Consider the following 138,184-nt stretch of genomic DNA (forward strand, 5'->3'; position numbering starts at 1 on the left):
CGTTCCGCCCGCTGCACGCCGCTTCTTTCGGCCAGCGGGGACATTCAGGAGCCATCTGGCTGCAGCGTGCGGCTCCGCTCAGCCCCGGCTCCCCGCCGCCCCGTCGAGGCACCGCTCGCCCCTTCGGGCTGTCCCGTCCCGGACGGGCGGGGAGCGCAGCCCGGAGCAGAGCGGCCCCGGCAGCCAAAGGAGCCCGGGGGCATCCGCTGCCCCCACCTCCCGCTGCGCTGGGCTCCGGAGCCGCCGTGGCCGCCCCGACGGGCGGTGGAGCTGGGAGCGACGCGGGTCAGCGGGGTCCCGCAGCCGGAGGGACACAACTTCCCGGCGGGGAGATTCTCGACTTCTCCTCCCATTCACTCCTTCCTCCTCCCCTATCGGGGCAGAGCCCCCGCGCCCCGCAGTCTCCCCAGGGACCCCCGGTGCCGCCACACTCACGCTTGCAGCCGAGGCGAGGGCAGCGACGGGGCCGTCCGTGGGCGAAGCGGGCGGCGGGGGCCGCCCTTCCCGGAGGGAGAGCGGCGGGGCGGGCAGGGCTCTGCCCCCCGCGTCCCCGGTACCCCCGGTGCTGGGGGCGGCGGTGCCCGGGTTCTTCGCGTCCTGCCGGCTTCTGCCGGTGCCGGTTCTGGTCGGTGTCCAGGAGCTGCCGCCGGCGGCAGGCTCTGCCCGCACTGACGTCAGCCCGGCAGCCTCCGATTCACTCCAACCATGGCGGAGAGGAGGAGGAGGGAGAGGGGGAGGGGAGAAGGCGGGGGGAGGGAAGGAGGGAGGGTGAGAGGAGGAGGACGGGAGGAAGGCGGCGGCGGCGGGGGTTGGTCGCCGGCAGCTCCACCGAGCAGAAACCGCAGCCCCTCCGTGTCACCCCTAATTACCCCCCGAGGATGGGGGAAACGGGTCTCTCCCCCCACACCCCATTGAGCCGCCCGCTGCCGCCCCCTCGGGGCCCCGCGCCCTCTGCGGAGTTGCACCGCACCTCCGGGGCACAGCTCTGCCTACCGGAGCTGTCTTCTAGCTGGGAGGGGGGGGAGGGAGGTCGAGGCGAAGTTCCCCTCCCGGGGTGCTCCCCGGAGCCCCCTCGGCCGTGTCCCCATCCCCGGCGTTCAGGCAGGGTTGTCGCCTCCCCATTGCCTCCGCCGCACGGAGCATCATCGCTGCTCGGCTCCCCACGACCAGCCCGGCACGGCCCGGCACGGCCCGGCCCCCGCACCGCTGTCCAAGTGCTGAAAGTCCGCGAGGCTCCCCGGAGCGGCACGGCACGGCACGGCCCCGAACAGCACAGCCCAGCACGGCACAGCCCAGCTCATCGCAGCCCAGCACGGCACAGCACAGCTCAGCACGGCATGGTGCGGTGCAGCACCGCAGCCGTCGGGCAGAGCAGGACCACGAGCTTTCCTTGGGGGGCGGCGGCAGAAAGGGAGAAAGAGGCAGAGGGTCCCTCCAGCCGGCCGGGCCGTGCTATACAGGACCGGACCGTGCTATAGCGGACAGGGCCGTGCTATACCGTGCCGTGCCGTGCCGTGCCGTCCATGCCGCCCCGACGGTCAGGCCGTGCCGTGCCGTGCCCGCATCATCCCGCCGGTGAGTTCCGGCCGATCTCAGGACACGAGCACGGCGATGCCGCGTGCCTTTCTTTCCTTCCCTCTTTTCCTTCCTCCGCTCCCCTCCATTTTTTCTCATCCTTATATTCCCCTTTACGCAATTATACATTTAGCGTTTCGCCTGCAGCTTTTGCAAAGCGAGGGAAGAAGAAGAAGAAGAAAAAAGATTATATACATAAATATCTATTTCATAACCCCCCTTTGCTGTCACAGCCTCGCTTCTCTCCCGACCTTTTCTCGCCTCCCTTCACCTCATTTCTCCCACGTTTTATCCCCGATTCACCCGAGCTGTGACCGCGGCTCCGGGAGCTGAAGGCGCTGCGGTCACCGGGCGCGTTCCTATGGAGGAGAAACGCAGCGATCGCGGCCGGGAGCTCGGCACGCTGAGCAATGCACCGCATCGCCTCCACAGCCTCTATTTTCAATTTCCCCGTTGTTTTTTTCCTTTGGAGTCTGCGAGTTGCCACGAAAGGAACCGCGGCCCCAAACGCCGCTGGCAGCAGAAAGAGGAACCCGGTGCCAAATTCGGCAGTGTTTTATTTGAAAAGCAATTAAGAAACGCCACATAAAAAAACAGAAAACCCACGTCTTCTCCTCATCCCGGGGAGTGGAAGGAATCCTTTCTCTCTCCCGGAGTCGAAACCCGATGGCATTGTCGTTAAACACGAAAAGGAGAATATGAAGAAATTGCAACACTCCCTCCCGAGCTCTTCCCCCTTCCCCCTCCTCTCCCCCCCCCCCCCCCCCCCCCCCCCCCCCCCCCCCCCCCCCCCCCCCCCCCCCCCCAGTTTATTTGCCCTAATAATTAATTCACAAGAGCTTAACTTCGGTGTAACCCTGGCGGTCTTTTCATTAAAAAATCCCCGCGTTTCCTATTGAATTAGCTCTGCTCCATTGTCGCTGAAATGAAGACGCCAAACCAACTTTTACCCCGAGCATTTTCTCACCAGCCCAAAGAAAAGTCTCTCTCCTTTTTCTTTTCTCCGATTTTTTTCCCCCCTCCCTTTTTCTTTAATTCAAGCATCCAGGCGATGGACGTGTCCTGCAATTTAACTACTTTCAAATTCTTTGTTCGGGTCCCACTGGGGCTCTATTGTCACCTTATTGAGAGAGCTTATTGCCAAGTCAAGCCTGAGTGAATTGAGACACGCACGGGAGGAGCCCGGGGCCGAGAGAGGGCTGCTCTGCTCGGGGGACCCCGGCCCACGTCCGAGGGATGGCGATGGGCGCGGGGCAGATGCTGCCCGCATTGCCGGGACCGCCGCGTTCTCCCGTCGCCCGCCGAACCCTCCTCGGTCCCGGGAGACGGAGCTCGAAGCCGCGCAGGGCCCGGCCCTGAGATGAGGGTGGAAACGTGGAAGGAAATGGGGCAGCGCTCCCCAGGATGGGCCCCGCAAAGCCCCGCAGCGCCGGCACCGCCCGTGCCCGCCGCTCTCTTACCTGCACCGCCCGCCTCCCCCGCCGCTTCGCCCGGCTCTCAGAGCTCGGGGACGGGTCCCGGCCCGCTCCCCGCCGCCCGCCTTCACCCTCCGCTCACTTTCGGAGCTCCGGGGCTCGTCTCCCGAGCGGGATAAGAAAGGGCCGCTTTTCTTTTCCCTTTTACTGTCCCCTCCCGCTCCCCCCCGCACCCTCCCCCAGCCTGGAAAAGGGGGGTGCGCGCTACGGGAAGGTGTCGTGTCAGTAGAAACGGCGCTGGCAGAGCGGTGCCGGGCACGAGCTCCCACGTAAGCCCGTACGTCACCTATAAAATGCCCATTTCTTCGATGCCTCGGCTCCCGGGGAGGCAGCAGGAATGTCTCTGCCCCGCTCCGCAGCTCCCTCCTCCCGCAGCCCTCCCCGAACCGACAGGCGAAGGCAGATCCACGGGGTACCGCTTCTCCGCCCCCGTAGCCCCGCCGCCGCCCTCCAAAACCATCCCCGGCCCTCGCCACGTCCTCGGTTCCGCGGCTTCGAAGGGCTCCGCGACGTGACTCTCCCCGTGCCCCGGCGGACGGCGAAGCCCTTGACCCCCTGCCCCCAGCCGGCTGCGGGGCACTGGGGTTAAGCAAAGTCCCGCCGCCGCCCCATTGTCCGCCCGCAGCGCTCGGCCCCGACGTTTCCTTCGGCCGCTCCGTGCCCGGCCCCGACGGGGCGAGTCGGGATGCGGCACAAGGACAAAGGGCCCGAGGTGTTGGGGGAGTAGAACGGAGAAGTGCCCCCATCAGCCCTGCCCCGAGTCGCGCATTGATGCCGTGAGCCCGGTCCCAGCCCCGCTACAATTCCAGCGGCCCGTTTGTTGGCTTTGGTTGGTGTTGGGTTTATTCTTTTCCCGTTGTTTGGATACAGCAGGTGCTGCCGTCGGCCCGAGCGGTGCCGACAGCGCTTCGTTGGGATTTATTTCTATTCTTTCCCTTCAGTGGGGATTCGTGAGAGGAGACAAAATAACAATGAAATCGGAAAAAATAAACAAATCAACGACAACGCAGCAGAGGCAACGGGCAATAACAGCCCGCAGAGGCGGGAGGGCAGCCCCGACCCTCAGTCCATCCCCGGAGCCGCTCGCGGTGCAGCCCCCCGACCCATCCCGGCCCTCACCCCCCCCCCAGCCCCGTCCCTTTTCTCTCCAGCCTCAGGGAGAATCCAGGGCCGTTTTCCATGCACACAGCGGCGCCGCTCGGCGCACAAAGAGGGGCACGAACGGCACACCGTGGCACCGCGTCCCCACGACCCGCTGGGGCGTCCCGTGCTGCACCGCCGGGTTTGCGCTCGGGGCTTTGTCCGCGTTCCGCCCCGTCGGCTCCTCACGGTGGGTTCGGCCGCACGGTGCCCCCCGTCACCCCCCGAACCGTGTAGGAGCGCCGGGAACGGACGAACCCGCGCCCCGACGGCCCCGGGTGAGCGGCAGCGGCGGGTCCGCAGCGACACCTGGCGGCGCGGTGCGGTACTGCAGCTCGCGGCTCAGCGCGGCGGCCTGAGCTCCATCCCGCATCATCACCGCCCCGCAGCGCTGCGGGCAGCACCGCCCGGTACCGCCGGTTCTGTCCGGTCCGGTCCAATAACGCAGCGCTGAGCGTGTGACCCGCTGACAAAACGAGCTGCGGGACGAGCAAAAAGAAACGCTTTAACCCAGCGCTCCGACACTCGACCGCGGCAGGACTCGAACCTGCAATCTTCTGATCCGAAGTCAGACGCCTTATCCATTAGGCCACGCGGCCGCCCGTTGCAGCGCTCCCTCCCCGCGCCCTACACGTGTCGTGCCGGCAGCTCCGCGGCTGCGCGGGGCGGGGCGTGGGGCGGAAGTTTGTGCCGCGCTGCGTGTCCGGCAGCGCCGTGTTGGGCCGCGGGGGCGAACAACCGACATCCCCCATTCGGGTCCATTCGGGTCCATCCACCCGCCATGCTCCGTCCGTTCCGCCGTGGCTCCGCTCCGCTCCGTTCCTCCTCCCGGCCGCGCTCCGGCTCCTCCTGTCACCACCCGCAGCCCCGCGGTGACGAGCCGGAGCCGTCGGAGCGGAGCGAGCGGCGCGTGAACCCGCTGCGGATCCAGATGTTGTCCCGGAACCTGCACGATCAAATCTTCCGCGGGGCTGCGGTACAACACTCGGAGGCGGCGGTGAGACGCAGCATCGAGCACCTGCAGCGGCACGGCCTGTGGGGCCGGCACGGCTCGGCTCTGCCCGACGTGAGCCTGCGGTTACCCCGCATGTTCGGCAACGACATCGACGAGCATTTCCGCCGCCTGGCTCAGAAGCAGAGTCTGCCGTACCTGGAGGCGGCCGACGAGCTGCTGCGCTGCCGGCTGCCCCCAGCCCCGCACAGCTGGGCCCGGCAGCGGGGATGGACGCGATACGGCCCCGACGGGCGGAGCGAGAACGTGGAGTGTCCGAGGGAGCGAGCCCTGGTGCTGGACGTGGAGGTTTGCGTGTCCGCCGGGCAGTGCCCCACCATGGCCGTGGCGGTGTCACCGCACGCGTGGTGAGCGAGCAGCGCGGTCACGCCTCCCTCCCTAAGACACGGGGAAATGGTTTTAAGTTAAAAGAGGGACGATTTAGGTTGGATGTCAGGGGGAAGTTCTTCACTAGGAGAGTGGTTAGGGCCTGGAACAGGCTGCCCAGGGAGGTTGTGGATGCCCCGTCCTTGGAGGTGTTCAAGACCAGGTTGGACGGGGCCCTGGGCAACCTGATGTAGTAAAGGTGTATGTTTGGTGGCCCTGCCAGGCAGGGGGTTGGAACTACATGATCCTTGAGGTCCCTTCCAACCCGGGTCATTCTGTGATTCATTGATCCCTTCACCCCCATTGCATTGCATTGCGGTGCTGACCGTGTGCCCTGTCCCACAGGTACTCGTGGTGCAGCCGGCGCCTCCTGGAGCAGCGCTACTCGTGGGGACCCCGCCTGGAGCTGCACGACCTCATACCACTGGAGGAAGGGACCGGCCGGCAGCAGGAGGGCGGAGAGAGGGTGGTGGTGGGACACAACGTGGCTTTCGACCGAGCCTTCATCAGGGAGCAGTACTTCATCCAGGTGACTGTGTGTGGCTGCTTTGCTGCCTTGCGTTGCTCGGGGCTGTGCAGAAACATTGTGGGTTCTGACTGCTGTCTCCTTGCAGGGCTCCCAGGTGCGATTCCTGGACACCATGAGCATGCACATGGCCATCTCGGGGCTGACCGGCTTCCAGCGCAGCCTCTGGATGGCTGCGAAACATGGCAAGAGGAAGGGGCTGCAGCAGGTCAGGCAGCACATGAAGAAGACGCGCAGCAAAGCTGAGGGGCCGGCGGTGAGTGTGAAACTGAGCCCCAGCTGCTCAGTGAGGCTTAGGAGTGGTTCTGCTGCATCAGGTGCTGGTGGAATGGAAGGGGATGGGATGAAAAGGATCCAAATGGAATAGGTTAGAATAGAACTGAATGGGTCAGAATGAGGTGAAACAGAGTGAGAAGAAATGGAATGGGATAGGATGGAATGGAATGGAATGTAACAGACTGGGATGGAATAGAATGGAATGGAGTGGGATGGGATGCGATAGGATGGAATAGAAAGAAGCATGTTGGAATGGGGTGGAATAGGATGGTGTGGAATTGAAATGGGGTGCAGTAGAAAGGAATGAGGTGGAAATGGGAATTGAACTGGATGGGATGAGATGGGATATAATAGAATGGAGTAGGATGGAATGGATGGACGTAGGATTGAATGGAATGGAATGGAATGGAATAGAATAGAATGGAATGGAATGGAATGGAATGACCATCCTTTAATGCTTTACCCCCTGCTCCCTTCCCCGTGGGGCTGGGCTCTGCTTCCATTCTCTGCCTGCTGCAGGTCTCTTCGTGGGACTGGGTGCATGTCAGCAGCATCAACAACCTGGCAGATGTGCATGCTCTGTACGTGGGAGGGGAACCGCTGCAGAAGGAGGCACGAGAGCTGTTTGTTAAGGGGACCATGGCTGATGTCAGCAATAACTTCCAGGTATGGGCAGTGAGGCAGGAAACAGCTTTTATTTGGTTGTTTTTTTCCCCTTTGGCGCATGGCTGGTGCTCATTGCAAAGGGTTTGTGTGTATGTGGGGAGCTGTGCTGGGCTCTGTGGCTTCTCCCAGTCCTGGTGCCATCACACTGTGTCCCCAGGAGCTGATGTCATACTGTGCCAGCGACGTCCGGGCTACACATGAGGTGTTCCAGGAGCAGCTGCCGCTCTTCATGGAGAGGTGAGAGGGGCTGGAGGGGGCTGGGTGCAGTCATGAATGCAAGGTGTGCTCACACTGGGTGTAGGTGCTCAAAGGGCAGCTCCGCTCCAGGAGGTGCCCAATTCCCAACCCCTGGCTTTGGGCTCCAGGTGCCCCCACCCCGTGACGTTTGCTGGGATGCTGGAGATGGGGGTGTCCTACCTGCCTGTCAACAGCAACTGGAGGAGGTACCTGGATGATGCTCAGGGCACCTACGAGGAGCTGCAGAAAGAGATGAAGAAGTCCTTGATGAACCTGGCCAACGATGCCTGCCAGCTGCTGCATGAGGACAGGTACGGGGGGAGGCATGGGACCAGGTTGAATGCTGGTTGCAGGGAGAAAGCCACAGTGTGCCCACAGGTACAAGGAGGACCCCTGGCTCTGGGATCTGGAGTGGGACACACAGGAGTTTAAGCAGAAGAAACCCCTGAAGAGGAAGAAGGATCAGAAAATAAACAGTGAAGCCTCCGAGATGGGCTCTGCTCAGGAGTGGCAGGAAGGTGAGTGTGGGGGGATGCTGCGGTGTCTGCAGGGCGCTGGGATGGAGGGATGTACAGCCCTCTGTGCTGTCAGACCCAGGTCCCCCCACTGAGGAGGAGGAGCTGAGACCCCCCGAGAGCCACAGCTGCCTGCAGCGCCTGAAGGAGACGGTCACACTGCAGCCCAAGAGGCTGCAGCACCTCCCCGGCCACCCAGGGTGAGTTGAGGACCACGAGGTTCCCAGTGCCTGCTCCCTGCTCCCTGACCCATGGCCGTGCCCCACAGCTGGTACCGCAAGCTGTGCCCACGGCTGGAGGAGGAGGGCTGGGTGCCGGGGCCCAGCCTCATCAGCCTGCAGATGCGGGTGACCCCAAAGCTGATGCGCCTGGCCTGGGATGGCTTCCCCCTGCACTACTCGGAGAAGCACGGCTGGGGCTACTTGGTGCCAGGGCGGCAGGACAACCTGCCTGCAGCCTCTGCAGAGCCGGAGGGGCCTGTCTGCCCACACAGGTGAGGGAGTGCGGGGTATGGAGTCCATGGCCGGGACATAGAGCTCTGTAAGGGGCTTGGCTGCAGCATTTGGTCACACTCTGTGCCCTGACAGGGCGATTGAGCGGCTGTATCGGCAGCACTGCCTGCAGAGGGGCCAGGAGCAGCCCCCAGAGGAGGCTGGTGTGGAGGATGAGCTGATGGTGCTGGAAGGCAGCAGCATGTGGCAGAAGGTGCGTGGCTGCGGGGTCTGGGGTGAGGAAACACCCCGTAATTGAGGCTGGGAATGGTTATTTCAGCTGCCCTGCTTTGTCACAGGTGGAGGAGCTGAGCCAGCTGGAGCTGGACATGGAGCGGCCAGGCAGGGCAGAGCAGAGCCAGATGCAGGTAAGCAAAGTTCCCTGCAGGATGTGGTGGTTCCCAGCAGAGCAGAGGGAGCACCGTGCCCAGCATCACCTCACGCTGCCACTTGCAGGATGAGGATGGGCTGCCAGAGCTGATGGAGGAGAGCAGCCAGCCCTCGTTCCACCACGGCAACGGCCCCTACAACGATGTCAATGTTCCCGGGTGCTGGTTTTTCAAGCTGCCCCACAAGGTAATTCGGAACCATCCCTGCTCCCTCGTCCCATGGGGTGGTGGCAGAGATATCCCCAGCTGAAGCTGGAGGGTGCACGGGGCTGCGCTGTGTTGAGCCTTGGCATCTCCTTGCTGCTGAAGGACGGCAATGAGAACAATGTGGGGAGCCCCTTCGCCAAGGACTTCCTGTCCCGCATGGAGGATGGCACATTGCGGGCTGCTGTGGGTCGCACCCATGGGACCAGAGCCCTGGAGATCAACAAGATGGTGTCCTTCTGGAGGAACGCTCACAAGAGGGTCAGGTCAGCCTGGTGCTTTGAATCCCTGCGGCTGGGGGCTGTGCTGTTGTGTTGTTGTGTATTCCTCACACCACGTCCCTCAGTTCCCAGGTGGTCGTGTGGCTGAAGAAGGGGGAGCTGCCTCGCGTGGTGACCAGGTGCGGAGTGGGATGGCTGGGCTGGGGGAGCCCATAGGGTCTGCACTCACACTGCATCCATGCAACAGGCACCCGGCCTACAGTGAGGAGGAGGACTATGGGGCCATCCTGCCACAGGTGGTGACCGCAGGCACCATCACCCGTCGGGCTGTGGAACCCACGTGGCTGACAGCCAGCAATGCCCGGGTAGGGCTACGTGCAGGGGGTCAGGCAGAAGGGATTGGGATGTGGGATGTGGTGTAGCATGTGTTTGCTGATCGGGGTGCTGTGTCCTGCAGGCTGACCGTGTGGGCAGTGAGCTGAAGGCCATGGTCCAGGTGCCGCCCGGCTACTCGCTGGTGGGTGCAGATGTGGACTCCCAGGAGCTGTGGATAGCGGCTGTCCTGGGCGAGGCTCACTTTGCTGGGATGCACGGTGAGCAGGGCTGTGTGTTCGGGCACCACGACCCCATCCCTGTGCGGTGTTTGATCCCTCCCTCCCCGCCGCAGGGTGCACGGCCTTCGGCTGGATGACCCTGCAAGGGAAGAAGAGCGACGGGACCGACCTGCACAGCAAAACAGCCGCCACAGTGGGCATCAGCAGGGAGCACGCCAAGGTCTTCAACTACGGGCGCATCTACGGGGCCGGGCAGCCCTTTGCTGAGCGGCTGCTGATGCAGTTCAACCACCGGCTGACTCAGCAGCAGGCACGTGAGAAGGCACAGCAGATGTATGCAGTCACAAAGGGCATCCGGAGGTGGGTGCTGCCTGTGGGGTTAGTCCTGGCTGCCCCCTGGGCACGCGTTACCCTGAGCCGGGTGGTGTTCTACCCCAGGTTTCATCTCAGCGAGGAGGGCGAGTGGCTGGTGAAGGAGCTGGAGCTGGCTGTGGACAGAGCAGAAGATGGTACGGTGTCAGCCCAGGATGTGCAGAAGATCCAGAGAGAAGCCATGAGAAAGTGAGATGCTCTGACCCCAGTGGGTGCTTGTGGTACAGCTTTTCCTGCAGCCCCACTCCCAGACGCACCCCAGTTTGGTCTGGGGGCTCTTCCAGTCTTTTCCAGTGTTAAGGACGTGTCCCACGCTTCCAACAAACCTTCCCTCTGCTCCCATAGGTCCCGAAGGAAGAAGAAGTGGGATGTGGTGGCTCACAGAATGTGGGCTGGAGGCACCGAGTCCGAGATGTTCAACAAGCTGGAGAGCATTGCCCTGTCCGCTTCACCACAGACCCCGGTGCTGGGCTGTCACATCAGTAGGGCTCTGGAGCCTGCAGTGGCTAAAGGGGAGGTGAGATTGTGGCTCCTTGTGCTGCTTGTCTGAAACGGGAACCCTAAATCCAGCCCTTCTTGGGGCCGGGGAGCCACACGGGCACATGGAGCTGCAGAAGAAACACAATGGTGTTGGATCCTGTGCCCCTTTTCTTTGTGTACCATTAAGGAAACCCAACAATACTGCTTCCCCAGCCCCCTCCCTTGTAACAGGAACACTGCTTGGACACTCTCCTAGCATTTCCCTGTGTCTCCTTCCCCAGTTCCTAACCAGCAGGGTGAACTGGGTGGTGCAGAGCTCGGCTGTTGACTACCTGCACCTCATGCTGGTCTCCATGAAGTGGCTCTTTGAGGAATACAACATCAACGGGCGTTTCTGCATCAGCATCCACGACGAGGTGCGTTACCTGGTGCAGGAGCAGGACCGCTACCGGGCAGCGCTGGCCCTGCAGATCACCAACCTGCTCACAAGGTGAGATGTGGGGGGAGGCAGCGAATGGGGGGTGGGCAGGCTGACACAGGGCAGGGTTTCTCTCTGCAGCTCTCGAGTGCAGCTCCTTTATTTGCGGCTCTGATGGCTGTGCACAGAGCGAGCTTTGGCTTCCAGGGATAATCTATTGGCAAGAGGGATGCGACACTGGCTCTATCCTTACTATGGAGGGGCTGTGAGTGCCTCTCTTCCTGTGTGCCTGGAGCCCTCCTGCCATCACACCCCCTGGGCTCCTTTTGCTCTGGCTCCAGCTCAGGCAGCTTTGTGAAATCCCCTTCCCAGTGCTTTATGGTATTTGGTTTTATACAAGAGTTGGCCAAAGCAGAGCTATTTTCTGGCGGGCTGAGGTAAGGATATAGCAAACAGCCTTTCTGTGCCCAGGCAGCGTGCGCAGCAGGAGGAGACGCCCTGATGTTTGTGCCTTTATAGCAGCTATTGCAGGCACAGGGCTTCCTGCTGGGAAAATCCAACATCTGCTCTGCGTGGGAGGATTAGCCAGAAGTGAAGGGCCGGGTTGGTCCTTTCTTCCTAGGAGGCTGAACGTACTGTTACTCTGTTCCTCCCACATCCACTTTGGCAATCCTTGACCCTCCCGCTACCCAGTAGTTACAAAGCACTTTGTCTTCCAGCCGCTGATTGACATGGGTGCAAAGTAATCTGCGACAGCGGCTGCCCGATGTTTTGTGAAGCTGCTTTTGTTCCCAGCCCAACCTGCGGCTGATCAAAGCCCCTGCGTGCAGGAACGGGAGGGCTGGCTGAGCGTGAGAGAAGGTAGCGGGTTTGCTGTAACTTTTAAGCAGCAGTTGGTTTCTTCCATTGAAAGGAAGGGCACGCGGGTCTTTCCCCACCAGAGAGCAAGTGGTGCTTGCAGAGGAAGAGTCACGGCGAGGAGTTTTCGGTCTAAGGTTTCTTTCTAATGGGGTTCTGCTCTTTGGGCCGTGATGTTCCCTGCAGGCACATAACATGTATGACAGAGCTGAGTGTGATGCGCAGCACTGCCCTGCTGGCTCTCTTGTGCTTCCAGGTGTATGTTTGCCTACAAGCTGGGCCTGCAGGATCTGCCGCAGTCCGTGGCTTTCTTCAGCGCTGTGGACATTGACCGGTGCTTGAGGAAGGAGGTGACCATGAACTGTGTGACTCCATCAAATCCAACTGGCATGGAGAAGAAATACGGCATTCCTCGAGGTGAGCAGCGGCTGCTCGAGCTGCATCCCCTGTAACACAGCCTTCCTGTAGTCTTTTAAATACAGCTCTGAAACGAGGTGCCTCTACAGGCCTTGTGTGTTTCGCCCTCCATTCTCAGCCATTCCCAGCCTTCAGTGCTTTCCCTCCTTCCCCCCCTCAGCTCAGCACAGCTGTGTTCAGGGAGCTGCCCACGCTGCAGGATTGAGCCTTAGCACTGCTAAGTGTTACCGTGTTCTCCTCCCTCACTCCCAAGGCTTACACTTGTTCCTATTTGCACTCAGCGTAACCTTCTAACTGCTGCAAACGAAGGTTTAATTGTTGGCTGGGAGCTGCTTTAAATAGCACCTTGTCGATACACAGCAATGTTTTGGCAGTTAAGAACCTCGCTGAACAACATCAGATGCTTCATCCTTAGGCAACCTTTATTAAGAGTTTTACAGGCAAAGTGTGCCCGTGGAAAAAATACCTGGTAGGCTGATAACAAAGCAAATTAAACAAGTGCAATGCATCAGGGTCAGCAGGAGCGTAACACAGCCTGTGCTGCTGGCTCTCCATTGGAAGCTGTCACCTGTCTCCTCAGGAGCAATGCACAGCAACAAGCTTCAAGGGAGAACAGCCCTTGTTTCCTGGTGCTGTTTTCTGCCCTCCCAGCACTGCACAAAACAGAAGTTTGAATCAATTTAAGGCTTTTTGCCCATTTCTTGTTACATGCTCTGTACCAAAAGCAAAGCGGCTGTTGCTCTCTTACTCTGATGCTGTACAGTCTCTAAGTATATACTGCAGAACATAAGGAACTGATTGTCCCATTGCCTTCCAGGAGAAGCACTGGATATATATCAGATAATTGAAATAACCAAAGGGTCACTGGAGAAGAAGTGATAATGTGACAGTGCCAGAATGTGCAAGTTGTCAGAGTGCACACAGGAGAACCTGGCTGCCCTTTCAGAAGCACATACATGGCAGGGACCGATCCTGGCTGCATCTCTTCCTTCTCTTGGTAAGAAAAAGATGTTCCTGAGGAAGATTTTCATAGCAGCACAGCGGAGCGGCAGAGCTTGAATATCTGAATGGGCAGCAGCCAGCTTTAAAACCTGAAACACCTGACAGTCACTGCCTGCAAACCCGTGGGGATGAAGAAAGAAGTCTGGAGTATTTGGCAGGAGACAGAATGAATGGATCAGCTCTGTACATTGCAGTTCTCCAAGACCGAGGTGGGGCTGCCACAGCAAAGGCGCAGTATGAGGAGGTGGCAGCAGTTATAACCACACACTTCATTTTTTTCGCCTTCTTTTCTTTTGGGGTTCCTGGTTTTCATCTGGCTGCTCTGTTGTGCTGGACTGGAGAGAAATAGAGTTAAGAGTATTGAGTGTGAATGTATGTGAGTAGTCCAATGAATGTTTACTTCAAGAAACTAAATGTACAGAACAGGATTTAGCACTCTTTTCTCCTATGCAAAAATGACCTGAAATCTGGGTCTCCTCTAACCCCCTGAAGCTTTCCCCGAGGACCCCATTAATTCATGCTGCAACTCCGAGCCCAGGTTACGAATGGCACAAGACAGGGAGTGTTTGTGCAGTGCTGGATTTCAGCTTGGTGTTTACACTCAGGGAAATACAGAAACACCAATAAACACTTGGACAATCAACAAAGAAAAGTGGTCTGTTTTTTGTCCTGCACAGGTTGTGCTGCCTTCTCCAGCACTGTCTGCTAAAGGATATGAGCCAGCTGGTTCTCAGAGGTAACGGTGGCAGACCTCTGCTTGCTGACACAAACACCAAAGCCTTAAACAGTCTCAGTCATCTAAGACCAGATTGAGAGACAACTGATACACAGACATAAAGATGACTAAAGGTGAAGGGCTGGACCATAGGGGACTTCAGTCCTGTTCACTCCCTCCTGTCAGCTTAGCATTAAAGTGAGGATTAACCCAGCTGAGACAAACTCTTCTATAAAAGCACATTTACCTAAATAGCAGACACCTGACAGCACAAGGGGGGAACCCATCAGTCACAGCAGGTAAATGAGTTCTCACCTGGTTATTGTCTGGTTCATTCTCAGCATCCTCTGTGTTCTGCTCTTGCAGCACACTGTCTAGCATGGATGCGTTGATGCGGAAGTCCCGAGAGGTGCTTAGCTTCATATATTGCATCAAGTTCACCTGCAGCAACCAAAGTGAAACCAGGGGAGAGGGCAGAGCATCACAGCGTAAGAGAAGAGCTTGGAGAAGAGACCTTATTGCAGCCTTCCAGTACTTGAAAGGGATCTTACAGGCAGTGGAAGGAATGACTTTTTACACAGTCCAATAGTGACAGAACAAGGGGAAATGGCTTTAAAAGGGGAGACTGAGGTTAGATGTTAGGAAGACATTTTTTACTAAGAGGGTGGTGAGGCACTGGAAACAGGTTGCTCAGAAAGGGGGACTCCATCCTTAGAGACATTAAAAGCCAGGTTAGATGGGGCCCTGGTCAGCCTGATTGGGTGGTGGCAATCCTGCCCATGGCAGGGGGTTGGAACTAGATGATCTTCAAAGTCCCCTCCAACCTAAGCCATTCTATAACCTTAATGTGCTATTCTGTCTAGTCCTCTGCACTGCACTAGGGTGAAGTCATCACAATAATGATGTAAGACTGAAGCAAGAAGTAGGTGAAAAAGCACCTGCCCCTATGAAATCCAGTAGCCCAGCCTCTTTACAAGAGCCAAGTGCTTGCCAGCTAGATTCTGACTCACACAATACCTCATCTTGGTACATCTCTGAATGCACATCTCTCTCCCATTTAAGAACTGTGCTGGGGGAGGAAAGCTGGAATTAGGAGCTTAAATTTTCTGCTTGCTCAGTACTACCAGTGCCACCTGCTGTCACCCTGATATCAGCAAGCTGGTAGTGGTGGGTGAGGAGCAAAGGCTGAGAGAGGGGTAAGGCCCCTACATCTTCCTAATGTGAGCAGCAATCTGATCTTGTTTTTTCAGGGTGGAATGGCAGTAGCTCTCCACCATGCCATGTTAATACCATTCCACTGAGTTCAGATCACCTCTGCTTTACATTACCTTTGATTTCTTGGAAAGATGGATAAGGAACTTCTCATATTGCTCTATAGCAAAAATCAGGTTTGGGATTGGCTTGGTGTCCCGAAGCACCTTAGCCTGAAACATGGAAAACAGGACAAGAGCCACATTTGAAGTGAACAGCCTTAAGATTCCCTTGTACAGCCATCAGCATCAAGTATCCCAGCTATGGCACAGTGCAGCACCCGTATTTGTGCCAGCAGCTCAGATTCCCCCACAATCCAATGATGGTGTAGCATGACACGAAAAACACAATCATTCCGTTTTATAAACCTATCTTCAGTGGCCTGCCCCACCGAGCCTTGCCAACCTAGTTTGTTACTGGGTTTAAATGGCCTCCCAGAATGGTTCTGCAGCGAGGCTCTTCCAAATTGTGTAGTTTTACAGTCCACAGCCCTGATATACCTGACAGCCTGACAGCCTTGTCTCTGCAAAGGCTCTCCAAGCCTATGTTTGACAGGCAACGAGCTGAGCTATCATTTCATAACTTACACCAAATATAAAATAACCAGGTGATACAAACAAATCAAACTTCACCTGTTTCATCCCTGCGAGCTTTTAGCTTGCATTTAGTAAAGCTTTTTATTTGTTCCATTGTTCTGAAGCTTTTCTCTGAAGTTCAGATTGGAGGAATTAGATTTTTACTTAGAGGCCCAAATACCAATGTGCCACTGCTAAGAAGCCACCAGATCAAATGAGTCTTGAGGTATGGATCTTAAGATTTCAAGCCTAGCCTGTGTTCTGAAAGACTTTAGTCAGTCTCACCATGACTGTGGAGATTGCAGCAGTTTCATCTTCTTTCTTCTTCTTTTTCTTCTCTTCTGCAAAGCTTAAGCTCTCACTATGGATGTTCTGAAGAAAGAAACCAAGAGATAGGGCAAGCAGGGAGCAAAGACCAGCCAAATAAAGCCATGGAAGTCTTTGCTCTGGCCAGCTAACACATGAACTTCATCCAAAAAACCCACATGAACAGAAAAGGGTGTGATTTAAATGAAAAAGAAAAAAAGAGTTCCCCAAACATTCTTCCTCCCCTGCTTTAACAGAAACCAACATGCTTGGTCTCAGCGGTACTGAAATATCTTAAGCTATAGTCATGTCAAGAAGATTAGTAATCTTAAAAGGTGCCTATGCACTGCACCTGATTCACCACTCAGCATCAGATAGACTTAAGTGTGATTTTGCCATGGTTAATTTATGCCTTACCTGTACATAAGTAATGAATGAGTAACACTGTGGGGTCAAATGGGAACCGGAGAGCTTCACCTGCAAAGAAGCAGAGGCTAGGATTACTCCGAGCTCAAGGCAATGAGCCATGTCCTGTAGTGATTTGCTCACACTCACCAGCTTTTCCAGCCTCCCTGGAACTGTATTTGAGGTGCTGCGGCAAGCTTGGATATACTGCAAAGAAAACAGGAGTCAGTCTCTTCTAGATGCCCTGTTCCCATCCTGTAACTTGTGTTTCCAGTCAGGGGCTCAGAGCAGCTCACCCAGTTAACCACTGACCAATCAAGAAAGGAGTGCTGAGAAAGCATGAGGAGATCCCCATGTTCAGAGGGACCAGCTCCCATGTCCTTATCTCCCATCTCCACTGCCCCAGGTCCAGTGTTTCAGGTCTTGGGTGGGAATGAGTGGAAAGGGCAGGACTGCTGAGCACCATGAGAACACTGCTGGCACTGTTCACTGTGGCACATAGTTGCACACTGAAGAATCTAAAAGAGGCACTGGAACCACTCAAAGCCAAGAACAGCCAAAGTCAGCTTGAGAAAAGCTTTTTCTTTATCTCCTCTGCTATAGCTGCTGCTACTGTAGAAAGGTCACGAAAATGAGCGCATGAAAGGCAACAGAAAAAAGACTCATCTTATACAAGAGATCAACAGCCCAGTCCTAAGTGTAGCTGCTGCCAGGGGTCACTGTGAGCTTGCTGTAGCAGACGCGGAAAAAGTTTTTAGATCGCAGGCATTCCACTGCCAGCAGAGCTTCACTCACATGCTTGATGAGGGAGGTGAGGATTGCGTATGTCTTGCTGAGGCTTCTCAGCAGTGAGTCCACACAGCTCCCTGCAGGAAGTGCTGTCTGCACCAGCTCATGAAAAACTGTCAGCAGAGTTCCCAGCTGCAGAATCACACCTTTCTCCAGAGCCTGGGTTTGGTTTGATGCCTGAGTCGAGTCTTCTAGAAGAAAGAGATGAATACCACATGAATGTACGTCTAATGAGCTCAGTTATGCAGGTGGGAGACACAAAAGACCATCTTTTGTCAGGTGTGCATAGCAACAGCATGGCACAGGGAAAATAGTCACTGGAGGAGTTCTGTGACAACTCACTGCCTTACACTGGTGACGCGGAACCAGTTCAAGGGAGAGCTTAAACTACCCTCAAATGACACCACTTCAGAATCCCAAAATAACGTTTTGCTTGTTATCTTCACCTGTCTTTGACAAAGGTGTAACAGTAAGAGTCAGCCACTTCTGTTACCTGATGTGTCTGATCCCAGAATGGTAAGCCTCTTGATAAGCCAGTCTACCTCTTCAAGGACCTTATCTGCCTGCCCCAGAACCAGCAGCTAAAATAGAAACAGCAGTAAGAAGACAAGTTGTTGGGGGGAGTTTGGCACAACAGGGATCTATAAGCCACTTGTACAAGAGTAGCTTCTTGTTTTGTGCACAGTTTTGACTCACGCAAACAGTAGGGGCTGCAGTCTTCACATTCACTATGGCAAAATGGGACCGACTCTCTATTTCTATGTCCTGGTGGAGGGAGAGAAAAATTCTGGTGAGCAAAACTTCAGCTGCTCTCACATATTTTGCTCCAGAGATGAAATCAATTCTGCTGTGACAGCACTAAGTGATGCGAGTTAAGCTGCTGTGGACTCTGCATCTTACCTGATCTATGTCTCCCAGGCAAGCATGGATATCTTGTGCAAGTTCACGCAGCAGACTGACAGGACTCTTGTACAGAACATGGAGACTAAAAAGCAAAGTCAGCAAACCCTTACAGCAAGAGAGATCCTCTGCAGGGAAGAGAAAACAAAACAGGATGTTACTTGATGCAGAATTCCCTTAGCTACTCAGGAACATTGGAAAGTGAGGGAAAGCCTCAGGTTCAGTATGGGTTTAACAGTCTACACTCTCAGAAGTGATACATGGTAGATGATAATTCTAATCAAAATCTTTTAGTTACAACAATGGGCATTGATATAATATTACAAGGGGGAACACAGTGTACTAGAGCCCCCAGCTCATAGCAGAATGGTGACCAGAAGGAATAACAGTATGAAAAAGATATGTCAAGAGAATTGTTTTTGCAGTGTATAAATACAAAATTGAGCAAGAGATCTGAATAACAAGAATAAAAAGCCAAGTGGCCTGCCTCTCTTTTGTTAATATTTATAGAGATGGAGTTTCTTTCCTAATAGCCAGGCTAATAACCACAGTCATGGCAATCTGCCACCAAATGGCACCTGAATGTATCTGCAACAAAGAGGTGAAAACAGGACGCAGAGTATTCAAGAGTCTAATGTCAGTTATGACACATCACATCTGAACATACCCCTCAAAGCTTACATACCTAAAGCATTTTCTTTGCAAATTTTGACTGTCCAAGTAAGGAATTGAAGGAACTGTACAAAGAGAGAAAAGATACGGCTTTGAAACTGAACTGAAAGCACAGAATTAATAAAAACCAAAATAAAACAAACCCGTATCATTCAAGATAATGAATCACACACAGCAAAAAAGAGACCTGCAGAGTCCCCTTCTGGCAGAAGGGCATTCAGCCATACTTATGTTCAGCAAAGAACACTTAACCTACAAGCAAGTGAAAAGCTGAGATCCAGTACAAGGCAATGCGACGTGCTCCTTTGGATGGAGTAACAGCTCCATTTAATCTAAGTTAAGTGATGACACCAGACTTCTGGCACACTTTTAGTGCAGCCTCTAGTCTGTAAAATGGGGGCACCTTTAGTCTTTACTTTCACAAATGCCTCCTGCATGGAATGAGCTAGGCATCGAGCCAGTCTGTTCTGAAGAGCTGTAATTGGACTGGTCACAGATCTGCTGGCCTATTTTGGCTTCATTCCCACATGGAAACAACACCACATCCAGGCTCTACTAGGAGTCCCTGCTCAGGAGAACAAGTGGTTCAGACCCCAGATGCCCAAAGGTAAAATCAGAATATGCAGGAGTGGTGTGGGAAGGCAACTTGTTCTTCACTGTTCTCGCAGGCATTTGACAAGATAATGCTTGACAGCTTATCAAAACTGTAATTTTAACATGGTCTAGTCTGGAAGAGAAAGCAGAACACACACACACATGTCAAAGCTTTCAGATATCAGTCCCATCTGCTGATGTTCTTTCCACACCTCTGGTTACCACACACATCCCCACACCCTGAGAAGGCTGTGAATTACCTGCTGGGAGCCTGGGTCCAGGAGTTTGGACAAAGTGGAGAGAATTGTGATGAGTAACTGTGTTTCCTTGGAGTTGAAGTCATCTTCACCACTACTGAGCTGGTTCACCAGACACCTCTGATCATGAAAAGGAAGGACAGAGCCCATAAGTATGCATGCTTCTTGCAGGGCCATGTTAAGATGCAAACAGCCAGAAGCTTCAGCAAATAAGGGAATTGGAAACATTCAAGAATGACAGAAAAAATTAAAAAAAAAAAAGAAGACTCTTCAAAGAGCATGTGCTGTTCTTTGTTATGAGTGCTTACACAGAGGACCACATTCAATTCAGTCAAGTATGCTTTATGTAGCATTATGGGACCTTACAGCTCTCTAACTACACGTACATTTCAATCCTGCTCTGCACGCTGCCCCATATAAGCTTTCCTTAAGGATCAGAAACTTTTCTGAACAGCCAGTGAGTCAGACCACCAGAGTTGCTACTGCGCACTCGATTCTGTGGTCAAGAAACAGAGAACTAAACAGCATTTGCTGCCAGAATTACCATTGCTTTGGAACACTTGCAGCACACAGTGGTACTTACCTGAAACTGTCGGATCTGGAAGGCAGCTTTCTCTGTGACATTAATATCCGCTTCTTCTGCGTCACCATCAGTAATATCTGGCAGAGACAGAGAGGTGCAGAAAAGAGCTAAATGCCAAGAGCAGAACACAGGATTTATTTCCAAAACTGGGAAGAACTGCAACTGCTCGCAGCTAGGGGAGGAATACAAAACCACAGTGAGCACAAAAACACTAGAGGCAAGTCTTGAATAGAAGAGGGCTATAGTAGGGCTATATCTCACTCCAACTATCCTCTGCTGACAAACTAAGAACAGGTAAACATATCTCTGGAACTAGCTTCTGGAATGAAAATCCAGGGCCACCAAGGGACAAGGACTGGACCCCTCTAGCTATTTATGGATAAAGAGCATACAGGCTAGAGACCAGAATAGAATTGTACCACATGCATACCTAGGGCCTGTAGAAACTGGGGGATCCTAGCAGCATACAGCTGCTGCATGGTGTTGAAGATCCGCAGCAAACCTTCCAAGCACAGCAGGGAAATGCTTTTACCCTTCTTCTTCCCTGACTCTTCAACAGCAGTGGGAATTGAAGTGTACCTCCAAAGCAGAACCCTGTGTGATGGGAGGAGTCAAAATCATGAGGTCCACTAAAGCTAAATGCACAGTGCAAGAGCTAGAACGGGGCTAATCACACACTCTACTCTTAGGTTCATATTTTTAATATAACTAAATGGTAGTTCTTTTTCCTGTAAGAAAGAAGAGGGAAAAGAAATTCACTTGAAAGAAGAATGTGGTTTGATGTGATTAAAATATCCACTGCTTTCTTCCTGCACAGATAAATAACTTAATCCTTCCCACATGCCAGAGGGACCTTCCAATCCCATTTCAAGTCCATCTTTACGGACTCATTTCGTTCACGGTTTTCTGTCTATCTCAGATACTATCCAGACACTGACCACTGGCATCAAATCTGTCAACGACAAAAAGAGCTCATCTCTTGGCAGTTTGAATGTGTGAAATGTCAGCTGTTTCTATAGGGCTTCACATAAATAAAATCAGAAAGGTAAAGTCAGGCAAAGCAAAGTGAACAGCTTTGAAGAAAGTAAAATTGGCTGGCTCAAAGATGTCACTTCTATTTGAGGTAAACATCTTTTTCCTGCTCCCCGAAGTATGTTTCTTCCCTTTTTTGTTCCCACTCCTTTCTTCCCATTAGCTCTCTGCTGTGTAGGTGATCTTATTCTGTTTCAATGTCCAATCATGCAAACATGTACCTTGCATGTAGTCCTAATGGCAGCAACAAAAATAGTTTCTGACCCCCCCAGATGAACTGCTACTTTTTAGAGCTGCTGTCTTCATGTTCCACAGTGACTCACCGTGTGATTTTGCAGAGGTTCTGAAACATCTTCTCAGGGTTTTGTCCATCTGGGCCATCGGTTTGTCCCGTCTCCTCCAGCTGCTGCACCTTCTGTAGTGCCACACTGACAGCATAGCGCAAGAACTCCGTGCTGGAGCGCAGAACTGCCAGGCTCTCCTCGTGGCTTTGGGCATTGTCCCTAAGGATCAAGAGCACTGTCAGGGAATTGAGGATGCACTGAAAAAGCACTCAGATGACTTAACCATCTCTTCACACCGGAGTTCAAACCACATGCAACACGCTACACAGAACAACTCTCTCTACATCTAGTAATTGCTTTCAATTTGCCAATTCAAAATCTAAATATGCATCTACATAAGAAATCACCAGCTAAATCCAGAGTGGAAAAGACCCTTTGAGGACAGAGTTCACCAGCACTTCCAGATACACTAACAGACATGGTTCAAAGTTGATATCTGGCACTGTTTTGGAGAAGACTGGAGCTCAAGCACTGGTATTTGTTGACTAAGAATGGCCTGTAACTGGAAGAACAGAAGCTTTCCAAAATATTACAAGTCATAAGCAAGGTCTGAGAAAGCTTTGTCAGTACCGTGATTTTCACAGCATGGACTATGATGCTGCTCACACAGTACATGATGTACATAAATTAAAACATCTGTACTGTGTGTACAGTGCAGAAGACCAGCCAGCACACAGACACCATGAAAGCAGCTCGTGAGTAGGCTTTAAAGCTACTCCAGCTGTGACAGCTCATCTCACCTGAACAGAGCTGTGAGCAACGTAGACACAAAACCCATAGAAAGGAAGCTCCGTGCAATTTTGTTGCCCAAGGTTGATTTGTTCTTTCCAGCTTTCTCCTTCAAAATCTCTGAGAGTTTGTTGTAACATGTAAACAGGCCCAGGACATCTTCAAATCTGTTCTTACTGCAGTAAAGTAGTAGAAAGCATTAGTAGAGAATATTATATCACACCTCCCACAACACATGGCGTTCAAATGAAAGATGCTCCCAGGGCTCTGTTCACGTCTGTGTCACAAGGCATGTACATTCAGAAAGCATTATTCTAACTCTGTGTTGGGACTGTTATCCTGCACTCTGAAGGCACAGTACAGAAGCACTGCTAGTACTAGAGGGTAAAATTTGATGTTCTACCTGAAATTCCCTGTGCTGAAGTTGTACTCAATCAAGACCTCGCAAATTCCCATCACCTGGATGGCATAGATGTTATTCTTTACACCAACACCAGAAGATGGAGAAAAATCTGCTGATTTATCCTAAGAGGCAAAGGAAATAAGTGAAAGAAATCTTTTCAGAATCTAATGAGAACTCAGTGTCTTCTTCCACTGAGTCAAACTGAAAATCTGATTTACCAGTTCAAAGTCTTCCAGCTCACTCTTGATCATCCGTCGTGTGACAGATTCTAGCATCTCTTCAAAGTTTTGCTCAAATCCCACATCCTCCTCCTCCTCCTCCTCCTCGTCAGCTCCTTTGCACAGATGCACAGTGCTCTTATACCAGGCTAAACAGTGCTGGATGCAGCACAGCAGATGGGCCTGAAGGGTGCAACCAAATCACATTCAGCATTCTAGACAGAGGTCACTGGCAGATAAGGACAGGCTGTTCAACATCACAGGACAGACTGCCACAGAGATGTAAAGAGCCATAGATGCCTTCAAAGGTTCACGTCACTTTCAAGGATATGTTTAATTCCCAAAAGAAGCTTTCTGTAATCCTACACAGTTACCCATTTCCAGCTTCAGACAACACTGTCTGCAGGAGCCTGTCTATACAGGATGCACAGGTTTATCTTCCACTGCTCCTGCAACCCAGGTACTCTAACAGCTGAAGGAGACAGAAAGGGAATTGCCGAAAGGGCCCTCACTCAAGATGAAGTGTGTGCTCCCTTCTCTAGATGTGCTACTGGAGCACTGCATGGGAGCTTCCTTAGGGGAAAACAAAGGAGTGAATTTGATTTTGTTCCCTTGGAAATCCTGCGAATTGAGATCTCATCTGCAACATTATCAAAAGAGCAAGATCAAGGTCAGACTCTTCCCTCCACTACACACACTGCACAATTATTTCATGTGGAATTATGTTCAAAGAGGAAAAGTAACAGGGTGAGCTCAACAGAGGATAACAAAACTACGGTGTCAGTGCATTTTTCACACAGGTACCCCAACCTACTTTGATAGTGGAGTTCTAATATATAGCCTCAGACAAGAGTAACATGCCCAGCTCTATGTCATTAAAAGAACTGCTCCAAGCTAGAAGAGGTTGAAGAAGCACAAGTTATTCAGCTCATGTAGTAGCACAACTAAATTCCTACGAAACAGAAGATCTTGAGGTTGTGGCCACCCAATACAGCTCTTACCAGTGGTTCTTGCAAAAAGATTTGATCTCCTTGAGCCATTATACATCCCTCAAGTTTCAGTGGAGGCAGGAGATCTGGCTGGGGCAAGTAGTATTGCTTTATCTGACACAAAAAACAAGGAATAAAAATAACCAGTTCCTTAGTAACTGAGCCTCTTGAGTTGTTTGAATACAGAACACAATCATCTTTGTGCTCAATCCTACAAGGGGAAAACAAGCACTGTGATAATGGGACCATATATGTAACTCAGCCACATAATCTGCTCTATTAGTAATTAAAATTCTTTCTTCAGGTGCTCATGCACCTCTCAGCCGCAAGGCCAGGTCACTGCACTGAAATAAACCTACCTGATCACTTGTACTGTTTCAATGTGCAACATCACTTGTTTCACCTGCAGTCTTATCCATCCTTTATACAGTGAAGAAAATTAACTGCTCCTGTTGCCCAGCCCCCATACCAAGTGCTTGGCCCTGGTATGACGCAGCCTCCTGGCCTAAGGACGCAGGCCGGTATGGAGGGTATGCTTGGAGCTAAAACAAATCTGTGAAGGATCATGCTGGCCATCTGACACAGCACGTGAAGGAGATATGTTCCAAGCATATTGATGTAGGATTAGAATCAAACAGGGGAAGTTTTATATAATGATGACATAATATGTTTGCACCAAATTCCCATTAATTGCCCTCTACTACCCCAAAGCTGCCTCAGCTCTGTTCTTTTTCCCTTCCCAGACCCTATACTGCCATGGGAAAGTTGGAATTAGTCAGCATGAACTCGGGATGATTAAAGTGAAGAAAATTATTTGTTGCAAAGAAAGCGCAGCCTGTCCAATGGATTGAGGAAATGTGATTGTGTCGTTGCCATGAGCAACGCTGTTGGTGGATGAGTTAATCCTCCCAGATCCTACAAAGACTTGGGTACTCTCCCTATAGGAATACAGTAATAATAATTAAACATCCTTGGGGATGTATGGGAGGCTAACTGTTGCAGACTGCTAAGGAACAAGGAACACATAAAGCACTTCTCTGGGCACCAGTTCTAAGATGCTGCAAGAAGTATCGAGGATTGGAAAAGGTCCCAAGCCTTCTTTTCTCTTCCATCTTGTGTCCCGAGACAGGCTATATACCAGTTTCTAGACATTTACCTAGTCTGCACTCCCAATATAACAAGGATTCAAACACCTCCCTATATAAGTGCCACAGCATTTACTCATCTTTCAAATGTGTGGGAGAACTATTTTCCTAATATTTAACCCAAATGACTTGCTATGCTGGTCTCTGTGTGGAATTAGCATTTCTGCAGCCATGTCATAGGGTAGTACCTTACCTGGGACAAAAGTGTTTCCATTATAGAGCTGGCCAGCTGGGAGTTTCTGCGTAGGACATCATAAAAACCCTGAAGAAAGGAAGGAAGGAAGGACAACTTGGCTTGCAAGAGAAAGAAAACAAACCATATGCATCACAAGTTTGCATCACAAGACGGTAACGACCCTTTGGCACTGCAAGTAGCTATGAGCAAGAAACAATGTGCTCAGTGTAAAACCCCATACCTGGCAAAGCAAAGGCTTAACAGAAAGAAGGTATGAATCAGAATGAGCATGAATTTCCTTGCAGGGGCTCTCTCACAAGCTGTATCTCCCTGGCAGCAGTGGCATCGAGCCCAGAGTGACTTTCACTGCTATTTAACACCAGCACTAGATCCAACTTCAAACTGTGAAATCCTGCTTCAAAAGGCCAAACAAGTCAGTGGGGAAACTGCAGGAGGCAAAAATCCTTCCCAATGAACAATCTCAGTGGATGGCTAAGGCAAGTACAGCCCTGTGCCATACCAAGAACTTGCAGCTCAAAGGTCAGTCCAACCAAGTCAAGAAGGAAACAAAGTTTCTCTGGTCTAAACAGTGTTCCTTTTCTCAGGATAGTACCCCACAGTTCGCTGTGGAGCTCAGATATGCAGACGGAGGGGAGAAAGGACAGATTCTATATGAAACTTCTTTGAAGTTTTCCCATAGTCTCCACTCAGGACTTTATTTGGAGCCCATTCACAGTCAGCAACACTGTTTCTATCCAGCGCCTCTTATAAAACTGCTCCCCACTGAGTATCAAACATGTTTCCCATTTCCTAGGCCACACCACATGAAGAGAGACACTGAAACATCTTAACTCTTAAGCAATGTACCAGACAAGGAAAGTACATTAACCAGTCTGGGCCCATAATGGTCCAAAGCAAAACAACTGCAAGAAACATAGTTCCTAAGCATGTATCCTGCAAAGAAAATCAATGAGATAATGCATGGCTTTCCACAACAACATGATCGTTGTTTACCTAGGACTACAGTAGAACCAGACTACAAAACTGCTGCTAGCTGTTTAAAAGGAGGCCAAAAAACCATGTTTACCTCATATAGCATGAGTCGAACATCCGCTTGCTGGCTCAGACATCGCCTCAGGCTGCCCAGGATTTCAAGGCAGAAGGCCTCATTAGCTGCAGAATTATAGCAGGCATGAACATCTGCCTGGACCTGAGAGGGAATATTAGCCACGTTATACTGGTTGCAGTTGGCAAGTATCACAGAACAGAAGCAAGGTGATAAGGGGCCTGACCTCTAAACAACCACTGAAATAGTCCTTAGTGTGCTGCCAGGCTCTGTATCACCACTGCAGAGCAGTGTGAATGCTCCACAGAGCACTGGTGCTATAAGATACAATGACTATCTTCTCCTTGCATATTGCATTTCCAAAAGCTCTGCTTCCAGGATTAACCCTTTCTCAAGATATATCTCCATTCCAGGGAAACACACCACTCTGAGTTGTTTCAGACTGTATACAAGAAAGGAGACTGTCTCACATGTCTGCACTGAAGGCTGTAGAACAGCACTTACCTGAGTGGCACCAATGGCCTGGCTGCATTGGGAAGAAGTCAAGCTGCCCAGAATCTTAAAATTTCTTAAGAGAAGCAAAAAACCAGCAACTGCAGCTTTACGAGCATCGAGCTGCCTGTGAGCCAGTGAGAGAAAAGAGAACAGTAAGGAAAAAAAAAAAAGAAGCAAGAAGTTCAAAAGGAAATACAAGAGCAAGTCTGTAATGAAAAACCGTTCACAAAAAACAGTGTGATTGGGCCCAGTGGCACCCCCCAGGAGAGCAACACAGCCCCAAGCAGTTAAAGAGCTCAGTAGTTTGCTGGGAACTCCTTTGCTCTACAATCACAACATTCCACTTCTTTTTCTGCCCTCGCAATGCTCAAAGTGAAGGAGAGCCCCAGATCAAGACTCAAGCAATAAACACCCCTTGAAAACCTAAACGGGAGCGTCTCCCAGAGCTGCAATGTTCCTTACAAAAAGCTGCTGTTTCTTTTTTCTCACTGAAATCCCAGATCTTTCCCAAAGACCAAGTTCCTTGCCTTAAATAACAGCGCTCAATTATGAATTCTGTTTTCATAATCAGACAGCCATCGCCCCACAAAACTCAGTTTGTGATCACAGCATTATGAAGACAGCAGGATGTATTGCTCAAAGCATTACCAAGACAATAAGCCTGTTTCTCTGCCGTTTTGTAAGAGATCAGAATGCTGAGATGCCACCTTCCCTCTGAGTCAGCGGCTCCGTCTAAACTCTCTGCGGCATCTGGAGGCACTCAGTTGTGCAGAGTATTAGAATTGGTTTTAATTCTGTATTCTTATTTGGAGTTCCCAACAGCTTTCTGAATTTCCAAACACTACTCATCCAGGGGTTGGGATTTGTGTCTCAGTGGGTACAGCTGCAACTGTATTACAGTCCCAGGCTGAAGGGATAGATATCACTATCTAGTTATGGGAAGAATACAGTAAGAAGACACTTAGCCAAAGCACACAAAAAGTATTTCTGCTCCAAAAAAATGGAAATTAGTTGCAGAAATCTCTTTAAAGAATCCCTTCTCCAGCTTACCTGGAAAAGATAGCTTTCTGGAGAACAAGTATCAGGGAGTCCCTCACCGACATGCTGACTTTGAGTAGGGGCTGGAAAGGAACACATACTTTGGAGAGAAAAACACTATGGCATGCCAAGCCCTTGGGGCCTATGAGCTCATCTTCCTCAGGTCCATCTGGCCCTTCATTTTTAATACTGTCGTCAGTACAGCAGGGAAACCAAAATATTTTAAAATAACATAAAATTAAACCCAGTGAGATGTAGCAGCAGGACACCTTGGCAGGCTAGTGAGGACAAAGGGCAAGGGTTTGGGAAAGAACTGTCATCCCCAGAGTGGACTAAGCAGGTAGAAGTGGAACTCCAGGGCAATACTCAGCTCAGGGAAAGAGAAATACTGACATGGAGCTTAGACAGAGAAAAATCAACACTGACAGCTAAAGCTGTTCAGCTGAACACCATAGACTGAGTTTTCCACAGTGTAGCATCTGGGCATCTTCCAGATGAAAGGTCAGCACAGAGCAGTTCCGGCACCATTCCAGACCTCACCATATGGTTGTTTTTTTCTTTTGCTAGAGGGTATATGCAAACCCAAGCTTGAAGAACAGTTCTATGCCACACTGAACAACATACAGCAGAGTATTAAGGCTTATTTTACAAGGAGGATTATTAGATCATGCATATAATTGTGGCCTAGAGCTATCACTGGAACTAAACTAACAAGGATGCTTATGAAGAAATGCAAAGCCTTACCTGTACTGCCCGGAGGAGCCCTTGCACTGTGTCGATGGGCAGAAAGGACAAATTGTCAAAGGTCTCTGTGACTCTGGAGGATGAGTTCTGAAGCACAAGAGGAGCAGACACAACAATATTGGACAGCAATTCTGAAAAAAAAAGAAAATAAAAGGAGCAGATGCTGTCAAACAGCTAGAAAAGTCTTTATTGGGGAAGAGAGCAAAATATTTCTATAGGGTTCTAACAGGATGAGCTTCGACAAGCTGAGTTGTACTGCAGGCATGAAGCACAGCATACTCACAACCCAGCTGCAGGGCCTTGCCCCACCAGAGGGCACTGAGGTATAAGAGAAGAGGATTCAGCATAGGCATCCCTGCAGCCCCAGGGACTCCCAAGCACCTACCCAAGGATGACGAGGAAGGTAAGGCTAGGAACTGACGGCTACCGATTTTCTGTGCGTCAGTTATTCCATGGCAACTGCCTGGAAACATATTTTTCTCTTGCGACAAATGCAAGGTGATTTGAGGCAGCTGACACCTCGATAAAAAGAAGGAACAACTGATTGTCTTGGCTTCAAGTCACTCCTGTAGGAGCTGAGGCTCTGAGAAGTCACATCCAGAAGTGTCAACAGAGCTGTACACGTTTCTCTCTTTACTTTTACCTATGAAGTGGCTGACAGGAGATGCTGCTTTCATGAGGACTCTGTTCAGGACTTGCTCAAGAATATCACTTCTGATGGGCTCATGAACCTGAAATGAGAAAGAGCAATGAGGCCAAAACCAACATAAGTTTAAGATATTCCTGTATATCAGAGCACAGGTCCTGTCCAGCACAAAGCAAATCCAAGTCCAAATTTACACCTTCAGTGAAGATTCTATTTTCAATCCCACCTTTACCACATTTTCGTTGTACCTCTGAATTTCTCTAATTCCTATGCCATTCATATGCATAGGGATTACATTAAGTATCACAGCAGATGGAATAGATTAGGATTGGGTCGTTATGAAGATGATCTCTTCATGCTGGACAAAGGCAAAACAGAGACTAAATCTAGTATTGCTTGTAAAGTATTCATGTGGATGCTGCTGGCAAGGTTTTGATATCATTTACAAAGAGAAAATGTGAATAGTCTTGCCCAGAAAAAAAGCTCTCCAAACCATACACTACCTTAAAGGTTTCCAGCAGGATACTTGCTCCCAGTTTGCAAGCCTGCTGTGCTGGCATTTTTGAAAGGCCCAAATTGGTCTCAGCAGCTTTCCCTCCAAAGGGCTTTTTTGGTTCATATGATTCCATTAGGTTGAAGCCGAGATCTACCAGCCCCTGAGTGACATGGTCCCAGCCAAATGCACTGAGGAAAACATTAAACAGACCAGGAAAGAAACAGCTTAGTGACAGGAAACATTTAGATTAGACCAGTCTATAGTAAAATCTTCCACAGTCATTCCAGATCCCAAACAGCACTGAGAGATGCTTGTTCACACCAAGGAAAACGCCATCCCTCTCAAACTAATGGTTGTCTTTAAGCTGAGGGGCAGGCGCTCAGCCTTCGTGTTTTGCATTCCTGGTTCCCCAACCATCAGACTTCTGATCCTGTACACACGTTTGCTTCTTATGGGGAATGGTTTGCACTCAGATCTCACCCAAAGTGACCCTGAGCTGCAGTCTGAAGGTATAGATTCTACAGATCCTGGATCATCAAGTCAGAACAGCAATACCTTACATCAATCTAAAGGACAACTGATGACAGATCACAGAGCTATCCCGCAGGATGTTTAAAGGACTAACCACATGGGGAATGCAAACAGTGAGAGAACCTATCACTCATGCCTTGATCAGAACACAAACTACAGCAAGCAGAATGACTCACACCTTCATCTTCCTTCCTACTAGGAAACAGACATAGTTCTGATCAGTTCAGTTCTCCATAACATCATGTGCCAAGATTTGGGGTGGAGAGGCAGATTTATTTATCTATTTTTTGTTTAAATTTGCCAGTATAAATCTGTGATAGAAACTTTCGATTTTAACACTGTTCACTGCTGGCAAAAGGTCAGCAGCAATTTTGTGATCCCAGAGAACTCTAGCAAGGCTGAAAAACTCCCACTTCCAAAGTCCACTGAGCACTCTGCAGCACGTGGCAACAACTCACCTATTTTTCACCACTTCCAGAATTACAGCTGTTACATCATATTGCTGAGGACACAAATCCTGCAGAAACTTGGAGGCCTCTAGGAACTGCAGGTCCTTGCAGCTTCTGGTGATTGATGTTTTCAAGAAATCAAATATCTGGAACATAAAATCATAGAGTACGAGGAAATGATCTTTGAAATGGGATCTGTATAGTCTTGGGTATGTTCCAGTAAGAACTAATCTGCCAAAAGTCTTAACTCACTTCTTGCACAGAACAAATACACCAACCTCATTAAGTGCCTCAAGGAGGGTAAGTTGCTGCCAGATGCACTCTGGGGTAGCTACCACAGAGCCAAAACATTAAAGAGGCATTGCTTCCCTTCCCACACTACAGCACTAGCCCACAGGAATCATGATTCTGGAAAATTCTGATACTGCACCAGGGTCTTTTATAGTGTTAAGTAAACCATAGTGTACCTCTAATCCAACTGCCTCCCTGTGAGCATCCTGAAGCCACTTTTACCCTGACTCTCTGACTATGATTCTCATACCCTGACTATGATCTAATCATTCTCCCTTTCTGTTACAAGAAAGTGCAGCGTACAATCCCACTGAAGTTCTCTGCATATTTATCTCATACCCACCTGCTCTTGCAGTCTGTGTTTCACTGCAATCGAAAGCAAAAGGGCCACACTGAAGGGACACAGGGCTTTACCAGGGTCCTTCTGTTGCTCAGTCTAGAAAACAGTAAGCGACTTCAACTGCAAGACCTCTCAAGCCAAAGAAAGCTAATAGGCTTATATCACACTGCTGTTGTGGTACAGAAAAGAATATAGCTCTTTACACTTAACCCTTCATAAAACCATAAAATGATCGTAAAATGATTCAATCCCCTCTAAAGACAACCAGCGCTGATTGTAAAAGCCCTGCTTCAACACCTGCAAAAACAGTGCCTGTTCAATTCTTAGCATACCTTTAGATGTTTGATTAGCTCCTCACCAATGTCCTGATCCAGGTTGATTGCAGAAACAATGTGGAGGATAACGGTACCTTCCACGTGGCGGAGCTGGTCTAGGGGCACCGTGGCTACCTCAAGGTCTGCTGACCTGTAAGGTTTATCAGAAAAAAAGAACAAAAAACCCTAAGAAAACCACCAAACCATCCAATGCCATAAATTATTTCTTAGGTGCCAAGAAGTACGTACTTGTTTAAGATTTGACAGCTCACATTCAAGGAATACTGAGCAGGACAAAGGTTACTACCTGGGTATTTGCAGTCAAGAAAGGGAATGACAGAGAAAGAACTTACTGAGGAACCCTCTGTTCTTCCTTTTGTCTCTTGTCCAGCTGATTGAAAAAACTGATGATTCCTTCTAAAACAGTTTTCTTACTGCCCTGTAAGGTAGAACAAAGGTAGAACATTACATTAAGCAACTGCACGGTCCACAGGATCCCAGAGAAGTACACTCTATTCCCATACCAATTACAAATGTCCTGGTATTCTTTATCACCCTTGATAAATTGCTGAGGTAGGGAATGCTCTTGTATAGCTCACTTCTAGGTGAAGATACTTGGTTCAATCTGTCTCCTTCTTTTGACTGCAATTATTGAAAAGTTGCAAGAAATTGAATATCTCAGGTGTTTTTGTTCATTGCTTGGTGAAAGATTTTTCCAATTAATAAATTAGGAAGGCTTTCAAACCCCTGACCTTATTTCTGTCATTACATTTTGGCTAACGGATACAAATGATGTCCTGTAACAGACAGATAATTTGTCTTTGTCTTGATCATGTACGTTGTCACGTACTTGGTCACAAATAAAGCAAAAAGCTGATGAAGGGCAGGTATGTACCTGGCAGCCTCTGCCTGCTGGACAAGCACAGGAGGTGAGACAGTTCTAGTACAAATCAGACTACAACCCAGAAGGGAGTCACACTGCACAGGCTGTTGTTTTAATAGAAGCAGTCAGATCACAGATAGTGAGCAAAGTCACGCTTGAAAATACTGAGGACAATCCACTCTGCTACCTCCTGGCTCTGAGGTCATCCCTTATTTCCCAAAGGTTTGCTGTTACAGTTTCCCACAAGCAAGAACAAAATTGTGTCTTCCTCTGAGCTCCTCCAGGCTAAAAACAGAGGAAAAAGCAAGAAAACCAAAATAACTGGCAATGTCCTGCTCTCCACAGCACAGTGTGGGAGCAATCAGAATGCCCTGAAATTCAGCCCATGTCTCAGCCTGTGTTATATGCTATATAACTTATGCTTATGATATATGCTCAAGGGTAGACCAGCTCCCATAAGCTCTTACCTTTGCAGAAAGCAGCAGCAGCTGATAGACAAGAGGGGGTATTTCCTGCAGGTCTAATCTGGAGAACATCCTAAGGACCTTTTCCACCACAAACTGCAGCTCCTCTCCTGAGAGTGGAATATCCCTGTTGAATCGAAGATGCAGCCTAATCATTTTTTATTCATTTCTTTCAGAATCCCGCAGCAGATTCAATCCATAAGTGCTCACAAAGTCCTCATCAGAAGTACTTGCCACAGAACGGTCAAAACACTAATCAACCTTCAATGCTTGTGTTGCCTTCATATCATGCTTGTTCATTAACATAATGCTAATTTGTCAAGGCTCACGCATGGAAAACCACAGTCCCACTCAAAAGGCAACTACAAGCAAGTAAAATGAGTACAACCATATACCCACGCAGCCACTGGTTGTTCTGTAACCCAGAGCACTAACAACGTTCCCTATAGCACTGGGTGTACAAAGGAAAATACAGCAGAAGTCTACTCTTAAGCTGCCAATAACAACTAAACAAGTGACTGTGAGAAGCCACTGAACATGGTAATGAACATTACCTGAACATGTTGGCAAGATGTATTACACACTGAGGATCCCACCTGGTAAAATAAATATTTATCAGAAAAATAAAAGAGAAAGTAGAATCATTTTTTACCCCTTTGTCCACTTTCCTGGTCTCCCATATCAAGATTAGAAGCCAAATTTCCATCCAGAATCACCACTGCCACTCTAATTATCCAGATTTAGGTTCCAAACTGTCCTGGCCCCCACAACGATAAAGAAAGAAAGGAATAAAACCTAGCACTTCCTGCAATCTGTTCATGAGACACTATTATGAAGCCTGGAAATAGGGCATTCCCTCACCCTTCCTGCTAGAAAAGGCACTGTCATGGTGGGCACAGATTCAATGATGTTAGAACAGGCAGCGCCACTGAACTCCTTCTCTATGTGTAACATGAAACACATAACATAGCATGCCACACAACTAAGAGGAGGCAATAGGAATGAGGACACATCTAGTGACTGCAGACTTAACTGGCTCCATAACTGTATGGTGTCAAAGGAAATTCTGTATAAAGCCCAGACAGAAATAGGCACCGATTGATTTTGAAACAAACTAAAGCACAGTGGAGCTGGCAGAGATGCACATACTTGCTGGAGCAGAGGGTATTTATCAGCTGCTTCTTAAATTCTTCCCCATTCAGTTCACCTGAAAAAATGTAAGTCTTTTAGGAACCCGCTCCAAAGGGAGTGAGAACAGACTGGGGAGAAGGAGATGAGAAGGGTTACCTTTCCCATAGGCCAGGCTCTCCTTAGAGTTGGACAGTGCGGTAAGAACAGTGGAAAACAACTCCAAGGATTTCCCATTAGACAGGCTGCCTCCCTTAATAACTTCAACAAACAAGGTGGCAAGTTCAGCCAATGCATGGCCTGGCAGCTGGCGAGCCTGAGAGGAGGTGGGATAACACAGAAGAGGAACACAGGAGAATTCCTCACACATTTCCACATGCTCACCAAATACCAGAAAAGGACATTTCCTACAGTGCAACATCTCTAAAGAACGAGTTAATCCCCAAGACCTCTATTTTATACTGTCCTTCATAGAACAGAGCAGTTAATCAAATAAATACAATCATGATTTTGGAGTTGACAGAATCACAGAATGACCTGGGTTGGAAGGGACCTCAAGGATCATGAAGTTCCAACCCCCCTGCCTGGCAGTTTAGGTCTAAATATCCAGAGATCATATTAAACACAAGGCAAATTCCAAGACCAAAGCAGATCTGTGGATAGGACATAACTCATTTGCCTTGGTGGTCTGGTGAAGTACTTCAATTTGCTCACTAAAGGACAAGAAGATCACAGGAAAACCAGCCCAAATAAGCTCCTACCTCCAGCATCAGCAGCCCTATGATTTCAGACGCTTTGCCCACATGCAGATCTCCTGATTCCACCAGTGCGACGCAGTGCTTGTAAACCTGCAGCCTCCTGAGAACGCCGCTTTGCTGGGAACATGGGGAGCCTTATCGTGTGAAAAATAAAGAACAGGAAAAGAGTTACAACGTGTCATTAAGCAGGAAATTTGCAGGGCTAAACTGTCATCCAACTGCAGCTCCTCTTCTTATATATTTCACAGAAGAGATAAAAAAACAAACAAACAACGGAGTGTAGGAAATGAGAATCTCTAGGATAAACCAGCTGAAACACTCAGCGCTGTTATCACATCCCATGGATCTTTCAACCCGCTGTTCACAGTCAGGAAGCACCAACGCTTTGAGAAAAACTTGCTTGGCAATTCAGTTTCATCTGGCCAGTTTTTTTCTACTGAGAGACAACTAAAAGCTGCCAGAAGAAAATCCCATATAGAATCACAGCATGGCTTTGGGAAGGGGCATTAAACCCACCCAGCTCCACCTCCCTGCCATGGGCTGTGTGTCCCCACCAGCTCAAGCTGCTCAGAGCCACAACCAACGTGGTCATGAGCACATCAAGGGATCACAGAATCACAGAATGACCAGGTTTGGAAGGGACCTCAAGGATCATGTAGTTCCAACCCCCTGCCTGGCAGGGCCACACCGAAACATTACAACCTTTTACTAGATCAGGTTGCCCAGGGCCCATCCAACTGGCCTTGAACACCTCCAAGGACGGGGATCCACAACCTCCCTGGCAGCTCTGTTTCCAGGGCCCACCACTCTCCTAGTGAACTTCCCCTAACATCCAACCTTAATCTTCCCTCTTTTAAACTTAAAACCATTTCCCGTGTCCTGCTATTATCACCTTTCGAAGAGTTTACTCCTCCTGGAGTAAGTCTTCCTTCAGGTACTGAAAGGCTGCAATGAGGTCACCGCCGCAACCTTCTCTTCTCCAGGCTGAACAAGCCCAACTCCTCAAGCCTGCTCATAGGGGAGGTGCTCCAGCCCCCTGATCATCTGTTGTGCCCTCCTCTGGACCCTTTCCAAAATCACCATAGCTTGTTTTGTACTGAGGGCTCCACACCTGGACACGGTACAACAGGTGGGGCCTCACAAGAGCAGAGTAGAGAGGGACGATCACCTCCCTATCCCTGCTGATCCCCCCTCTCCTGATGGAGCCCAGGATCCCATTTGCTTTCCGGGCTGCCAGAGCGCACTGCTGGCTCATGTTGAGTCTTTAACATGAGCTGGAGGATGGACACCCACAGCTCTCTGGGCAGCTGTACCACCCTCTTAATGAAATAAACCCCCTTAATATCTAACCTAGACCTCCCTGAATAAAGCCATTCCCTCTTGTGTCACCAGCTCCTGTCCAGGCACATCACCCACCTCTGAAGATGCCCTTGAGCAGCGCCGCTGTCTCCCTGCCCCTCAGGGCCTGCTTCGTCACCATGTCCCCCAGCTGAAAGACAAGGCCGCGCTGTCAGCCGCCCCGCTCCAGCACAAGCAGGATAAGCCGCTCCCCTCCGGCATGACAGAGCCGTGTCAGCACCGCCTCCCCCACACACCTCGGCCTCGCTCAGGCCCTGCAGAGCCTCCCGCAGCCCGTCGGGGTTCTGCTGTGCCGCCAGCTGCAGGATGCGCTGCGCCATGTTGGGCCCGCTGTCATCACACAGACACGAAATTCCCGCCCGGAAGCGCCGCTCATCGCCATAGCAACAAGTCCCGCCCCTTCCACTCATCGCTTCCGTGCTGCCTGCACACAGTCCAGGGTTCGAATCCCGTGTGGGGCGGGTCGGTGGCTGGGCACAAAGAGCCATTGAGGTGCCCCATTGAGGTGCCCCCATTGAAGTGCCCTATTGAGGTACCCTATTGAGGTGCCCCCATTGAGGTGCCCCCATTGAGGTGCCCCATTGAGGTGCCCCATTGAGGTGCCCTATCGAGGTGCCCTATTGAGGTGCCCCATTGAGGTGCCCCCATTGAGGTGCCTTATGGAGGTGCCCCCATTGAGGTGCCCCATTGAGGTGCCCCCACTGAGGTGACCCCATTGAGGTGACCCCATTGAGGTGACCCCATTGAGGTGACCCCATTGTGGTGACCCCATTGAGGTGACCCCATTGAGGTGCCCCCACTGAGGTGCCCCATTGAGGTCCCACTTGCGAAGGGTTTCACGTGGGCACGATCCGCTGGCGCCAGGCCGGGCACGGGACACGAGGGGCCCAATGCAGTGTTAACAATCCCTAAATCCGCATGTTACAAAACACGCCTTGTGTAAGCACCGTGTGCTCCCCCAAATCCCCAGAGCAACGAGAGCGCGGCCAAGGCTCAGCCTCAATGGGCTCCTGTTCCCATCACAGCTTCAACACAGGTCTGGGGGAGCACACAGCATGGCACCAACCCCATAAAGACACCCCTAAAGGCCCTGTTTGCCCACCATCCCTGTGTCTCTCCCCCTGTGTTGTGCCCTCATCCCCTGGGCTGGCTGCTCTCAAGCACTGGGATGGATGGAAGCTCCACCCGTGGTCCCCTCACCCGGCTCCTGGGGCCGAGGCAGGGGGTGGCACGCTGCCCACCCATGGCCCCGCACTAATGAGCACAGTTACACAATGGGAAGCTTTTATACACCCTTAATCAGGCCCAGCATCCCGCCCCTCTGCTTGCCCAGCCGGCCCTCCTGCTCCCTCCTTCCCTCTCCCCCCATCAGCCTTTTGGAAGGTTTTAGTGGGGTTTCCTGCTTGGTTTATACGTGGACTTAATGATAAAGCTGCAGTGAGTTGATGCCTTGTGACGGCCTAATCCCAACCCGGTGACTCTACAAAGCTTTCGCTGGGATTTCGTGCTGCTCCACTCCAGTCCTGCTGCCCAGCCCTGCTCCAGCAGCCCCCAGGCCATCAACCTTCACGGACAGTTTGGCATTCCCTGACCCTGGTGAGTATGGGGACAGTGCTCAAACATTGGCATTGGATGCCATAACCTGGACTTCTCCTGACCTCCAGAGATGGGTTTGATTTTGGGGTCTCAAATAATGGGGTGCTTGTGGGGGAAACCTGGGAGGCATTGGGACACATGGCAAAGATGTCTCTGATGCAGGCTGAGCAGCAGGATGGGTGCTGGGCTGGTGATGAGGAGGGTGGCCTTCCTCCTCATTTGCCTGCATTAAGGGGAAGAAGACAAAGGCAACTGCCTGAAGGTTTTCTGCATTGCCCTGAAGCAGAGGTGCAGACAGCAAACCTTGGAGTGGTGAGGGAAGAGCCCAAGGACCAAGGGTAGCACTTGAAACCCCATTTGTTCAGTAGGACCGTGGCTTTGTCAGGGTTTCCTGGGCCGGCATGAGGTCCATTGGCAAACATGGGACAGCCCAACAAGCCAGGTCTTTGATATCTTGTCCCGTGCTGCTCTGGATGCAGGCAGAGCTGAGCTCACGAGGCTGTGGGTCCCCAGAAACCACAGAAATCCAGGGATGCCTCTGCCCACAGTTTCCCATCAAAAGGGAAAATACCAAAGACATCAGATGATCAATACTCACTTATTTGTGCTGCAAACCGTTCTGATGTTTCTGAAACACTCTCACTGTCCATCAGGCTTTTAGCACATCCTCTGTGGTGATGGTGAGAGGGATGGGGCACAGAATTGCAAAGTCTTCAAATACCCACAGCTAATCCCTCCTTCTCTCTTCCAGTGTCCTGCAGCTGATCAAGGCTAAAAGAAGACATGTCTGCTGTTGTGAGTACTGCCCCGTCCCCATCCCATTGCACCACTTGGGTGCAACTCCTTCCCTAGAGTGACCTGCAAGGCACTTGGGGCTGTTCCCAGCCTTGTGAGGCAGGTGGGCAGGGAGATGGGGGGCTGTCAGCAGAGGATGCCTGATGCCCCTCGTCCTCTCCTTGCCCCAGACGGGCACCTTCCGCATTGTCTCAGAAGAGGAGCAGGCGCTGCGCACCAAACTGGAGCGTCTCACCACCAAGGACCACGGCCCTGTTTTTGGGAGGTGCCAACAGATCCCCCCTCACACCCTGCAGAAGGTGAGGCACGGCCCTACTGCGAGTGGGTCAGAATGGGGCTTATGTGCTCTGAGCACTCTGCTTTTTAGTGCCAAAATGAACCCTAGGCTGCTGGCTCCAGTGGCCTTGTGGGGTGTTCAGGTCCCCAGGGCATTGTGTGGGTGCTGAAGGTCCCATCCCCACTCTCCCCCAGGCAAAAGATGAGCTGAATGAGACGGAGGAGCAGAGGGAGGCAGCAGTCAGAGCGCTGCGGGAGCTGGTGCAGGAGCGGGCTGGCAGTGAGGATGTCTGCAAGGCAGTGGCTGAGAAGATGCAGGGGAAGGATGATTCCTTCTTCCTCCGCTTCATCCGTGCCCGCAAGTTTGACGTGCACAGGGCCTACGACCTGCTGAAAGGTGGGGGTCCTCTGTCAGCCCCTTGCCTCTTTCCAGTACCTCCCATCACCCTCAGTCCCTGGGCTGGGCTGGCAGGGACAGGGAGCAAGGAAATCATTGGCTGGGTCCCACTCTTCTCCTGTTTCCTTCTGCCAGGCGGATAATGAGTTGCAATTATCAGTGCTGGCTCCCAGATGAGCTGTTTTGTTCACCCAGATTTTCCCAGGATGTTTCCATATTTCGTGCCCACACGGTGCCAAGTGGGGGGGTGGCAGAGCAGGGAGCTCCCCCAGCACTCTCCTGGCTCCCTGATGGGCAGGCAGCTGCTGTCCTGCCCAGCTTCTGTCTCTCCCCAGGCTACGTGAACTTCCGCCAGCAATACCCTGAACTCTTTGACAACCTGACCCCCGAAGCTGTGCGCAGCACCATCGAGGCGGGCTACCCCGGCATCCTGTCCAGCAGGGACAAATACGGTCGGGTAGTGATGCTCTTCAACATCGAGAACTGGGACTATGAGGAGATCACCTTTGATGAGGTCAGCTCAGCCATTGCTCCCTGAACAGCTCTGCTCCTGGGGTTGTCCCACTGAGCAGTGCATCCCTTATACACATGTTTGTATGGGCACACATAACCCCCATCCATCCAGGTTAATGTAGAACTTTGAATTTATCCTTCCAGGGGAATCTGGTCCATCTCAACTATTTCCCCTTCTTTCCTTCTGATGTGCAGGATGCAGGGCACAGCTGGGGTGTGCAGCTCCCATCCTAGATGACACAGAGTGAAGGGAGGCATCACAGATCAGGGTGTGCTTTAGAAAGGAAAGACCTGCAGGGCTGAGAAGGAAACTGGCACAGAACATGGAAAAGGCTTCCAGGCAAAGAGACCCTCAAGCATGAGATCACAAGTTCTTCCAGCTCTGTTTTCTCAGCTCTGAATTTGCTGGCACTATATCAGAGCACTAACGCAGATGCGAGATGCCTTGAGAGGGTTGTTGAGCATCCTCCGCAGTGCCTCCCTTGCTCTAAAGCTCTGGGGCTGGCTGGGACAACCAGCTGGAGTTGAGCAGACACAGACTAATGCTCCACAGGCTTGGTCCAGGGAACCTCCCGAGGTTTATGGGAGGTGAGACCTTGCAGTCACACTAATAGCAGACCCTGCTGTCTCTCCTTTCTACCAGATCCTTCGCGCCTACTGTGTTATCTTGGAGAAACTGCTGGAAAATGAAGAGACCCAGATCAATGGGTTCTGCATCATTGAGAACTTCAAGGGCTTCACCATGCAGCAGGCATCAGGGATCAAACCCTCTGAGCTCAAGAAGATGGTGGACATGCTACAGGTGAGGTGGAGAAGACTGTGCCCAGGGCTAGCAGGGGTTTTGGATTGCCACTACACTGCTACCATAAGAAAACATCATGGAGAGTCCATTTTCCATGTGATCTTGTGAAATGGGACTAATGAGCCATCTGGGAGGCTCTGCAGCTTCCCTGGTGCTTTGAGGACTGGGACAGCTGCTCCTCTGGGATCCTGTTGTTCATCAGAATAAAGAAAGGGATGATGGAAGGGAAAATGAGAGGCTGGGGAAGGGGAACGGCAACAGTGCCAGGGTTTCTTTTGCTGTCCTGCCTCCTGTCCTGTCTTCTTGTGGCCAGCACAATCTGTAACCAGCCATGTCTGGGTTTGGCATCCTAGGATTCCTTCCCCGCACGGTTCAAGGCTGTCCACTTCATCCACCAGCCCTGGTACTTCACCACTACCTACAACGTGGTCAAACCGTTCCTGAAGAGCAAACTGCTGGAGAGGGTGAGTGTGGGAAAGGGGCCTGGCAGCAGAGGCTGGGTAAAGCAGTGTGACTGGGGGGAAATCTCACAGCTCTCAGAGACACAGGGACAAACTTGGGCTGAGAGAAGCTGCTGGATGAGCTGGCACCTCCCCTGGGAAGGGGAGCCTGCTGCTAGGCAATGAGAAAGGCAGGCAGCCCATCAGATCAGCACTAGGGACCCTTGGCCACTTCTTTGTTGTGAACAGTCACTTATCTCTGCTGAGGGTTCCTCTTGTGCCAGGTGTTTGTGCACGGCGAGGAGCTGGAGTCCTTTTACCAGGAGATCGACGCTGACATACTGCCAGCAGACTTCGGTGGCAACCTGCCCAAGTACGACGGCAAAGCAACTGCAGAGCAGCTCTTTGGGCCCCGCATCGAGGCTGAAGACACAGCACTTTAAGACAGGGGTTACTCTCCTCCTCCTGTAAAATAAGATCAGAGGTGGTCCCCTAACCCCAATCACCTCCATACTGTAGCAATGGATGAGTGACTGAATGCAATGAGCTGCTCTGGGTGTGTTGCTCCACATCAGTTCCAGTCCCCAATCCTGGCAGCGGGCTGCCTGGCAGTGGTTGGGATGCAGCAAGCACGAGCCTTACTCCACTCTTAGCCTTTACTTCTGTGGGGCAATGCAGCCAGAGAACACTGTCTCCACAGCCAGTTTTAATGTGCCCACGGCTGGTCACTGGGGAGCAACACAGCCAGAAGTTGCCATGGCAGAATCCCCTGCCAGGGGCTGACTGAAATGTGTATGCAGAGAAATAAAGAAGCATTTAACAGCAGAACTCCTGTGTGTCTCAGGCCTCGATCAGTGGTTGTGATACAGTGCTACCAAGACCAAGCAGTAGCACAGGCAGAGCTGAGCAGCCAATTCTTACTTTGCAGGGCAGCCAGGGAGGAAGAACAGCAGCCACTGAGGGCAGGAGATGAATGTTAACCACAGAACAGTGGAAGACACACAGAACGTACCCTCCTAAATCCTCTAAAAGCCGTAACAAAGCTGCCTCTCCTAGCACTGCACCTGGCAGGGAGCTCAGATCTGAGTAGTTCAGGTCAGAAAAGCTCCATGAAAAGTAACCAAGGAGGGCAGGGAAGGGCACAATGGATCAATGAGGAGTGGCAGTACCCGTAGCTTGGGGTCAGCAGGAGGCAGATAATGGTATAAGGAGGAGGTGGAAGTACATCCCTGCCAGGGAAAGCAAAGTGTTCTGGGTTATGAACCAGAAGCTCTGAGGTGATGAAGCAAAAAGTGGCTCATGCAGGAGCCGATCAGATGCTGCACTTCTTCTCACTTGGCCATCAGCCATGAGAGCAGCAGGGCTTAGACGAGAGCAAAGGGCTGCTGCCTGCCCAGGACTTGGTGGTTGCCTTCCCCATAACCCTGTCAGTACAGCACGACTCTTTTTCCCTCCCCCAGCTCTGCAGTTGCACAGAAATGCCTTTCATCAGCAGAGCAAGGACCAGAGCCCATCCGCAGCCAGCCGAGGTGCAGGGTGCTGACAAGAGCTGCATTCATCAGGGCACTGGGCTCAGGCTCAAACCAAACAGGATGTCTGTTCTGAAGCTGCTGGGAGGACGGGGCCTGTCTGGGCAGACGACTAGGGTTAAAATCCATTTTCTCCAGCCCCAGCTGATTCACAGAGCAGCACGGGACACACAGCAGTTCCCAGCCTGGGGCTGTGCCAGGCTTGTGTTGCAAGGGCCTGGAAAAGGATTGAAAGGCACCTCTGGCTGTGCTGGGCTCTCTAAAGCGCCAGCAGCTCCAGGGAAACAAGGTGTGACAACCATCCAGCAAACACAACAGCTTGCTTGGGTGGCAAAGCAATCTCACCACATTTGCAAGAAACAACCAAAGACAGTGCCCACAGCAGCACCGCTCTTCATGCTGCAGTCCTTGTTCTGCTTCCTAGGACACAATGCAGAGGAAGGCTCCAGGTGGAGCCGGTGGGGTAGTGAAGGCTGGCAAACCTACCCTGCGCTGTAACACAGAGCCCCTGGGTGCTACTCCCACCTTCTTACTGCTCGCTTCGGCTTTCCCTGAGGGCAGCGATTCCCCCTACAGGCAGGGAGGAGAAGAGCAAGATTATCTTAACACCACCATAAACAGCATACATGCAGCCACTCCACATAGCGCTGGCTTCAATAAGTCCTTTATTTTTAAATAAAGAAATCCCACTGAATCAAAGATAACAAAAATTACATTTTTTTGTTTTGCAACGACTTCCATTTTACATCACACAGAAGAACAAAAAAATTAAAGAAAAAAAATAATAATCAAGGACACTGTTTTATATATATTTATATATATATATAATTTTTAAAGGTAAACATCAGCAGATATAGAAAAATTGCATTGCTAGTTGCAAATCATCTCCCCTGTAGCTGTCAGCTTCAGAGAATGACTCAGAACATGGCAGCAGGAGGGTATCTCGGTACACAAGCTTTGTCAGGGCAGCATTTACAGATTGTTCCAGAGCATCATTTTGCCAAATTGAGAACATTTTCACAGTAAACCGCACTGCTCACCGAGAACGTCAGAAGTCACTCAGTCTGTTCTAACACGGCTGCATGGGCAACATGAGAAGAGCACAGGCCTGCCTTTCTGAGGGCTCCACGCACCCCCTCCAGTTTGGCATTTCAGAGAAAGGGCTCCTCTTGCGAAGAGGTTAAAGCTTCCTCGAGAATTTCTAGCTATCTGTCATTGGGAAACAGGGATGAGCTGTCAGAAAACACGCTCCTTTGGAAAGACTCGGGCTGAGCAGTAAGGTTTGGTTGTATCAAATACAGGTTGTGTTTTTTGTTTTAAAGGACTTGCCATCGGAAGGGTCAGCATCCCAGCAAAGCTGTAATGGAGATCCTAGAAGGAAATTCTGCATCTAATCAAAGCTCTTGCATGTCTGGTGACAGATGATGCAAGCTCGTCATTCAGACAACAGCAGAAAGGCTTTGTGTAGAGCCACCTAGTGGGACTGCTCCTCAATGGCATTAAAGTCACCTGGGTTAGGCAAGGCCATAGGGTGAGGAAAATCACAGTCCTTATCCACACAGGGCCAGAGTTTTTTGAGTGTTATCAGACAGACATGGAAAAGGTTGACACCAACAGATCCAACCTGATAAATGCTGCCCTGGATTGCAGTGTTTCTGTCCACTGATTAACCAGCAAAACCAAGAGTGTTCAAAACAAGGTGTTCAAAATGGAATCGTTCAGGATAATCCCACAAACCTTTTCGCTACAGTGTGGAGAGCTGGCAACTGCTTGGACTCATTGACAGCACTTATGTCTGAGCTTCCTTAAGAGCTGAGAGAAGTCCAGGCCACTGTAAGAGATACTCCCAGCAATAAAAGGGGAATAGTTACAAGGCAGCCCTTCCTTGGGTCTGTGCCGCCCTGCACCACTCTCAGTTTGGATAAAGCTCAGGAATCCCTCACACCAAGATGAACTGTTTGCTTTTTGCCTGGGATTAGAAACCTTGAAGGAAACACTGCTCGAGTCACTGTGGCTCTGGGACCTGCCCAACCAACAGACCTACCAGAATAAGGACATGGAGCAGGACTTGACACGACGCTCTTCATAACAAATGACTTACACATGCAGCACAAGACCAGGGCCTTTTCCGATCTCCTTGGAAAAGGCTGTGAAGAATTTCAATGAACTGCAGACAGATATTATATTACTTTAAAAAACAACACCCAAATCAACTTGGAAGCAACCCAGGTGACTGAACTGTTTGGCAATTAATTCCTACAGTTACTGCTCTGATCTTTTGAGCTGTAGCCATCTTACAGCTATGCTGCTAAAGAGTTGATAGACATTAGAACTTTGGGGCTGTATGGTAGAAAGTCACATATTAAGCTAACCCTCCCTCTATGACTTAATCCCTATGGCCAGAGGCAGATTTGAGGAGCAGAGCTAAAAGATGATCCACTGCTTATATACACTGCTATTTTAAGCATTAGAATAGACTGTAGCGAGTCGTAGGCTGCCCACAAAAGTCCTTTAAGTCAGCACACACTGGTACAGTGTGCATCGCCAGAGGTGTCACACTGCTTGGTGTCTGAGAAATCCTTACTAGAAAGCAAAGCCCCAGAGCTCTGACAGAGCTGTTACTGAAAGTCTCTAGATATGCTGATGTCAAGGGAGAAGAAAAAGGGCAAGGCACCACGTGTCAAAGGGCTGCGATCCAGGAACTTGTGACAGACCTGGGACAGATGACACACAAGTAGCTTGGCTAAATTCAATATTGGAGATAATAGTTCTTAATGTCCTTGCTTAATGCCCTGCCTTTGTAACCTGCATCTTCATAAACAAAGACCTGCAGAAAAGCAAACAGGAAAAGACTGCAGGGAGGTTCAAGCGTGTCTTTACAGTACAACCACAACACTGCTGATCCATCTGAAAACACCTTCCATTTAGATTTGAACAAAAGGATCATTAAACATGCTGGCAGACCTCACATAACAGAAGCTGTAAGTTTCTTGGTTTCAGCACGAGCAGGTCCCAGCTGCTCACCTACAAGCTTCAGATCTCTCCAGACACTAAGATGGTGGTTGGACCAGCCTAACCACCAAGAAAATAACAGTTCTGCAACTTGCTATCTGATTGAGAGAGTCCTTATTCAAGTGCTACTTACAGTGATGGGAAGAGAGGTCTATACTACATGAAAACAAATGAAGAGCTCTGCTAATGCATTTTCTAATCTCATTCTGGAACTAAACAGAGCACAAGACGGATTCATCACGCTGGAGGCTTCAACTGCACTACAAGGCTACACTGTAATGATCTAGAAGTACACGCTTTGACAACCTCATTTGTTTTGACATGAGATGAAAAAGACAACTTCACCTCGAAGATGAAAAATTCATATTGCATTTAGGGTTCACTGGGCAAGTGAAGACCTTTTGCTGACATCACAAAAGTAGTATTGCCTTATTTTGGGAGAGAAAAGTATTTCAGGTTAGGATCAGACAAAGTCCCATCCCGTCTGTTCTACTGGCATTAGATGTCATTGCCAGGCATTGTCAGAAGCAAAATCTAGCACTGGATTTCCTTTTTTGAAGGCCTTTAGATAACATGCACTGCAGCTTACCTTTCTCCTCTCCTACTGCTTCCTTGAGATCTACAAATTACTGCTGGAAGCCTGACAACATGAGTATTGCTTTGAAAAAGTAGCATCAAATTGAGTGGGATGGAGAGAACAGATTTTTACTGTTTCTACTTACATCCAGGCTAGTGAGGCCCAGGACCCTTTGCAAGCTACGCCAAAGCTCTTCCTTCCCAAACAGGCTACTTTATAGTTGGTCAAACCACAAGTGGTATGAATAGCTGTGGATGCAAGAGGAAAGTACAAAAACACTGCTGAATTGAGCAGGACAAACCCTGTATCACTTCTCTAGTTGAAAGTTTCAAAAATTCCACAGCACTTCTGAAATATGAAGGTATGGGTTGTAGGGCAGAAAGAAAGATTATTCCTTAAAAAAAGTCCTGAAGCAAAAAAATCTCAATTCACCAAAGCTACAGCTCTCGCTGCATTAAGAACTGCCCAGATGTTTACCTTATTTGGGGAAATACATGCTTAAAAAGGTCTATGATTGACTGGCCATCTGCAATAGCAGCTGGATTAAAATAAAGGTGCATCTTCCTATCTCAGAAACAAGATACTGTTTCAAAACCTGGTTTGTCAAGGATGATTTCCACTACAAAAAAAAGGAAGGAGGAAAAGCTCGACAGGAAAACCTTTGCACAACAAAGCTCTGCTTTCAGTTGAACTGGCATGACTTGGTGGAAAAGCACTGTGTTCCCTCACCTCAACTCAGAAGCAAGTGAACTATTCTTTCTCACTTGTACCTTTCAAGTTCTGGGTCAGTCAACAGCTGAACAGTTCCTTCAAGTTTGGGGTCCTGTGAAGGAAGGCAGAATTTTGATCCTCTAAAGCTGTCTGGAGTTGATATCCATCTCACAGCACAGTAAAGCTGGACTGAGGGAGGACATGAAGCATTTCAAAGATGGTACCTCTTGCCATGGGAAGCGCAGCTTTGCTTCCTCAGAGCAGACTGTTGTGACCTGTGTAAGCTACAGATGTAGTATGTTATGAAAACTGAAACATTTCTGAAGTTGTGACCCACTGGAGAGAAAAAAATATACATATACCCTACACACCTAAATTTATGCTGTATCTATTTGATGTGTACAAAGGCTATTTATACTTTACTTCTGTTGAAGTGAGAATATATTCACGTCACACCCTGTGAGAATTACAGGAACAGTTACTTGAGCAAAAATCTGCATTTCTTATGTGACAGATTTTACTGATATACACAGATGCAGTATGAATAAGAGGATAACACAAGATATCCATCAGCTAAGAATACCCTTGCTAACTCATGCCCTAAAATAGCTCTGAAGGAGCAGCCACAAACATGATCAAGTATTGCAGTAGCTTTACTTGGCCACATCTTTCCTTTGAGGAAAAGAAAGGAAACCTGGATTTACTAACAAAGAGAGAGCCACAGTTCATTGTAACAGGCCAAGGTGTCTGGCCTAAGGCAAACTGAAAGGAATTTCCTGATATGATAATGCACCTTTGCTACAAAAGTTAGTTATTGCTTTATTAAAATAAAAACCTACCTCTGCAACCTACTGAATGAAGTTCAGGGACAAGGCAGTCCAGAAGGCTTGTTCCCCCATATTACCACACTGAAGTCTTGCAGCTTGTTTCACTCAAACTATACGCTAAAGTGCCTGAAACACAAACCAAGGCTAAAGCAATAAAGTGCTAATTGATGCAAGAAGCGTGACGGGAAAAGAGCTTCACTGACACTGCGATAAAGGAGTCCCGAGCATGGATTAATGAGACAAGAATATTGACAGAACAAACAGTATAAAAAGATTTTCACCACAGATTTTCAGTCTCCAGATTGTCACGGAGCAACTTTCCTACCAAAGGATAAACTAGAGTCCTCAGTAACAGTCTTGGCACAGACCATAACAGCCACTTGAGGGAAAAGCACGAGTGAGTATGCATCTTTCCTGCAAACAGCCAGCTATCACACTTTGCATGTGGAAACTAGAAGAGGATGTCTGGGTGTGTGAAAGGAATTCGAGTGAGGAGCCAGTAAAATCCTGCAGCATTTACATAGATATGGAAGCAGTTAGACAAAGATATCATTTTAGACACACAGGGCTAGACCCATCAGGTTCCCATCAACTGTAAGGCAAGTCATGTGTCTGAAAATCATTAAATGCTTTGAAAGTTAAGGGCATGAATTTTGGTATGATCTACCCTGATACAAGGGGAGTAAATCTAAATAGATACGTTCTCCCCCCACAGTTCAATCCCTAACAGAGTACCTACTACAAAATATTCTTAAAACATACTGAGCTCACAAAAAGGTCCTGCAGATTCTTAGTCACTGCCTTCCATTCGGAAGCCAGAGCCAGCTTTAAAAAGCCCTGTACCAAACAAGAAATCCATTACTAAAAATATGACTACATTTAAAAAGAAGCAAATGTGACAAGGTGACTGGTCTGGTCTTGGTGTGAATGCATTTTTACATTTAAGCATTAACTGGTATTACCAGTCTGCAACTTTCCTCTTCCTGGAATCCCAGTATAAAGATACCCCAGTCCACAGATATCTGAAGCATGGAGAAGTTAAACATGTTTCACCTGACAACTTGTGTATCTGCACTCCTAGGAAGTAAAACATTCCCTTGAGATGGTGCAAGGCTGGTACTCCACTTGCAGTCAAGCATCTGTTTTTTCAAGCCACAATTTAGTGGCACACAGTCTGGACTACTGACTGGCCTGTGGCTTGATACAGGGTTTTTCTAGTACTGGGACAGAGAAGAATCATAGGTACCCTGCCATCTACACCTAACTAAATGCTGCAGATCAAGTTCTTGATCAGCTGCTGAAGTGATTCTGACATCTGAAACTTCTATATCAAAGCAAGTTGTCTTCAACTCAATAACCCTGTAACAAGTCACAGTAAGCAATCTAATTCTTCAAGCAGTGCAGTAAATTACAAACCCAAGTGACAATATAAGCAAAGACTCCCTGACCAGATATTAACCTCTGTTTTAAATCCAGTTCAGAAGGAAACTTGGTGATCAAACCCAGCCATAGGATATCAAAAGGAATGGAAACCTGAAGCAGCAGGTGAGGGAACAAAGTGTTCCCAAAGGGGGGAGATATACTGAAGTGATCCAGTGTCTTTGGGTCAATTACTCCTGGCCAGATACTGGCTGCTCTGTGTCCGAGCAGTGCGACTTTGTCTTCTCCCACTGGCAGATGGCATTGGCATACTGCACCACAAGCTTATCCATCCAGGTAAGAGGCTCTGGGAATAGTACAGACCCCTCGAAAAAGCCCAGATGGCCTCCATGAAGGGGCAACACATGCATGACATTTTCTTTTTTCTCTGTAAAAAAAAAAAAAAAAAAGAAAAAAAAGTAAAAAAAAAAAAGCACATAGGTTCTGAATGTTAGCATCTTGGAGCTGAGAACCAAAACATTTTAAGCTGTGATAATGAACTCAGTTCTTGGTATAGGATCTGAAGCAATATTATGAAGTGAGCAGAAACAATGACCAAGGCCATTGATAATGTGAAGTCAAAAGCATGTAAGCTTACAATTTCACAGAACAAGACAGTCCACAGGAGCCAATTCCATCTGCTCAAGAAATGATGCTGGCCAGGCCCATGCAACAATACACACTGCAGGAAGGTCATGTCCTTCCATCTTTAATTCATACACTGGAACTTGGACCATTAGCATCATGTCAAGCTATACTAAAGCTCTGGCACATTAGCCATCCTGGTCCATGTTTGTGCTTGGATCCACCTGGAATCAGCTGAAGATTAATTCACCCATCAAAAAGACAGAATGAATCCTGTTTTCCTCCCCATGCACCCACTATGCAAGCAAAAAAACCCAACAACCAGCTCCTTTTCCAGAGTTTCTAAAGGTTATTTGCCTATTTCTTGGCTGAAGATAGCTGACAAAACTTCTATTCAAAGGAGATATCTTAGTTGATTACCAAATATTGCAACTATGAATGAACTCCCTTCATCAGCAACCCCCCTTCTACTAAATCTCAGTGAGTAATGACATGAGGAAGCAATTTTATCCACTCAGGACTGTAACCTGAATACAAACTGCTGGCGATCAACATAAACAGCAGAAGATGCCAGAAAGAAGGATTCAAGTTCTTCCTGCTCGTGGTTGGCCTCATTAGTTCTAGCAGCTGATGTTTTAAAGGGGCTTAGTACACCTCCCACACGATTACAAGCGTAAGAAGGCAAGTGGAGCTGCTTTGTAATCATGGATCATGAAGAGAGAAGGGAGATGCAGGTACACAAAAATGCACTCCTGGAGCAGACTGCTTCAACATACCTGAAAGAGCTCTTGGAATTGATAGAAGGCTCTCATGCACAAGAGGGTCATCAGCAGCATTAACCAGCAGAAGAGGAACATAGATCTATATCCAGAAACACAGAAGAGAAAAAAATCTGTAAGAGGGTGCTATTTGAATTTCCATTAATTGTTAAAGCATCTTATCTTGGCTCATTTCAGACATCTTATTTCAGAGTTATCCTGTACCTGGAAAACCATCAGGAAAACAAAGACAAAAATAAAGAGTGGTGGCTTTTTACTTATGGAGTGAGTATTCAGTAGCCCTTGAATATTTTTTTTTCCAATTCAATTGTATGAAAAAAGAGATAGGAGTGTAACAGAACAAATGCTGACTGAGTCACAGATCTTCCCCATTCTGAGAATTCAAACAGTCACACCCTTTCTGCTCTGCACTGCTTGGCACATGAGGCAACTACAGTGCCAGCTCTGTTATGGACACCTTGGTTAAAGTCCAGGAAACTCCCTTGGAGTATTTCCATCCAGTGGTTCAGCAGACTAAGGAGGAATTATTATCCCAGTTTTATTTCTGCAGCACTTGCTGAACATCTGCCTTTCCAGATAGTGTCCTGTTCCTCTTTCAGAGTATCTAGTACCTTTTTCCTTAAAGCTGCATGCCACCATGTGTTTCCCACCTTATGCACCTAAACACAGTGGGGATCAGCTGATGTGTGGTTCTATCTTGACCACTTGGATGCTTCTACCTAGAGTTATATGCACTTAAGATCTTAAAGCATTCAGCACCAGCGTTAGGGGTAGTAAGAACTGAAATCTTACTCCAGGATGCTGTATCTGATGACTTCTAAAAATCACTGCAAAGACAGCTGTGCCTATGTAACAGCAACAGAAACCAGCAAACATTTTCATCTCCTGTAGAAAAAAGGTACAAAAGCAGCCTCAATTGCAAGAGCTTACCCTGTGCAAGTAATGCAGGCAGCTTTCCTCTTCATAGTATTCCTTCAGGGAACTGTAGCCATGGAACTTCCTGAAAAGGACAGTGTCATTGCCATCATCTGTTTCTAGAACACACGACTCCCATTTGCAAGTAAGGACATAAACACAGAGACAGGAACAATGCCTGGATTTTTATGGACGATGCCTTTTTCCTACCCACTGCTTCTGCAAAATTCACCTTCAGCAACACCTTCTGTTATGCTTTCCGTGCTTACTCAAACACTGTTGGCAGGATGTGTATTTTTCTTTTATACACAGCAGGTTAATCACACAAGTTGAAATACAGCAGACTACAAGGTGTTTTTAAACTTAACTTGCTTTCTTTTGCATGTATGAATTACTTAATGATCTTCTTCACCTGAAAGCCTTTTCAAATGTAAAACCATTACAGCTTACAAACCTCAGACTTACTTGACCCAAAAGAGTCTGCCTACACGATCCACAGAATTCACTGCAGATGCAATTCTTTACTGTATCCTTAGCACTTCATCCTAAACCAGTGCGTCTCTATTCAAGTACCCCTTCTTTTTTTCCTCTTGGAGAGCAGAAGACAATGATGCAGCTGTAGTCAGAAACTACACAGGTCTCAGGGATGAGGGACAAGTAGGTAGATTTCCCCTAGGAATCACTTTCAGAAAGACAACAGACAACAATGCTCCTAGTCCTCCAAAAGCCCTTTAAGCTGTATAGCTGACAGTGTACAGCTTCAGCATTTTGTAAAGGTGTCAGTGCTTGATACAGAACATGCTATGGCATGAATTCAGACTCTGAACAAAGTGCTGTGTTGTTTTCAAGGATACAAGCAGCAACCAGCTACAGCTTAATAAAGCAGAGAGCTTAATTTAGCTGTTAGCGTGACAAGGTAAAAGTTCATGTCATCTCAGCCAGCCCTTAACATTTATGGAGATGTTGGTAGTTTTTTGCAGAAGGAGGGTTTGTTTCAAAATGCAAGCTGGACTAAGAACACTTGTGAGCAGCTCTGAGCCGCCTTCCACATTCTGCACTATTTTTTTTCTAGACCTTTTGGCAGGGCTGGTTTCTTCCTAGTGTATTCTAGGCCACAGGTTCAAACATTACTTATAAGTAAATGCCTCCTGGATGACTTTACAGAAGCCCTGACTGTCAAGAATAAAGATCGTAGGGTGTTTTTGTGGTATGTTTTATTCAATGTAATGGCAAGAAAGGATTTCTGAGGACGTCAGCACTGCACTTTAGCAGATTCCTACAGGCATACCAAGAGGTGTGCAAGAGCAACACTTGAAACAGGAGAAACAGAGTCCCCTTTCATACCTCATAACATTGTCATCAATCTGCATAAGGGATGTTGCTGTATAGAGTTTGCTCAGATCAGCATCTGACAGGCTTTGTGGCTTCTTCACGTTATCTCCAAAAAGAACTTGCCTGAAAGAGGAATAGCAAGAAAAAAATCATTCAAACATCACGACAATGGCAGCAAAGCCATGACCTGCTCAAGGACCAGTCTGACAAGAATAGAAGTGAGCTACATACGCATGAGGCTTTCTTGAGAATAAGCACAGCTTATCCATCCACCTCCCATCACAATACAGCATAACAAACTAACAGCCACTTCAGAGAAAAATGCTCTCCTATTATACTGAAAAACTGCATTAAGGAGCCTCTATAAAGAATGTTCCCAGAACAGGCTGCACTAAGGGCATTTAGAACAGAGGCTTCACATGTTGTTAGAGGTAAGGTCCTTTGGTTTCAGCCCAAACCCATGGCTGACGCAGGCAAGAGCATAGCAGTCCTGGGCATAGCACCTCCTTCACCATCTGGTCCTAAAGTCTCCCCCAGCACAGACGTTGGGTTAGCTCATCCAGCAGAAATTACTTGGGGGCATTACCTTAGCAGAAAGCTATTTACTATGGACTCTTGTCATAATTAGTTATTGCCCTCAGGAGAGGATGTGTTTCTTCACCAGAACAAACTGCTCCCTTAACAAACAGAACAAAGGCCACAAGTTGGAACGTTTGCTTTTGGGTGTTTTGTTTTTCCCCCACTTTTAGAGGCAGCTGCAGGGCAGAGCAGGGGGGAGACTAGGTTTGTCTTGGGAGAGCTGCCTCAGAGCAAAAATGATTGTGGAAAAAAAAGATTACTTAACTGACTCTCCCCCAAGCCAGCGGTGCCTTCATCTGGCTTATGAATCTACGCACATTTAATGGGGGCTTATTATATACCTTGACATGTTAAACTTGGTCAAGTTGTATAAATATTTGTCAATCTGGAGTGAATTACGTGGATCATCCTGCGTGTCAGCTGACCTAACTCCTTCTGCAAGTATTTCATACTGCATAGGAGTGTAAGCAACAAACCAGAAGTTTGCAAGTGACACACACCCATAACCAGAATGACAACAGGTATTCTCCTCTTTTTCCTTCAACTCAGGGATCCTCAAACACAACAGATGAGGTACTTACACATTCATTGCCTTAGAAGCACTCAGATAATTTTTCATAGAGGCAACACCAATAATGAGCATGTTACCTGTTTAACAAACACAATCCTTTCATACGTGAGAGCCACAGATCACAGCAGTAGCACAGGGAAACTACAACTACATCTGCACTCCAGGAAGGGCAGCACTAAGTATTCTGCTGGCTACATGCTCTTTGCTGAAGAACAGCTAGAAGCCAGATCTACAGACCGACTGTTTGCTTATCAAATAAGCAGCAGCCCCATGCAGCAGATCTTACAGATTAATCCTACCTCTGGTAGGTGGCAGAAAGAACAAGAAGCTCCTTGAATAGGGGGTTCTTTGGCTAGAAGTGAAACAGATGCTGAATACTCCACTTTGAAGTTTAATAACAATGTTTTCCTGTGCTCATCTTGTTTATTCATTAAGCAAGTCTCCTCAGAAGGAAAAAAAGAAATCCCCAAACAGCCCATGACAAAGCTTGCTTTCTTCCATCAGGATCACCAGAGTTTGTGTATTTTACAGTGCATGAGATTGACACAGGTTCCCCTTCTCTTCCTTGCTTCATTTACAAACCACCAAGCAAGGAATTTGTAACCTTTTAGAAGTATGGATTTAAAGGGCTGAGAAGACAAATCCAATATAGCAACTGACCCAATCAGCACCATCAGTGTAAGTGACATGTTACACTACCTGTGAGAAAGGATGATCTTCTTCATGTTATCTGCCATGAGGAAGTTATAAAATCTCCTACACTGATCCCATTGCATGAAGGTTTCCTGTGCCCTAGAAATAAACATAGTGCATAACAATCAAAGCTGTTCAAGGAGATCTTTAAAGATCAGAGTAATACACCGTAACATCCTATGGCAGCCTACAGGATACGTAAACACATCTCTGGGCTTTACCTGCCACAGCTTAACCTTTCCCAGGAAATGACTTTCACTTTGATGAAGTTTGATGGTATCAGAAAACAGATCTGCAGTCTCATTTGGCACAATGCAATTAGCCGTTCTGATCAGAGCATTTAAGAGCCATCAGTCAAGATCTGCAACACTGACAAGAGGATTCTGGTATCCCTTTTCATACATTGAGAGCAATTTACCTAATGGAACTAACAAGGAAAAAACTAAAACCTGCTGCTGAAAAAAAAACCAAACATTGTTTATTTTGTGTAATAGCTTTGCAGAGAAAATCATTTGTGCAGATGTTTCCAACATTCACATACACTGTCGCTGTTTCAGCATCATTGGCAATAACTGTAGGAATAAATACTAGTTGCAGCTGCAAGAAGCACAGTTGAGGTCTCTACCTTCTCTCATATCAGAACAGCACTTCACAGCTTATCTGTTGTTAAAACAGAACTAAAGTTGTCCAGACTTCAGTGAGCTCTGCCAGATACAGGGCACTCCTTTGCTATGCAGGGTCATGGGCAGGTTATAGCTTTACTCTTAAAAGGGTTTGCTGTTACTGAGGAAACACACTATCATTTACTGAGCAACCTAAGAATGCTGGGAGCCAGTAGTTCCAGCTACTGAAATACTCCCATTTAAACATTAACATACTATGAGAACTGCAGTAGATTTATCAGGAATTCTCAACCCACAAGTTCGCCAGCAGAGCATAAGCAAGCTGTTAGCCTGTAGTAAGCCATGCTGGAGCACAGACCTGGCTATAGCTAGCCTTAACCTACCATGTTTATGCCCAGCCATAGGAATAAGGTCAGGAAAAGATTTTCCAAACAAAACTTTAAAGCCATTTCAAGACAACTATAGTTAAAACTACATTTCCCCACAGTTAGTGTCATGTTATTGTGACTGTTAATATGTTGCAAGCACTGACAAAAATGCAGTTTCCAACATTTTGGGGACTGCACAGGTCTCAAAGGCAGGGACTCTCCCCACAGCCTGTAGCTATGGTGAAGGTGCATTCCACAAGATCAAATAGTAGAATCAAGTCTGTGCAGGCAGAGATTAAGGAATAAGGAGACATGTCCCTGCTTGGCCTCAGGGAACAAATTCCCCAAACTCTGTGTTAATTCATTAAACCAAGAGACCCATTTCCTGCTCACAGAACATCTTGTTGCTGCTACTTTACCAGGTCCATCTATGGGACACCTGCTTAATTCCCTGGAAAGGCTTTTGCATTTCAGATGTCTGCTTCATCTTGCTCATCATCACTTCTTCCCAGTTTTTCTCCCTTTGCTTTACCTCCTCTTTCTTCTACGGGAGGGGTAGAAGGCCCACACTATCCTGTCTTAGTGGATACTTACTGACCTTGCTTTCCGCTAGCTCTCTCTAATTAGCATTTAAAAGCAGCACTAGATATTAGGTAGGCAGACAGGGGATCTGAACAGCCTTCCTGCCGAGTGCACTGTAACACAGAGCAGATGTTTTGTGACTGGAGATTTCCTAGTAGATGTTTACCCAGCAGGTGGAGTCAAGAGCTCAATAATCCACAAAAACCCACAGAGGGCTTATATTAAACTCAAGCAAGCAGCTGTTATTTTTCCATATAGATATCCAAGTGCAGAAGTGTTAAACAGGTTGCCCCTACGCTGCCCTTCCACAAACACATTGTGACACAGTACTAAGAAACCAGCTCAGAGAATAGCATTACTCACAGCATTTTGGAGACCAGAAATACAATGTTGCATAACTTCAGAAAATAAATCAAACAGGCCAAGGCCAGATGTGATCCTTGCAAACCCTGTTTGATGGCTATAAAAACAGTTCCAGGAGCTGCCTTCAAAAGAATGCATGAAGAGAATTCTTGCTACCTTCACCATTCTGGGAGGCCAGATTCCACGGCAAGTCCCTCACGGTGCTGTCACAGTTTCATCTTTATCTGTCCAAAGGACCTTGACACAAATAGCCTGGGGGTATCAACAGACTCCTTTGCTTTTCAAACATTCTCATGGCTCAGTGATGCAGTTAAATCACTGTAAATTCAGCTACATATTAGTAGCTGTTTGTATGTGCATACAGTACAAAGTGGAAGCATTAGTTTAGCAAGTTGCGCTGTTTAAATCTTCATTAGCTGAGCATACACGGAAAGTTACTTCAGTCAGTTGAGCTACCAGCTTCCAAGCAGCAGTGCTGTACACTCGTCCTCCATCAGTGAATACACGTGTTAACACTAGATGGAGCCCTTACAGCTCTTGTGAAGGCTACAGCCTTGGCTTCCAAGCAGGAAAGGACAGGTTAACCCGTAGGCAAGCCATCTAAAAGCCTCAGCCTCTCCACTTTCCAAATTTCAGGCCAATAGCATGATTGCAAGTGCCCCTCCATGCCCTCAGAATCCTACTGCACTATCTATTTTGGTGACACACAAAAAGAGGGGAGCACGAACAGTTTGAGCTTCATGTTTTTTCTGTGTCTGCAGATAAGAGCTTGACAGCTCTTATGAAACTCCACAGTGAAGCCAGAAGAGCTATTATGAACCAAGTGATACTTTCCAGAGTGATGAGAAAACATAAACTATTGCTTTAATCCTGGCATCAGCTCAGCAGTTTGTTATGCTACCCAGTCAGGACTGGATGAGGAATGCCTCCTCTTACCACACTGCAGCATTTCTGCCACGACAAAGTTAGGCAACTCACGTGTGTAGAATGGAAGCTGCCAGTATTTGTACCTGGTGAGGTACAGAAGGCTTGTCAGTATTGTTGATAAGCTCTATTTGTTTGTGCTGCCAAATCAACAAAATTGGGGCTGCTCCTTTGGCCCTTGCACACTGCATTCAGGAAGACTAAATAAGCGCAAGAGAAGAAGTCCCCTCTTCCACCAACACTGCAGAAGAAACAAGGATAGAACTCCAGGCTCACCTGAGCGCGCTGTACCCCTGGCACACGCTGACACAGCACAGAACCCGCTCCTGGTTGGCCTGGTTCTCTCCCAGGTACTTGCACACGATGTTTCCACCCAGGCTGAAGCCTACCACAACCAACTGGGTTTGAGGGTAGGTCTTCTTGATGTGATTGACCATGGCTCCAAATTCCCAGGTGCAACCTGAAAATAAGGACAGTGTCAAGAGGAACCTTCCAACAGTCCTAGACTTCTACTTCAAGCTCAACTTGTATGCTTTCAGTTCAGCTTCCTACTCCTCCTGATTTTACAATAACCTCAGGGTTTAAGGTCTCTGATTCATATGCTCAGGCATCTGTTTTATGAGTCCTGTGGACCTCAGCTCATGCCTCATTTTGGACCAAGTGCCAAATTAAGTTGAATTAAATAAAAATCATGGGAACAGTTGATGCGACAATCCACACACTTCCTTTCCAAAGCAGCTTAAAAATAACAGCATATCATTGTCTTCCTGAGGCAATTTGCCACTATTGAACACAAGTGAGGTACCTGGAAAGCAGCCCTACTCATTGCTTTCAGCAAGACAGCCACAGATTCTTAAATCCATGTTGAAAACGCAGAGCTGGCTTGTCAGGACAGAGAACTCAATGGACTGCAGAGCCTAAGCAGGTACTGTCTGGAACTAGAGGGAACGGTTTAAGCAGAAGCAGCCAGACCTTTTTCAGCCACTTGAGGTAAAAATACTGCAGTTTCTTACAAAAAAAATGAGCCTCCCTACACCAAGTGAAGAGGTAGGTACCTCTACACAGATGAATGCTGCTCTCAGCTCATGTTCACTCGCATCCCACAGGCTGCAACACTGAGGGATCAAACTTCTGGCAGCACTGTGGTCCTCAGATTGTCTGAGAAGTGCAGACAGTGGTACCAACTGACTATGCACTTTGTTAATCTTCCAGATGGACTCAATGCTGCAAACTGAGCAAGCCACACAAAGTAAAATTCCAGCTTTTAATCCATGTTTATCTCACATCTGTCCTGTGGGGCTGCTACAGGAAGGTAAATCCTAAGAGTATGGATTCTACACTGTGCCATCCAAACACTGCTCTAGTCTGCCTTCACCTCAAACACCCTTGGCTAGACACCAGGCTCAAATTTCAGCTAGTTCTGGAGCAGATGCTGAGTGAAATTTGTGTTTACTTCAGTGAATGAAAAAGCTTCTGGATGAGCATCTCATCAGGGCTTGGGCACTTCTTTGTGAATGTTCTTAATGAGCAATTTCCCACAAGATGACAAATGCTGCATTGCTTTAACTTCCTCTGGAAGAATCTAGCAGTCAAAACACTACAACATTTGACTGTCACAATTCGAAAGCAGCTGGCAACCATTTCAGAAACTCAAAGCTAAAATAGCAACAAGTCCAGCCTGATGTAAAGGCTTGAGCAACTCAAGTTTATCCTGCTTGTTTCCCAAAAACATATCAGGAATCCAGCAAAAGCTGAAAGGACAAGGGGTATTTGGATTACAGACAGAGTAAAGTTTGCTCAGGGTCTTGCTGGCACTATTCTTGGCAAAGTCATTTCTTAGTGATTTACTGACTAGCTCAAAGGAAGTGCTAGGCATTCCTTGCCCTCCCCAAGGCTTTAGAAGATTTAGAAAAGCATGTATCTAGAGCTACATCCTTAAGGCCTAATGGAAAACTACACAAAGTGAAGAAGGTCTACCATCAGCTCCAGCACTCTGAGAATCTGAGACTAGTGTTCAGAAATTGAGACCAGCATTAGACATCATCACCTTACTCCAGGCAGAGCTGTTACAGATCTAGACCCAATGGTGGTACTAACCTCCCCTGACCCTTACTAACCATTTCAGCTAATTATTCAAGAATTCAGGCTATAGCATAATAATTAGATATCAGGTAGCACGATACTGCCAAAGGCCTCAGAGAACAGTCAGTAAATTTTGGAAGTGTACCCTGCCCTATGTAGGTACTATTTTTGGAAGGAAACCCTCAGCTTCTATTAAAAAAACAAATGCTTTAATGAGGTCAGGCTTGATTCCCAAGACATGGTAGACTCAAAGCAACTACCAGCCTAGAACTTCGTAACAAATCATAGCAACAAGGCATTAATGCCTACCTACCTGCTACATTCAGAGTTCTAAAGCACAAGATATCTTCAATAAATAAATAAAGGAACCTAACACCAGTCTATTTATCTCACAGTTGAGTCCTGCCATAATGTACCTGTGGATGTTTGCAACACATGAGGGCATGAGGGCTCAGCAGAACTCAGGAACAAACAGATCAGGTCTCTGGCCAGAAGACCACATTCTACCAAGATCATGTTACATGCTGCAGGGCAGTTAAGAATAGCTCTTAGGCCATCTCATAATATTTCATTCCTTAAAATTTCTTGGCTAAGAAGTGAAATCCAAAATCATAGTAGTTAAGAACTACCACTTACGTAGCTTCACTGTCATGCTGCAGAACTGCTGCATTCCTTGCTATCTGTGTTACATTCAGGAGCTAGTATGACCTTGTCCTTCCTGGGATGGAAATGTACTTTCTGGATAGGTTGGTACACAATCGTCTCATTAGTTTTCATAACCTCAGGAATAATTTTTATCCTTCAAGCCAAGTTTGTTCATATTCCACTAAACTGATGTTTAAACATCACTCAAATAATTTGGGCAGGTTCTCAGTAGCCACAAGAGCCTTTTAAAAAAGCTTTTCTTCCAAAAAATTGCCTCCTTGATTAGGAGTATGTTTAAGAACTTGGATGAGAAAGCAGGAAAAGTGAATCCCAGTACTAGTCTCCTTCCTTCCTCATAAGATACAGTTACTTCCTAAGAAACAGTACAAAACGATTAGACTCATTCAGCTATGGTAGTTGTGTTATAAGACCTAGAAATTCCCCAAGCTTGAAAGTCTCCAGCTGTCATAAAGTACTCACCATATGTGAACATTCGTGGAGAAGTGAGCTCAATATTTGGTAAGGCCCCCAAGTGATTCAGGACAGCACATCTGTACCCATTCTTTTGCGCATAGTCAACAAAAGTGCGGATATACTGCTTTTCACTGTGGTTAGCAATCCCAGGGCAGATTACCATCGTGACATCCTCTGTGCAGAGAAAGAGAGAAAAAGAGAAAAGTTAAGTAAATGTCACTGCATGCAAATTAAGAGGCTCAGAAGCTTTCCATTTCACAGCCATGGGAAACCACGTGCTAGAAGAAAGCCAAAAATCCTACTATTCTGCCAAAAAGCCTGATATGGGACAGAACAGCAGCAGCCCTAATGCTAAAGATGTGGAAAGATTAATTCATGTTATAAGAGAAGAACATTTTTCTAACTCTGGGGAAGGCTGGACAAACAGTTCTACAGAAACTTCCTGGAGACCAAGTGAAAATCCTTCCCTTTGAAGAAAGGTGTCTTTGGCATCATGCATGTTCTGCTGTCTGATAGAACACTGCAACTGTCTGATAGAACACTGCAACTGTTCAGTACATGGAAGCTACAGAGCCTGCTGCTTGTCCATGCTTCCAGAGTTCAGCACAACTCCGATGCTCAAAATGAAGCTCTGCTAGGCACAGAAATTCTGACTGACTGACATTCGCCATCCTCTGCCTCATGGCTAAATGATAACGGAAACTGATCTGCCAACCCTGTTCATCGGTTTAACAAGATATCATTTTATCAGCTAAGAAAGTCATTGCTGTAATTCAAGTGAGCACAGTAAATTACAGGATTAGCATATGCTCTTCCAATTAGCTACCATACTCCGCGCTGCTGTACAAAGCTCTGACTTGTAGTTCTATCCACAGTGAATTTCTGCCTCATTAGGAATGTACTGTTCAGATTCTCTTCAGTGATAACAGAAATCGTTAGTGTAATATTATATATCACAAAGAACTCAGCTCTGACCATGTTGAGAACTTGACCTGAAGGCAAAATGGGAATCGTGGGCTTACCATAAAATCACTTACTGCAGAAGTTAAGTTTGTACTACTGAAGCCAAGTTACAGCAATTCAGTTTTAAGTGTTGCTTTTACCACTACTGAGTTTCAACTCTGACATTCACTCTGAATATACATACATAATGCAGAGGAGAAACACCAGGATTCTCTTCTTTTTCCATAATTCTCTCAAGGCTCCTTCATACTGTATGCAGTTTGCTTTCATACAGATCCTGAAACACCTATTGTCAACAAAAACTATCCAGAATCTGTTTGTAAGGGGGAAATAAAAGCCCAATTTCTTTTCCATACACACCAAGCTACAAGGAATGCTATGCTGCCATTCTCTGTACTACGATCCCATGGTCTTTGCAGGCAAAGGGCACTCTGAACACAAAAATTACCATCAGATCATTGCCAGCATCATGCTTGAGAGAGAGGTTGTGGAGCATTTATTCTGCTCCTTAACCCCCAGCCCTTGTCATACAAAGTCAATTTAGTGTAGTGGGTTCTCCCCTGCTGTGTGAGATATGGGTACACAGCAAGACAGTCTCAGCTTCCACACATAGGCTAGTACTGTGCAGCAGCCCTTTCCCATCACCAAAATTAACACCTAACCTTTCCGAGAATCAAGTGGCAGCGCTCTCATCTGCTCCCCCTCCCAGCTCCCAGAATCGAGGTTAGCAGCTAAATGCAACCAGCAGCTGTGTGACTGACCTCCAATGCAGTGCTCAGACTGCGGCTCAAAGAGATCAAAGGTTGCTGTTGCTCCATCTGGCATTGTGAGGTACTTGCGATGTCCGTACGGATGTGGTGATCTCACTCTTCCCATTTTTCCATAAAGGGCAGTCTGGATATGCCCACTCTTTCCCCAGATCAAGGGTGGAATGTACCTGAAAGAGGCAGTAATTTAATTGTGTATCCTGCTGTGCTAACGAGCCTTTCAGAACAGATAAACAATCCCATAACAAAAATCCCCCTCAGTACCAAATACAGTAACAAACTGGGTTTTTTGTTATGGCTGAACTGGCAGCACTGATCTTTGCAGCCTTACCAGAGTGATGAGACTGATAGGCTTCTAATGCTGAGCAATCAGAGGCCAAAAACCCAGACATTCCTCCACATGGAAACATTACATGCACAAACGCTCCTTGCAGACTACACAGCGGCACTGCATCCTTGTGAGGCTGGAACAGCATGTTGCCAGCCAACCAAACTGACCTTCAAAACTTGTCAAGTGTTGTAAATCTGCTTTAATTGAAATACTGAGGCCTGCTGGGTTGAGCCACACTGACTTGTGTAAGCACTTCAACACATAAAGCCCAGAAATGCAGGATTCATAGCAAGGTCTAGAAGACTAAAACCACAAGACTCGTGTTGGTTGCAACAATTTTGCGTTGAAATGCTTTTCTTGGTTAAGTAAGGAGCAAGGTACAAGGAAATTTTGCCTCAAGTAGGGTTTGGTAATAAAGCAGGAACAGTTTCAAAAGGTCCTGTAAGAGAATTTGCTAAGCCAGTTCCCCTGGATGGTAAATCTCTTTCAACATAAGAGGGGCATTCTACCAACTGTGTTTATCAAGGACACATTAAAGCTCTGTGATGAAGCAGAATGCCTTTTTCCTTCTGGCTTAGTGGCCTTCAAAAAGACACGGGGCTACACCGCTATTATCTGGAAGGGGTTAAAGGGGTAGAATCTGTTTAACCATAAGCAGAGCTCCAGTGGTTTAACCAGAGGTACTGCTAACCAAGCGGTGGTGGCGCAGTCACCTGGCCACTCTGCAAAGGAGAGACTGAGCGAACACCTTGAAAAAGGGAGTTACATCAGCTCTTGAGAAGAAAGCATGAATGATTCATTATTTAGGAGAACAGCAGCCCCAGAGAGCTCACTCCCAATTAAGGAGATGTAGTCTCTGCTGCACAGAGCAGGGGATCCGGAACAAGCTTGAGAGCTGCCTGCACCACTGTGGATACCAAGACATTGGTAACTCCCATCCCCTTTTAAGCGCAGGCTTCCTGCACGTACTCCCTCCCACTGCTTGAGATCATATGAAGCAATGATCCTGTTCTTTCGTGCTTTTCCCTGCTCTCATAAAACTAGGCAGCTTTTAGGCTCATCCGATTTACTGCTTAAGCCCATAACCCATTAGAGTGTGACTGGACAGAAGCCCTGCTTTATGCTCTGACGCTGCTCACAGTTGGACCTGCTTTCTCATAGCAGTTCTTACATGGCATATCTGCAATCTTCTGTCCCTCTTATGTACTCCTTAAATAAGAAAACAACACTTTGTATAAAAGCTCTCACAGCTTGTTTAGCAAGACAAGAGTTGAATTCTAGCAGAAGGATACTCATTCTACCCCATCATCCACGAAGGAAATGTTTTTATAGCCGAAGTAACACAGTAAGACTCGTTGCAGTTTCACTTTTTGCAACTGCAATTCCCAAACAGACCCAAAGCAGATCTCCATAGAAGCAGATACAAATTCAAAAAGTAAAAGAGTAAAAAAGTAAAATTCAAAAAGTAAAAGAGTAGAAAACTACAGAGTCTACAGCCTTGTAAATTGCTCCCCCCTCCACTGCGTTCTATCACTCACCTATAAAGCTCTGCAAATAATCTACATGAGAGCAGCAGTATTATCCATCTTTATCAGTTCAGCATATCCATACTGGGAGTACACACTGCAGCTGGGTGCTTGCCAGGAACAGCCTGTATTGAAGATTCCCAGCAACAAAGGGGACTGTACAAGCTCATTCTTTTTAACTGCTGCTAGACATGGAGAGAAATCAGTGGATTGTCTCACGATGTGAAGGGTTATGACAGACAAGCATAGAGTTGGTGTGATGGGACAGTCAATGTAAACAAGGCTGAACAAGAAGGGCTACAGATGGCTCTGCCCAAGGCACACATTGCTCATTGCAGAGGTTTAGAACAGATTCTGCAGCCATTATGAAAGATAGAGAAGACTCTGCTCTTCCGATGCAACAGACATCAGCTACCCTCAGTCATCCACTTCACAAGCAGCTCAGGAACCATATCCCAAACAAGATGGTGCTTGGCTGACTTCTTAAAGAAGTCCTTTGTGGACAGATTTTGCTGGCAGCATTTTTTTTTTGTGGATGAGAGATTTATCAAATAGAGCCCATAATAAGATATTGCAGCTCTTCCAGAAGAGACTCAGACATTGACGTTGTTTCATGGATCATATCCTGGGATGTGCACGTGCACTGCAAAGCTCTGGTGACTTTCTGCACAACTGTTAGAAAGGAAATTAGAAGTATTCAAGACATCAGCACCACTGCTGGAATTTAAGTCCAGACAAATGACTTCAAAAGCACTGTTTTCCAACAGCGTGCTACCTACCACAGCCTGCTTCCTCAGGTCACATCTGGTTGCTTTGGGGGGAAGAAACCAATAAGGCTGACATCAAATAACTTGACTATTAAGATTTCTGAAGCGCTGATCTTAATAATAAGTCAATCCTTTATTCCCTTCTTATACAAGCAAACAGCACATGCAGTTTCACCACTGTCCACCCTTAAGGGAAGGACTGAAAACAAGGCAGGAATACCACTGGCTCTGCCTATAATGATGAACAGAGGCTGCCTATGGGTTACACATCTCCATCTGTGTGCTAAAGCAGCATGCAGCCCTATAGAAAGGGTGCAATTCACTGCTTGGTGCCTTCAGAACACACATTAGTGTTTCTAAGCATCCTATGGACAAGGAAGAAAAACACTCAGCTTATCTTTTAAGTTAACTTCCATCAGTTGTTTCAATGCCACACTGCCTGCAGCAAAGATGCGCGAGTATTAGTCACTGCACATGTAACTACACTCTTCTAGATGAATATTCAAAGGCAAAATCCAGCATGAGTAATGTGCACAGGACAGTGTTCTGATGCAGAGATTTGTTACTCCCACTTAGTCTTACTAAAGAACATCATGTTTATGCTGATTGCAGTTAAGAAAAAGCAGTTGAAACAGAAATACATGCAAGCGGTGGGGTAACAGCCTGTTATTTCACCTGCCCTTTCTTTTACTCTTGCTCACCGACCTTTACGCTATAGACTTAAAGCAAGATAAATAATCCAAAAATCTCTTCAGAAGGATTCCAGGAGACTGAACACCACAAGACTTCAATGGGGAGTGGGAAAGAATTTGCCCAGATTGCCTAAATCCTGCATAGCCAGTGAAAACTAAACCAGGTTAAAGCTCATCTTTAACAGACTGTTGCAAAAGCCTGTCAGCTAGTAACCATGACTAAAAATATCAGACTTATTAACAAGACAAGCTGCTAATTTAACCTACTACAGAACTTGTGAAGTCTAGATAGTGGCAGAGGGATGTCTGTATCAGTGTGTTCCAGTAAAAGCTGTTCTCAGCTGATGGACAAGTTGGAGCTGGCAAGGCACCCTTAAAATCTGTAGCAGCATCAGGCATATGATCTGTCAGACTATTTCTGTTGACCATCTATTTTGGCAGCACATAAATCTACTTTTTCAGGTCTCTGTGTGAGTGGCTTTTTGTCTGCAGTTTTCAATGAAAGCAGGTCTACAAGAACTTCTAAAACCAAGTACGGAGCCCTACATTGCAAGGCTGCACAGGACCAAAGGACAAGACACATCTTTTAACCAGGGTTTAAACAGACTCTTAGTTTGCTTTGCTACATCCATACACAGGAGAGAACATAGAAGAAAACTCTTAAATCACAGAAGCTCATGATACTGAAAGAAAACACTAGTCAGGAATTATACAAGCAACTCTACCCTTTAAAAATACAGATTAGATAAGCTAATGTTTATTTCAGTCATATATGAAAACCACTTCCATACTCAGTCCAGCTGAAACCACTTACTACCTACTGCTGATAGCTACAGCTAGCACCGTTTGTTTTGCAACAAGGCCAACATTCCTCATAGCTAACAGCTGAAAAAAAGATGCTTCTCTGTAATAATCACCCTGCAGGCAGAAGAACACATGCTCAGGTTTTTTCCTACAGCTTACCTTAAGCAAACAAGCTCAACAGCATGTGACACATGGAAACTTGAGCTAGATACTATCCTGACTGAACTCTTAAAGGCAAGTGACTCAAGGAGCACCCAACTTCGTCCTTTAGATTTTAATGCGAATGTATCATGACTGCTAAGTTTAACCGTGTATTTCAAACAAGGGCCTCTCACTCAAATGCAGGTGGCTCCCCTCAGTCATTGACAACTAGCAGGAAAAGTGTTCAAGGACATGACAGACTCCCTGAGCTTCTCCTTAATGCCTCCAACAAACCGAAGTGGCCTTGGTAAAACACCGTGCTCGTAGGATTATCCCAGGATAGCAAGTTTCACTGTATGATTCACTGTGTATTCCCCAGCGTGCTGTGTTCCAGCAAAGCACAGACATGAGAATCCAGGCACAGGCTCTGTGTCCATAGGCAGCTGATCTGAGTGATCTTCCTATTTTGATTTGGTGAGCTGCAACAGGTATCAGGTGCCAGACCCAGTTCCATAAATGTGCTTCACAAACACAAGCCTTTTAGCTCCAAGTGCTTCATTTTAGCTGTAAAGCCCATCCCCACATCCCCACAGCAGTCTCTGAGAGCAAGAGAAGATCCCAGGTGTTCCAAAAATCTCTTCCTAGTATTTTAAGATTAAGAACAATCCCAATATGTGTATGTAGATTAAGTTTTAGTGACTGTCAGAGCAGATTATGATTTTAGAGCACGTACATTTCCCAGTATACAGAATTTAGGAAAGCAGCAGCTGCATAAGCAGCTCAAACAAAGCACAAAAACAGTGCTATTTTTATTAGCAAGCATCAGCATTCAGATGCTCAAAGAACTGAAGCAGAAGTTCAGCAACAAGCTTATTTCTGGAGTATTACTTCATTTCAATTGAGGAGGTTAACACTTTAAACACCAACTCTTGCATCGGTTTTGATGTACTACAGTACAGTGGATACCAGTGGCAAGAAAGTGCAATTTGTGCACACTGGGGGACAGCCTAAGAGCTGCCTCCTGCATTACAGCAGGGGTTTGGTTGGGTTCTTTTTGGTGCCCTTTGCAGACCTGTCTGGAAGAATTTAAAGGATGCTTTACAAACCAAGCCTTGCTTGAACCTCATGTCTCCAATGCTAGGGAAAGCAATTACATTACAATCAAGAAATCTCATTGAGAAGTCTGCAGGGTTCAGTCTTCCCCCTCAATATGCAGAAAGCAGCTTTTTCTGCACCAGCTCAGCCAGACTGTTCAGTGTGATGGAATACACAGCAAATACCTACAAAACCCTGATTTTAAAAACAGTTTTGGGAGCTTCCATATCCCCACAGCCTCTAAAGACGAAATTAACGTGAGTAGAACTGTTTGCATTCTACAGAAAATGTATAAAGCCAGAACTACCTAAAGGAACAGCTGTCCTCCTCGATTAAACTACCTCCTTCCCCCATTTAGAGAGCTTTTGTTTAGGAAAGCACACAACGTGCTCCTCCTTGGCCTTCGGTGACTACAAGAAGTGCTTTAGACAAAACAGTGAGCGGGTATTACAGCACATCATCCTTGCTGATGAGAGCTGCAGAATGCCAGATTGTTTCCACAGCAGAACACTCAGCACAGACTCAGTCCTCACAAGGCTACTTTTCTCCCTAAGGTCAATGCTTCAATTAACCTACAGGGAGCTGCTGCCCTTCTCTGCCTCTCAGCATGTTCACCTGCAAGAGCTCCAGGAGGAACACTGTTCTCAGTTTATTATTCTCCTGGAAGAGCTTCACCCAGGGTAGAGCATTAAGGAGCTGACAGGAATCAAACACAGTTGGCTACAGGATGGAGGAACAGAATATAAAGCCCAAAGCCAGCTTTTCTAACTGCTTCTCTCCTTGCATCGACAGAAGAACAAGGACAGTCCAAAAGAATATTCTGGTATCAAGTTGCCTGCTTATCTAGTACAGATTAATGTGCAAACAGTAGACAAGAAAAGCCTCCCCTGGATCTTTAACAGCATTTAACTAACAGGCCTGGCAGTCTTTTGCTCCAGTATCTGCATTGAGGATGTATGCAGGAAGCAATTCTCTTCCATAGGGATGATACCTACCTCATGACTCTACAGGAATAAAGATACACAAGTACACTTGACAGAAGAATTGGGAGCAGCAAAAAAAACCTCTATCCCAGCACAGAAGACATAGGCCAAATTTGTGAGTCAAAGGAGCCCATGTTACATTTCTACAGTACTAAGAGATGACAGACTTTCTGTAGTGATATGAAAGGCCGGAACAGGAGACAGACAGTGGACAGGCCTGAATGCTTCAGGGTACCAATAACCGAACCAATATCAAAGAGGTTTCAAGCAAGAAGCAGAACAAAAAGGTCTGATCATTCTACTTCACTTGGTCAAAGTACAGAGCTGGACAGGGGTTGAGAAAGGAAAATAAAGAGATGAAACTTCCTTCTGGATTGGGAAGAAAGAGTCTTTTGTTTACGAGATACGCAGAAAGCTTCAAGCAGTTCAGAGAATTGTCAGAAGCAGTATTAGCATCTGCAAGTACAAGGTACCTGGCTCACAGCCATCCCAGGCAGTTTTACTATCCAAAGCTCTTAAATTATTCACCCACCACCACTTGGCTTATTGAATGATGCTGCTTACAATTTATTCAGCAAGTCCAGAGGTAAGAATGGTGCCGTAAAGGGAAAATAAAATCCAAGAGAAAGTGTTTTTCAATAATCTTTCAATAGCTGCACGTATAGAACAGCCTTGCCTGTTTCTGCTTTCTCCCTGCCACCCAGTTTTTAATACCCTTCCTCTTTTGAGCATAAGGGCACTGAACAGACCACAGTTAAAAGTCAGTTTCCAGCTGTACAGAAGAATCAGTGGGGGTTCTTACAACAAACCATGCACTGATATAACAGGAGGGATTGCTGGGCTACTTATTTTGCTTTCATGGTAGAATTTGAAAAGAGCTGCTTAATCAGCTTTCCTCACACTCCGAATAATTAGCAAGTAATCAAAGTCTTACAAGATTTTTCAGTGGAGTACAGCACAAGCTGTTTCCACATAGTTTTCCTAATTAGTCCTACAAACTATTTCATGCATAATTGCAGGAATTTAAATACATTTGTTCTCCATTAGTCTCCAGGTGATTTCCATGCATAAAAACAGGCCGCTTTTGATATTTTTAATCTTTGCATTTAAGAAAAAGATGGTAACCTCAACAGAACAGCATAGTCACAAACAGCTGAGTTGCCCCTCCAGAAAGCCCCTCCAAACACCAACATCATTATTATCCCCCTCTTCCTGAGCACAGTTATGCAGATAAGACCAAACAACTACTTTACTGACACAATTTTTTTACCTATTCAAATCTGTTTCAGTTGTGTTTTCCTGTGGTGGTACAAATCTTTCTGGCAACGTTCAGCCCAAGAATGAGCTGCTGGAAATCATGGCTGCAGCTTTCAGAGAAGTCAGCAAGTACAAGCTCTGAGTTTAACCACTGAAAACAAACAGCCTGAGATTGCACACAATTAACACAATGCTGGGGTTCTGCAAGAAGCTTCTCATGCCTGTAAGTAATACACAGCAGATGTACCACAATTTCTAGACACATCCTGCATTTTCACTCCTTTGGGAGCACTTTCTTTTCCAACCGTGTGGAAATCCACAACACGTTTTTAATATGATATTGCTTAGGAGCCTGTGCAATGAGAACTGTACTGAAACTGAGGTGATAAAGACTCTGAATTACTTTAAAATAAGCACATTCATCTAAGTTTCCAAGATTACCCTGATATTAATATACCTTCAAGACCGGTGATGAGCACAGCTTCATGGCCGTTCTTTCAGTGACTAAAGACATGCCAGCTTGGAGTGCCAACATTTACATGACAGGTGTCTAAAATATACTTAAGAAGGTTCTGGTAATTTGATATTTTCTAGGGAAGTAACTACTTTACAGTCACAGCACTAGAAATAAACAATATTCAATTTCAATGCTCGGCTTCAACAGAGATGTTACTCCCAAATTCAGAGTGCATTAGGGAACCCCCCTTGGGCTCATATTTAAGAGATAATGCTTTGTATTCTCTAAGAGTTTACAAACCCCACGGCCTAAAAACTTACACCTTATGCGATCAAGGCACCTAACAGCACTGCTAAAAGCCTCTCAGATCCCCTACAATGGCTATAATTAAGTCAGCTTGAGTTTGGAGATCTAAAAGGAAAGGCCATCAGGCAGCACTCAGTGCTTATTGTGTACTTAGTGCTTTTAAATAGGACTGGAAAGAGTGATTGTAGAAAAGATACTGTAACCAAAGTCCTTGACCCTCCCCTCCAAAGCCTCACCAAGTTGTAGCAAATGCTTGATACTTTTGGTGAAGTAGGGGCAGCTACACTGATTCTGGGAGGTCAAGGATCAGCCTCAAATGTACAGTTGAGACAAGCTCACATTGACAGTGATTTTCTTAGGGCAATCCATTATGTCATTACTTTATTAAACAAGTTATGATGATGAGCTTTACTTGGTAATAGATTTCAATAGTCTTCAATCAACTTAAGACACTTCAAATAAAAGTAGGCACTTTAAAACTAAGAGCCACCCCTGCATTCATTATATTTACATGGACGCACTATGAAAATGCTTCCTTCCCATGAACTCTGACAGACATCCTTTCTACTCGAATGGAGAGTGTATGAACAGGAATAAGAGATGACTGCATCCATCTCTCACCTGCTTCCACAGGCAGCGTGCTGCACAGCACAGTACCTGCACGCAGATCCTATACAGAAAGGCACAGATGTTTTTCCACACATCCACAGAAAGCCCTTGTGCAGCAAGGCTTGGTCTTACCCCAGCTACCTGGTACACTAACAACAATGAGGTGTGTGACTTTAAACATGCATTTCCTCATGAGAATACCCTGCCATTCATTAGCACCCAGGTTTACGAAATACAGCAGGTAAAAGGGTGGTTAAGCGCAGCTCTTCACCCCACAGCACAAGGGAAGAAGATCCTACTTACTCTTTGGTCAACAGTGGGCAGGATTTGAGCAGAAAGCGGGACAAAGCAGAGTCCTGGTAGATGAGTTGAGGAGGGGCAGTCGGGCTTTTTAAATTCAAGCAGCGAACAATAACATAGAGAACAGCAGCAACTGCAGCAAGCTTCACCCCATCAAACACTGCCGGCAGCTCAGGGGTTTCCAACATCACACTCATGTTGAACCTGGAGATAAAATGTCATATTAAAGCCTTCTACAATGGATATGAATTATAAATTGCCACATTGAATACAAAACTGAATTAGATACCTTCACTAGTCAGTTAACAGTACTGCTGAAATCCTACTTTATCAACTCGGAGCAGCAGCTTCTAAGATGAAAGGGAGATTGTTTTGTACTGCTCAAAATACCCTGACCACAAGGAACGGAAACTGGATAACCAGCTGGGAAGGAGATTTGTTCCTATCAGTGCTGCGCTAGAACTGTAACAGCATCTCAGGCATCAAACCCTGCAGCCAGTCCACGCTTTTGGGATCTTAGCCAAGACTACCTAACTCAAACAAAGTCAGGTTATAAAGGAATATCAGCAGCGTGGATATTTCTTCCAAGATGTTCAAGTCTTGATATAGAGAACCTGAGAGAACTACTGTGATTAGTTCCTCAGCCTGAACTCTGCAGCTCTATGCAGATATTGCTACTAACTCCTGTCTGTGTTTAGGGCGATTACTTCACGTGCCACTGAGTTCAGAGTTTCTTTGAATTCACAGCTAATGGAGGACTAAGTTAAAAAGTTAAAATCTATCCCTTTGAGAGCTTCAGAGTAAAGGAAGTAAGGGAAAGGGTGGGAGGGAGAATTAGAGGAACTAAAAGCAATATAGCAATACCCTTCCAGTTTGAAAACAAGTTCTTGAACTGATCAAGCTGCTTTTGAACACCTGGTTCAAATAACTGGATGTAGTTATTACAGAGAGATTTCATGCATACTCTTCCATTGGTCTTCCCTCAACCACACAGGGAACCCCAGAAAGATATTGATAAGTCTTACTAATGTCCCTTTTCTTCAAACCAGGAGAAATAGTTGGTTCTCAGCAGAATCTTCACTGTCTGGACCCACGAGTGACCCTACAAAAGACAGGAAAAACAAACTGATTAGTAGCAGTAAGGCTTCATATCTCTGTTACAAGGGAATGCTTCAAGCAATCTCCTCACAGACATATTACTTGATTTCTGCATTCACTCCGAGCGACTTCAACCCTGACCCACTCCCACTGCAAACCCCTCTTACCTTTGGAGCCGCCAGTCTAGATCAGCTGCCTATAGCACACTAATTTATCTGCAGCACAGGAATATCTTCATGAGAAGGGATAGACAAAACAGTAATGAAAACTTACCCAGCTTCAGAAGAAAGCTGAACTATGACCTTCCAGACAGAGGTGACATTCCTCCCAGTTATAACAGCTACCCAAACCTCTCCACACTGAGCAGAACTAACAAGGTTACCGAAGTGCAAAGCTAGACTGAAAAGTTTCCTGCTGCTTTTACACAGCCTCTTACAGACTGAAGTTTGTAAACATCTCCTGCCTGTTCACACACTTGCATTCTGAGAAGTTCTACATACAACACTTCAACAAGAAGGTGAGAAGCACCAGCAGGCTGAGATACAGCCACCTAATTAACACTGCTGCACACACACCGAGGCTCATTACAGAAATCTGATAGTACTAATAAAAGAGAAAGCTTTCAGCCTGTGTAACTGCAAAGCACAAGCAGTATGTACAATTAGAACTGGATTCCTTACAGGCACAATAAGCTGAATTGGAAATGGAGCTTCCAGGAAACAGCTTTAGCACTGTCTGCTCCTTCTGACTTGGAAGATATGCCAACAAGACAGGCTGTACTGAAGCCTCGCTCTTCTTCCTCTCAGGAGGACAAAGCCTCAGAAGTACTTTCTGTACTCAGTGCAGCTACACCAAAATCCCTTGGAGGAAAACAAGTCTGATATCAGCTATTGATCACCAGCAGGCTGAAGAGCCACAAGTGTCTGGTATCTGTGCTGCAAGAAGACAGAGGGTGAAGAAAATGGAGACATTTAATACTGGACAAGTCTGAAGCTTCAGTCTCCCAGTCCCAAGCACTGTAGGAGAAGAGAGTAGGCTATTAAAAACCACATTGCTGGTAATTGGAATATTACATTGGTATCATTTATTGCAATGAAGAGTTCAAGTGAAATGCTCAGCTGCAGCACATTACCTGGTTTCCACACTCAAGCCTTCACCAACATTACAGCCAAGTGAGCAGGAAACGACAGCTAACTGCAGCAATGATGAGGGTTTCATGGCCAACAGCAGAATAGAACTGTGCTCCTGAGCTGTCCCTGCCAGCTGATGAGCACATCTTCCTCAGCTACAACTGAGGGAAATTCTGCTGGCATCTTCTCTTCACTGCTTCACTTAGAGAAGTAATAGAGGAATGTTACCTATGACCTTCCTGCCACCTGGACCTTAAGCCAGTTTGCTGTTTACAGCTCTTACATCACTAATGAATTTGTTTAAAAATAAAACTGGGCACGATTAGTCATCAGCATTTTGTACCAGTGACTCAATGTAACTCACCCAACTAGTCTGCACCGTTCTGAGAGCCCTCTCTCCCACATCTTGCATAGTACTGCTATAACCAGTTTGTGCCTCTTGCTACCTTAAGGTATAATGGAGTTGCCTAGAAGAAAATAAGCAAGTTGTTTGTAAGACGATAGCGCTGCCTCCCCAGTATTTTTCCCTGTAGAGTCTATAAACAAAAATCACTGATGATTGTAGATGCAGACACCTCAAATATGGACCAAAGGTTTGTGTGTTCGGGACCTTAACCTGCAGGCTCAGACCTGAGTGTTTGTGCAAGCAACTGAGCTGGCATTGCTGCTGCAGTTGCACAGCTGTCTGCAGCAATCTACCTACGCAACAAATCTACTCTAAAAAGCCAACGCTGTTGAGTCCAGTGCCCAGGGCCAGGTTGCAGAGCTTTCAGCATCTCTCTGGGTAGATCCATCTCTGCCAGGGCAGATGTGCAGGAGCTGAGCCAGAGCACTCAGCTCTAAAATCATAAGGGTTTAGCTTACCAAAATGGATTTGAGAGCTCTCTACCTCTAATCACACACATCAAATGTCTCTATTTATGAGCAGAGATGAGGTCACCTTGCTTCTCTTTCATTAAACACTTTTTGCACTGACCCAATGGATTTGTCAGTTTAAGAAAAGCTATGGATAAGCAAAGCATCGAGCCAGGCAAATTTTGATCTTGAATCTCCTCAAAACGGGCCAGCACTAATATGGACAAACAGACATTTGGCCTTTCTATATACAAAACATGGGACTCACTTTTAGCAAGCAAAATTACCGAAGCACAATAAGTGCATCACTGGAAGCAATCAAACCTGCCTCTTCATCCATCACAGAGCTTGAGATCAACACAGAGAAGTACTGAGAAGCTGAAGCTCTTGGGGCCTAAGACGTCATTTGGGGAGAAAATTAAGTGCACGATTCCTTTTTTTTCTGTTTTTATAAATCACTTACAGGCACGACAGCCTTCACGAGCTACAGTTCCTCCAATCAATATTGTGAAGCCCTGTTTGTGACTGAAGAGTAACTTTAAAGATCAATCAGCGCAAAGCAAGAGAGATTGGTGAAACTTTGTCATTTACCCTTTCAGCATGGAATGAAAAGCTGAAAATCTATCAGGAATTAATTAGTTCAGCACTGCTGTTCACAGAATGCACCTCTTGTGTATATATAATGAGAAAAAAATATATAACAATTTATTTCTTTCCAGGTAGGGATGAAAGAACCTCAAAGGCAGCAGGGATGCAGCAAATTCCTTACGTATGAATGACGCCAGGTATTGGGAAAGCCATCGCCAGCATATTTCAATGTACAGTAAGTGATGACTGACAACAAATCAGACCTACACACCTTTGTGTTCCTGGTGAGAGCAGACTTCGAGGCACAGAGGTCACTTCCTCCCCATGACTCAAGGAGGCACAGGCAGGATTTGGGAGCTACCAAACATAACAGCTCCTCCACCCATGTCAAAGCTGAACTCAGCCCTGCATTCTACAAAGCCAACATGGGCATTGATGGAAGCCACTCCCATAGGGACCTTCCCTCAAGCCTTCCTATGAGTAACTGTAAACCTGGAGGACTCATTTCAACAAAGCATTGGTAATATTTGGGGCTAAAGTGAAGGCACAGCTGTATGGAAGCATCTACAGACCAAAGAACGGGCAACCTCTGCATAAGGACTATACTAGGAAGTTATTTTATGCTCAGTTACATTTACTGAAAAATCTTGAAGGAATTCAGTTTCCAGGAAGGAAGTCTAATACAAAATCCTCCCAAATACCCTCTTAACCATTTGTGCTTAAGTTTACTAGTGCTTTCAAAGCTCAAAAATACCCAGAAAAGATTAAAGGCACTGAAAAGCTCCCTCTCCTACCCCTTCAAAACCTCTCCTTTTCACTACAATTTGGAAGTTTCACACTAGTTTAATTTGGTTTCAGCACTTACACATAGAAGAAGATCCTGAAAGCAAGTCTAAGAGACAAGAGAAATGAAACCCAGTTGTGTTTTGGTCAGATGAGAACCAAGGGTTGTTTTTTCTTCCTTTTTTGATGAGAAAAGGGGAAGGCTGCGTTGTTAAGAGTCTTTTAGGGAAAGTGTCCAGGAAATTCTTTAATAACAGTCCAAGCCAATGCCTCTCCCAAAAGGATCACCATAAAACCAGAAGTTATGGGCCTCTTGCTACCATGCAGGGATTTAGACTTGTAATATGGGGAATATTAATGCCATATTAATAAGGAAAGGGTGGGAACTTGAAGCACTACAGTGTTCTGGAACAATGCTAAGCTTTATGTCAGCGTTTTACTTAAAACTCGCTCCAAAAAGCATAGAGGAGTGTGTCACAGCGTGTCTTACTCTCAGCCAATGGTTTAAATGCATAGAAAGATGGTTAGAAACCAACCTGATGAAAATCAATGTACGGAATATATGCCCCTATACATATACAAGGCCCTGAAGCAGCGTCTCTTGATAGGAAAGTGTTAAGCCTAGACTGCTACTTTCAGATCTCCAAAGAAGTACATAGATACAAATATGTCAGTTGAAGTGAGTTCTTTAAGGAACATTCCCTCACACTGGGCCTCACCAGTACCAACCTCATCATTTCAGTTACACGCCGCAGAAGTAGCTTTAATGAGAACACATCAGAAACACGCTGAGAGCATCTGGATGTGCTCCTCAGCACATCTGGCTATTTAAAAGAGATGACTGAGTTTCAGACCTCCAAGCACAGAGGGATTAATTAAGAGTCAGCTGAGCACTTTGAGCACTTACACTTATAGGAGATGTGACTAAGAGATGCAAAGTGCAGCCTTCACCAGAGACATCATGCACCTATCAAAGCCCCATGCAGTTTTGTCATCAGACACGTGAGATTTGTTATCTCCAAACAAACAGGGCATGCTGACATGTACTTTTGCAATGATGCTTACTGGAACCAGTGTTTGGACAGCACACAAAAGTGCTCAGAGTAAATCCCTCTGCCTTGTGCCAAAGGCAGCACCCAGGCCAGGATCTGGCTGACTGGTGAGCACACAAAGCAGCAGGTAGTGTTTACAGCACCATCTGACAAGAATTTGTTGGCTGGTGTCTTCCCTGGAATTTGACCTTTTCACCAGATACAATACTTGGCTCATGCACAATATCTGGAGGTACCATGAGGCTACAGGGACAAAGTTCATGACAAGAGGCAGCATCGGTGCAGCCAGAAAGGCAGGTGTCTTTAACTACAGCTATTTTTCCTTTGGACTTGGAGAAGTCCATCACATTCAGAGCGGAAGCCGAGCACCCCAGAAGGAAGGGAATCCATGCCAAGGCAGCCAGATTAAGAAAATACCTGAAAATAATTCTATAGCCCACAGGGCTAAAGACTCCTCCTGTCTTTCACTTCCCCACAAAGGCTGATTTACTGTCGTATCAGCCTCCAATTTCACTTCCTTCCAAGCGACAGAACTGCTTTTGTTTCTTCACAGCATCATTTCAATGTATCAGAGTAGTTCTGCTGTACAGCAGGCAGCTTTTGAATCTTACGTAAGGAGGATGGCATATATCGGAGTCTACACAGCAAATTAGCTGGATCTTGTTCGTCAAGCATTGAAAAACACCGTACTAGCTTTTATTGCACACACCTGGTATACAAGGTTCCACTATGACAAGACCATTAAAGCTCTGATGACTCCATAGAAATCAATTAATTGCATCTTATCTTATCAGAAAGGTTTACATTCTTTAAGCAAACATAATTCATCAGTTATTGAAGAGACTTAGGACTCTTAACACACCCTAACTGCTGCATTATGAAGCTACAAAGAAGGGCTTCAGCTCTTTGTAGAGCAGGAAAAATACTGGCTAACATCTTCCTGCAGTCTTACAGCATGAGCAAATGCCAACAACCTGCCTCAGAGCCTTGTGTCAGTGGGCAGCATTAAGGTGGAGGGAAGGTCAAGCTGCAGAGAACCTCAAAATCCCCACTCAGAGTGCAATGCTATGGGTATCAAGCCACAAACAGTTAACTGAGCTAATATGAACCGTGTTACAGATTGAAAAGCACCAGAAGAATCTGCTTTATTCCTTTCTCTGCATTTTGAAAGACAGCATCATACTGTCAAAGCCTCATTTGTCCTCAAGGCTTGATCCCTCCACCCCCATGCTGTCAGAGCTCAGAAGAGCAGCCTGAAATCCCAGCTGCCGCATGCACAGCAGGGAAGCATCATCCATTGAAGGAACAGGAATTGGACCAAACCTGAATTAAGTGGCCAGAAAACACCAATACCTGACTATTAACAGAAGCTGAGGCGCCGCTTCATTCTGAAGTCCCCAAAAACTTGCTTATTTTCACCCAGGTGAGCAGCTCTGCTGTATGGGAGATTTGCAGAGCCATTCATGCTGATGCTGCCTATGGCAGAAGGAAGGCTGATGCTCGAAAAGTTTGATTCACATAATTGCATTGAAAAACAAAACAACGTGTCAGAATAGCATGTGCTGAAAAGGCAGATCTGGAAGATGTAAATAAGTTTAGAAGCTAGGATAGAAGTAGGGCCGGCTATGAACAGTGAAGCCCACACCAGCATCCAGTCACTCTTTACTGCTGTTCTTTTCTGCAGGGAGCCAGGAGTACACTACATACTCAGCACTCAGTTTTAATACCAAATATCCCAATGATAAGTACAAGGGTTTGGCTGTTAGCAGAGGAGCTCAGTCCATACTGATAGAGGAAGCTGTCATTACTACTTATCCTAGACAGACCGAGAATGAGCAACTCAAGTATTTCTCAGCAGTAAAGCAAGTTTCCAATGCTAGGTGCTTCCTGGTGAACCTGGAGATGAAAAATATGCTCTATGTTGCTAACTATGACACTTCTTCCACTGCTGTTACTGCAACACAGCACAGGCACAAAGATGCTTCAAGCACTTGGGTTGTATAAAACTGCTTCATAAAGCATTTTGCTGCCCAATGCTGGCTGTGCAAGGCTGCTACAGAGATTTATTTATTTATAATTATCAAGTCAATTGATACAGATAGAGAAAAGACAAGCCTCTGGGCAAACAAGGCTTCCTAGAGATGAAAGAGCCTATGAACTGCCTGACTAGGTTAGCGTCATTGCCACCCACGTATTTTGGACAAGGGAGACTTTGTCTTCTCTAGAAGGACAGATTGCCCTTGCACACTGAAATGAACTGCTTGATACTGAAGTCAATCTGTTGAGCTCGATTGGTTTGTTCTTTAAACTGCTCATAAGCATAATCTTCAAGAACCAGCTAGGTTGAAGAAGTGCAAATATTTGTTCAGAAGTTCATTTTCCATATATAGAAACAGCTGATCTACAGCACACATTACTAATAGCTGTTCGGAGCTGTACTCCAATACATCATGAAACAAGACCTTCCAGAGCAGCTCAATAAAAGTGGGTGACTCCTACAATGCAGCAGAACTTGAAGGATTTCAGCTTTAGCTGGGAAGTTCACAAAAGCAGTTGACGAGCACCAGGAGCCACCAGCCATTCCCAGCACCATTGGGAAAAGCTTGTTTGCCTTTCCCATGGTATCAGGCTACTAAACACCTGGCCAGTTCTAATACCCTAAGGACAACATCAGCCTAGATTTGTTGCAAACAAGTGCATCAGGAAGGTGAAGCATACCATTAAATGCTAAACTTCTAACTTATGATGCAATCATAGGAAGGTAGAAGCGGTCTGAACTTTCAATAATGCCAGCTAAGCTATGAGTCTGCTTTGTACCTGCTAATTTTATCAAGCTTTCGTGCAGCTCTTGTACACTCAGCTAATACACACCACATGACAGCGCTTCTCTGGTGTTTGATGTGCTTGCCAGAGCCTGAACAAATACGATCTGCAGGCCCTACGTCAACTGAGGCTGATGTCTGCACCACTGAACTGGAACTAGAAGCACTAAAGACCCCAGTCTGCAGCATACCCCTGCTATAGACTTTGCTAAATCCAGTTGTTTGTTAACGTAATCCAAGTTCTGGCGCTGCCAGAGCTGGCAGCATGAAGGATGAAGAGGAAGGAGGAGAAAGATGAGCAACAGCACAACAGCAGCACCCAAAATATGTTCATTATCCAGTGAGGTTAAACTACAGAGGGGTAGAATCATTGCTGTAAAGCACTGTTTCCTACAGAACAGTGTATCCATAAGTAGAGCTGTAATTTGGAAGACTTGGATAAGCTCTCTATTAGCCTGTTGTGGAGAAATGATGATATTTGGTCACCTTGCCTTGTCTACACCACAGAACAGCACCCATTTCAGTGTGTTTCCACGTGACATTGAATAACGCAGCTTTATGAAACGCTAAAAACTTCACCTGCTGTGAAGCGAAAGACAAGTAGAACAAACCCATTTTTAGCCTCACTTCTTCAATAAAGAGTTATGCAAGACAGAAAGCGTTACACTCAACCTGTGTGGTGCTCTGCAGGGCAGAAAGGGAAGAGATTTCACCCCTAAAAAGGGGCAGAACGTGGCACAACCCTCCATCAGCCTCATCCCCTATGTAGGTTCTAAGGAACGCTGAGGACCTGCTGAAAAATGACTGTTCTTAAGAATGAGATGGGAACAGAAGGAGCCAAATATTACCTTATAGTTCCTTAAGATCCTTCCCGTTCCTGCTGCTGACTTTGGGACTAAAACAAACGATGGATGGGTGAGGAAAGGCTGAGTTTGCTGCTACAAGGAGAGCGTAGATCACTTATCCAGGCTGTCCTCATAAGAACTGAACACTCACCTAAGAAGCTGAAGGAGCTGAAGCCAGAAGAGAGAACAACACCACCAACACGAGGTGAAGCACAGCACTGCCTACCTGGGCACAGGAAATATAAACACTATGGGAGGAAATGATAGCCCTGAAAGTCAGATATGAAGAACGTTAATGGCTTGAGGCTGCGTTCGATGGACACCACATCAGCACTGATTACCACACGCCAACGCAAGCAGTGATAACCACTGATAAACAGGGCACGGCAGCAGCCAGCTGATTAATAAGGCACATTATTACACTGATGATGTGGGAGCAAAACAGGAATCTCTGCAACTTACCACCTGAAGGAGCGACGACAGCGCACCAACAATAAGAGGAAGCTGCTCGACGTCCCCCGAGGAGGGGAACTCAACTATAAAATGGAACCCATCCCCCACAGCCTCTCCGAACGCGAATAAAGCACCACAGGGACCCGGCCGCCTTCACACACCGATCGGAGCCCGCACCCGCCGCCTCTCACCTGCAGGCCCGGCCGCCACCGCCGCTCCCGCCCGTCTGTCTGCGGCCCGCTACCCGCGGCCCCTTAGCAACCTCCCTCGCCCTCCGATTGGCCGCACTCGCTCCACCCCGCTCGGTGATTGGTTAGGTGGAAAGGTTGAGGGCAGCGCAGCTCTCGTGTCATTGGGTGGTGGAGGCGCGGCGGGGTGGAGTTGTGCGATTTTATTGGCTCAACGGGCTGTTAGTGAGCGGTGATTGGCGTGTGAGGAGGGTTGGGGCGGGGCTGTCGGTGGCTGTGGGGAGTCGGAGCTGCGGGCGCCATTATGGAGCGGGGCGGGGCTGAGGGAGGGTCGGGTGTGGGGTTTGTCTCTATCCGCTTCCTGCTATTGGGGTACATCCCCACCACAGGGAGTGAGGCTCCAGGAGCTGCCCTGACTGAAGTGTACAGCTGCCTGTCGGTATCACAAGGCTGGGCTCTCCTGAGGGAGCTAAATGTGGCCTATTTAGGACTTCTGAGGTGGTTACTACATCCTCACCAGGCCATGGTTGCACCTCAGTGCACAGATCTGGCCCCGAGCACAGAGAGAAAGCAATAAGAACCAAAGAAATGTCTGCAATGTGATGGTTACACACTTAGTGTCCTAAAAGAGCCGTGTGTTCTGCTTCCAGTAACATCAACATCCCAGCCGTGTTTTCATTCCCTTTATATAACCGGGTGGAAAAATCCCCCGATCTCAGTCATTTCATTACCTCTGTTTACCAGGAATTGGAGCTCCCTGCGCCCAGAGAGCTCTCACTCACTCACACTCACATTTTCCAGAGCTGTGTATCTGGAGAGATGAGTAACTGCTGCACACTGAGTCACAGGAGGAAGGGAGAGGTGGGAGAGGCAGCCAGGGCACTGCTGGGTGACTGCCGTGCTGCCCTGCTCACCCCCCGGCTCCAGATGCGATCTGCACCTTGCACTTCAGCTCAGCTCCTCGTTGACAGCTATTAATTAACCTCATGGCAACGTCTGGGGTGTACGGTTAAACCTGATGATGACTTCAGCTGGGCTGAAGTCTCTTGGGACTGAATACGACTGAGTTATGCTTATGATTAAGCTGCGAGATAGGCTTTATTAGATAAACTTCCTGTATCAGCCTGTTACCCAAGTATGAGGCACATACCCGAGTATGTGAGGCATGTTTGAGTTTGATTACACGCAATTGCAGTCCAGCTGATTCCAGCTGTACCTTTATGCTCACTGTAGGACTGCAAGAAAACACAGTGAAGCAGCGCTGAGCCTCCAGGCAGAGCTTTTACTTTGAACCCCTGAGGCTGCTGGGCATTTCTCAGACCGGTTTGGCTATTAAAAGACTGCTTTCAGCACGCAAAGCAAAACAAAACAAGCTCTTATCTGCCCGCTTCATGCTGAGGAGGAGAAGTAAAACGTAAAGCAGCCTTTTATATCAGAGGTGCTCAGGCACCATGAGGAGTGAGATCTGAGAACCAGGGGAGGAAAACGCTGAATAGGTGGCAGCAGAAATTCACGCATGGAGGTGACGCTGGGCCCAACTGCTGAGCTGTCTGGTTATTGCAAGAAGAAGGGATGCGGTGAAAAGCTGCTGATTCTCCAGATGGGGAAGGAGGAACCTAGGAGAAAATCAGGCTGTTTCAGCCACGCTTTCTAGTGTGGGAGCTGAGATGGATGGGAGGAAGCGAGCGTGTTAGTGAATGCAAACCCTGCTACGTGCTGTTTACAGCCTCCTTGCAGAGGAAGCTGCCCTCCCTCTGAGTGCGTGGGGAGCTGATGCTGCTGCGACCAAAGCCATGTGATGATTAGCATGGCATGGCACAGCATGCTGCTGTGGGAGCAGTGCTGTGTGCAGGAGAAGGAGCTGTGCCACTCACAGCACACAGCTCATGCTTGGGAAAAGCCATCCAAGCAGTTGCTTAAAGCATCCTGGAAATATGGGCTGCCGGGAAGAGCCAGCTCCATTTCCAGCCTGCCTGCATCACAGGGAGTGATTTGGCAGGTCCAGGCCAGCAGGTCTTTGTCTGATGTTCGTGCACCAAAGTAGGGTGGGGATGGCCAGCAGCACCATGATGCTTAAGGTACAGGAGAATCCCTTTCTGATTAGTACTGCAAAGGAGGCCCAATATATTACTTTCCCAGTTAACACTGCGCACTTACCCTCTATACAATGAGGGCAAGAAAAGGTTGACTGTAATTTTGCCTTTAAAAACCCAGCAGCTGGGGAGGTACCAGGCAGAGAGAACTTGGTGCAGTGCTGGGCCAGGCTGGCACTCACCTGTGCAGTGACCTTCACATCCCTCTCTCTTTTGGCTGCTGCCACCACAAGGATTTCAGACTTCTCTACTTCATTTCACTGGCCCGGCTTTTCTCCTGCTCAGCCAGCTCACGATGCCCCGATGAACTTAAAGACACGCAGGAAGTTTGAACCTCTCAGGAAACCTTTTTGCTGGAGGAAACTTTGGAGTGTTGATCTCTGCCAATGCAACAGCAGCAAAGAGGGAATGCGTCTCTTATGACAGGGTTCGATTGCCAGCTGAAAGGAAGTGAAGTGCCTGTCAGGGACACGTGAGCAGAGAAAAGCTTTATAGATGGAAACAAAGGCAATGATTTTTCCTCTCTGCCTTCCCTGCCATTCCAATGAGGTGCTGCCTTGCCGGCTGCAGCACTCTGCTGTTTGAGAGCCCGTTGGATCTGGATGCACGGTGCTCTTTGGACTCTTACGTGTTCTCTGAAAATGGTATCTAAAAGCGTAATGAGCACTTTGCAGATCTCTAAATAGACCAGCCTTCTGTCCTGGGGAGCTGACAACGTAAAGAGTCAAATGCCAGGGATGGGGGAACGGCTGCATCATACAAACCATCCGTGGAGGTGGCACGTGGCCCACCTGCTCAGTATTTTTCCATCACATTCTCATTCAGTTGCTCATTGCCAACTTCCAGCTCTGTCGCTCTCTTCAGAAGTTTCAGCTCTGGGTTTATTTAGCACGCTATTTATTTCCTAATTATAGAACTCACTGACTAACTTCAGCCTCACCAGGTTACAGCTGTGCACCCCTTCATCCCATTATAAACCAGAGCTTCCTGATCTCTCCTTGAATGTCTTCTACCCCATTGCTAGAGACATTCTGACTTGTTCTGTTGCCTTTTCTTTTTCCTGCCAAACCAAGAGGGCTCTGCTTGCTGGCACAGGGACCTTCACTAATTGTTTCAGAGCAGATTGGCTGTTGCATTCCCAAATTCTTTAGGCCAAAAGAGAAATACCACCCGACTGAGCTTTTAACCAGGCTGCGCTCAGCTGGTTCTGTCCACAGATTCCTGACTACCAGCTCACTCCTCTTACCCCCACGTCCAGCCACAGACCTGTTCCCAACAGCAGCCACCTCTTGTTTGCTCAAAGCCATTTCTCCTTCTTTGTCCCAAATTATGGTAAATAAAGACACAGCTGCAGGTGCCAAGAGGAGTTTTGGTGTTGTGGGGAGGGGGAGTGCAAGCAGCAGGTATCTGGCAGGCAGTGAGCAAGGAGGAGAGCTGTTGGTAGAAAGCAAGATGGAACAAATGAATGTAGCAAAGCCAAAGAGATGTATGAGCTTCTCCTGGAGTACTTCCAAGATGTCATACTGAATAAAGGAAACTGTTTGTCTTCCATTTAATTCCAAGAGGTCTGTCTGACATTTGCCGTTATACTGTGTTCTTGAGGTTGGAGTATGGAAAAGCTATGATTATCCAGCCTCAGAAAGACAGCGAGGGAGGCTGCTAAAGCCACACTTCTTCAGGGACTGCTTGTGAAATAGTGTGGAAAAGTTGCCTTAGAAGTAGTGGTGAATGAGAAGAATAAGCTGGGGACTGCAGTGCTGCAAACAGAAAAACGCAGTGAAGTGAACAGTAGGATTATTGGTTCCCTGTAAAAATCTGATTGCTTTTCCTGCTTTGGGAAAGGGGAAGAGCCACTTCCTAGTGTTTATGGAAATAAAGTGAGCAGAGGTGGAACCGCTGCCTCGTGCCAAAATAGTGCACACTGGGATAGGCTGGGAGGTGGGGAAGGCAAACTGGGATGAGGGTGGAAATTGGCTTGTTTATGGAGTGGGGAGGTGAGTGGTCTCTGACGGGGTGTGAAGATGGAGGCCCTGGGGGGTTAAGAAGTGGGGGAAGCTGAGGAGTGGGGACATGAAGGAATCCCTATATGCCAGTCCCAGCCAAGTGGGGAACTTGTGTTGTTACATCCAGAGCTGGGGTGACCATCCTAGTCCATGAATTTTTGCTCTTTGCATGACTTCTGAGCTGCACAGAAATCACACCGTGGTGGCATTGCACGGGGCTGGGTGTGCATTGACAGGAATGGACCGTGGTGGAATGGTTGTGGTGGTGGTGGAAGTCCTCCTTCCAAACCAGCACAGAGCTGTGGCCCTAGTGGAGGCTAGAGGGTGCTATGCAGCAGGGAATGGGCGTCCTCCTCCCTCCCCACCAGCAACCCTTCAAAAACAGGTAAAAGGGTGCAGGAAATGCTGTCTTTGCGGTGAGATAGAGAACAAGGTGCTGGCTGTGGTTACTAACACCCCTAAGGCTCTTTCACACTAAAATATCAGCCTTGTCTAGCTCACATTAGCCCCCAGAAGATGACACACAGAATGGCTGGCTTTCCTCTGGATGGGGCTTTGTGGTTTCAGGGCTGCGGGATACAGCGTGGGGAAGGATGTGGCCTGCAGACAGCTGCTGTTTGCATTTTGAGGTCTGATGAATGCTGGTTTCGTTTGTGCATTGCGCAGATGGAGCAGAGCAAGAGGTGTCCCAGGGTTAGGCTGGGACATGGGAAGAAATGAGGAAGAATGTGGGAGAACTGAAATGATACATGAAAAAGGAAAAGGGAGGGGACAGAGATAGTGGTGGGGAAGGGGAGTGAGACAATAGGGGACAAATCAGAAGATGAAGCTGAGAGTAGGGAGGAAAGAATATAAAATAGATGCACACCGGTGCCAGGCTGATCCCAGAGCCCTGCAAGGAGCAGAGTGGGTGGGAGGCAGGGGGGGCGTGATGGCAGACAGGGCTGTGTTTGTGCAGCAGCTGGCAGGCAGCTGCAAGACTAGGCAAAGCCACGGCATGCTCCCAAACACGCTGCTCTCCGCGTCGCTGGCTGCTCCTGCAAAGCATGCCAGCTAACCACAGGCAGCCCCAGTGAACGTGCCTCCTGCGTGGGGCTGCACGTGCTGTGCAAAACGCAGCCCTGCCACCTCCCTGCTGCGGCTGTGAGGCCTCCATCCTTCCTTATGACTCTATCTGTCTGTCTGTCTGTCTGCCTGCAGCATGCGAGGCAATGCACAGACACGGCTGGAAGAGGAGGAAGAGATTTCCTTACATTTCTAGGGCTTGCAGAAGATAACTTCCCAAAAAGCAGAGGACACAGATATGATAAATGAAGAGGCAGAGTGCAAAGGAACCCCATTTCACAGCAGCCCTGAAGGGATTGCACCTACCTCAGGGCCGTGGTTTATCTGCTGGGTCCCATTGCCAGATGGGGACTCAGCCCTGGCACTGAGCCTATGTAAGTCCTCTAGCAGCCCCTGGGATTCATGGGGTTTGCAGCCAGGAATCTGTGCTGTGGGGCAGGGTGGCAAGGCAGCAACAAGGAACTGTAAAATGGATATGCCAAGAGGGGATTTGTTGGCAGAATGCAAACTGATTCTCTCAATATCCAGGAAATTGCTGAAATGTTTCTCTCTGGATCTTGTAACATCCTGGTCACCGTGACACAGAAAATGAGAGAGCTGTTGCAGTGGGAGCGGGCTTCCTGTTTTTATGTCTTCTTTTTCCAGTAGTTTCCCATCTCCTCTGTCCTTCCAGCTCAGCTGAGGTCTGGGCAGCTCTGATGCCTGCAGAGGTGGTGGCATGGGCACAGCTGCAGCAGATGTGCAGGTGCTGGAGCGTTGCTGGTGTGACAGCTGCTGCTGCGGGTGATGCTGCTCCCAAAGCCCTGGGCAAGGTCAGCAGCACAGTGGACGTTCCCATAGAGGAGGAGGAGGAGTGGGGTGTGACTAGCAGAGTGGATGGCTTAAACATGTGTTAGTGTAAACCTCAGGGTGGGGAAACAGGAATGCCTTCCTGTTTGGGAGGCTTTATGAGGGCCTGGTGCAAAACAGAGCACTAAGAAGTGTTCTGCCATGCGTTTGCTGCTAAAAACTCTATGGAGGTTCCCCAGTTGTGTTGTGCCTTAGGTGTGTGTATCATCCCTATTGGGTTTGGGCACCTGGAACAAGCAGCAGCCCTGCCTGGCTCTGACACGTGGGTTTCACTGGGGACACATGTCTGGCCTGGAGTTTGTTTTCATTTCCTTATGAGGAGAGGAGGAGCTGTGTCAGGGGAGGAGCAGGCAGCAGAGCCGGCTCTCCTGGGCGTGTTGCTTGGTGCCAACCACGCTCCTGCTGTGGTTTCCGCTGTGGCTCTACACGATGCAGCCCACAGGGCTGGAGGCACCTGGGAAGGAGCTTCAATCCTACCAGGATCTGGGTTGGGAGAGCAGCTCCTACCACATGGTGGGCTCTTGGCATTGTGGGGGGACCCTATGGCTCTTGGTGGCCTCCAAGAGCTGCTGTGGGCTGCGGGGCCTGTGCTGGAGGTACAACCCCAAGGAAATAGAGATGGGGCTCTGTGTTCTGCCATAGATGTGGCTGCTGGAATGCACCTCAAAAAGCACCAAACGTGCCTCTCTTCAGGATGAAACACATCCCAGTCACCTCACCTGGCTATGGGGGGATCAGAGCGAGGGGGAGCATGGGTAGGGGGCAAGGCAGGGCTCAGCCTTCTAATTACCCTCTGAGATACAGAGATCAAAGGCAGTTTGGCAAATGAAGGAGGCCCAGGGCTCGGCAGAGCCTCTCCTGCACGGATGGGTGGGTGGGACAGAAGGGGGAGCGTGCCTTAATAAGCAAACCACCCTCAACCAGCCGGTAGGACAGGTTCTGGGCTCCCCGCAGCTCTTGGCCCAGCACCCAAAGTTCATTATTGCTGGTACATATTCATAAAGCATTAGTGCTGTGGGGCCCCAGGTGTTTGATCAGATCAGGAGCTCGTTGTGGCCCTACTGTCCTGCAGGGGAAGCGTGTGCTGAGAACACGTGCATCACACGGATGGCTTGAGCAAGGAGACGTCCTGATAGTAGGAGAGCTGTCCCTTGCCATAAAACCTCACTTATCAGAGGAGCCTCAGTGATAATGTTATCAAGTGTGCAATTTAGTGGGGATTTTTTCTTCTGTTTGTTTTTTGTCAAGGGGGGAACTTGCCAAGAGCTTCTTGAAAAAAGAACAAGAGATGTAGCTTATCTGCCTGTGGCATCTGCTCGCAGTGGGGCATGCCAGGGTCACTCACGCTGATCGATGAGCTGTTTCGGTCATGCACTGAGACACAGTGCCAGTTCTTGCTGTGGGATGGGGGCTGAATGTGGGGTCTGCTTTGTCCTTCCCATCCTGGGAAGCACTATGGTGTATTGCCACCAGCAGCAGCCAGGCTGATCCAAGGAGTTGCTCCCAAAGTGGGTTGGGATGAGCTTTGAGAACACATCTGTAAGAGGCTGAGCCCACATCCCTGCCTATCAGACCAAAAGAAGAGAGTCCCATCCTCTCCTCAAGCCCCACCAGCCTTGGTTTCCCATCTGTAGCATGAAGAGAAAGCAACACCTTTTCTGTTAGAGAAACAGGATGCATAAAACCTTAAAGACTGCACAGCACTTGAATTCACGGAAGAGGTTATATAAAGGTGCTTAAATTAAGCACCTTACACAGACACGCCGGCTCTAATCTGGATCTAATCTTGTTTATCGAGGTTAGAGCAAAGGACTTGAAGCTGAACTGGTGGGGATCTCATCTGAGCCCTGACACCATCAGCAGCGGGAGCTGAGCAAACTGGGGAAGCGTGCTGCCCTTTGCTGCCTTCCTTTTAATTCACACCCCAAGGGAACTCATAAAGAGCTTTCCATGCCCTAAGGATATTCACTGTCTAGGTTCCTTCAGACAGCCCTGAATTTCCTGCTACCTAAGCATTAGCATCCCTGCAAGTTTAATGTTTAAAGAAACCATTGCCCTTTTCATGGAAAGGGCAGAGGATTTGGAAACCTTTGGGGTTTTGTGTTTTTTTTTTTTTCTTTCCCCTGTAGAAAATAAACAGAAGAGCTGAGCCAGATGCGAGGATTGGCCTGGCCACAGATGTCTCCTGCAGCCATCGGAAACCATGAGCTGGCAGCGGGCGGACGGTGACGTGGGGCAGATTGGGCTGAGGGAGGCTCGGGATGCTGGCACTGAGCACTGGGTTATCCAGTTAGGGGGATTAGGGGCGGGCTGGGGCTTAAGTGTCTGAGATGGTGCTGTGAGTGGCTTCTCCCTCCTGCTCAGAGGAGCAGACATGTGTCAGGACAGAGGCTTTGTTCCATGGGGCAACAAACCTTCCCAGCACTTTGTATGGAGCTGCTGGAGGAATGGGATGGGTTCAACACTGCGGAGGCTGCAGTGGGTCAGTAACCCTCCTGGGTGTAACTTTGCTCTGATTGCCAGATAAATCAGAGCCTCTGAACTTCTTTACAGAAGGATAGCTGAAATAATAGCCGAAACTGCAGCAATAATCGCTGCAAACACGGGCTGTGAGATGAAACCCATGGGCCTTTATGGCTGGCAGCCTCTGGCACAGATTTTGTTCTTGAGCAACTGGAAGGCTGGGGGTTGCTTACCTCGGTCAAGGGGAACATCTCTATATGAGACTGGAAACAAAGAGGATTGTGCCTCAGAAACATGCAGCCCCATCACTATGTCCTTCCTTATCACCCCACCTCTTTGGTCCAGGATAGGGCTATCTGTGTGACTCACAAAGGGTTACAACACTGCTGGGCTTAGAAAATCATCCCAAAGGAGAAACCAAACCCAGTGGTAAATCCTGCTATAACAAGGCCTAAATAGTCCCTGCAGAAAGGAGTGAAATTATGCCTGACCTCTGACCTGCCAAACTCTTTCAAGTAGAGCCATCCCTTGCGAAAACTTGGCTGCTCGAAGCCGGGTGTGGAGCGGGGCTCTCTTCATGCATCACCACTTCCATGTGCTCTGTAGGTTACTGCTCTCCCTTTGTGTGCTTCTTTCCTCTTCCAGCTGGGATCCCCCAGCCCAGGGTCCTCCCAGCCCTGCAGCTCAGTGGTCACCATCCCTCTGCAGGTTCACATTTGTAGAGCCCGGTGCAGCCAGGACAGGGATCCTACAGGGAATAGGGCTCCTCCAGCCCTCCCCATCTCTGTTTTTAATATCCTTTCCCATGCATGTTAGTAGGGACATCAGCATTCATGCCCCAGGAGACAGAAGGAAAACATTCTCTTGCTGTTTTTAGAGAGGCTGCTGATTCCTCTGTAGCTCCCTCCGGGTCCCACATCCTCTCTTAGACACGTCCAGGCAGTTGCCCCTCGAGCAGCAAAACAAACACCCTTGTCCTACTTGCTTGTGTACAGCCCTGGGAATCTTGCCCTGCGCTCTGCTCCTCCTGACCTTGTTTTCCACTCAACACAACAGCAGCAATTACCCTGAGGTTCAGGGGTTGTTTGAAAGCAAGTGCTGCATCCCATCTTCTTCTTCCTTTCCAGCTACTGCTTCTCACCGTGATGGAGCTCAGTGCTGGACTCTCCATCACTAAGGGATGGAAATCTGTGTGGGCACTGTATGCGTGTGCTCCCCGCATTCCTCACACCCCACTGCTCCAGGGATACATACAGGAGTTTGTTAGCAGGACGTGGGCACCTGGCTGTGCTGGAGCGGGGATGGAAAATGAGATGGGTTAAAGTGCAGAGCAACACAGACAGGTTATTGAGGTGCCAGAGCCAAGGAGAGGTGCAATTCTAGGGAGGAGTCAACACTGAGCAGCATGGAACTATCTGCAATTGATCAGTTAATTCTAAAACGGGGCATTTTGCAAGAGGAGATAAGATCAGCTTTGTGTTCAGTTGGAGGGAGAGGAGCAGATTTCCAGCTCAGAAGCAAATCATCCTGAATTCATTTACCGTGTGGTTTCCTGTACCCTCCTCAGAAGCGGTTGCTGCTGAATATGAATTCAACCTGAGCGTGCTTAGCCCCACTGTGCCTGCTTTGTGGGGCCGAGCTCCTCGCTTGGCACCAACCCCGGAAAACACAGCGGGGCTTTTCCAGCACGGGGTCTGAGCGGACACCACTCAAAGAGCAGCTTGTTCACACCGTTGTTCACACCCTTCTCCTCAGCGTGCCGTGCACACCCGCACTGCTGCTGTGTGGGTGCAGCCCAACACCTCGTTTCCAGGCTGATAACTCAGCACCTTGCCCTACCATGCCCATTTTTTTGCCACCCCATGGCCGCGACCCCCGGGGCAGCCGGTGCTGGGATCCGAGGGGCCGGGTCGGGACCGCCCCGGGGGCGGGCAGCGGAGCACGTGGGGCCGGGCCGGGCCGAGCCGGGCTGGGCTGAGTCACTCCCCGCCCCGAGCCCCGCGGCGGAGTGGAGCTGCACGGCTCGGCTCGGCTCGGCTCGGCTCGGCTCGGCTCGGCTCGGCTCTCAGCATGAAGACAGTGAAGCAGTGGCAAGCGCTGCTCCCGCTGGCGCTGGGGCTCGCGCTGCTCGTGGTGGTGGCCGGTGAGTTGGATGCTGCGCTCCCGGGACGGTGCGCAGCCCCAGGAGCGCAGGGGATGGGTAGGACGGAGCTTGGAAGCCGAACCGCTCTGTCCCGTGCTTGCAGGCGGGGATAAGGGTGCCAGCGATGTAAACAGCTCCTGGGAGCGGTTAACGCGGTACCTCCCGTGCGTCCCGATGGGGTTCGTGACCCCAGAGGGTTGGGTGAACGGGGAAATGGGTGCAGAGCTACGTGCGGGCTGTGGGATGGGCAGAGTGGTGCTGTTGGAGGCTCTGCTGGGGCCGTTCTGGGTACCCGTGCAGGCAGCTCTGACCTTGCCTCCCCCAGCCCCGCTGGGTTTCGGAGGATGTTGTTTTTGTCTTCCCTCCAGCCCATGGGTTCATGTAAGCAAACAATTCCCAAAGCGGTGGCTGCTCTGTCGCTTCTGCTGTCGGCTGGCCAGTCTGCGGCAGCGCTGTCTTTGACCAGAGAAATCCACGTGGGAAGGATGGAGGTGCTGAACCACACCGATAGGGCCAAGAAATAGGAGCATCTCTATCTCCAAAAGGAAACCGTGTTTGCTGTGCTGCTGGGCAGGGGGGCTGGCGAGGAGACACAAGAACGTATGGGATAAATCTGGGAGGGGATAAGAGTCTGCTTACTTGCAAAAAGCAAAGCATAAATCTACCAGTGGGACCCCTCCCGTCCCAACCCTGGGAAGAAATGTGGGGAATTTTACACCGCTTCTCCTTTGCTTTGCCTTGTCCCACCCCAGGAGCTCTGGGCTGCCGAGGAGCACACAGCACAGGGAGCTGCAGGGCGCTGGCAGTGCTGTCCGTGGGACCCTCAGCACAGGGATGCACCCCAGCCCTGCGTGGGGCAAAGGTGTCCCAGTGTATCAGCCTGAGCCCTCTCCTCCCGCGCCGTAGCTCATGGCAGCGCATTGATGGAGCATGAGGTCATGCGGAACGCGCTGGGCAGCGCAGGCAGCGATTTGAACCACTGCCCAAATTTTTCTGCCTCCCGAGGCTGGGCTGAGGGATACACTGCACCTTTTGGAAATCAGCCTCTCACTTGGGGTCCTGCTTGGCCTGCCTGCCCCCAGTGAGCACCCTGCAGTTGTGGAGCAGTTGGGAAGAGTGGGATTACTTTGGAGGAGCCCTGCTATTAAAAGACTGATGATAGGAGCTCGCTAAGTGATAGCTTAGGCTAATGAGAGCTATGCTGGCTGCTGCTTGTAGGGCTTGCAGGTAGTGGGGGTGCTCCCTGGGTCTCCACCTGAGTTCAAGCCTTGCTCTGAGCTCAGCAAAGAGCTGGCACCAAGTAAGACGCTGCTCTAACACCTGGCATGCAGTTAGTACAACTTTCAGCCACGTTGGTGGAAATCTGCTCAGTGTTTATGGAGAGTGCTACCATTCTACAGCTGTTAGGGCAAAATACATCGGAGGTGGGGGGAGTTCCCTGATGCCATGCAGCATCATGCAAAGTAGGACAATTCTTCCCCCTGTGCCTCCAGCATCTAAGTTGAGGCATGTGGGCTCCCCCTACAAGGACTGTTTTGTCTTGCAAATGCTTACTTTTGTTAGGAAAACCCAGCAATGTGAGCTGCCTGATTCCCTGCAATAATCCTGTCCCACTCATGGCATGGTGCCCCAGCCTGGCTAGCACTGCTCCCTGGTGCAGCAGCGTTCCCTGGTCTCTGATTTTACATTCAGACTCTGTCTAACACATTTTTCTGTGCCCAAGGAGCCCTGGGTGCCTGTCCTGGCTACCTCTGTTGGTCACTGCCCGTCCTGAGACACCCAGCACGTGGGTCCCACCAGGCTGAGCTTCTCCCCCCAGCCTGGAATGGGGCCACCTCCATGTGGAGCTGGGGCAGTGGCGGCTGCCCAGCATTGGGATGGCTCACAGTGACACGTGGCTTTGTTGGCAGGTGACTTCTGCAGTGAGAACTACTGTCAGAATGGGGGTACCTGCCTGACTGGCATCAACGAAACCCCCTTCTTCTGCATCTGCCCTGAAGGCTTTGTTGGGATCGATTGCAATGAAACAGAAAAAGGTGAGGCTTGGTGAGGGACTTGTGTCCCCACTGTGGGTGATTGGCACATAGCAAGGATGTGCTGACTGCTTCACCAGAAATGAACTGTACTGTATCTTCAAAACACACTGGGTGCTCTTATTTCCCACTTGTGCCCAGCTGAGAGCCCGTTTTCCTCCATTCTCTTTCCCCAGGCCCTTGCCACCCCAATCCTTGCCACAACAACGGTGAGTGCCAGTTGGTCCCGAATCGAGGGGACGTCTTCACTGACTACATCTGCAAGTGCCCTGTGGGGTATGATGGGGTGCATTGCCAGATCAGTGAGTACAGCAGGGAACTAAGGGGATATACCAAGGTGACATGTCGGGGACCACAGGGCTGTGTGCTCTGGGGGATGCCCTGGCTCTGGGATCACCTCCTGAGCCCCCCCATCTCCTCTGCTTCCTAGACAAGAATGGGTGCTCCTCGGAACCTTGCAAAAATGGGGGCACCTGTGTGAACTTGAATGGTGACTACGCCTGCAAGTGTCCTTCTCCCTTCTTTGGGAAGACTTGCCATGACCGTAAGTCCCCAGTGCTGATTCTGCAGAGATCCCTTTCCATCCCTGCCCTATAGAAGAGATATAATCAGCAGTGCAGTGCCTGTGTGCTGCACTGTACTTGGTCCTGATGGATGTGGAGGTGCCACCTCCTGTCCATTACTCTGACAGAGACAGATGAACTCCCGGCATTGCTCCCTCGTCACCTCCTCCCTTTGCTGCCATCTTCAGGCTGTGCCATTCCCCTGGGCATGGAAGGAGGGGCCATCTCTGATGCACAGCTCTCAGCCTCCTCCGTCTACTATGGTTTCCTTGGCCTCCAGCGCTGGGGGCCTGAGCTTGCTCGCCTCAACAACCATGGCATTGTCAATGCATGGACCTCCAGCAACTATGACAAGAGCCCATGGATCCAGGTACCAACGGGAGGAGTAAAGTGTAGGTCTGTCTACATCTGGATGCAGACCATGCTCACCTTCTTGTCCTCCCCAGGCCAACCTGCTGAGGAAGATGAGGCTGAGTGGTGTTATCACACAAGGTGCCCGTCGTGTGGGCAAGTCGGAGTATGTGCGTGCCTATAAGGTGGCCTACAGCCTGGATGGGCGTGAGTTCACCTTCTGCAAGGATGAGAAGCTCAACACAGACAAGGTGGGCTCGGATATGGGGCTGGCTGCTGAGCTTGGGTCAGGACCACGCAGAAAGCCATCCCAGCAGCATTTGCTTGACCAGAATCACAGAATCATAAGAATGGCTTAGGTTGGAAGGGACCTTAAAGGCCATTCTGTTCTGACCCTCTGCTGTGGTTTGGTTATCCCCCCACCAGCTCAGGCTGCCCAGGGCCCCACCAAACCTGGCCTTGGGCACCTCCAGGGATGGGGCACCCACAACTCATAGCACAGCCAAAGGAGCAGCACTGATTTATTGGGGTCATTTGGATAATGACTTTGTAGCTGACACATGGTGGGATGTGGGCATGGTCTCTTTTCAAGCAGGTGTCCCATTTTGGGGACTGCAGCCATTACTTCTGTATTAAAAGAGTTAGGGATTCTGCCAGCCTGTACAGTCCTTAAGTAGCTCAGCTTCCCTGCTCTGCACCAAACTGTGCAGTGAGCAGGGGGCTGCAGGATGCTTTGGGTTCAACCTTGCTTTGTGTGTCAGGTTTTCCAGGGGAACGTGGACTACGGCACCATGCAGACCAACATGTTTGACTCTCCCATCACAGCGCAGTACATCCGCATCTACCCTGTGGTTTGCCGTCGCGCCTGCACACTGCGCTTCGAGCTCATCGGCTGCGAGATGAATGGTAAATGCTCCCCTGGGCCAGCGCTGCTCCCTGTTCGGTCAGCGGGTGTTCATTCTTCTCATGGTGCTGGGAGCTTTTGGGGCACACTTTTGGGGCTGTTAATCCCACAGCTCACAGCATTCACACTGCTTACACCTTCCCAAGCTGCCTCACTTCGGTCTGTGGTTTCTCATTGTTCCCTATCCGAGCCCTGACCCAGCTCATTTTCCTGCTGGAGAGCTTAACGAGCAGCAGAAGATCAAAGTCCCATGGGAAACGTGACTGATGATTAGCCAGAGCCCTCAGCTTGCCCCTCACCTCCCCACATTCCTGCCCAGCACACGTCCCAGGCAGTGCCTGGCGCTGGGCTCTGGGCCACATCCTGCTGCTGCCAAGGACCGAGGTGTGTCCTTGTGCCGGGCTGTGCTGCGGGGCTGCAGCAGGAGGCACTGTGCTGCAGGGAATAGCTCTGCTCTGAAAGCAGAGCTGCACCCAGGAGAGTTGGTGAGCTGCATCCCTGCACTTCTGTGGTGCTTTCCTGTGCTCCCAGCTCCTGCTATGACCATGAGGATGTGCCACTGGGAGTGTGGGCTTCTGCTGGCTGCGGTCGGGTGATGGTGCTTTGGACTCTTTCACTGTCTGTATAAACCATTGTGTTACAGTGTATTTCAACACGGCAGGTTGCTCGGAGCCTCTGGGTATGAAATCTCGCCAGATCTCTGACCAGCAGATCACAGCCTCCAGCGTCTTCAAGACATGGGGCATCGATGCCTTTACCTGGCATCCCCATTACGCCCGCCTGGACAAGATGGGCAAGACGAATGCCTGGACAGCACTGAATAACGACCAGTCTGAGTGGCTGCAGGTGGGTAAGGGCTGGGAGGGCTCATATCACACCTCTCTGCACCCCAGCCCAGCTCCTCCCCTCTGTTTTGCAGCAAGGACCAGGTTTGTGCTTCTATTCCCAGTTTGGAATGAGAACAAATAGTTCTGAAATTTCCTTCTCGGTTTCCTTTGCTCCGCTGTTTTGATGCTTTTCACATGATTTCATGACATAATGGGACAAAGCTGGTTAGATATTTGTCCTGCTTTCCATTTTATTTGGGGAATGATTAAAAGCAGCTGCTCCTCAGCCCTGAGTGAACCAGCTTATCAGGACATCTCCCCATGGGGTTACAGTGACACGCTGCACTGGGCTCTGACACTGAAGGCTGTGTGCTTGTGGACGTGTAGGTAGATTTACATGTACACCCGTGTATATATAAATATATACGTATATATAAGTATATACATATGTGTGTGGCTAGTATGACTCTCAATGAGCACAAAAAAGGAACAAAATGAAGGAGACCTTCAGCTCTTTAGCTGCGTTACCCCGCAGTGTGACAGGGCAGCAAGCAAAGCAAACAGAACAGAACCCATCTCCCTTGCAGCCCAAATGTCAGGCTGCATTCAGCTGCGTGTTTTCTCATCCAGAATCACTTTCCATTGGAAATGCATTTCCTCTGGGAGTCCTTTTAAATTATTACTTTTTTTCAATTGGGATTTTTGCCATCATTCCCTCATTGACCTCTCCAATACGACGTGCCAAAGCAGCCGCAGTGATGTGTGGGGAACAGTTCCCTGCCCTGAGGGTGCTCAGGGATCAAATATTTCCCCACAGTGTTTCTTCAGTCCTGCTGGGATTAGTGCCCTGCTGGGGCAGGGGTTTGTTGAGCAGCACACAGGAACTCAGCCCCAGCTCTATTCCAGATCGACCTTCGGGACAAGAAGAAGGTGACGGGCATCGTTACGCAGGGAGCTCGTGACTTTGGCCACATCCAGTACGTGGCAGCCTACAAAGTGGCGTACAGTGACAATGGCACCTCCTGGACTGTGTACAAGGACAGCCAGACCAACAGCACCAAGGTATGGGGCCAGCGAGCCGCGGGGGCTTGGGGACACCCGGCTTGAGAGCCATGTGTAAGTGCTGTCGGGGTCCCTGTGATGCTGATTGCTTCTCTTCCCCCCAGATCTTCCACGGCAACAGTGACAACTACTCGCACAAGAAGAACGTTTTCGATGTGCCCTTCCATGCCCGCTTTGTGCGCATCCTGCCCGTGGCCTGGCACAACCGCATCACGCTGCGTGTCGAGCTGCTGGGCTGCGACGATTAGGGGTGGGGGGCGGCACGAGGAGGAGGGACAGCCCCGTCCCCATCACCCGGCCCACACCCTGCCCACCCCACACACCTCCCGCTCACACCTCCCTCTCCTTCTCCCTGAATTTTGGAGGGAGGCTCCGGGCGCTGCCTCGCCCCAGGGGGTCCCCTGCCCTGTGCTGGGGCTGCAGCACTGCACTTTATGGGGCTGCTCTGGGTAGGATGTGGGGACGGCTCCCGCCCTTCTGCCCTACAAGCTGTGAGTGAGACCCCCTCCTCTGCAAATGGATCTTGGCCGTGAGACCCTATCCTGCACGCAGGGCTTGGCTGCAGCCTCCCCTAAGCCTGGAGATTACTTCTCTTCTTTTTCTCTCTGCTTCCAGCAGTCAACAGCAGTGCCCTGTGTGCACCGCACCAAAGCTCGGGGCTCAGCCATTGTGGGGGACCAAACCTAACCTCTGCCATCCCTCATCCTCCCTGCATGGCCACGTGAAGGAGCTGCAAGCCTCAACCCTATCCCTTCTGCCAGGCCCTGGGGCTGTCTGCGGGCTGTGTCAGTGCTGCATAGTGTGAGGGGAGTGCTGAGAGGGGGAGAGGCTGCTCCTATCAGCAGTTCTGTCTGCTGCATTGATCTTGTGGCTGCTGAGAGCCCTCCCCAGCCCCCAAGAGATACATACTGTGGGTCTGTGGGGTCGAGTGGTGAGGGACACCCACCCTGGGCACCCTGCAGCCCAAGCCAGAGGGGTCTCCAAAATGTTTTCTTTTCCCTTTTGATCACAGTCCCAGGGAGCCAGCACTAGTGTCATGGAGCAGCTGGAAGAGGTGGTGGGACAGCCCCCAGAACAGACCCCTGATCCTTTTTGTAACCTGATTTTTCCCTTTTTGGGGTGGCGATGCTGGAGCTGTTGGGATGGGCAGCGGGAAAGCATTGTGCCAGCACCAGTGAGTGGGATGGCAGGTAGGAAAGTGTTGGTGGTACACTGTCCCCCCCATGGACTGGTATGGGACGTGACCACAGGGCTGGGCTGGCTTTGGGAAGGACCAAGGGGACCCAGGTGGCACTGCCTTGCTCCAGGGTGTTGTTGACAGTATTAAAACTGAAACTTCGGGTTGTTGGCTTGTTCTCTGTGTTTGCCGTCTCTCAGAGGCATCTCTCCTGCCCTCACACCCTCCCGGTCCCCTTCCTTTCTCAAAAAGCAGTACCAAGGCAATGTGCATCCTCCTCCTGGCCTCCACCCCATCCCAGCTGCTGGAACCCGTGCCTGCAGCTGGCTGAGCACAGCGTGATGGGACGTGGGGATGGGAAATTGCTATCAGCACCCCACACCCTGCGCATCCTCCTTTGGCTTTGATCCTGGAGCAGATCAGCTTGGAGCAAAACCGCTCTCAGAGCTGCAGCTTTGAGGAAGCTGTGGCCAAACCTCCTGGGCATGGTGCAGGATGGGGGCTGCTGGTTGGGACCCCATGCCTGGGAGAGAAGGGGCACTGGGATGTGGTGGAGGAGCTCTGCCACTGAGCAGGGACCCTGAAGCTGACACAAATGGGCCAGGGCCACCTGCATCCCCCCATCACCTCGTGAATTCACCGCAGCTATGGCTGCTTGGTGACAAATAGCACCCAGAGCCAGAGCAGGGGAGACAACGCTCCCACCCAGACGTGCCCCCCTTATCGCCGGGAAGCGGCAGCAGAGATAAGAGCAGCCTGCTCTGAGTCTGGCGAGACAGCCCCGAGCCGGGGAGGGCTCTGCAGGGAGGGCAAAAGGAGCCGAAGCCACATATCACAGCAGCTGTCACCACCGCTCCACTGAGGGATGCTGAGCCCTTCCCTGCCTCACGGCATTTCCTTCCTCCTGCCCAGCACCAGGGCTGCCCTTGAGGGCAGTGAGAGCTCCCTCACCCCACGCAGATCCCTATCCCTGGCCCTTGGATGTTGTTCCTGGCGGCAGGAAGGCTGGCACGCTGCGGCACCCCACTGCCCGCCTGCAGGAAGCAGCTGCAGGACAGCATCCTCTCACCAGCACCGGGAAACCCAGCGCTGCTCACAGCCCCTTCCATTTTGCAGCAGATCTGGGTTTCTCTCCCCACTTGCAGCCTCAAGAGCAGGTTCCTGCTGGAGCCTCCATGTCCTGTACAAGCAGCATTTTGCCAAGGAATCCCCCACCACAACCAGGTTGAAGCTGCCACTCACCAGCTTTGAGGGTGAGCAGCCGGGCTGACACCTTGATGGCTCTATTTGACCCATCCCCAAGCATGTACCCACCCCACGCACTGCTGGGTTGGAGCTGTTTGCTCCACAAACCCACCCAGGGCTCTCCATGGGGATCTCAGCCCCAAGCCCAGCTCTGGGAGCATCCTCCAAGCACTGAGGATGGAGGTCACAAAACACCCTTTGTCCCTTCTCCCAGGGCCGGCTCTTTGCGGGGTGCTCTGGCACAGTGCAGCTTTTTCCTCCTCCAACAAACAATGGGGTGGCAGTGCCAAGGAGCAGTGTGCCCCAGCGGGAGGGGACCGTGGTGTGGCTGCAATACAGGGACACGGTGCTGGGAGAGGTAATCACCCCATTGTGGGCCACGGAGCAGCGCGGCGTCGTGCCGGCCGTCACGCACTGGGGATGCTCCTCTGTGGGGACCCCATGGCAGTGCCACACAGCTCAGTGCCAGAGAACAGTAGAACCATTAAGGCTGGAAAACACCTCTAAGATCATCCAGTCCTGTTCTCTACCTGCTGCCAGCAGTGCCCACTAACCGTGTCTCTCAGCACCCGAATCTCAGCTGTGTGCACAGCACCCACATCTCTGTATCTCTGCCCCTCAATTAGGATGGCAGAGCAGAGCCGTGAGACCTTCTGTGTCCCAATAGTCCCAGCCATGCTTTCCACAGGGACAGAACCACATGGGACAGGGCTGATACCACCATGTCCCAGCCCCTATCAGTGTGCTCCAGTGCCGGACGGGCTCAGTGCCTGCAGGATGGGGTCGGCGGATGCTTTATTTTCACACGCGATGTTTTCTTTCCGGTTTGACGCCGTCCTGCACGGAGGAGCAGGGTGCAGGGAGCAGGGCCCGGCTCCTCATTTAATCACCATAAAACAACAAAGCAGAGCAGGGTCAGGGCACACGTTTGGCCCTGAGGCCTGGCAGTGCCCAGCCTGGGGCTGGCTCCCGAGTTACATGGGTGATGCCTTGGCAGAGGGGTGCAGCTGGGCAGCCTAGAGATTGTGGCACAGACCCCATGAACCCAGCATCCTGGAGCTGCTTGTGCTCATGGCAATCCTGCAATGTGTTTGCATGGCACTGCCACTGCCATAAGTTGGTTCCCGTGGTGGAACACAAGGTGTTCTGTGGCAGTGCGTGGGGCTGCAGGACATCACAGGGCTCACCCCCTGCTTTCAGCAGCCCCAATGGAGCACACCTTTCCCCTCATCTTCTCCCCAGCACTGGGCAATGCTGGTAAGCCACACTTCATGCAGAGGTATGCAGTGAAGGGCACACAGCACTGGCCGTGTATGACATGCGGGCAGGGGGCTCGGGGCACCCACCCCTTCTCCATCCTGAGAGCAGGGGGTTGGGAATAGCGTGTGTTTCCCTTTAAGAGGCAGGCCCTGGAGCTGCTTCCTCTCAACTCTGCAAGAGCCCTAAACACACTGCATCTGCCTGCAGCCTACCCGCTGCCTGCTGCTGCTGCCCGCCGTGAGTGGGGCAGGGGATGGGGCTGGGGACGGGGACGGGTGGCACATGGGGTGAGGCACTGTGTGGGGTGAGGAGGGACGGCAGGGGCAGCATCACCGCATGGATGCTGGTCATCGCCACTGGGCATCGCCGTGCTGCACACCACGAGCACTGCGAGCACCGTGACCACCACGCTGCCCAGCGGAGCGGTGGAGGATGCTGGCACGCTGGCACATCACTGTGCCGTGAGGTTGGGGATGCAGCGGGGTGAGGCTCAATATCCCCAGCCCAGCTGTGGGTGCTTCATGCCCATCCCATCGCCCTGTGCCCGCAGCACGTGGCATTGTGTGTGCATGTAACACAGAGAGGTGACACCGGGTGACGGGGGACCATCCCATCCCATGCTGGGAGCATCCAGCTGCGCTCCCTTGCCCTGGTGGCATGGCTGGATGTTACCTCTGTCCCCAGCACTGTCCCCGCTGGGGACTCCAGCGCCTTCTTGCAGCACTCCTAAACCTCATCTCAACGTGGGGTGCGGATGTCAAACCCCTCCTTGCAGGGGCTGCGAGAGGCTCCGTGGGTGCCGGGCCCCCTCTGCCGGCTCTGGGGGAAGCCTGCAAGCCCCGCTGCCCGCCCTGTGTGCCACCCTTGGGTGCCAGCAGGAGAAGGGCTGCAGGGACATGGGGCACCAAGGAATCTCCTATGGGATGTGGTTGGTGTGTTGCATGGGGATACCCCTCTGTTTGTGTCCTTGCGTGCCAGGGAACATCATCCATTTTGGGGTCACCCTACAGCATGAATAATGGATGGTGTGGGGTTGTCTTGAAGCAATTGTGGGTGGCTAACCAGCTGCTAAGGGAACACTGGCACACTTTCTAGACTTCGGTAGGATGAGGGGTAATGGCCTCAAGCTGCACTGGGGGAGTTTCAGGTCAGATATTAGGAAAATATATTATCTGAAAGAGTGGTGCTGCAGTGGCACAGCTGCACAGGGAGGTGGTGAAGTCACCGTCCCTGGAGGTGCTCCAGAACCATGGGGATGTGGCACTGAGGGACTTGGTGGGGGTGGGTTGATGGTCATATTAGGTGAACTTAGTGGTCTTATCCAACCTTAATGATCCTATGATTCTATGAAGGCCCAGGGTCCGGCCTCATTCCCCAGCCATGCTGCTGCTCTCACTGCTCCTCAAGGCTGCCCTTCTGCGGCTGGTCAACTCCTACCACCCCTTCTACAATGGCTTCTATTACAACCATGTCATGAACGACGATGACAATGGGCACGAGAAAGGTACCATGGGCTGAGGGGTCTGGAGAGTCATGGCAAGAGTCTGAAATGCTCCCTCCATCTCTAGGAAGGGGTTGGGACCTACGTGTTGGGAGCATGTGGGCCTGGAGGAACACATGGAGTGCTCAGGGGATGCTCAGGCAGCTGAGGAGGTGGCTGGAGGGAGGGAGTGGAGCAGCTGCAGGGAGAGGTGAGGATCATCCCCTCATATCTTCCCTCCTTGTCCCCAGTGTTTGATTTCAATGGGGTCAGGCTGGTGGTGGAGACCTCCAAAGATCCCATCTATAGCTTCAGTACTGCTAATGTCACCTTGCCGTGCCACTACCACCACGAGCCTGAATCTGAGGCTAAGCACAAGATCCGCATCAAGTGGTCCAAACTGCGAGATGACTACACCAAGGAGCAGGATGTGCTGGTGGCCATTGGCAAGACCTACATGGCCTTCGGGGACTTCCAAGGCCGTGCTCACCTCCACCGGACCGGACAGCGCGAAGCCACTCTGCTTATCAGCGATGTGCGCCTGCAGGATGATGGCAAATACCGCTGCGAGGTCATTGATGGGCTGGAGGATGCGAGTGATGTGGTGGAGCTTCGGCTGCGAGGTGGGGCTGGCAAGCATGGCCCTTGGATGGCAGCAGGGCGGGTGGGTTGGGAGAGGCTATGGGCAGAAAGAGGTTGGGATACTTGGAGTGATGCCTTGGGGCTCAGTGGGGAGCTGTAGGCTTGTGTGTTCTCATGGGCCAGCCATCCCCATTACAAGGGTCTGTCCATCACCCTGTTGGCATCTGTGGTGGTATTCATCACAGAAAGGCTTGGGTTGGAAGGGACATCTAAGATCACTCAGTTCCAATCCCCTGCCGCGGTTTGGTTATCCCCACAAGCCCAGGCTGCCCAGGGCTCCATCCAACCTGGCCTCGAGCACATGCAAGGATGGGCAGCCTGTGCCTGTGCCCCACTCTATGTCCCTGTTCCTGCAGTCTGTGGTGATATTCCACCCCCCTGAGACATGGTATGCATGCTTGGACCGTGCTCCATATGTCCCTGTTATCCTAGCCTGAGCACCCCATCCCCATGCACTCCAGTACTGTCGCCATGCGCGGTTGCACGTCCCCTGCACTGAGCCCCTATGTCCCTGTGCCACCAGATGTCGCTGGCATCTTGTTGCTGGTGGCTGCATGCCCAGAGTATCTCTGTGCTGCTGATGGCCCTGCACCCTGGGGTGATTGAGTTTGACTTTGGGGTGGGTGGGTGTGCTGCCCTCTGAGCGCCCCATGTGCCCCTAGGCATCGTGTTCCCCTACCAACCACCCCGTGGGCAATACAGCCTCAACTTCCACGAAGCCGAGAGAGTGTGCCAGGAGCAGGGTGCCCTCATCGCCACCTTCCACCAGCTCTTCCAAGCCTGGAGCGAGGGGCTGGACTGGTGCAACGCTGGCTGGCTGGCTGATGGCACCGTGCATTACCCCATCCGCCTGCCCCGCAAACCCTGTGGTGGGGTGCACCTCGCCCCGGGCATCCGCAGCTACGGCCCCCGCCACCGGCACCTGCACCGCTTTGATGTCTTCTGCTTCTCCTCCATACTCCGAGGTGGGTACCCAAGGGGTTGTGCCACGTGGTGGCATCCCATGTCCTTGTCATCCCTAAGGATATGGCTCTTGGCGATGCTGCGGGTGATGCTCAGCCCCATGCACTCCCCTCCTGATCCCACTCTCCTTCTTAAGGGGAGGTTTTCTACCTGGATCACCCAACCAGAATGAAGCTGGAGGAAGCCAAGCAGGCGTGCCAGGATGCTGGCGCTGAGATTGCCAAAGTGGGACACCTCTACTCTGCATGGAAGTTCCACGGGTTGGATCGCTGTGATGCTGGCTGGCTGGCGGATGGCAGTGTCCGCTACCCCATCGCCAAGCCCCGTGCCAACTGCGGCCCTGCGGAGCCCGGCGTGCGCAGCTTTGGCTTCCCCAGAAAGGGCAGGTTTGGGGTCTTCTGCTACAAGGATAGATAAGGAATGCAGAGGGTTCCTACCCGGCCTGAGGATGGTCCCATCCCAACGGTGCCTGGCCTTGGGTGTACCCAGGGCTGTTTTGGGAGTGACTGGGTAGGGGGAAGCTTCTTTGTTTTGAATATTTCTTCCTTTATGTTTTACACTTTCTGAATGTAGCAGGATGCTGGGCTGGAGCATCCTGCTCTACAGCAGGGGACTGGCTCCATATGGGCTACATGCAAGGACGACCGCCCCTCTCCCTCCACTCTGGTCCCCTGACCCTGACTGCATGGGACCAGGGCATGGAGTAGGCATCTCCCTTACACCCCAACCCCGCTGCATCCCATCCCTGCTGCAGTCTCGTCCCATCCCACTGAAGGATGCTGCTGTGCCTGTCCCCGTGGCGGTGCTCGTGCCTTATATTCATGCACCCCGCGTCCGGACCCCATTTGAACTCTGGTGCCTTCTTCTTTCAAGTGTTTTGTTATGAAAAAGATGATGTATTTTCCTGGACCTCTTCTAAATAAATCAGTGGAGAAAGCCATGGAGCCATGTAGCAGTGTCCCCACTTCTGTCTCAGTGTGAAAAATGGAGAGAAGTTGGGGCCCCCCAGCAAGACACCCAGGGATGTGCATGGAGCAGCGAGGAATGTGCCACCTCATAATGAGAGCAAATTAAACCCTGACCTAGAAGGCAGAGGGTGAAGCATCTGCTGGTAGCGGGTTTTCCTGCTGTTGAGTTTTAGCTGGAGTGTGTTCCTGGGGTTAACCCCTCCTGGGCACCTCCCGCTTCATCCCGTTCCCATCTGCATTCAGTACCAGGGTTCCCCCAGCCCTTCTGCCCACACAACCCCTTTGGGATCCATTCCTTCCCGCTGCCCCGATTCCCCTCCCCCCCAAAAAAGAACCACAATGACCCCTTCCAATTTCGCTCTCTTTATTATTTATCACTCTTTCAAAATAGGATATGTTCAAAAAATATAAATAGGTGCAGGGAACGCTGGTGCCCCGCACGGTCCCCTGGAAAGAGCACGTCGTCCCGGGATGGGCGCAGTGCTGTGGGGCGGTGGTGGGGGGCTCTCAGCCTCCCCCCAGTTCCCCCCACCGCAGCCCCCTGGCCCTCCCGGTACATTCATTGCCCCTCTCCCCACCCTCCCCGACACGCCGCAGCAGTAGGATTCTGGAAAAAAATAAAATAAAATAAAATTAACCCCAAAAGGTGCTGGTTCACCCCGGAGATTAAATAACAGAAACAATTACATTTGTTCGTGGATAAAATCAGGAAAAAAAAAAATCATCATCATCATCATCTTTATTATTTAACTTAACCCCCCTGCCCTCTGCTATCCCACCCCCCTCCCTGTCCCCGAAGGCACGACGATAATTGGAACCGGACCATTAGTAAGAATGCTGACTCCTAATTTGCTTTGCTTTGGTGCTTGGAAAACATCTTTTTTTTTTTGTTGTTTTATATATATATATATATATATACACACACAAAGGTGGGTTTGTCTGTAATATAATTTGTTTGTTTTTTTTCTTTTTCCCCTATATGACAAAAAAGCAACAACAACAAGAAGAAATGGACTCTGTTAATATAAATGTTCCGTAAAAATCTTTTTCTCTCTCTGCTCACCCCTCGCCCAGCTCTAATGGGTGGGTCTGTGCATGACACCGGGTCTCGACCGGCTCCGGGGGCTCCTCTTGTATAGCCGGCGCTGGTAGCTGGAGGCTGCGGGGAGACATGGAATGGTTAGTGGGACAAGGAGAAACAGGGGAAGAAGGAAAGCAGGGAAAACACAGCACCAGGAGTGCAGCGTTGTGCTCTCCTCCGTCCCTCCCGCCTGCTCTCTCCAGCTCTGGGACTGGGCTGGAGTGGAGCTGGCCAGGAGCCGGTCGGCATTTGATGGATGTGATTTGGCTGAGCTCGATGTCATTGTTGGGAAGCTCCGAGCAGGGATGGGAGCGGGGTGTAGGCAGCCTGGGAATGGGCTGGGACACCTCGAGGAGGGCCAGGAACCCAGCCCCATCCCTGAGGTCAGCCCTGTTCCCTCGGCACAGCTCCCCACTCCCATCCTCTGCTACTCACCAGCTGCAGGAGCTGCTCCTTTTTTCTTCTATTCTTTAAGCAGCCTTGGCTCTTATTATGCTTTTTGCTCCATCCCACAGCCCTACCTCAGGAAAGCTTCCAGCAGTGCATCTCCCCATGACTCAGCACTGCCCTACACCCAGTGCTACCCAATGCACCTGGAAGTGCTCAAGTCCAGGTTGGATGGGCCCTGAGCAGCCTGATGTGGTGAGGGGCAACCAGCTCACAGCAGGAGGCTGGAGCTGGGTGCTCCTTAAGGTCCCTTCCAACTTAAGCCATTCTGTGATTCTATGATTAATTAGATTCCCATTCCTCCCAGCTGCATGGATCTTGCATATCCACATCCCCAGAGGGGAACTGTGGGGGAAAAACTGGCCAAGGGCATCCCTCTCCATCATCCCACAGGTGTGGATTATCGGGGTTGGGATGGCTGAGACGTACGGTTTATGCAGGATATCCGCGGTTCCTCCCAGTGCCCGTTGGGCTGGCAGCGGATGGTGGGCACGTGGCGCTGGATGAAGCCGTGGTCACACTGGTACCGCACCAGGGAGTTGATCTCATAACGCTCCTTCTTCCGGCCAAAGGTCCGGGCGTTCTCCACTACAGGTGGGTCCCCACAGGCAACTGCAGGAGATGGGTGAAGACAATAAGAGATGGAGAACCCCTGATAGCTGGGCAGGCAGCTCCCAACCCACCAGCCCCATTGCTGCTTCTCCTGTGCTGCCTCATGGAGCATACTGAGACTCACCCCACTGCATCCCCAACCTCATGGCATGGTGATTTGACAGCACACCAGCATTCTCCATCACTAAGCTGAGTAGCTTTCCTGGCTAAACATGGAGCTGGTACTCCCAAAGAGCTCAATGGCAGAACATGGGCTCACTCCCCTCATGCCCCAACCCCACAGGCACTGATTGAATCACCTCCATCTTTCTGGTACACAGCAGGGACTCACCTGTTCCCTTCTTGCACGTGAAAGGCAGGTGATAGTTGCAGGGGACGTCGTTCCATTCGCCTTGCTCATGCCAGATCATCACAACGCAGTCCTCACCCGCGGAGAAGAAGTTGTCAGGTTGGTTGGGCCGCCAGTTCTCAAATTGCTGGGGGGAGAAGAAAACAGCTGAGCCTGAGCCCCCACTGTCCTTCCCACCTTTGTGCCTCCTCCTGCCTCCACCTGCAGAGACCACAGCTACCCGCACTGCTACTCCAGAGATATGCCTATGGTCATAGAGCCATGGAGATCAGCCTCTGGTCAAGTGTGGTTTCACAAGAGCTGGTTAAAACCAGGAGAAAAGCAGCTGACGGCTGCCTTCACACCTTATCCAAGCACTCACCGTGTCACTCGAGGGCTCTGTCCCCAACACTATTCCTCCCACCAAGAACACCAGGCTGAGGACTGGGTCTGTCCCAGTTACTCACCAGCGAGTGCCCATCAGACCAGCGGAAATCGTTCTCCACAGCTCTGTCACTGAGGCCGATCCACTGATAGTCCTGTGCATGGCCTGGGAAAGCAGAACAAGGAGAGAAGGGTAGGTGCTGACTCACTGTGCTGTGTGCAGGCATCCCTTTGCCAGCTCAGCTCTTCTGGACCTGGAGCCCTGGGGTCATCTGGCACATACTTTTTTACATTATTTTGGATAAAACTCTCCACCATAAACCTGGAATCCATTGGATGGACCCCTCCCTGTTTTCATGCCCCCCAGGCAGCCCCCATCACTCACTGTTCACAAATTCTTGTTCCTCTGGAGTAATGATGCTGCTCAGGTGGGCTTGATGTTCTCGGCACCTGGACTCTGCGTCCATCCATGTCTCCCTCTCTTCAAAGTGCCTGTAGCAGTGGCCCTGGAACTTGATCCAGCCTTCCTCACAGTCTGCCAGGTCTGAAACACACAAAGGAGGGTTGGAAAGGGGTTGGTGCAATGTCTGACAGCTTTCCAACTCACCTCTTGGCAGCTCGCACACTTGTGGTGCAGGACAACCAATGGTCACCTCCACTAAAAAGCAAAACCTGACAGTGTTGTCTGCATGGCATCAAAGGGAAAATAACCAGAAGGCACCAAGACAAACGCAGAAGAGGGGGAAGCCTATGCTGAAGGTCCCATGTTTGCCATAATGTGACAAATGCTATTGGAAAACTCAAGTGACACAAAGTTATTTCAGAGCAATTCCACCCCCTTTTGTCTTCTTCGACTATTTTTGAGGATCTGACCAAAGCAACAACTTCCTTTTTTTTTTTTTTTCTTTTTTTTTTTTCCTTTTTTTCTCCTGCAGAGTTTTGTTGCTTTGGAAAGCGCCTTAGAAACCTGAATCTCCATGCCAGAATCGACATCCATACATCAAAAAGGAATTGAGGGATGAGAGCCCAGGATGAGGTGGTCACATTCCTTGCTGTAGTTTCAGGTTCTGGAAGAAAAGCAGCCCTACCAAGATGGGAACAAAGAGATGTGAGCAGGAACCTGCTGTTCTTGGGGTGGGATTCCATCAGTCCTCATGCCTCCCTCCCTTTACAGTAAGGTTTTCTGTGCTCAGCTTCTTTCTTCTGTTGTCAATCCTTGTAGGTCAAAGCACTGTTGCCTTCAGTAAATGGTAAATACCATCAAAAACCTCACATCCTGCTGGGGACACTGTCATTGTGACAGGAAGGACTGACCCCTGCAGTATCCTGGTGACTGATAGATATTAGGGAAAGGAAGACCTGCCTCACAGCAATAATAAAGAATTACATTCACCACTGAATTTGGGTCCTTTCTTTCCTCTTGTATCACACAGAACACTGGATGCAGGCATTATGAACCCATATATCATAGAAAAGAGAGAAAATTAAGTCTTGCTCAGACCAAACAAGGTCATGAGCAGCTGCAGGGTAGGAGTCTTCTGGCAGAACAGAAGGCAGGAAAGATGGGTAAATCAGAGGCTGATTAAGTTGCATTAACGAAGAGACATAAAGACAACACCATTTCTGGTCCTGAAATCCTGGTCTACTCTGTATGCTCATATTGAAAGCAGAAGGAGAGATGCAGTGAAAGATGAAGGAAAACCCAATGCACATTAGCGTGACTTGCATCAAGGTGAGTAGGAAGCGCAACTCATTCCTCTTGCTTGAGCAAGGCAGGGGACCTTCCTCTCAGTTCAGCTGACAGAAGTTTGGCCTTTCATCAGTTCTAAGAACAACAAAAAAAAATGTTTTTTTCCTTTCTTGCAGAAACAAAAAGAAGTATTAGTGCAGGTCAGGGTGCGCCTCATTTTGAAGTAAAAATAGGTCACTTCGTGTTTTCTCAGATATACATTCCCTGCTGGCTTTACCACAGGAAGCTGTGTTGAAGAGATGACAGAAATGTCATGCTGTGTCATATCGGTGGAGATTCCTGGAGTGAAGGAGGCTTCTTCACAGAGTGAAACACAATCATTTTTACATGGCTCAGCTGAAGCATCCTTCCATGAAATTCCAGTCTAGCAGAGAAAGTTTGCCTGGGGTGGAGATGTACTCAGATGTTTCCCTACTGTCACAGATGAACAGAAAGACCCTTGATCCAAAGATGCAGCAATCAACACCATCACAGTCTGCATGCAGCTTCAGCAGAGAAGCTGAACACAAACAAGAAAGCTGAAGAGGACACCAGAGGTCCCTGCTTGGGAATCTTAGAGAACACGATGCTGTGATGAAGAAACATATCAGAATATGAAAGCAAAAGGCTCAAAGCTTTTCCCTACTGAGTTCCAAGCTGCTGTTAGAGGTTAGCTAATGAGATGAGGGCAGGGCTGATGGGAGCACCTGGGCTCAGCTTTCTGGGGATGGGGCTGAAAGGAGGTAATGAGGCTGTTAGTAAGATTAGCTGAAGCCGAGTAGACCGTACCGATCTCACACAGGTCCCCTCCGTAGCTGGGAAGGCATAAGCATTTGAAAGAGTCGATGCCATCAACGCAGGTAGCTCCATTCAGACAGGGGCTTGAGTGGCACTCATCAGTGTCTGCAAGAAATCAAGGGCTTCCATTAGGGCTCTGGGCAGAGAGTTCCACCAAGAGGAGAACTTGTTTCCTTGCTTGGTTGGGATGCAATATCGGTCGTTCAGGTCTTATTTGAAAACATTCTGCCACTGCTGTTGCTGGAGGAATGAAGTCAAGAGACCCAACCCACCCCATGAGGAAGACATTCTCTTGATGTCACCTAATGGTTGAATGCCACTCTGGACATATCAGAGCAACCTCAGCAAGACATTTCCAATTCACAGCACACAGTGACTTTGACAGCTGTGGAAACTTCCTTGTCCAGCATCTACCAGATGGGCGGAACACACCAACTTCTGCTGGGTCACAACTAGAAGAACATTAAGAAATCTCATCTCAGTGAAGCTAAGTGCAGGAAAGAAGTGGGTTCAAAGATGGTTCAGCCTTTTCCTTTTCAGGATCATAGAAAAGACTATGGTAGCCTTTTCCTTGGTGAAGAACACCAGAGTGCAGTGAACCTCTCCACACTACTTGTTTTTTGCTTGTGATGGGACTGGAAGAAGCTGTGCATCTTTCTCAGCCACTGATTCCATCTTGGTGGTGGAAACTATTCCTATTTTCCCATCTAGAGCAGCCCTTAAGATGCTTTCTGCTTTCTCAGAGGTGAAAAGAGAAGTTGGTATGGGAGGAATTGGACCTCCAACTCTTCATTGTTTCTCAACTTGCTAATTAGCAGAAGTCTGGGTACTAAATGCCATCATCTGGTAGTACTTCCATCCTCTGTCATCTTGGGGAAGAATGAAGCACCGAAGCAGGTCACAGGTAGGCAGCTTGATCTACGTACTAGAGAATCTAGTTTGTGCTGGAATTAAAGGTCTTCTAGTATATCTCCAGACTGAGCCTTAATCCTACTTACTGATCTTAAGAATTGGAAGGAAAACCATTCAGAATGAAAAGATCTCAAGAGATGTTCAACTCCAGAAAGAAGACTAATGAAGAAAGTGGGTGGACACCCATGCAGGTTATATTGAAAGATTGGTTAGATCTTCATGCATCTTTCATTCTTTTACACTCAGAAGAAACAGAATGCTGTGAAAGTGCTGACTAACACTCCATGCTGTCCTTGTAAATGAGAGGGGTTAGTGAGGAAACGTTCAAAGATGATGAGCATGCTGGCTATGGGAATACCAGAGCAGAGTAGCAATGTGAATGTCTAGTTGCTCAGCAGCCAATATCTGATCTGTCAACTAAAAGCTGACATGCTCTGTAGTGTGCTTGAGAATTGTCTTCTTTATTCTAGATCATACCAATGTAAGCAACATATTTGTTCCTCAGATGGTTGAAGAACCACTTAATGCCAGTTTTGCAGTTAGCCCTTCACTGAGAGAAGGAATTTCTTCCTCTGGATCTCCCTTCCAAATGCTCATGAAAGTTTTCTGGATTTCTATATTCAATACAATGCAAAGAAAATTTGAGGTCTTGTTTCCATGATGTTACGAAATACTTTGAGACGTTCCAGTTTATATGAGGGGTGGTGGGTCTGGTAAGAGAGAGGACCTCCAGTTGGATGGCTCTTGTCTGTAGTAACACTTAGAGTTTGTAGGAGACAAAAAACATAGAGGAAAATGAAATATCCTCAGGAATGATGACAGCGTTGGAGGATCCCTGGTCTTCCCAACAGCAGTGGCAGCAGATGTTTCATTGATCCCAATGGGCTCCAGCTGAAGAAGGAAGGAAAGGCTCTTCTTTGTCCATTGGGCTTCACCAAGAGGAAAGCACACTGCAGAGGTGGGAACAAAGCACGTACAAAGCAGAACATTTAGTGGGGAAGAATGAGTCTTTGGTCATCTTCAGCAATATGGAGTAGAGTTTGGGTGCATCCAAGGTCTCTTCTGAGATGCATGGGACCCACTGGGAGCTGCCATCCCTGGTGCTGAAGGAAGAAGGAGCAGACACACGCATACAAACTCATTGCCACAACTCTCCAGCTGGGAAATAACACTGGAAAAGAATTTCCTTTTACAGATAATGTATATAATATGACTGTGCATATTATATATGCTGTAAAAACAAAGCTCTGCATGCAATATGTTTGTTAGATACATACACACATACACTCATATATATCAGACAAAAAGTGTATACTCATTGGTAGTGCTGGAAAACAAATGAGACAGTATTCTTTTCTTCCATGACACCTACAGCTTGATCAGGTTACCAGGCTGATATCAGGAAACTCAAACATGTTGGCCAGTCTGGAGGAAGTGAGGAGGATTCTGTTCTTATAGAAACATAAGCTTTAAATTGGCAGCCACGATGGCAAGCTTTGTGGGTATTTCTAGGATATCACATCAAAGCCATAGGATTTACGGGAGGTGAGAACTCCAGTAAAAAAAATCCCATCTATCACTCAGTGCTTGGTTCTTCCTTCTCAGCCTTTTACATACCATAAGCATATCCCCTTCCACAGGGTTTATGGCTGGGTGAGGTCAGTAAATCACTGCCCATCCCCAGCAGCTGGAAAGCCAGCAGCAGGGGGGAGTTTGACATTCTTGCTTGTAAGTGAGCTACTTGTTTGCTTGGCTGAACAGCCATTCAAAAGTCAGCTCTGCTTTGAGGTGCAGCTAAAGAGCTTATCAGCTAACAAGGAGGAGAGACTACTGCTATCATTACCCAGTGCTAACAAAGGAATACGAATGTGGCATAGGATGCAGAACAGAGGCAGCCCTGGCTTTCAAGAGCTTCAGACATGAAACACAGACAGGGAAGAAAATGCTTTGCAGTACTGAGAATAGGAAGCCCGCTTAGAACTTATTATTAACTCACTTCTCAAGGATAATGCAAAATCAAGAGCTCTTTGGGAGATGCTTTGCACCGCAGTTAATATCACCCAGAAGTTACAAAGGATATTCAAACCTATTGTGACAACAGATCCTATTTTATACTACTAACAGGACCCAAGGGCTAACTTTGGGATTACTTTTTATTAATGAAAACAAAAATTAAAACAAAACGAAACAAAACCCTTCTAATGTAAATAGGGTCTTGCATCTGGAAGTTGTAAACTGTTGGCTGGCAAAAGCAAGGGGAGTTACAGAGTTGCAGTGCAGTCTTTGAATTTGCTTCACACCATTTGCTTCCTCAGCTTTCTCTTACACTGCCAGATACTCACTATATTTAGTCAGTACTATTTTCTTTTGATGCAGCTAAACACTGCATAAGTATTCTCCCAGTGCCTTTGAAGACATTTGCTGTACTAGATCATGGAATTGGAAAGAGAAATCCTTTAGAAATGAAAGAGAAATAGATCGGTCCTGGTTTTGCTCAAAAGGCAAATGGCGTGCGAAAGTGAGCCCACAGTGAGAGAGAAGGGAAGACTTTCAAAATCCTTCATCCCAATACTAGAAACAGTGCTAATGTTCCATAAAACAATACAATCTGTGCATTCCTCCCAGTGAAAAGCCTGTATCCATGATAGCAAAAGTGCTCGTGAAATGAAGCTACCTTGGTGTTTAGAACACTTATGGCAGAGAAGCCGACTGCAGACAGGCTGGGTGCTACCACCCATCCCCTGAACAAACTCTAGTTTTAATCACATTGAGAGGAACTGGTTCAGAAGAATACTCTATGATTGGGATTCCTGCTTCTGTTCTGCACAGAGGAAAACATAAGGCTGAAACATGAGGCATTTTCTGGATGTCCAACAGTCCCTGTGGAGCTCCTCACCCCTTCTTTATAGACCTTCCTATGTGTGATTATCTAAACAGGGATTCAGAGACCAGCTACATCATTATCTTCTAGAGACTGAGGTTAAATTCCAGACACAAGTCAAATGTGCCTTTCTGAGTCTCCAGGGGAGTTTGAACTGATCACTCAAATAGAGAAGAAAAACCTTTGACTGATTGACTCCTACAAGGAGAGGAGTCGTCGAGAAGAGTAATTCCTCCATCACTTACAATGAGTAATTAAGTCACTAAAAGAATTAACTATATTAATTAAACCAAAGCTGCTTCTGGGATGATCCTTATGAGCCAAACATAAAGAAAACAAATAGAAAAAAAAAAGGCTATCCCTTGGATTTTTGGGGGCGTGAAGGAGGAAAACCCATCAATACCTTTTCTCACTTGGATTCTAACCTTCAGCTGCTTTGGGGCCATTGGTGGAAAACTCCATGGGTTCTTTTCACCAGAGACAAGCAAAACTTAGCACAAATTGCTGCCACTTCAGCACATTTCTATTTTTCTCTTAAGTTTTTAAGATGTTGGCTGGTCAGACTGCTCCAAACCACAGCCTCTCACGGACGCTCCAGCACGCTTTTCTCAGTTAATAATTATTTGTCTTCAAATGTTACCCAAAGCAAAAAGACCCACTGAGCTGGCAAAGCTCTGGATGGAGAAGCCAAGACTATGGCCATTTCTTTATGCTCTAGGCTTCCTGTCATCAAGGAGGAATCCAACTGCTGACAAAGACACGTGCAAGCAAAGCCTTCCATTTTGTTAACAACTAAAAAGTATTGGCATCCCAAGTGTTAACCTCCAGTCTTCTTGTCCTTGTGGCTTTGTCTTTGAGAGAGAAGCAGAGCCTACAGAAAAAAAATGCAATTCTTCTGAAGTTATCCCACTGAAAAGACTGCTGAATCAAACTGGAACACTTAAATGGCAGGACAGGAGCCCAGCAGCTGCATGTCCTGCCCTGAGCTCCAAGCTCCTTCTGTGAGCTGAACCAGCTTTGGTCATGCCTCAGTGGTAGTTGAAACACATTGCATTTAATGAGCATCCACAGCACCCTACAACCCTGAGCACAGCACAAGGGTCCAAACCATGGCTCCAACCCATGATTCTTCTTTGTAGGCTTTTCATGTTCACAGTCACTCTGAAGAGCAATGATTTCAGAAGAGGATACCTGAGAATGCAGACGTGCTGCACATTCACGGTCAGCAACACTTTCATGCTGCCTGGATGAGCCTTGTTCAGACCCTGACCTGGACTGCATTTCACCCCGAAGAAATACTACAGCAAAGAAGCTTATCAAAAAAAGGATTCTCATACCCTGGATTATCTTCTAGAGAAGCAAAAACCAAGCACGTGTTCTGAAGCCCATCTCTAGTGTACAAGGAATCCACAGTTAAGCTTCGTGCAGTTATCACTTACCTCTGTCACCTGTTAAGAAACCCCAGCTGCTATACTGCCATTCCCATGACTCACAAATACACAACATATTCCAATCTTGGAACATTTTTCAATCTTCTTCACACATGAGCTGCCTAACACATGGTTTTCTTTCAAAATGCTTCACAAGAATGTTGGCTAACAACTGCTCTGAAGAATCTGGCAGTTGCCTTGTGGGTAATTTATAAAAAGAAAAAGTGGTGAAATAAAACAGCACTTTGGGGCCATGTTTTTTCTCCTTTTGCTGAGCCTTGCTGGCTGGTTCTCTTCCTTCCCCTTGTCCTTCTGACTTGTTTTTGCCTCCAGGTTAGGACGTGGCAGCAAACACAGCCCAAGGGCAGAGCCCATGAGGGGTGCAAGGAGGGTTTTGGGGGCTTTCTGCAAAGACAGGTGGGATGTGTGGGGAGCAGCGCTGAGTTGTGGCCACTTGTTTTCCTAAATGATGCAGAGTGAAATGCAGCGATTTGCACAAAGCACTTTGAGGGTGGGAACGAAGCTAGAAACCAGGCTGAGAAGCACAGAGCCCTGCATTACAGACCCATACCAAATGCAGGGCTGTGCTTAGTGGTGTGGGTTCACCAGGAAGCAGCAGTCCAGGAGGCAGCATGGGAAGGGAGTGGAGTGAATACTGCTTTTGCTAGAAGTACATCTCTTTGCAAATGCATTTTGTGCTGTATTTCTGCAACATGGCCAACGTGAACAGAACCACGAGACATCTAAAAGCACCAGAGTGTGTTTATGTGACAAGATAAATGATTTTGCAGTGAGGACTGTGCCACAGAGCCTGCTCCTGGCTGTAGCAAAGTGAAATCAAGCCATTGCCAGGGATGCTGTGGGACATCCTACATTACTGGGCTGCTTCCTGGCCAAGAAGTGGCTGGGAAGTATGAAAATGTCCCTGTTTGTCTTCTCATTGTAGCATCCTAGCGCCTGCGTGGCATGTAAGCACTGCTTGGTGGAGTGCTGTCAGGAAACTGATGAAGCATTTTCACCATACAAGGTTACTCAGATTTAAATATTGCATCTGTTTATACTTGGCAGCAACCAGTCCTGCTAAAGCACCAAAAAGGGGCAGGGTGAAGGGAGCGTATGTATCAGCACGGCTGCCAGAAGCTGTGAGCATCGTCTTGTGCTTTTTGCCTGTCTGTGCTGCGGGGAGCAAATGCAGCACTCAGCAGCAACAAGGCTGAGAGCAGAGATCTCTGTCCCCAGCTGGCTTGTGCCTCTCAGCCCCTCGGCACAGCAAAACAGCTGATGGATGGCTGCTGTGGAGCAAGAGATTGGAAACACCCAAGGCAGCGAGTCAGCACATCATAGAGAAACAAAGCAGGGCAGAGGCTCGCAGCCTGCCTGATCCAACTTCCCAGCCACACCAACCAGCCAGGGTGGAAGTCTCAGGCGGGTGGAGCCGTCTTTGCTCTGCTTTTCACATGATGAGAAAAAAAACACAAAAACGTTGTTTTCTTGAGATGAGAGCAATGGCTAAGAGCAATTTCAGACAGGGTGTGAATGTCCTGGGTGCCTTCCACTCAGCTATCACACCCAGCGGCTCTCACTGATCATTCACAGAGTGCACTTTTTCCAGCCCCCGTTCCAGCAATACAGAGAGGAGAGGTCTCCTACATCCCAACCACCACCCATGTAACCCAGGGGTACAGGTAAGTGATGCTTGGTCATGCTCCTAGCAGGTGCCAGCTCCACCAGGAGCAGCAGCTGGGAGGAGCAGACAATGCCTGCTGCCATACTGCAGCAGGGGAAGATCCCCATGCACCTCCTGGCGCTTCCCCTAGGCTGGCCCTCAGCTCTGCCATGGGCAGGCAGGAGGAGATGTGCCCCCCTCCCTCCTTTCCCTTCCTTAGTATGTTAGGAAAAGGCACAGTACCTTCTGTCGTGGGTCCTAGTGCATCTATTGCTTCTTGGGAGGCTGGATGCAGGGCAGCAGTAGCAGTGGCTGGCAGATGGGGATTGTTGAGGACAGCAGCTGTTTCTGTCTCTTGTCCTGACGCCGCAGGAGTGGAGGGCTCTATTTCAAGCTGAGTCTCTTCAGTGTTTCTGGGTCCCTGTGTTAGTTCAACATCTGGAGCGCTGGTGCTAATTACAACATCTGGGACAGAGGTTTCCCCTGAAATGCCTGTGATCAAGTGTGATGATTCAGGAATTTCCTTCTCAGGAGCACCGGAGGGCTCACCACTGGCCAGAGATGTGACAGCAGTGTCAGTGCTAACAGCAGGCAGCCCAGGAGTTTCCCCACTGCTTTCGTGGGCTGTGGATGTCTCTATGCCAATCTCAGGAAATGCAGATGTTTCACCACGGGCTTCCTGACTTGTGGATGTTTCTACACTAATTTCAGGGAAGGCAGGACTTTCGCCACTTACTTCTTGAGTTGTGGATGCCTCTATGCTAACCTCAGGATAGGCAGATGCTTCACCTCTGGCTTCTTGTCTTGTGGAAGTTTCTATGCTAATTTCAGGAAATGCAGATGTTTCCCCACTGGTTTCATGGACAGTGGATGTCTCTATGGTAATCTCAGGAAATGCAGATGTTTCACCCCGGGCTTCTTGACTCGTGGATGTTTCTATTCTAATGTCAGGAAAGGCAGATGATTCGCCGCTGATTTCACGGACGGTCGAAGTTTCTATGGTAATCTCAGGAAAGGCAGATGTTTCTCCACTGATCTCTTGAATTGTGGAGGCTTCTATGGTAATCTCAGGAAACGCAGATGTTTCACCCCGGGCTTCTTGACTCGTGGATGTTTCTATTCTAATTTCAGGAAACGCAGAACTTTCCCCGCTAATTTCATGGACTGTGGATGTTTCTATGCTAATTTCAGGAAAGGCAGACGTTTCTCCACTGGTTTCATGGACTGTGGAGGCTTCTATGGTAATCTCAGGAAACGCAGACGTTTCACCCCTGGCCTCTTGACTTGTGGATGTTTCTATTCTGATTTCAGGAAATGCAGACGTTTCGCCGCTGATTTCTTGAAAGGTGGATGTTTCTATTCTAATTTCAGGAAACGCGGATGTTTCCCCACTGATCTCTTGTATTGTGGATGTTTCGGTGCTAATTTCAGGAAAGGCAGACGTTTCCCCACTAAGTTCCTGAATGGTGGATGTCTCTGTGCTAATCTCAGGGTAGGCAGATGTTTCCCCACTGGTTTCCAGATTTGTGGATGTTTCTACACTGATCTCAGGGTATGCAGATGCTTCCCCACTGATTTCTTGATCTGTGGATGTTTCTATACTGGTTTCAGGGAAGGCAGATGTCTCACCACTGACTTCATAAGCTGTTGATGTTTCTATACCACCTTCTGCAGATGTTCCCCCACTCAGGTCTCCAGATGCAGAGCCCTCACCACTTAGTCCAAAGCCATAGGGAAACGTGACAGCTGTTTCCCCACCCAGCTCCTGTGAAACCGTTGGCCTTGTCACAATTTCTACTAAATCAGATGTGACTAAAGTGACTTCTGCAAGTCCCGAATACTCCCCACTGATATCAGTCACAGCTGAAGGTTGTCCGCTTAGATCTGTGGCTCCAGAAATGTCTCCACTGAAATATGGGATCCCGGATGGCTCTCCGCTGAAGTCTCCTGTTCCTGAAGGAAGCCCACTAGATTGCACAGCTCCAGACCCTTCTCCAGATAGTCCTCTGTCTCCAGAAAGAAATCCACTGATTTCTATCATCCCAGATGGTCCTTCTCCCACCTCTTGAGCAACTGATGCCTGCGTTACAACTTCTACCAGCGTAGTATCCACGAGAGACACGGTTGGAAAGCCTGAGGTGAGCCCACTTTCCTCTCCAGATGTGAGGCCACTGATGACTTCAACCCCAGAGGTTTCTCCACTGCTCTCTACTACTCCACTTGGAAATCCACTCATCTCAAGCACTCCAGAAGCGCTCCCACCAAAGTCTATGTGTCCCGAAGGCTGACCGCTGACCTCAAAGCCCCCAGACACCATGCCTGATGTCTCTCCTGAAGGCAGTCCGCTGAACTCCACAATTTCTTTTGCTTCTGCTTCTGCAGCTGATGGAGTTGTCACTTCTTGCAGGCTGGTGCTTATAAAGGTAACGCCTGAGACCTCACCACTTCCATCAACACCAGAGGTAAGGCCACTCACGTCTACCAGGCCGCTCACCCCGTGTGTTCCAGATGGTTCCCCACTGATGTCCAGTCCTGAGGGAAACCCGCTGAGCTCAGGCACCTCAAAAGGCTCTCCACTAAGCTCAGGCACACCAGAATGTTCCCCACTGAGCTCAGGCATCCCGGAGTGCTCCCCACTGAGCTCAGGCACCCCGAAAGGCTCTCCACTGAACCCAGGCACCCCGGAATGCTCCCCGCTGAGCTCGGTCACCCCAGATTGCTCCCCACTGGCTTCAGCTCCTGAGGGCAGCCCTCTGGCCCCACTGCTGTCCCACTCTGCAGACGGAAACCCTGACAGCTCTCCTTCACCGCTGACTCCAATTGATCCTTTTCCCTCCTCTTGCCGTCCCGGTGCTGCCGTTACAACTTCTACCAAAGTGGAATCCACAAGGGAGATGGTGGGAAAACCAGAGGTGAGCCCACTTTCCTCTCCAGACGGCAGGCCGCTGATGAGCTCAGTGCCAGAGATTTCTCCACTAAATCCAGAATGCAGACCACTGCTTTCAGCTCCAGACGGCATCCCTCCAACTTCTGGTATCCTTGAAACAGACACAGATACCTCTTCCTCTGCAGAAGTTAAGCCACTGGTATCAACAGTGCCAGAAGGCAACCCACTCACATCCCCTGAGGGAAGGCCACTTTCTCCAGGTACAAAGCCACTGCTCTGCAGGTCTACAGATGGTAATCCACTTTCTCCAATCCCGGAGTGCTCTCCACTCAGTTCAAAACCTCCAGAAGTTGGTTCTCTGCTCGTGTCTGGGGCTCCAGATGCTGAAGGTTCACCACTAGTTGGGTGCTCTCCAGACTCAGGGAACTCTCCGGACACTTCAGGGATGGAAGCATTGGTACTTGTTTCCTCTGGTATTACGGTAGCTGGAGGGAAAGCAGATGGTCTCACTGGAAAAGGAGGGAACAAAGAGAAGGAAATAGGACAACTAGTTAATATTAGCCATTTCCTAATCTACCTCCAAACTGACATCTAATAACATCGTATTTGGGATAAAGGCTCTGGTAGAAATCTTTTGATGCCCTCAAATTTGTTAATGAGGATATTATCTTAAATAATAGTTACATACAAATTGCTGGGAAACAGACAGAATATATCAACTTCTGGCATAGGACAACTGCAGCAGTGACACTAATTCCCAGGAACCAGAATAAATCTACAATTTACTTAGACATGGCATATGGAAGAGAAGTTCGGTGCTGCCCTGAGCACATCTTGGCTCTGTCCCCTGGGCATGCATGACCTGGGGTCAGTTTCTAGGCTGCCTCCTGGACACACAACAACATACTTTGTGAGATGCCCAGGCAATGTGAATGTTGTTCTGCAACAGCTATGCTGGCCAGTGCCATTCTGGTAGCGTAGCTGGTCACGCAGCGAAAAGTTCTATATACTTGTGTAGCTCCTCCTGTTGTACCTTTGTGCACAGCTAATTTGCTAATAGGGTGAAAAACACAAAACAAACAAGAAAAGAAAAGTTCTCTGAGTGGGACTGCATATCAGTTCACAGCCTGTTCCACAACAGTATGGAAAACCAGCAGAGCAAGAAGTCCTTCCTTCAGTTTGAATAACTGAAGCTCCTTGGTCCCACACTGAGCCTCAGCGTGCCCTTCCCGTCCCATTGCCTCCACTTTAGGGTAGCCTGTGGAGGACGACGTGTCCCTAAGGAGCACTGTGTGTCTCAAGTGCCTCTGTGCTTCCCAGCACTCTCCTCTGAAATGCACCTGAAGCTGTTACATGAAAAGCTAACTGCAATGAAGAGAGCCCTCTGAGATTCCACACCCTCCTCCTCAGCTGCATTTGGAAGGCCCTCCCTTCAGCAAGGACACAGTCAGTTTATTTTAGGAGCGCTCTGGTTCTACAACAGTACACATAATGACTCAAGAGTCAGTGCCTGACCCACCTGAGAGCAGTGACACGTCGGTTGGGAAGACCTCTGTTCCCCAGGCTGTCTGATTCTCAGGCTCAGTGGAAAGCTCTGTCTCCACAGTTGTTTCCTCCCCAGAAGGTATTCCCTCCACTCCAGGGATCACTTGGGTTACCATCACCTCTTCTTCAAAGAGTGAGGTCACCCCCTCCTCCTCCGTGGATGGCAGAGCTGAAATAGAAAGACATGGGATGGAGTGTCCAAGAGTTCAAAGTCCCAGATGAAGCAGCTCCATAAGTGATGTAGATACCAAAATAAGAAGCCATGGTGAAAAAACAATCTGAGCCCCTCATACTGGGACACAAGCTGAGCAGAGAAGAGGAGACAGTGGAGAACTGGGTGAGATTTTCCCTCTGAGACATGATGAAGGCCAGGTTGGATGGGACCCCAGGCAATCTGATCTAGTGCTTGAGTTAGTGGGTGGCAACCCAGCCTATGGCAGGGTGGTTGGGAGTGGATGACTGCTGAGGTCCCTTCCAACCCAAGCTGTACTATGATCAAGTTAATAAATACACAGTTATGAGGATGTGCTTCAGAGGTCCCAGAAGAAGCAAGGCTTTGGTGAATCCCACTTAGCCCTAAGTAGGAGGACCCTGGTGCACCCACGCTCTCATTGCAAAACCCTGTTCCCCAAGGAGGAAGGACTTAGGAGGAATGGAACAGTACCTCTGAAGCAGAAAGCGTGATGCCGTGACTGAGGGTCGGGAAAGCCTGTCTGGTTGTAGTGCTGGTAGATGGTCCTCACACCGGGTGCATCCCCCCCACAGGCAGGCCGGGGGCTCACGATGGGGTACCGCAGACTGCCGTCAGCCAGCCACCCAGGGTAGCACCTATCCAGACCTTGCTTCCAGGCAGCGTGGAGCTGCCCAGCAGAGGCCAGCGTGGCATTTTGGCTTGCACAGTACAGCTGGGCTTCTTGGAAGGTGAACTGCTCTGGCTGGGTCGCAAAAAACACTTCACCTGTGGGCCAAAAGACAAGACAAGTGTGAGTCTGAATCTCAGCACCATTGGCAACCAGCAGCGTGCCTGCCCACATGGAGGAATGGGGAGAACGTACCCTTTAGCCTGTCAATGTAACAGTACACATCATAGGTCTCTGAGGCCGGGCGCATGCCGTATGACCGCACACCTGGGGAGCTCTCTTTGTCTCCTACACAGTTGCTGCGGGGATTCACAATGGGATACCTGATAAAAGAAGAGAGGAGGTGACCCACACTGCATTGGGGCAGAGAATATAAACTTTCCTCCATTGTTTTATACGTCAGCTCACTGTGAAATTCATCACTAGTCACGCAGTTGAGGAAAGAAATGGAAGAGGTTGAGAAAAACAGGTCTACTGGCCGCTATATGAGGTAACAACTTCAGGTTGGGACAGCTTTAGCTGTAGATAAATAGAGCAGCAATGCAGACCAGAGGGAAGCCTCAAGTTCAAAGAATGGTTTGAGCTGGAAGGGACCCTTAGAGGTCATTTAGTCCAACTCCACTGCACTGAACAGGCACAGCAACAGCTGATCAGGTGCTCAGAGCCCCATGCAGCCTGATCTTAGATATTTCCAAGGACGGGACATGGTTGAATAGTCGTTTCATAGAGATGTATTGCCTTCACCGATATGGCTTTACCTGACTGTCTGGTCCCGCAGCCAGCCGGCATCACATTGATCAAAGCCAGCCTCGTAGGCAGCCTGGAGCTGCTCAGGAGTGGCAATAACAGCGTTGTTCTCCAGGCAGGCCTGCTGGGCTTGGACGAAGGAGAGGGCATATCTGCTGGTGGCAGCACGGTAGTGAAACACCACACCTGAAGGAAGAGTAACCATGGTGAAACAGGGCATTAGGAACCCCCAAACTGCGATGTGTCACCAGACAAGATCTTCCCAACAGCAATGCAAGGATCACTTCTGCAAACTCACTTGGATGGAGATCCCTCATTCATTGAGTTCTGCTGCATTATAGGGTGATGTTCTGGGCATCTCTATAGCCTTCCTGTGGGATCTAGTTCTCCTGACTTTCCCCTCACACAAGGGAATGCAAAATGCAAATTACCACCACTGCAGCCCCAGGCATCAGACATTTGATCCCCATCCTGCTTATGATGAAGAAGCCCACAGTCCCCCTCCAAAGCCCTTCCATCCCACCCACGGTAGAAGCATTCAGACTGGAACTCCAACCACCCAAACAGGCCTGTACACCTCTAGAGATCTGGATGTCCTTTGTACTAGGTGAAAACCAGACTATTGCTGGTGACTTACCAGTGGGGGAAATGGGTTGCCTGGGGAGGAGGGCAACATCAGGGGCTGCTGTCACTTGCACGAGATGATCTTCTACAGTGAATGGCGAGGCAGACTCCAGTCCCGGTGTGGCAGTCATTCCTATGGCCTCTTCTACTGAGCTCATCTCTGCCATTCCGGTGGTGAAAGCAGTGCCCAAGACTGATGTAGTGACCTCTTCAGGCACAGCCCATACCCCTGTGACCTCCTCTCTGGTCACATTCTCTTCCCCTGGGGAAGCTGTCTCTACTGTGACACTGGGGGTGAAGAGGTCAGGCAGGACAGTGAAGCCCTCATACAGCTCAGTGGCGGTGGCTGTGATCTCCATGGGTTCCAGGGTAGCGATGCTGCCACGGGCCTCCTCCTCCGTGGCATTGCGTGGCAGGGGCAGCTCTACCTCAGTCTGTGTGACCGTCTGTATGGTGAAAGCACTGCCCAGCTCAGTCCCAACCTCATCGGTGAACAGTCCTGGGACCAGAGCCTCGAAGTCATCACCTATATTGGGAGACAAAGCACAGATTGATGGACATGGTCAGTCCAGCAAGGTGTACAGTGATGGTGCTGTCATGGAGGGGAAGATGAGAATCTGCTGGCTTCAATGGCAGGGCGTGGAGTCACAGAATCACAGCATGGTTTGGGTTGGAAGGGACCTTAAAATACCATCTAGTTCTGACCCTCTGCAGTGGGCATCTTCCACTAGATGAAGCTACTGAAGCCCCATTCAACCTGGTCTTGGATATCCTTGAGTTGGAGGCAATGACTCACCCCATGCTCCACAGCTGGAAAAGCAGCCAGCTTTCCCCGTTCTCCCAGCTCTGGTTCCCGGCAGCACCCTGCCCAAATCCGAGTCTGCACTGACCTCTAGTGCCTGCCGCAAAGAACTCAAGGTGGCATGGGAGCTAGGAAAACATCTACAGCAGCTCTGAGCCTGAGGAAGGCACGGGGATCCTTATATTAACTGCACGAAGTCACACCAGGGTCACTACCTTCCTGCTCTTGCTCAGCTAGGGACCTAGGAACTCATCACATAAAAGCATGCTACCTCCATCACGGAGACAGCTGAGGCCACTCAATGTAGCAAACTTAAACAAGTGCTTTGCTCCCACCTTCCCCCTCCCCAATCACTTTTCTGCATGAGTCATGTCCCTTAGGACAATATGCTTGTTGACATCCCACTGAGCAGGTCAGCCTGCAGATGGGGACCTAAAGAGTAGCACTGAACCGAGCAGGTCAGGGAGGGATGGCAGTGCAGCGAGGCAGGTCTCAGCTGGGGAGGGAGAGCTAACAAGATGTCATCAGCCTTTGCCCATAGTACTGCTGTCCCCACTCTATTTAGTTCCAATTCCATTTTCCTGCTATTTCATTTAAGCCGGTGCCTCTCAGATCTTAAAGGATTCAATAAATTAGCTAGAGATGCTCAAGCAAGGACTGGCTGTACTCAGCAATTTTGAATGAATGCCCTTAGATAACCGGAAGGCTGTGTTGCTGGAACACAGGTCACATAGATGGATACCGAGAAGCCTGAGAGGTTTTACAGAGACAGATGCATGGGCCTCCTGATGCACAGATCACATATATATCTGGGCACAATTGGTTTGAATGAGAGGGTTTTCAGAACATATTATTTTTGTAAAGATGGACTCCCACGTGAATGCTGTCCCCTCTGGCAGCTAAGCTGATCCTGTTCAGCTGAGCTTTGTCCTCTCCTTGCTGCAGGGAAAAGAGGGAAGGCAGGAGGAAGAGGGCGTAGCAGGGACACTCTCCACTTGCCAGGCACGATTTTGCCAGAGGATGCTGCACTCTGATTTATCCCAGTGTGGACACTCAGATGTGTGTCTGCACTGCGTCACGGTGCTACACAGGGTCAGGTCTGTTCTCTTTTTCCTTTGCTTCCATCTCCAGCACTCAAAGTCCTCTACATGGAGCACCTGAGGTCTGTTCCACATCTCCTGAACTGCTACCTGAACAAGCGTCCATACACTTCCTGGGACTCTATTTCCTACCTGAATGTGAATATATGAATGAGAGGCTAAGATCAGGTACCTTTGCAAAAATAAATAAAGAAATAAACAAAAATCAAAGAAGCAAGAAGCTCCTCTGCCTTAGTTCAGAGAGGGTCTGTCATACAGGTAAGTATCATACAGAGAGAGTAGCAGTGCAAGTGTTTGGAGGCACTGGCTAATGAGAGCAGTGAAGCAGTGAGCTGTGATCTGTCTTTTTTACTGGTGTGCCTTCTGTGCTGCTCTGCAGTGACCAGAAACACTGAACCACTACCTGGGAGTGCCTGAGATGAAAAATGACCAGCAATGGAATACTTCCTCCCCCATGGTGTGAATTACTATAATTACATTAACCTGTGCTCCTAAGGTGCATTAGTGAATGGTTTTGAAAGAGAAATTGGAGTGGACCCACCTTGTCCTGATTAAAAACAGCAGAAAAACATTGGTGAACACTGTGATGAAAATACACAGAGGATATTTGCAGATTAAGTCAGCTGCAAACAAGGAGCTCCTCCTTGCTTACGTGGGTGAAGAAACATCACTCAGAGCACTCACCACTGTAGCAGATGGCATCGTAGCGGGAGCTGGGGTGAGGATACCCCGTCTGGTTGGCAGGGTTCAGGTAAACGGTCCTCACGCCCACCAGGTTCCCTCCGCAATTGGGCCTTGCTCTGGAAATGGGGTAGCGAACGCTGCGGTCAGCCAGCCAGCCCGCACTGCACATGTCCATGCCATCCTTCCAGGCCAAGTACAGCTCGCCCGTGGTGGCCAGGCGGGCTCCCAAGCTCTGGCATTTGTCAAAAGCTTCCTGGAAGGTGAACTTCTCGGGGGAGGTGGCGTAGAAGACTTTGCCTGCAATCATATGTTCCGTTAGCACAGAGGTTAGTTGTTGAGTTTAATCCCAATTCCCATTCTATCTCCCTCCCACTCCTGAGTCTGGATAAAATGAGAAGTCCTGTGTCTTACAGCTGAACTGCAGCCTCATGTTGGTGACTATCTCTAAAGACCAGAATAAAAAGGGGTCTGAGGGAGTGAATTAGTTGGAGGAAGACATACTTAACTATCTGGAGTCAAAGGGCAAGTGGAAGATAAAGGTCAGTTTCAATTCTGATGTGCTGAATGGATCCCTGATGTGGGCACTTCTAGAAATCACATCCTGGAATGGATGTGCCATGAGAGATGGCAGGGCTCTGTTGGAGACTAGACCATCTGTACCCTCTATGCTGTATTAGTCATTTAACACTAAAATTCTCCAAGGTCTTACAGAAAAACCATAGAGAACATTTGGCCTTGCTGAGGGATGTGATTTCCACCTTTAAATTGTCATCTTCCAGGTTATTTGTGCCCTGTTGTCTGGACTAGGCACAATCAGAGTATTGGCTGCTTCTGCATCTAGTGAGAACCCCCCATTCACCTTGCATTTGCTCTGCATAGCAGTAAACATCATAGGTTTCATCTGTCTCACGGACACCGTAGGTCCTCACTCCTGGAAACTCATCCTTGTCACCGTAGCAGCGTTCCCGGGGCAGATGGATGGGGTACCTGGGGGACAAGGTGCATAGAAGCAGGATGGGGCAGCAGCACAGGGCTGGAGGAGCCAGCATCCTGCTTTCCCTGTGACAGTCCTGAGAATCAGGTAAATCAGAGGCCAAGGTGCCCACTAATGGGGGACACAGGGCTCAGCACTTATGGATTTTCTTAGCATTTCCCAGCTGTTTCTCAACCATCCTGCATTGGTGGCTTTATTACAATAGCCCTTCCCTACAGTGGCTTTAATCTCCCTTTACCTGACAGTCTGGTCAGCCAGCCAGCCGGCGTCACACTGCTCGTACCCATCCTCATAGGCAGCCTGCAGCTGCTCAGGGGTGGCAATGACAGCACTGTTCTGGATACAGGCCTGCTTTGCCTTCTCAAAGTTCAAGGTGTACCTCGTGGAGATTGCTCTGTAGTGGAACACGACGCCTGGAAAAACACAATGGCCATCATGGACGTGTCTGCTGGAGAGCAACCAGCCCCTTTCCCTCCACTTGAGTTAGGGATTCAAAGAGAGGGGAGAGAAACAATGAATTATTTTTGTACTGGTGATCTAAGTTTGAGCATCTCAAGCTACAGGGTGACTTGGTGGGCCTTGTAGAGCACACGACATTTTATACCAAGGCACACCACTTAAAGTCTGTAGATTTTCTGGGACTCTACAAAGGACAGCTATCTGTATGCTCTGGGCTGGCATCAGTTCAGTGCAAAATTCACCAGGAGGCAATGGTGTGGATACTGCAGTGCATGCAACCAGCAGAAGCCTCCTGGATTTTCCTCTTGTGGTGGAAGCTGTCCTCTTGGACTGCACTGAAAGCAAAACCCTTGATAAAGGTAAGGATTGTAGGAACTCCAACTTTACTTATTTTATCCACTTATTAATCAAATGATCTTTGGGGAAAAAGAATTCCAGAGCAGACCAATTCTCCAGCTGAGGGCATCCCTTCCCCTGGAATATTTGGAAGAATTAAAAGGCTTTGCACTAGCCCCTCTGCTGATTCACTCCTCTGAGCAATGGTGCAGCATATCCAGCTCCACCTCCTGCCAAGACATCATCTTACCATCTCTGTAACTCACCTTCTGTCATAAGAGTCATTTTATTAGCATCATATTCTGCCATGAGTCACTCTACTGTTCTGTTTACTCTGCTGGAATTAATGCTTGGCCCATGGCTTGTGCTCACCTGCACATGGCCCTGTGTGACCTGACCAGAACAGCTGGTGCTTATCAAGAGAGCAACATCTTTTCTCCTTTCTACCCAGGCCAGATTCTGGGAGGAAGCAGTAAAGGCAGGGTCTCACCTTTCACCAGGACTTCTATTGTGTCTTCTCTGTCCTCAATCCCATACATCACTTCACAGCGATAAATCCCAGTGTGGTTGGATCTCAGCGCCTTGATTTCCAAGGTGGCATCGGTGGGTATGGCAGGATAATTGGGCAAGGAGATCACCTCCCTGTACTCTGCATTGAGCCGGATCTTCCCACCGGTGGCCACTAGTAAGACAATCTCTGTTCCATTAGAAAGCTTGCTCCATTTGATCCGTGGGGTTAGCAGAGCATTGGTGTCCTCTTCCTCTGGGATGTTGAAATAGCAGGGGATGTTCAGGGAGCTTCCCAGGACAACACGCAGGGGAGACTGCTCAGGTATCTTCACTTCCAGGCCATCACTACCGTCTGCTAGTTCCCAAACAAAGCAAGGGTTACATCGGTAATGCACTTCATCCTAAATATCCAGTGTTTCCATATGCTACAGAGCCTCTGTCTGCTTTGAAAACCTCCTACATGCACATATTCAAGTGTACTCTTTTTGTCTAGGCTGTTGAAAAAGCCTTGGAGAAATGGAGGTTACAACAATTACCCTTGCTCCATGGTTGCTCTTGGGAGCTGGGAGCAGCACCAAATGTGGGGTTAAAATGGAGTGAAGGGGCCTACCTCAGTGTGGCTGCAGTCCACAACATGAGATCACAACTGATAGGGCAGAAGAAAGGAGGAATGTTGAGATTCCCTCGACTTCCCATAAACCCATGTTTGACTGAACTGTCTCCCCATTCTTTCAAACACAATAACAGTGACAGAAGGTGGCATCACACCCATCCAAAAAAGGGCCCAATCCATACACAGAGCAAGTCTTTGGCACACCTAGAGATGTCCCCATTTGGTGATGGCACCAGTGTGCAGCACCTTGCCCACTGCTGACTCCTTGCACCCTGTAGCACGTACCTGAGAGCTCTGCGAAGGCAGCTGTGGTGATGGCTTGCAAACACACAAACACTAGTAGTAGAGTGGTCATAGTTTACCTGCCAGGAACAACACAGGGAAAAAGGATTTATAACAGCTGTATGTTTGTGTAGAGAAGAGCTGTGGGTGATGAAGTGGGGCAGAGCAATGCTTTCAGCACCAGCTCACAGCAGGAGCTGCCCCTGACCAGCATCTTCCATTCAAGCCAACATGGCTCTGGGGCCAGTTGTTTGGATGCATTTCGTACATCTTAAAGGGAAAACTCTCCCCATACAGTGGAAAAACCAAAGGTTACAATGCTTTAATTCCATTCATTGCAGTGACAGCATACACAGACTTAAATGCAAATGGATCCTGAATTGATATGGGGAATCCATAGGATAAAATTCTAGGCATTGTAACCCGATACAATAAAGAACTTGTCAGGATCTATCGACTAATCAGAGCAGCCTGATACTTTAGAAAACTTATGAAAAGAAAAGAGCATCCTACTGACACTGAATGACAGAAGCAATATAGGCCAGACCAGCTAAATTAATCCTAAACGGATTATCATTCATAATAGTTCTTCTGCACCATATCATTAAATATAAAATAGCTGCAAGTGCTCAAGTTGGCATTAATATTTCCAGTAAAAACCATGTCCTCTGGCAACATGACATTGTTTGGCACCACATTTCGACAGTGACTCAGGAGGATGGACCACACCTACTGAATCACCGGAGTTTCCTTTGAGGTCACCTGTCCAAATATTGGCCATTTCTCTTCTGTGATCCAGAAAGATCCCAGCTGGCAGGGAACATCCTGAGTATATAACCTATCAGTCTAGCAGAAAGGGCCTCTAAATAACACCACTGGCATCATTTGTGGCCAAAAATAAACCTCTTCCTGAACAGTCCAGCATTAGCCTTTTGATGCTGAAAAATTGACCTCAGTGCACTCATTCATTTCAACGTGATACATCACAAAATGTCATCTCTGTGGAGCCTTTAGTTAATAGAAACAGCTATACCAGAGGAAAACAGGACAGAATGAGGCTGGACCACATTGGCAGAGAAGCACTTGTAGGCCAACCTCAAGGACAAACTACAGAGTTGTGTGTGCGTGTTTGTGTGTCCTTTTAGTTCGGAATGATTTATACATGTATAATCAACTTATTAGGAACAGAACAAACCACAGCCATGGTACTGGCCATCAGCAGGGGGAAACAAAGACAGTTGTTGTGCTGCAGTGATGCAGAAGAGGCCAAGGGGTTTGGCACCCAGAAGATGGACAATACCAGTGACAGAGTATGGGATGGTCTAGGGACAGAGAAGTGCCTTCTGCTCCTTAGAAGCAAGAATTGGAAACACCATCTGCTATGGATAAACAGAGTGAAATCAGCCATACTCAGGAGTCCTTAAAGAGCTGGCTGCAAAAATTGCTGGCCCGCTGATGTTTGTTTTTAATCTGTGCTGGAGCACTGGGGCAGGTCCTAAACACCGGAGCACTGTGCCAACAGTCAGCAATGACACGCAAAGAACAGCCTCCTGGTTTGACTGACATCAGTTGCAGGCAAAATAATGGAAAGTCTGATACTGCCTTCAGTTCACTGAGCACTGAAGAATAACTATCATACGTATTTTAGCTGAGGCGCTTGCAGAGAAAAGAGGTGCTTCTGTATTGTTGGTTGGTATAATCCTAAGTTTGTCTGATAAATCTGCCTGCATGGTTGTAACATAATGTAATTAGATTTTGATAAGGTTTGACTTTCACGGGGTTCTGTGCTACAAGGATGGATAATATTGATAATCATAAAATCATGAAGTTGGAAAAGACCACTACGATCATATAGTCCAAGCATCAACCCCAGCAAGGGCTCTTTAATCTAATAGAAGGGCATAACAAGAACTAATAGTTGGGCGCCATATGCCAACCAAATTCAAATGGGAAACAAAGCCCACATTTCAGACACACGGTGATGGATCGCTGGAACTTGTGCTGAGGGAAGCAATGGAGTTTCTATCCCTTGGTAGCTTCAAACCCATACTTGGAGAACCTGTTTGCAAGATATGGCTTAGGCAAAGTAAGTTACTGCATTTGATACAGAGATAGCTGGGTGAAGTTTGAAGGGTCTAGATGCACAGGAGATCAGGCCAGAACGATTCCTTCTGACATTAAAATTCATGAATACAAATATATCAGTGTTCCAGTCCCTGCTCTTGTATTATTCATCTTGCCTGGCTCTAGGCAGTACAAAGAACCATGAATATCATGCAAATTTTTTAACAGCCTTATAGAATCGAAGGCAAACTCACAGTGTAAAGTTAACTGCTTTCCCTGTTCAACCTAAGCCAGCCATCCCTGAGGTCTGCCCAGGAGAGGTATCAGAACGGAGAAAGAGATTTAGGGGTAAGCTGCCAGTGGAGGAGATGGATAAGGGCTTAATCTGTATTTTAGAGAACATCTCCAGGTTACAGATGAGTCACTGCTAACACATGAGGCATTGCAAAGAGCTTGAATAGCTTCAGCATTTTTGCATACCTTTAAAGTTTTGGGACGAGCCCATGCACTCCTGGTCTCACTCAAACTCTATGCTGATCTTTCACATGGAAAACAGCCTCCTAGGTTAACAGCTGAGACAAACAGTATCTTCACAGTTTGGCTTAGCTGCAGGGAAAAAATCCAACCTCCCCTTATCCCATAGAAGCCCAGAGGCAAAGCTTTTCACTGTGAGCAGTGGTTAAACAAATCACAATAATATTTTGAGTGTATTCTTCCAATGCACTGACTCCCTGCCAGTAAGAAACCCAGCCTAATCCTCAGGGTGCTGTTTCCAACGCTGATCTCCATTTTGCATTCCCTATAAGCATGCCAAAGAGATCTGGCCCTGAGCCTGCACACAGCACTGGTTGGGATTTGCAGTGTTGGGAGTGCCTCTGATTCTTGTCCCATCTGTATGGCAGAGGTTCCATGCTGTAACACTTGCATGTCTCCAGTGAGATGGCCAAGTGCACGATAATGAGCAAAGTGCTGCTTCAAGGAGCAGTTCTGGATTCATATAAAGACAACAATCTGCTGAGACAACACCAACAGTGCAGATGATGGAGACACAGTCTGCACAACTCAGGGAATTGGGTCACTCTCATCAACATCTAAACCAGACCATGCAACATACACCTCAGAGCTGATGACTGATCTCCACTGCCTATCTGATCCTGCTCACTATCTTCCCGATGGCCCCAGCTGTGGCTGAAGGGATAGGGAGAGAAGTGGATCTGAGCAACACATCAGGGATACAGTCAGTGCCTCTCCCATGTGTGTCACGAATAACACAGATTTCTGGTAATAACTCCATTTATCTGCTTGAACAAAGTAACCTGTCTGCTAGATGTGCTGCTGAGCCCATAGAAGCTACCAGGTAATTGCTGACAAACTCCAACACAGCTGCAAGTTCCTTATTTTCTAGTAGAAAACATCACATGGAAGCAAAGTTCTGCAGACACTTTGGAGGAGCTCTCCTTAGGGTAAGCACTGAGACAGGACTGCCCTGAGACTGAGGGAGATTCGTTATTGCAGCTCACAGCCTGACACACAAGGAACTGTGATCACGCTATGCTTTCTACAAGGTCCATGCTACAGAGCACTTTCTAGTCCTACAAATGATTTTATTGCAAAGCCCTTTTTGCTTTTGCTGGGGGAACAGCTGGAGCAAGCAGCTTTTGTAGCAGGAGAAGAAGAGGAGGGGGGACAAGCGGTCCAACATCACAAGTATCCCTTTGCAGCAGAAAGACCATCCCAGCACAGGGCACCAAGCAGCAGAGCAAGAATCCAACCAAGCTGCCACAAAAATCCCAGCTATCCTACCTGCCCTAACCAGTGACCAGCTCAGCCCAGGCCAGGAAGAACTGGGGAAAAGCTCTTGCCTTTCCAAAAATGACAGAGCCGGGAAATGCTGGGAGGCTCAATATGTCTCTGCCCCAGAGAACAACTATCTCTTTTACTGAAGTTTATTGCCACTTTATTTTACGCCTTAAAGCTGTGCTTCTGTATCAGGTTGTGTGCGGACTATCCTAAATTGGCTGCATATAAATATGTTTATTTGAGTATCTAAGTGTGTGTGTGGAGCAAAGTGTGTACATATGTGCAGACAGGTTTAATCCCTCACTCTTCCAACCCTGTCCCCAGCTTTTCAAAGCAATGAAGAATCTGGAGAGAGCAAGAAAAAGAGAAGTCACGGCAGTCAAAGTCCAACAAAGTGCCTACACAGTAAGACTGTACAGTGGAAAATAGCCAGATGGCCCATTTGCAGCAGTCTAACTTGTTTGCTCGCTGGAAAGCATTTTCTCCTCTAGTTTATTTTAATTGAGCCCCATCTGCAGTTTCTCCTGTGGCCTTTGCTTGCTCCATACCATGTTAATCACTCTTGTTGCAATTAAATTCATTTTCATCACCCTTAATCCTGCTGTTGTCCTGTTATTTATTTATTTATTTTGAAGGATCACTTCAAGCTTCCTTTTTTCTCAGATTTGGAAGACCTTTAATACACTTACGTATTGTTTCTGGCAGCTAATAAAATGCCACTTATTAAGTAGAAGATATGCCTGGGCATAACAGAGTTTCCAAAGACAACATTTCCTTCAAAACCATGGATATAAAGAAGCTCCTGAACAAGACTCAAAACCAGCACTTCTTATTTAGCCTTGTGCTCTCTCTTCTCAACTGGTTTTCCATCCCCTGTTTGTTCACCATTAAGGAATAACAGTTTCCCTAGGACACCTCCATCTAGCATGATTATTTTCAGGCAGCAGCTGTGGGGATGGTGAGGTTTGAGGAGGCACCAGGTGGGCTCTCAGCTCTATGTCTGACCAAGAGTGGTTTCTCCTCTCCCACGTAAAACTACAGACCGCTGCTCCACGATCTCTCTGAACAAACACCTTATTGTCCCTTCTGCATGTTCCCAGCCTCTGTGCAGCACTGAGAGCTTTTCTGTTAAATACCTCAGCCTGGTCCAGGAAAAGGGAGGGAAGGAAGGGGGGTTGGAGGGGGAAAGTGAGGGGGGTGGGCAAAACACGTTTTATTTCTTCTTTTTTTAAAATAAGGCAAACTTTGGAACCGAAATATGGTAATAAATGCACTCCTGTGATTTTTCGTGTTTTTTCAGCTGTAAAGAAAATAGGCGAAATATTCCATTTTGTCTGGCTTCCAAACCATTCTGAGAGTAAGGTCTTTATGCACAGAGCAGCCTGGATGCTGCTCCTGCCTGCTCTGTTTCTGAAACTATCCCTGGAACAATAACCTCCTTTTTCCCCCCAATCAGAAAGACACGTGGCAGAACTGCTCTGATATTGTGTCATCAAGGGACGGAATCCTTCATGCCAGCAGTTCTGCAGCATTGGCTGCTTGGATTGCTACAGGAGATAACAAACTGACACAGAGAGGTGCGCTTCGTGCACAGGGCAGAAAACAGATTTGGGTTCTGTGTTATTCTTTCTCAGTGTCGTTACCGGCTTCTCCTTCTGTAAGATCTCCAGCCTGTTATAATTTGGCTATTTATTTAATTGCATTGCACTTATACTACAGGAAGAGCCAAAATACCCAAGGATGCACAGACGAGCCTTCAGCAAGTAAGATCCAATGGAAATCTTAATAAAACCTGGACAGTTGAATGCTAGATCTAGTTATCTACCCAGGCTCAGGCATACAGCCTGGAACTAACATTCAGCTGAACACACAAAGCTTTGTAAGCATTTCTCTCTTCTGGTAACTACCACAGAACAGCTCTCATTCTCCCCTAATTTATACTGGTTTTACACTATAACACCATTAATTTCAGCAGCATTTCTCCATCAGAAGGAAGCTGAACATCTGGGCCTTCTGCTCCAGAATGGCATAAGCCCATGCCATTGGCCACCCAAAAACAACCAGCTCTCACAGAAAAAACAGAGCTGGCTGTCACTTGCAACACACACTGGCAATTTTCCTGACCCTGAAAGGGCAGACATGTCCGTTGTGGTGAGACAACAGCTGGACTCTCTCATGCAAGGTACAGCATCAGTGCTAAGGTAGAACTGCCACAGCTCTGTCTGCTCAATATGGAACAAGAGCCGCATTAAACAGCACTTTGAGCATCTAAATTCAAGGGAACAATGAGCCTTTGAGGCTCACTGAAGCTCCTACTCAAAACCCTCACTAGTCCAGAAGAAACAGATGTCTTGGCTGAGAACCTTCATAAAGTGTCTCAGTCATTTCAGGTAGCAGAGCCTGGAGCACCATTCCAACTTGATGTCTAACTTTTAGAGAAGAGAGGATGATTATGGTCTTCATAAAACCTCCTTAGGATGTTCTTCTTGCACTGCTGTTGTAATCGATACATAACCCTCTGCATGCAAGGAAGAATTTAATCCACAAAGTAGAAATGGAACTTGGAAATCTCTTTCCTCCTAGATATGCCACCTGTGGAAGTGACTGTCACCCAGACATCTTCATTTATTTACTTATGGGAAGCAAGAGGTTTGTAAACCATTATAACCCAAAGAAAGTAAGTAACAACCTGCAGGTGCTTTGTGGACCTGCCATTAGCCTTGAGTAGTTCTCTTTTAGGCACATGGAATAAAACGACCAAAACCTCTCTTGTGCCTGTGAGATCATGTTTCAGTACAGAAGCCATAGGCACAGAGACATAAGCCTGATGCTCGTCACTGGCTTCACTAGTTAACTGTCCAAGTCTGATATCTGTTAACACTCTGCTACCCGAAATTGCCTTGGAAATGTGGTGTGAAAATTCACTTAATGAGGCACTGGGCAGGACTAGAAGAGACATCCTGAAGCTGGTCCCTAACATATCAGCTTCACAACATACGAAGACTTTTCCTTTTGCTCCAGATAGAGAAAACATCAAACTAGCACAGAAAACCACACAACAAACCTAAGAGATTTGAGGGGAAAGCCAGATTTCATGTGGTATGTGCGGCTGTAGGGCCCCTGCAGTAACTGCATCTTGAGTCATGCTAATGACAAGGAGTGTGATCACATTTCTGGTTGGTATCAGTGTAATACTGTGGATAGCCTTGGCTTGTATTAACATCCCTTCACTTGAATATACACCACATGTAGGATACAAAGGCTGCCATTACCTCTCACCTAAGATACCTCCCTCTAATGTTCTGCAGAACATCATGACTTAAGCTGAAGCCATCCATGCTACAAACACACACAGCTGGTAACACCAACCACCCTCACATCATCACCCCATGGACACAAAGGTGATAAGTGAGCAATCACTTCCTATCTAGTCTTTGCTTTACAATGTGTTGCATAATGTTGGTGCTTGACAGTGGAAAAAAACAACCTTCTCCCCAATGAGGAGGAAGAGCTTCTAGCTTCATGACAGGCTCAGTTCTGGCCTCTTTTTGCTCCCCACTTTCTCTTTCCAAAGTTGGCACCTGAAAGTTTTCTCTGCATTAATTCCAGACATTGTGTAAACACTGTGCTTAGATTTACTTAAATGAGGCTGTTTCAGATCTAGCTTTCTTCCCAAATAGATTTCCTGTCTCATAAATTCAAGACATGCACGGTTTAGTTTTGCTAGGAATCTTGACTTGTTCCTCCCTTCAAGGTGATCTAGGAGACAAAAGGGCAAACGACATGGGAGAGGGTCAGGGCCTTTCTGCTTACTAGCTGGGAAGGGGAGAGTCCTACCACCAGTGGTAGAAAACATTACTACTTGCCATAAATAATCTGTAAGATCTGAAATCTAACAGTCCTTTAGCAATTTTTTTCCCCTCCATAACTCCAGGTTATTATATATATATTTTTACACAAAACACCCTCTTCCTCCTGAGCAGATCTGTCTCATTTCCAAGGGAGAAGGAAGAGACTTG

The 138,184-nt window shown here is 48.8% G+C and overlaps 7 protein-coding genes, 1 long non-coding RNA gene and 1 other non-coding gene across 19 annotated transcripts in view; 4 read left to right on the top strand and 5 right to left on the bottom strand.

Moving 5' to 3' along the window:
• Nucleotides 1–4,716: 4,716 nt before the first annotated feature.
• Nucleotides 4,717–4,789, bottom strand: TRNAR-UCG. The gene has a single exon. It is a non-coding gene; the product is annotated as a tRNA-Arg (tRNA).
• Nucleotides 4,790–4,853: 64 nt separating this feature from the next.
• Nucleotides 4,854–13,617, top strand: POLG (DNA polymerase gamma, catalytic subunit). The gene is made up of 22 exons (XM_015873094.2): nucleotides 4,854–5,549; nucleotides 5,914–6,097; nucleotides 6,183–6,350; nucleotides 6,890–7,036; nucleotides 7,194–7,273; nucleotides 7,402–7,584; nucleotides 7,652–7,791; nucleotides 7,865–7,988; nucleotides 8,057–8,281; nucleotides 8,376–8,493; nucleotides 8,579–8,647; nucleotides 8,736–8,855; nucleotides 8,978–9,138; nucleotides 9,219–9,272; nucleotides 9,341–9,458; nucleotides 9,551–9,686; nucleotides 9,761–10,007; nucleotides 10,086–10,208; nucleotides 10,365–10,536; nucleotides 10,781–10,989; nucleotides 12,032–12,192; nucleotides 13,010–13,617. Exons 1-22 carry the CDS (start codon nucleotides 4,972–4,974, stop codon nucleotides 13,069–13,071), a joined length of 3,579 nt encoding a protein of 1,192 aa, XP_015728580.1. The 5' UTR covers nucleotides 4,854–4,971; the 3' UTR covers nucleotides 13,072–13,617.
• On the bottom strand, nucleotides 12,592–36,653 carry FANCI (FA complementation group I). Of its 3 annotated transcripts, none has more exons than XM_015873091.2 (37): nucleotides 36,515–36,653; nucleotides 36,336–36,408; nucleotides 34,923–35,053; nucleotides 34,321–34,477; nucleotides 34,183–34,240; nucleotides 33,588–33,629; nucleotides 33,037–33,160; nucleotides 32,040–32,125; nucleotides 31,705–31,837; nucleotides 31,376–31,468; nucleotides 30,751–30,887; nucleotides 29,769–29,949; nucleotides 29,263–29,350; nucleotides 28,620–28,750; nucleotides 27,888–27,958; nucleotides 26,847–26,961; nucleotides 26,364–26,486; nucleotides 25,295–25,363; nucleotides 23,969–24,070; nucleotides 22,968–23,150; nucleotides 22,750–22,871; nucleotides 22,358–22,522; nucleotides 21,597–21,776; nucleotides 20,672–20,835; nucleotides 20,242–20,318; nucleotides 19,662–19,778; nucleotides 18,821–18,872; nucleotides 18,136–18,263; nucleotides 17,932–18,000; nucleotides 17,729–17,816; nucleotides 17,242–17,423; nucleotides 16,597–16,653; nucleotides 16,459–16,518; nucleotides 16,021–16,107; nucleotides 15,238–15,333; nucleotides 14,225–14,350; nucleotides 12,592–13,529 (listed from the first exon to the last, which is right to left on the bottom strand). In XM_015873091.2, exons 1-37 carry the CDS (start codon nucleotides 36,596–36,598, stop codon nucleotides 13,464–13,466), a joined length of 4,017 nt encoding a protein of 1,338 aa, XP_015728577.1. In that variant the 5' UTR covers nucleotides 36,599–36,653; the 3' UTR covers nucleotides 12,592–13,463. The 3 variants fall into 3 exon arrangements, with proteins under 3 accessions (XP_015728577.1, XP_015728576.1, XP_015728578.1); XM_015873090.2 differs by having other exon boundaries at nucleotides 17,242–17,426; XM_015873092.2 differs by lacking the exon at nucleotides 36,336–36,408 and having other exon boundaries at nucleotides 17,242–17,426; nucleotides 36,515–36,652.
• A 767-nt stretch (nucleotides 36,654–37,420) lies between these two features.
• RLBP1 (retinaldehyde binding protein 1) lies at nucleotides 37,421–41,925 on the top strand. Of its 2 annotated transcripts, XM_015873032.2 has the most exons (8): nucleotides 37,421–37,874; nucleotides 38,626–38,669; nucleotides 38,840–38,968; nucleotides 39,141–39,342; nucleotides 39,678–39,856; nucleotides 40,499–40,657; nucleotides 41,011–41,121; nucleotides 41,382–41,925. In XM_015873032.2, exons 2-8 carry the CDS (start codon nucleotides 38,658–38,660, stop codon nucleotides 41,538–41,540), a joined length of 951 nt encoding a protein of 316 aa, XP_015728518.1. In that variant the 5' UTR covers nucleotides 37,421–37,874; nucleotides 38,626–38,657; the 3' UTR covers nucleotides 41,541–41,925. The 2 variants fall into 2 exon arrangements, with proteins under 2 accessions (XP_015728518.1, XP_032302845.1); XM_032446954.1 differs by lacking the exons at nucleotides 37,421–37,874; nucleotides 38,626–38,669 and having other exon boundaries at nucleotides 38,813–38,968.
• A 1,469-nt stretch (nucleotides 41,926–43,394) lies between these two features.
• ABHD2 (abhydrolase domain containing 2, acylglycerol lipase) lies at nucleotides 43,395–81,616 on the bottom strand. 2 transcript variants are annotated; one of them, XM_015873062.2, is made up of 11 exons: nucleotides 81,503–81,616; nucleotides 72,711–72,787; nucleotides 71,689–71,889; nucleotides 62,412–62,587; nucleotides 60,694–60,861; nucleotides 57,763–57,946; nucleotides 54,633–54,725; nucleotides 52,796–52,906; nucleotides 51,467–51,536; nucleotides 50,534–50,618; nucleotides 43,395–49,560 (listed from the first exon to the last, which is right to left on the bottom strand). In XM_015873062.2, exons 3-11 carry the CDS (start codon nucleotides 71,880–71,882, stop codon nucleotides 49,364–49,366), a joined length of 1,278 nt encoding a protein of 425 aa, XP_015728548.1. In that variant the 5' UTR covers nucleotides 71,883–71,889; nucleotides 72,711–72,787; nucleotides 81,503–81,616; the 3' UTR covers nucleotides 43,395–49,363. The 2 variants fall into 2 exon arrangements, with proteins under 2 accessions (XP_015728548.1, XP_015728549.1); XM_015873063.2 differs by lacking the exon at nucleotides 81,503–81,616 and adding an exon at nucleotides 80,862–80,885 and having other exon boundaries at nucleotides 49,364–49,560.
• Nucleotides 81,617–82,572: 956 nt separating this feature from the next.
• LOC116653929 lies at nucleotides 82,573–84,751 on the bottom strand. The gene is made up of 2 exons (XR_004308588.1): nucleotides 83,775–84,751; nucleotides 82,573–83,115 (listed from the first exon to the last, which is right to left on the bottom strand). It is a non-coding gene; the product is annotated as an uncharacterized LOC116653929 (long non-coding RNA).
• A 7,204-nt stretch (nucleotides 84,752–91,955) lies between these two features.
• MFGE8 (milk fat globule EGF and factor V/VIII domain containing) lies at nucleotides 91,956–99,202 on the top strand. Of its 4 annotated transcripts, none has more exons than XM_015873084.2 (10): nucleotides 91,956–92,115; nucleotides 94,026–94,151; nucleotides 94,325–94,450; nucleotides 94,579–94,692; nucleotides 94,840–95,081; nucleotides 95,158–95,313; nucleotides 95,824–95,968; nucleotides 96,610–96,812; nucleotides 97,700–97,855; nucleotides 97,960–99,202. In XM_015873084.2, exons 1-10 carry the CDS (start codon nucleotides 92,043–92,045, stop codon nucleotides 98,101–98,103), a joined length of 1,485 nt encoding a protein of 494 aa, XP_015728570.1. In that variant the 5' UTR covers nucleotides 91,956–92,042; the 3' UTR covers nucleotides 98,104–99,202. The 4 variants fall into 4 exon arrangements, with proteins under 4 accessions (XP_015728570.1, XP_015728572.1, XP_015728571.1 ...); XM_015873086.2 differs by having other exon boundaries at nucleotides 94,900–95,081; XM_015873085.2 differs by having other exon boundaries at nucleotides 91,957–92,115; nucleotides 96,628–96,812.
• A 2,459-nt stretch (nucleotides 99,203–101,661) lies between these two features.
• HAPLN3 (hyaluronan and proteoglycan link protein 3) lies at nucleotides 101,662–105,572 on the top strand. Its single transcript, XM_015873088.2, has 5 exons — nucleotides 101,662–101,774; nucleotides 102,890–103,041; nucleotides 103,269–103,640; nucleotides 104,322–104,624; nucleotides 104,759–105,572. Exons 2-5 carry the CDS (start codon nucleotides 102,918–102,920, stop codon nucleotides 105,037–105,039), a joined length of 1,080 nt encoding a protein of 359 aa, XP_015728574.1. The 5' UTR covers nucleotides 101,662–101,774; nucleotides 102,890–102,917; the 3' UTR covers nucleotides 105,040–105,572.
• Nucleotides 105,573–105,937: 365 nt separating this feature from the next.
• The window catches only part of ACAN (aggrecan), a 42,278-nt gene continuing 10,031 nt past the window's right edge, over nucleotides 105,938–138,184 (bottom strand). For 2 of the 4 annotated variants that reach the window (XM_015873080.2, XM_032446792.1), the window contains 16 exons: nucleotides 130,305–130,381; nucleotides 129,387–129,758; nucleotides 128,340–128,514; nucleotides 127,967–128,094; nucleotides 127,108–127,404; nucleotides 124,535–125,047; nucleotides 123,909–124,083; nucleotides 123,346–123,473; nucleotides 122,955–123,248; nucleotides 122,265–122,459; nucleotides 118,102–121,254; nucleotides 108,828–108,986; nucleotides 108,526–108,608; nucleotides 108,062–108,206; nucleotides 107,548–107,730; nucleotides 105,938–106,749 (listed from right to left, as the gene is read on the bottom strand). In XM_015873080.2, coding sequence (XP_015728566.1) covers nucleotides 106,667–106,749; nucleotides 107,548–107,730; nucleotides 108,062–108,206; nucleotides 108,526–108,608; nucleotides 108,828–108,986; nucleotides 118,102–121,254; nucleotides 122,265–122,459; nucleotides 122,955–123,248; nucleotides 123,346–123,473; nucleotides 123,909–124,083; nucleotides 124,535–125,047; nucleotides 127,108–127,404; nucleotides 127,967–128,094; nucleotides 128,340–128,514; nucleotides 129,387–129,758; nucleotides 130,305–130,374 — 6,153 coding nt within the window. In that variant the 5' untranslated portion in view covers nucleotides 130,375–130,381 and the 3' untranslated portion in view covers nucleotides 105,938–106,666. Of the gene's footprint in view, nucleotides 106,750–107,547; nucleotides 107,731–108,061; nucleotides 108,207–108,525; nucleotides 108,609–108,827; nucleotides 108,987–110,960; nucleotides 111,075–118,101; nucleotides 121,255–122,264; nucleotides 122,460–122,954; nucleotides 123,249–123,345; nucleotides 123,474–123,908; nucleotides 124,084–124,534; nucleotides 125,048–127,107; nucleotides 127,405–127,966; nucleotides 128,095–128,339; nucleotides 128,515–129,386; nucleotides 129,759–130,304; nucleotides 130,382–138,184 lie in introns of all 4 variants that reach the window. The other 2 variants (XM_032446794.1, XM_032446793.1) reach the window with 2 other exon arrangements.

Source organism: Coturnix japonica, chromosome 10 (assembly GCF_001577835.2).
Source record: "Coturnix japonica isolate 7356 chromosome 10, Coturnix japonica 2.1, whole genome shotgun sequence".
NCBI lineage: Eukaryota > Metazoa > Chordata > Aves > Galliformes > Phasianidae > Coturnix > Coturnix japonica.

Bases quoted from the DNA above. Each gene is read 5' to 3' on its own strand.
- POLG (XM_015873094.2), top strand. From the start codon at position 4,972: ATGCTCCGTCCGTTCCGCCGTGGCTCCGCTCCGCTCCGTTCCTCCTCC. The intron at 9,139-9,218 runs GTCAGCCTGGTG...CACGTCCCTCAG, and splicing joins AACGCTCACAAGAGGGTCAG to TTCCCAGGTGGTCGTGTGGC. The intron at 9,687-9,760 runs GTGAGCAGGGCT...TCCCCGCCGCAG, and splicing joins TCACTTTGCTGGGATGCACG to GGTGCACGGCCTTCGGCTGG.
- FANCI (XM_015873090.2), bottom strand. From the start codon at position 36,598: ATGGCGCAGCGCATCCTGCAGCTGGCGGCACAGCAGAACCCCGACGGG. The intron at 20,319-20,671 runs GTATGCATGTGG...TGTCTCTGCCAG, and splicing joins CCAGTTTCTACAGGCCCTAG to ATATTACTGATGGTGACGCA. The intron at 16,519-16,596 runs GTGAGTGTGAGC...GCTTCTTTGCAG, and splicing joins CAGGGAGGCTGGAAAAGCTG to GTGAAGCTCTCCGGTTCCCA.
- RLBP1 (XM_032446954.1), top strand. From the start codon at position 38,813: ATGCCCCTCGTCCTCTCCTTGCCCCAGACGGGCACCTTCCGCATTGTC. The intron at 39,343-39,677 runs GTGGGGGTCCTC...GTCTCTCCCCAG, and splicing joins GGCCTACGACCTGCTGAAAG to GCTACGTGAACTTCCGCCAG. The intron at 39,857-40,498 runs GTCAGCTCAGCC...CCTTTCTACCAG, and splicing joins AGGAGATCACCTTTGATGAG to ATCCTTCGCGCCTACTGTGT.
- ABHD2 (XM_015873062.2), bottom strand. From the start codon at position 71,882: ATGAGTGTGATGTTGGAAACCCCTGAGCTGCCGGCAGTGTTTGATGGG. The intron at 62,588-71,688 runs GTAAGTAGGATC...TGCCTCTTTCAG, and splicing joins TGCCCACTGTTGACCAAAGA to GTACATTCCACCCTTGATCT. The intron at 51,537-52,795 runs GTATGAAAGGGG...TGTCCTTTTCAG, and splicing joins ATTGATGACAATGTTATGAG to GAAGTTCCATGGCTACAGTT.
- MFGE8 (XM_015873084.2), top strand. From the start codon at position 92,043: ATGAAGACAGTGAAGCAGTGGCAAGCGCTGCTCCCGCTGGCGCTGGGG. The intron at 92,116-94,025 runs GTGAGTTGGATG...CTTTGTTGGCAG, and splicing joins GCTGCTCGTGGTGGTGGCCG to GTGACTTCTGCAGTGAGAAC. The intron at 97,856-97,959 runs GTATGGGGCCAG...TCTTCCCCCCAG, and splicing joins GCCAGACCAACAGCACCAAG to ATCTTCCACGGCAACAGTGA.
- HAPLN3 (XM_015873088.2), top strand. From the start codon at position 102,918: ATGCTGCTGCTCTCACTGCTCCTCAAGGCTGCCCTTCTGCGGCTGGTC. The intron at 103,042-103,268 runs GTACCATGGGCT...CCTTGTCCCCAG, and splicing joins TGACAATGGGCACGAGAAAG to TGTTTGATTTCAATGGGGTC. The intron at 103,641-104,321 runs GTGGGGCTGGCA...ATGTGCCCCTAG, and splicing joins GGTGGAGCTTCGGCTGCGAG to GCATCGTGTTCCCCTACCAA.